The sequence below is a fragment of the Megascapheus bottae genome, chromosome 8, assembly GCF_031878675.1.
Source record: "Megascapheus bottae isolate mThoBot1 chromosome 8, mThoBot2.hap1, whole genome shotgun sequence".
Taxonomy (NCBI): domain Eukaryota; kingdom Metazoa; phylum Chordata; class Mammalia; order Rodentia; family Geomyidae; genus Megascapheus; species Megascapheus bottae.
The window spans coordinates 10,926,055-11,061,376 of record NC_143516.1 but is presented as its reverse complement, the minus strand read 5'-3'; the positions used below and the strand labels follow the sequence as shown (position 1 = coordinate 11,061,376).

Here is a 135,322-nt window from a genome sequence, read left to right as displayed (position 1 = left end):
TATATTCTTTTAAAGTTTTCAGTGTATTTTCTTTTACCTCAAGGTCTTTGATCCATTTGAAATGAATCCTGGTGTGGGGTGACATAGAAGGATCCAACTTTGGTTTTCTGCAGGTTCTTAACTAGTTCTGACAGCACCCCTTGTGGAAGAGGTGTCTTTCTTCCATTCTATTGTTTTTGGCTCCCTTGTCAAAGAATGCTTCTGTCTGTAGCCAGCAGGATGAAGATTTCCATTCGGAGTCACCTAGTCTGTGCTGCAGGCAAGTGAGGTGCTGAGCCCCCAGGCTCCCCTGTCCCATGCCTTTGTCTTGGCACAGCTGCTCTGGGGAGTGGCAGCCACCACTGCCAATGGTGTGAGCTCAATACTGTCTTCTTAAGCAGGCTGCCTGATCTTTTTCTCTCTGACTGAGATCTCTGTGCCACTACAGCTTACTTAGAATCATTCTTTAGCTATAAACTTTCCACTACAGTGCTAAAACTGGTAAGTTGGTGAGAGCTCAGAAAGACTCACCCTGAACTGCCACCATCTTCCCAGAATCAACTTATAACAGAATTTTCTATCCTTTCACTCATAGTCTTTGTCTGAGACCGTTGGCTTAAAAAACAAAAAAACAAAAAAACAAAACCCCAATTCAGCTAGTATTGTTTTTTGTTTTTGTTTTGGTCAGTCATGGGGCTTGAAGTTGGGCTGGGTGCTGTCCCTGAGCTCTTCACTTCAAGGCTACTGCCCTACTCCTTGAGCCACTGCCCCACTTCCAGTTTTCTGGTGGTTAATTGGAGATAAGAGTCTCTTGGTCTTTAATGCCTGGGTTGGCTTTGAACTGTGGTCCTCAGAAATCAGCCCCCTGAGTAGCTAGGATTACAGGTGTGAGCCACCACATTCAGAGTGAAGTGTGCTTTGATCCCTGTCTCCAGGCTCATGTTTAATCACTCTAAAATATTGTCTATGTGAAGAATCCCATTTAATCATTATAGCATTATGGTAAAATGCTATCATGGTACATTTTAGGGTACTTTTACATTTGAGGCTATACACACACTAGGAGAATTTAGAATTTAGTATCTTTTCTTGACCCCCCCCCAAAAAAAAACCACCCAGATGCAAATCCAGGTCTATCTGACTCTAGGGCCTACTAAACATTGTTGACTTAGTTTTTATCTCTCTTTTTTATTTGCCAATAAAAATTCTAAAAGCAGCCCTTTACTAGAGTAGCCAAAAGCTCTTCTTAAGCCTATATATCTCAGAATAGTGTCTGTTTTTGAAAATGAGGAATAAGGTTCAGAGTAATTTCATAACCCATTATGGATTAGAGGCTGCTAAAGGCTCACCACTGAGGAGCTAAAAAGCACCCCCCATTCTGTGGCATTAACCATCTTGTTGTTTATATAAACTATGAGTGACCCCCAAAGTCACATAGATTAAAGAAACAGGATTGTAGTGCCCATAAGTTCCAGGAACTGATCTGTCTGTGTTAAAATTAATTAGAACCCCAGGGACAGCATTTGTTTTCCAAACCATAAAAGTACCTTCAGACAGCTAATTAGGACTCTACTTGCATGGTAACTTCCCATTAGCTCCCATCGCCCTGGAAAGTCCCTAACCCCCACCTTACCTCACTCAAATACCTGGTTGCTGTGTTACTGTAAATCTGTGGTCTTTGCCTTCAAAAAAGCCCTGTAAAATTTCAGCTCGGGGCTTCCTCTTAAGCTCTTCTGGCTGTGTCGGTGTGCAGGACAAAGCCCGAGCTGCAGCCTGCCTGAATAAAGCCTTGCTTTTGCAGTTCGGAATGTCTGACTCTAGGTGGTCTTTTGGTGGTGGTCCTGCGACGTAGGTATTACAGTTGGGGGCTCGTCCGGGATACCCCCAGAGACCCCCGAGACCGCAGACCCTGAAGGTAAGGAAACAGAGCTGTTGATTTGTCTTGTCCTGTCATTTGTTTCACTCTTGCTTTGAGGATGGCCGCTCCACTTGTATTTCTCAAAGGGATTGCCGAAGCGGATGCGCTTGTACGGCAACCCTGGAGGGACTGGGAGACGTCCCAGACCCTCTGCTCGTAGAAAGGGGTTCCTGGATCCCCTTTCTAGTACTCATAGGGCGTAAGTCAGTCTGGTTTTTGACCGGCACTGACCGGGAAGGTCTCCTAACCGAGACTCAACTGTCCCACTTGATCTTGGGTCTGCTCCTTCTGTTTCTCCACAGGAGTCAGCAGACCAACATGGGAGGTCTCCATCTAGTAAGTCTTTTAAGACTCAGGCCTGTGTGTATTGTATTTTCTGTTTTGTTGGAATTGTCTTACCCTTTGTTATTTTGTGGACTGAATGACTGACGAGACTGATAGCCATGAACAATGTCCCTTCCAGCCCCCTAGACTTGGACTCTAGCTCACTGGAAGGAGGTTAAGGAAATGAAAATCTCTTGCCCACCTGATAGCAGTTTTTGCAGGTAGGATGGCCTTGGCCAGCCGGCTGCCAGAGAATGGAAGTCTCCATGGGAGAGGGCCCTGAGGTGTCTTCCTCACTCTGACTGCTGCCAGGCATGCCATCAAAATTTGGGGGTACTTAAAGGTCTCTGCTTCTGTCTTGTTTTGTTAGGTGTTTTTTTTGTCTTGTCTGGTTTTGTTTTCGAAATTGGTACCGGTCCTAAATACGGATCCTTGTGATTTTTGTGTGTGTGTGTCTTTGTTATTTATTTGAACATTTCTGACTCTCAGGCCTGGGATGGCCGCTCCCACATGGCTGCAGTTGTAACAAGCCCTTGAAAAATAAATTCCAGCTATGTTGTCTTGTGAAAAATTTTGTTTTGAACCTGATTCTCACCTGCAAGATTAAGATTGGCAAAACTCTCTTGATACTAAAACTTCCGGAAAATGAACAGCCGATATTAATTTTGTGCGCTTTAAGATCTTTGAGTAGGAAAGTGTGTGTGAATGGGTGTGAGTGAACATGTTCAAGGTTAAATTGTCAGCATGCTATGTAAAACAATTGATGAGCTCATACTTGAAACACAAAGGCAATTGGGTAAATCTGAGTCTAAACTTCAAGAAAATTATTAGGTTTGAATATTTTACAATGCCTCAAAGGATTTTTGCATTATTTTAAAGGGGAACTGGTTAATAGGATTTTTCTAAAGATTCTGAAATCTGCATTAAAAAAATCTGGTATTGTAATGCATACAGCTGTTTACATTGTAAACATTGTATCCTGTTTAGCACAGAGGTATTAGGGAATTTGGAATTTATTACCTTGAGTTAAAGTTCGGAGACAAGTATAAGAAATTTAAATGTGAATTTGTTTATCAATGTCAGAAACTTTGCCTGTCTTTTAAAACTGTTTAGGTAATCAAATGCCAAGAGAAAGGACAGGGAAAACTTAGGATAGTCCTGTGTGCCCATCTTTGGGGGTGAGAGGTGAACTGGCAAAAGTGCAGCTCTGGGTTTCCATGGTGGGACAGGCCCTAGGGAGGGTGCACGCATGCTGAAAAAAATTAAGCTGGCACAAAGGCTGTTCATCTAAACTTGGTCAAATAGGCAAAGTGGACCATCTTTGTCCTCTTTTTCCTTGCAAACTGACACTGAAAATCTGATGGTAAAATGTGGGTGATATGATTAGTATTCCTTAAACTGCCCCCTAAAATGTATTAAATTGGGGAAAAGGGTTTTAAAAGGAATGTTTAAAGGTTTATCTCCTTATGATTTGGTTTTATGCTAGTTCACAATTGGATGCATTTTAGAAAAAGAAGCAAACTAAGTCTGGACTTTTGGTGCACTGATGATGTTTGTAGCTCTTGCATTAAGGAAAAACTCATTTGAGTTTAAACTGTTGTTGGAGTTCTAGGCAGGAAACTAAACTGCAGAGGAAAAAAAAAAGCCTCTTCTAAAAAGGAGGCTTGGAGGCAAAGGGAGTGCCTTGAGCCCTTAAAGGTTTTTCAAATGCAAATAAAGGCTAAAGTGTTAAGTGTTTAAGCAAACATCAGTAAAAGTTTTAAAGAAAATTAGAAATGGGTTTCTGAACAAAATTTGGAAGTGAAGTTGTCCTAAATGTTTGTTTCAAGAAAGAGAAAGAAGGAAAATTAGGACTACCTAAATGATTGCTTAATTGCTATTTTAGCTTGCCCTTGTAAGCCTCTTTATAGCAATTTCCAGCAGGCCCATGGAGAAGGACAGCAGATCCTTATTCAGATGTAATTTTGGCCCTTACCAAATTCCAGGTAAGATCATGCTTAGAGACTATTTTGAGTTGACCACCTTGTTGCTTCTAATTGGAGTAAAGTGGCCTTTTGTAGGACTCATTGATCTGAAAACTACAGTTCTGAGCCAGTCTGGGCAGAGCAAAGTCCCTGTGAGATTGTGGTGTCTAATCTTGCAGCAGAATGCTAGTGAGGCAGAGTTGCTTTGAAACTCAAAGTGGCAGAGGGCTAGCCTTGAACTGGAGCACTGAGGGATAGCGCTCAGGCCCTGAGTTCAAGTCCAGAAACCAACCAAGTGAAATGCCAATGGGACATTTATCCCTGTGTGAAGAGACACTGCAAGCATCCAGATGCAGTAAGCCACTGCTTGCATGGCAGAGATGGTGTCAGATGCTAGAGGATCCTAGAGTCACTTGTGCTTGGCCATTCAAAATTAATCAGAGCCAGGAGGTCATAGAATAGTTTGTAAGCAGGCCTTACTAATGTCCATGTCTACTGGGCAGGAACTTGTCAATCATCTGTAATAGTGGGTAGTTTATAATCCTGAGCCCTTGTATTTGCTCAAAGCTCTAACTAGCGAATTTTGAATGGACACCAGCCACAATTTTAGGAAAGTTTGTGGACCTGAGGCTGTGTCCCTATTGATCTGTCTAGGCCTACACTAGCAACTGAAGCATAGTTAGAGTCACAGAGATTAAGCTCCCCAGACAATCAGGAAAATGCCTTTGCAAATGGGTGCTAAGTAAGCTACACTGTTGTAGCCAAAGAAAAAGTTTGTGCAGTTGTTAAATGTTTTATATGATCTCCAATTTGGAGTAAAATATTACTCCTGATATGTAATCTTGGCAACCTCTTGGTAAAAAAGGCTAAGCTTTTAGGGTTCCTGGCTAGGTGTAGAGACAATGTCCCTGAGTCAGCTTGAAGAAGTTACAGAAGATGGATCTTCACCCATCAACCCCCTTAAGATGAAGGGACCAGAGTCATTTTTGGAAAATAAGTCAGGATAAGTTAGAGGCATGGGAAAGAGTAATAACAGATGTGCAAGAGTGGAGACTGCACTTGTGGGAAATGGCTACAGGTTCAAGTCTTCTGTGCCTGTCTAGGGGATCCTAGCCTCATTTAAAGGAAATCTGGTTACCAAAAGTTGTCACCCTGGTATTACTGTGGAATCTCAACCCTATATTGTCCTAAAAACCAATCGGGTGCCAGCCTGCAAAAATGAGTGTGCCCAGGTAAAGCAAACCAGGAAATCATTGGGAGAATTCATCAAAGTCAGGCCTTAGTTTAAGCTTCTTTAGCCAGTCTGTGCAGAAATTTGCAGGTGACCCAGCAGGAGGTGTGACATTCCACTGGAGCTGCTGAGAAATGAGGCTGCTGCTACACATTCTGTCCTGCCTATAATGAACATGGCTGTGGGTCCCAACGCACCATTAAAGCCAAAACCACCCACTGCCAAGCCTACTGATAAACCAACCCCGGGTCCTATCCCAGCAAGATCTCAGGGACCCTCTCTTAACCCCACCCTATCTCTGGGTACTAAGCCTTCACTCAAGTATATTTCTACTTATTTACCCCATAATAAGAATTCCTTAGTAAATTTAATGCAGAAATCCTGTATGAGTCAAGACAAGGCTGGTTTGAAAGATGGTTCAATTATTCTCCTTGGCTTACTACCCTAATATCTACTCTATTGGGACCTTTGGTGATTATTATTTTGTTACTGACATTTGGGCCCTGCATTCTAAATAGATTGGTACAATTTATGAAAAGCAGATTAAATGCTATACAACTGACAGTACAGCGAAATAGGTCTGTACCTTTCCGGACAGAGAGCTGCTGTTTAGTTTTGGGACTGAATCACAGGGATGTGCTTCAGGTCCCTCAAATCGGAGGAGGGAATGAGAAGCTAAGAAGCACCCCCCATTCTGAAGCAGCAACCATCTTGTTGTTTACATTAAACTATGAGTGACCCAGAGCGCCCATAAATTAAAGAAACAGGATTGTGGTGTCCATAAGTTCTAGGAACTGACCTGTCTGCATTAAAATTAGAATTCACGTAAAATCCAAGGACAGCATTTGTTTTCCAAGCCATAAAACTACCCTCCGACAGCTGAATAGGACTCAACCCACCTGGGAACTTCCCGTTAGCTCCTGGAATGTCCCTGACCCCCACTTTATCTCACTCAAATGCCTGGTTGCAGTGTTGCTGTAAATCTATGGTCTTTGCCTTTAAATACCCTGTAAAATTTCAGCTCAGGGCTTCCTCCTAAGCTCCACTGTGTCAGGGTGTAGGACAGAGGCCCGAGCTGCAGCCCGCCTGAATAAAGCCTTGCTTTTGCATTTCGGAGTGTCTTACTCTCGGTGGTCTCCTTGGTGGTCGGCCTGAGACTTGGGCATTACAGAATGTTCTTTTAAAGTTTTCAGTGTATTTTCTTTTACCTCAAGGTCTTTGATCCATTTGAAATGAATCCTGGTGCGGGGTGACATAGAAGGATCCAACTTTAATTTTCTGCAAGTTCTTAACCAGTTCTGACAGCACCCCTTGTGGAAGAGGTGTCTTTCTTCCATTCTATTGTTTTTGGCTCCCTTGTCAAAGAATGCTTCTGTCTGTAGCCAGCAGGATGAAGATTTCCATTCGGAGTCACCTAGTCTGTGCTGCAGGCAAGTGAGGTGCTGAGCCCCCAGGCTCCCCTGTCCCATGCCTTTGTCTTGGCACAGCTGCTCTGGGGAGTGGCAGCCACCACTGCCAATGGTGTAAGCTCAATACTGTCTTCTTAAGCAGGCTGCCTGACTTTTTTCTCTCTGACTGAGATCTCTGTGCCACTACAGCTTACTTAGAATCATTCTTTAGCTATAAACTTTCCACTACAGTGCTAAAACTGGTAAGTTGGTGAGAGCTCAGAAAGACTCACCCTGAACTGCCACCATCTTCCCAGAATCAACTTATAACAGAATTTTCTGTCCTTTCACTCATAGTCTTTGTCTGAGACCGCTGGCTTAAAAAACAAAAAAACAAAAAAACAAAATCCCAATTCAGCTAGTATTGTTTTGTTTTTGTTTTTGTTTGGGTCAGTCATGGGGCTTGAAGTTGGGCTGAGTGCTGTCCCTGAGCTCTTCACTTCAAGGCTACTGCCCTACTCCTTGAGCCACTGCCCCACTTCCAGTTTTCTGGTGGTTAATTGGAGATAAGAGTCTCTTGGTCTTTAATGCCTGGGTTGGCTTTGAACTGTGGTCCTCAGAAATCAGCCTCCTGAGTATTTAGGATTACAGGTGTGAGCCACCACATTCAGAGTGAAGTGTGCTTTGATCCCTGTCTCCAGGCTCATGTTTAATCACTCTAAAATATTGTCTATGTGAAGAATCCCATTTAATCATTATAGCATTATGGTAAAATGCTATCATGGTACATTTTAGGGTACTTTTACATTTGAGGCTATACACACACTAGGAGAATTTAGAATTTAGTATCTTTTCTTGACCCCCCCCCAAAAAAAAACCCACCCAGATGCAAATCCAGGTCTATCTGACTCTAGGGCCTACTAAACATTATTGACTTAGTTTTTATCTCTATTTTTTTATTTTCCAAGAAAAATTCTAAAAGCAGCCCTTTACTAGAGTAGCCAGAAGCTCTTCTTAAGCCTATATATTTCAGAATAGTGTCTGTTTTTGAAAATGAGGAATAAGGTTCAGAGTAATTTCATAACCCATTATGGATTAGAGGCTGCTAAGGGCTCACCACAACATAGCTTTGAATTTTCTCCTTGGCACACAGCTGAAGTGTGTCCAGGTCCCTCTGTTGATAGGAGTGGCCCAGTAAAAAATAAGCAAAGGGTCATGTGCCACCCTCCTGTCTTTTGCTATCATCCAGACATCCTTCCTGCTGAAGGGTTTACCTCAACATCTAGAGCTACTATGAAAGCACTTCGCTTTTTGTCTTGGAAAATGAGAGTTGGCAAACTCTCATTGATGGAGGAGGGTTGTTCACTCATCTAGAATTAATATCACGAGCACAGAGTGCACATCCACAGTGCTGGAACTTTTACATATTTTGGGTGTCTACCATTATGGTCAGCTTACTCTAACGAACACACACTGCGTTACTGATACAGCAGCAGGTGCAGTAGCTGAGCATGCGGCTTCTGGGCCAGATGGAGACACGATGTCTCATAAAATCCAGGCACGGTCTGCTGATGCTGCGACTCATTTTACAGAAAAAATAAACTAATTGATTCATGTTTTTCTGAAGAGTTTTAAGGCATTAGTTAATGCCAATAGGGTTAGCTAAGTAGGGACAGCCTGGGAGATGTCCTAAAGGCATTTTAAAGAGTTCACATATAAACACTATTTATCTATTTATCTATGTATCTATGTATCTATGTATCTATGTATCTATGTATCTATGTATCTATGTATCTATCTATCTATCTATCTATCTATCTATGTATCTATCTATGTATCTATCTATGTATCTATGTATCTATCTATCTGTCTATCTATCTATGTATCTATCTATCTATCTGTCTATCTATCTATGTATCTATCTATCTATCTATCTATCTATCTATCTATCTATCTATCTATCTATCTATGTATCTATCTATCTATGTATCTATCTATGTATCTATGTATCTATCTATCTGTCTATCTATCTATGTATCTATCTATCTATCTATCTATCTATCTATGTATCTATCTATGTATCTATGTATCTATGTATCTATGTATCTATCTATCTGTCTATCTATCTATGTATCTATCTATCTATCTATCTATCTATCTATCTATGTATCTATCTATGTATCTATGTATCTATGTATCTATCTATCTATCTATCTATCTATCTATCTATCTAATCTATGTATATATGTATGTATGTATGTATGTATGTATGTATGTATGTATGTATCTATCTATCTATCTATCATACCACATAAGGTAGGTGATTCCCCCTGACTCTCATTCTAATTCCTCATATGAACTCAGAATATTTACTCAGTTACAGTTCTGGAAACATAACTGCTGCAGCTGTTTTCTTGTGTGTCTGCCCAACACTTCGATTATGGCCTGGGGGAAATGGGGCATCTGAAAAGATAACTATTGGAGATCCAGGAGCAGAGTCTAATGGTAGAATGCTTGCCTACCATGAATGAAGCCCTAGGTTTGATTACCCACTATCACATACTTAGAAAAAGCCAGAAGTGGTGCTGTAACTCAAGTGGCAGAGCACTAGCCTTGAGCAAAAGTGTCCAAGGATAGTGCCCGGGCCTGAGTTTAAGCCCTAGGACTGGCAAAACAACAACAAAAAGAGATAACTATTGGAATAAACAAACACCTCAGCTTTTAAAACAAGCTCAATTAATTTATTGCAAGCATTTCTCTTTCAACTTGAGGAAAGCACACCTGAACTCTGGGTTCTTCCCAATTATGGCCCAATTCACATCCTGTTCACAGTGTGAATTTGAAGGATTGCCTGTACTGGACTCCTGGGATAGAGACTTGGTGAAGAGAGAACTTGCTCAGTGTGAAAATCAGATTTATGAAGGGGACTGCAGAGGGTCCAAATCTTGCGTTTGGGGGAACGTGAATGGTCTATGGCCTGGAGAAGCCTTCTCTGTAGATTCTGTGGCACCTCTGTGTCTCAATCTGATAGGCATATAGTAGGTGGTACATAGTAGACACAAATAAAAGCCTTATGACTGTGGCTTTAGAGAGATTTATGTTATCAGTAACAATTGTAAATATTCCCCTCGAATATTGTATTTCAGAATATTGAAGTCCCTTCCTTCAATCTTTGGTTGAATAAATGGTGTAGACAAAGAGCATGAAGCAGTTACAGCTTTATCAAAATGAATTTTTTAAATTCAAGTAGCATTTAGCATTTAAATATCTTAAAAATTAGAATATGTGGCCATGAATTTATTCATTAGCTCTGTTGCTTGCCAATATACTACGTTTGGTGCTGGGGAGAGAACGAGCCAAATTCATTCTGTTTTATTTTGAGGTTTTGTAATCTAAACCCTGCTGACTAAAAGCCATTGTTCTTCCAGTCTGCAATTTTTCTGAAAGAATTTTAATTTTGAATTTTAAATCTTTGAACTTTCATAAGCTGGACCTACCTCTCCTTACCTAGGATTTTTCTTTTCTTTTTCTCAAGGCTAACACTCTACCACTTGAGCCACAGCACCACTTCTGGCTTTTTAAAAAATGTATGTGGTACCAAGGAATTGAACCAGGGCTTCATATATACTAGGCAAGCACTCTACCACTAGGCAATACTCTCAGCCCTGCCCTGGATTTTTCTATATCATTCTTTGGCCTGCTCACTAGGTCTTGTGTCCAGTTCCCATTAAGAAATCATAACATTTGGTATATTTGTAAAATTATTTATTTATTTAGCCAATCCCGGGGCTTGAACTCAGGGCCTGAACTCTGTCCTTGGGCTTTCCTCAAGGCCATCGCTCTACCACTTGAGCCACAGCACCACTTTCGGCCTTTTCTATGTATGTGGTACTAAGGAATCGAACCTGGGTCTTCATGCATGCGAGGCAAGCACTCTACCACTAAGCCAAATTCCCGGCCCCCCAAATTATTTTTTTAAAAGATTGACTTTTAGGGGCCGGGAATTTGGCCTAGTGGTTGAGTGCTTGCCTCACATGCACAAAGACCCGGGTTTGATTCCTCGGTACCACATACATGGAAAAAAGCCAGAAGTGGTGCTGAGGCTCAAGTGGTAGAGCTCTAGCCTTGAGAAAGTCCAAGGACAGTGCTCAGGCCCTGAGCTCAAGGCCAGAATTGGCAAAAAAAAAAAGATTGACTTTTAGATAAATAATAACATTTGAAACATATTACCTCTAATTCTAGGTGTACATTTTTTGTTTTTGTTGTTATCTAGTCCCTTTTCTCCCCAATAGGATGAAAAATGTATCCTATTTCATATTTGGACTGGCAGGGCAGTGCATAGCTGTGGGACCTGTCCTCTGAGAATATGGGAAGTGAGACTCAGGGGCAGGGCCAACATCTCCCTTGGAGCTGGCAGGACAGGACAAGGATGATGCTTTTTCTCTGGGGTCCATGACAGAGAACACTAATGCTGAGGGCATGATTCCTTGCTGAACCTGGACATGGCCTCAGAGCCTCACCAACACAGCCCTTTAAGGCAATAAGAGTTATCTTTGAAGATGCAATGTATTTCCCATTCTAAATATTTCCTCCCCTGCCCTTTTTTTGTTAGTATTGAAGTGTGATCTCAGAAGCCAGAACTGCTGAGGCTTGACTACTTGAGCTATTCTACTAGTCCTATTTTTAAAATAGGGTCTTGTTTTATTTCTGGGCTGGCCTGAACCATCCTCCTCCTATTTGTGCATTCACAGTAGCTTGCGATGACAGATGGTGACAGGGATGAATCCCCTGCCATTGGTTCTGATGGAGTCTAACTAGCCTGGCTTGTCCTTGAACCATGCTCCCCAAATATCCACCTTCCAAATAGTTATAATGACAAGTTTGAACCATTGAGTCTGGCCACATTTACCTTGAAAGGCTATGGGTGAGCCTTAGGGTTGGGTTAACAAAGTACCACAGAGTGCCTTAAAAGAAAAAAAAATGTTTCTCTCAGTTCTCGAGAAGGGAGATGACAGTAATGAGGCGCCATGGTCCTATGGAGACCTGGATGAGTGTATTTCCTCATCTTTCTAGCTTTGTCAGTTCCCAGCAGTCCTCAGCATTCCTTGGCTTGCAGACACAGCACTCCAATCTCTCTGTGTCATGGCATTTTCTATGTCACGGCATACTATATTGCTCTGTGTGCATTGGTCTCTGTTGTCTCTCCGCTTATAAGGACACTGGTCATGCTGGGTTAAGGCCTTGACCCACTCAGGTGGGAACTAACCCTAAGTATACCTGCAATGATTCTGTTTCCTAATGAAATCATGCTCTGAGGTCCAGGAGAATGCGATGGGGAGGGTGATGTCACTCTTTCTTTAACCCAGGACAAGTTCAGTTGCCTTTGTGTCGTCAGATAGTAGTTCCTCCCATTTGGTAGCCACCATTTTGGTTCTGGAGGATTAGAAAGAGCTGGTAGTAGGAGATGCACATGATGAGGAGATGCAGGTGCCAAGGCAAGGGAAAGGCTTTCAGAGGGGGCACTGGTCACCACGCTGAGGAGGACTGGGAACTGGGGGGAGGGACACAGTTTCTTCACTCAGAGCTCACACCTGACATGAACCAACTTGGGACTGCACTGAAGGACCCACAACCAAGATTGTCCAGCTTAGGATCCATGTTCAATGTCCCCTTTGTTCCTTGACTTACCTTCTTGAAAATGCCAAACCAAAGATGCAACTCAGTATTCAAATAAGGCTGCTGCCCATGTGTCCCCACAAGATGCCATGTTCCTTGGCTCACTGGACTTGTGAATTGACTAGACATTTTATTTTGGTGATGCTGCTGCTATTAGCATTGTACTTCTATGCTACGGTTGGCTCGTGTTTGGAACCTTGGGGCTTAATTTCATTTATGATGTTTTAGTGTATTTCTGTTGTTGTTTTTTTTTCTTTCTCTAGGACAAAGCTTTTTTCGAAGTTCCTGGGAGCTCAGCAGCCAAAGGGCATCTATGGAATAGTATATGTGTAACTTTTTCTTTCCACAGTTTGGGTAATTGGGGCAGAGAGGGTTTGTGCCATTTATTACTTATTCTCCAGCTTATGGCTTTGCTGTCCACACTGGGTGTATTATGCACATTTACTGTTTGGCTCATCATCTAGGCTGTCATGTAATTGCTCTATCAAGATGTATAACATTATAATTTGGCCTATTTTCCAAATAGTGTGTATATGACATACTCCTATAGATATTTCTGGTATCTTAAACATGAAAACTTGAAAGAAAATATCCTTATTTACTTTTTCAGTATATTTCTAGTTCTAGGACCAAAAATTCTCTTCATAAGGCTTTATCAAACCATACTCTTAAATTTTAAAAAATTTAATATCTAGCTTTCTGTGGGGACATGATAGATTTCCTTATTTATACAATTATGTGAATAGATTGAAATGCTTTGATAATTCTATAATCTAGGTGTTTCTCTTGGTTGGCAAACCGCTTTACCAATTGTATATTACACAGTAAGATTCACATGATGACTGCACAGCTCATTTTGTATGTCCACACATAGACCTATTTAAGAAAAAATTATGGGGGCCAAGTGCTGGTGGCTCATACTTGTAATTCTGGCTACTTAGAACACTGAACCTGAGGATCAAGGTTTGAAATCAGCAAAAACAGGAATGTTCATGAGACTTTGATCTCCAATGAACTAACAAAAAAAAAAAAGCTGAAAGCAGAGCTTTGGCTCAAGTGGAAGAGCCCTCAGTTGGAGTGTACAAGCTCAGGGACGGAGCTCCTGAGTTCCAGTCCAGGACTGGCCATGTATACACAAAATTTTTTTGACAGTGATGATGAAGATGATTTTGAAGTTATAATGGAGTCAAGACATGGCAGAAAGAGTAGTTACGATTGGGAAACCAGACAGAGACAACAGTGTTTGTGGAAAACTTCTGTCACCTAGGAGACTGTCCACTAAATGGTCTGGGACAGTGCTTTTCAACACTAGCTACCTGGCAGAATCCCTGGGGATTTCTTTTCTGATGATACTGGGATTTGAACTCAGAGCCTTGTACTTATTAGATTGGAACTTTTCCACTAGAGTTATGCCTCCAGCTCTGTGGGGTTTTTTTGGTAGTTATTTTTGACATAGGGTCTTCTTTTCCTATTCAGGAGAATGCCTGAGTTACTGGCCATATTGCTATTTCCCAAGGTAGATATGCATAAACACTGAGTTCTAGGAATCTCTCTACAGTCTAATAACAAGGCCAGAGTAAAAATCTCCCCTACTCCCATCACCTTTGCTGCTCTGGTTTCTAGAAGGACTTCTGAGAATTGAAAATCAGACCATTCACACATACCTATCTCCTTTTGAGGGGACTCTGTTGTGGCATTCAATCACATGCAAGTATCCCAACAGTCTTAATTAAGAGACTTATATAGAACAGAGATACTGATTTTTTTTTCCTGCTTCTGGGCTTGAACTCAGGGCCTGGAATGCTGGTCCCTAAAATTCTATGTTCAAGACTAGTGCTTTACCACTTTGAGCCACAGATCCATTTTTGGTGTTTTGGTAGTTAATTGGAGATAAGGATCTTACACACCTTCTTCAGATGTCAGTCTCCTGAGTAGCTAGGATTATAGGTGTGAGCCACTGGTGTCCTGCAGGGATTTCTAAGGCCAGGGTCCTCAGGCCTCCTTCACAGTTCTTGATAGGGAAACATGGTGAAGGCCATACAGCAACTGTAGAAAGATTCTCATCTTATCAGGTCAGGTGACCAAGGTCAGTGCTCTTTCACTAACACCTTCCTAGAAGACAACATTAAAACCAATGCCTCATTCTCTGAAGCTGCAGGGCAAAGCCAAGTTATGGCTGCTATTATTATAGTTATTAAAGGTTATAAGTCATTCATAATTACAAAATGAGACTTTTAGTGCAGTACTTTTCAGGGTGTTTACAGAAATGGTCCATTTGGCGAATGGTGAACTGTTTGCTCTTAGTCTATAGTGGAGTAAGGACAGAAATGAAGAATACATGTTTTGAAAGTTATAAAGGAATTTGAGGAATGTCATGAGATTAGTGATGGACACTGGTGTCATAGGACAGGGTCCTGGCCAGTTGAGGCATAGGCTGAGTCTTAGTGACACGTGTTACACGTGGCAGGACTGCACAGTGCTCTGTAATGAACCCAGGATAAACAAAAGGAGCCACAATAGCCTTAGATAGAGGCCTTCAGAACTGTTCCTACTTTGGCAAATATGGAATTATCCCTGGGCAGCTGAGGGGAAGGATCTGCCTGTGGCAAAGCCATTGGAGATCAGAGTTGGAGTTAAAATTTGCTTTGCCCTCTGCTACCCTGGGCCCCACCACACCTCTAGTCCTGAGGCTTAAACTCAGGGCTGGGCACTGTCTCTGAGCCTCTTATGTGCTCTACCACTTGAGCCACAGTACCACTTCCAACTTTTTCCTTGTAGTTTATTGAAGATAAGAGTCTCATGGACTTTTCTGCCTGGGCTGGCTTCAAACCATGATCCTCAGATCTCAGCTTCCTGCAATTAGGATTATAGGTGAGAGCCACTGGCACCTGGCTAGCCACACTTTCATAACAATGGCTTGAGCCAATAAATTACTGGGAAGCCTGGAGAAAGAGGGTTAGGGATTCCACTCATGGGTAGAATCTTGGGAGAGCAAGGTGGCAGTTGTTCCTTTGTTTGATAAGGAAACATAACAAGACCCATGGGAATATCTCTGTAAAGGATGGAATGTCACTTCCTGGATGTTAAAACCACCATCTGTTGACTGGGCTTAAGGTAGGGAGAGATGAAAAAGGCTTGATTATTGTCTATCTTTATTAGAAAATCAAGAATAATAATGTGCACAGTAGGAAGTGGAAACAGCTCACTTACTAGCTCGGCCAGCCTTCTAGGACCTATGGTGCTGTTCTTGGTCCTGAGATGACACACCACAAAGAGGGCATCCTTGTCATTCTGAGTCTGTAATTTAATGAGAAGGACAGCTCACCATCAAACTCATTTTTAGCACTACAGCTGGTCTCACATGGTTCTACCAACATGAGCACCAAAGTCCCTGTCTACATTTTGGAAATAACAGTGAGGCAATGAAAAAGCACGTAAGTAATTTCCAAGTAGATATAAGAATAAGAAAGGTAAGTTTCAATATATGAAATTTGCAAGGTAACAAAATCCAGACCACAGCAATGGTGACATCCATTGAAGTAGTTTGAATTGTGAGGTGGTGTCAAGACATCCAGGTGGAGGTGACAACTGGGTGAGTTGTACAGATGCTCAAGTGGCACTTGGCAGTGGATGGAAGGGAGAAGTAGCTGGATTAGGGTTCCCTGGTAGAGGTTTGCCAGTGGGCCTCCACCCCTCCAGTCCTAGCTACTGAGGAGGCTGAGATCTGAGGATCATAGTTTGAAACCAGCCTGGGTAGAAACGTCCAAAAGATGCTTATTTCCAACTAGCTAGCAAAAGGCAAGAAGTGGAGCTGTGCTTCAAGTGGTAGAGCTCTAGCTTCGAGTGAAAAAGCTAAAGGACAGTGCTCAGGCCTTAGTTCAAGTTTCAATATGTACACACACACACCCACCCCCCCCACACAGAGATTTAACACATTTTTGTTTTATCACCTTATTCCTGGCATTGATTGTTACTCAAATTGTAGCCTTGGGCCACAATGATAGCATTCTCAAGATAAATTACTAAGTATCTCATAATTACTGTGACATTCAATCTTTAAGAAGATGATTTGCACCTGAGTATAAATGTTTGTATAATATTTATTTCCCCAGGGACTGAAGAAAGCTCTGAAAGCCCAGATTAAAATAATCTTATCTAATAGCCTTTGGATATGAAGATCATATTCAGAGACAGAGGACCTACATAATAAAACAAATACAAAAAAATCTTTCCTTACATCAAGGAAGGTGTGTGTGTGGGGGGGGGGAGAGAAATGCCCCCTCTAGCTAGCTAGAAAGAGGGCAAATGACAGTGCTCGTTCAGGAGTATTGCCTTAAAGGAAAAGCTAATTCCTTTTATTTTAGAAAGTTTCCAGATGGATCCATTCACTTAAAAATGAGTTTTTTTTCATGTGTGTGTGCTAATACTAGGGCTTGAACTCAGGGCCGTGAGCACTCACTCCACTGGCACTCTATTAGTTGAGCCACAATTTTCTAGTTAAGTGGAGACAGAGTTTCTCAGACTTTTCAGCCTTGGCTGGTTTTGAACCGTGGTCCTCCAGGTCTTATTCTCACAAATAGCTAGGATTACAGGCATGATCCACTAGTGCTCAACCAATCCATTTTGATTAATCAGAATTTAAAAAGAACTTGTTTTCAACAAATATGCATAGATGTAGATGAGAAATATTGTTTTTTTTTTCTTTTTGCCAGTCCTGGGCTTGAGCTCAGGGCCTGAGCACTGTCCTTGGACTTTCTCAAGGCTAGAGCTCTACCACTTGAGCCTCAGCACCACTTCCGGCTTTTTTTTCTATGTATGTGGTACCGAGGAATCGAACCCGGGTCTTCGTGCATGCTAGGCAAGCACTTTAACCACTAGGCCAAACTCCCGGCCCGAGAAATATTGTTTTGTGGGGTTTTTCTATTACTTTTATCTTCATGTAGTGTTTGCTCTTTCCATTCCCACTGTGGGAAGTTTCACTTAGTGAAGACGCTCACCCTCTTGGCTACGGGCTCAGAGTTTAAGATGCTCTAGCTTAATTAGACAGGTAGCTGGGATGAAATAGAAGGGACATCACTCTACGGGACACTCATGGTTTCTTTCATCCCTTGTCTCTGATAGATTCAATGAAGAAAACTTGCCTTTGGAATCATGACTAGTATTTTTTGGGGGGCAGAGATCTATCCTTTAGCCTTTAATCCTCTTCTGATTAATACAAATGGAGTCCAGAACTTCTATTTACCAAGCCAGTGCTCTCTCCTGAGGTCTACCTCAGCTCTGCCAAACTTGCTCACTTAGGGTGGGTATCAGTGATTCACACCTATACTCCTACTCAAGAAGCTGAAATCTGTGAATCATGGTTTGAAGGTAGGCCAAGCAGATGTATCCTTTATCTCCAATTAAACCAGCAAAAAGCTGGAAGAAGATAAAGAAAAGCTCCAGTGATAGAGCGATGGGTATCAGAGGAAAAACAAAGCCCTAAATGCAAGCTCCAGTTCCAAGACACACACACACACACACACACACACACACACACATTCACAGAGTCATCTAGGTAATGTGTCTCTAGTACAGGAACAATACCTTTATTCTCAAATATTTTGTCCTTGGTTTAGGCAATTTGTAAGCTGAATTTCTAATGTCTGTCATGATGCTGGCACTAAGGTTTGCTTTTATGAGTGGAGCATGTATATTAGAAGGACAGAGCCTCGGTGACCCTTCCACTATCATTAATGTCCTGGGTAGATCGAGCAGGTTGTATATAGAAAAGGGAACTTACTGTTAGTTCAACTCGCATTTGTGTGTCACAGTAGACTCATTCAGATATGTGGTCAGTGTTCACATTGGAGGAGATATGACTATTCACTGACTGTTCATTTTCTCCAAGTTGAGATGCCTAAATCTATGTCTTTTGAAACCTATGTCATTTTCAAAGCTGTCAGTGCAAGTTGAGCTTTAAGCACAAAGGAAAAGGCATGCTATGCAGTGAGAAAAAAATGGGCCTAGGAATTCCTCAGAAAGAACGTACGCATTTTCATAATTTCTTTGAGCTTTTCTGGAATGACTGACTTCATTGTTTAAAACCACAGAGTAAGGAACTGAAATTTCCCACTGTCCACTATTCAGCAGTATCCTGGGTACAATTTTTTAAATAGTTGGTATGACTGAGTCTTAGCACCAGAATATGACAGAGGTCTGATATCATTTCTTCTTAATAATGAACATTCTAGCTGTTTTGTTTTGATTTGAAGTTTCTTGGTTCCTGCAGTAGGTTGAAGCTGGTGCTAGCCAACTTGGTAAGGTGCCAGCTGTCTAGAGCAAGACAAGCTCATTTTGTGTGGAGACACTGCTTGATTGTTGCTCTCTTTCCACTTCCTCCTGTGGGACAGAGTTTCACTTAGTGAAGACACTCACCCTCTTGGCTATGAGTTCAGAGTTTAAGATGATCTGTCTTACATAAGACAGGGAAGATGAAATAGAGAGGGCATCACTGTACAGGACAGTCGTGTCACTTCCATCCCTTTTCTGATCGATTGTGGAATCACCACTGGTATTTTCTTCCTTTAGTCTTTGACCCTCTTTGATTAGTCCAGGAGTTCAAGGCCAGCTCCAGCCACTTCATTTCATACCCTTCTCTCCTACATCCTTTTCATTTTGTTCTTCAGGGCCTGACCTCATAATGAGCTTGCAGGCACATGGAACACCAGGACAATTCCTACTTAGGTCCTTGCTGGAAAATCTCAAACTAGGGGAATAAAGCCACCAGCTCTACCACCATATGATGGCTGGTCACTTCTTCATCTTCCATGTGTTTACAGCTGCCAGTCCAGCAGAGCCCCTTCCAATGGAGGAAGTGTGAAGAGGAAATGGATTTGGTTGCCTTAGCCTTAGTAGCCACAAGTAACCTTTCTCAGCCCCCCCCCTTCTCCCTCTCCTGTGTGTGCTGGTATGGTTTGAACTCAGGGCCTCACACTCCAGCCTGGCATTGCATTCACGGCTGGCCCTTTACCAGTTGAGCCACACCTCTACTTCCAGCTTTGTGGAATTGGAGATAATTGGAGATAAGAATCAGCTTTATCCACCCTGGGTAGCTTCGAACAATGATCCTTAGATCTCAGCCACCTGAGTATTTAGGATTACAAGCAGGAGCCACCAGCGCCTGGCAGTAATTCCAGATTTTTTTTGTAGGTCCTGGGGCTTGAACTCTGGGCCTGGGCGTTGTTCCTGACCTCTTCAGCTCCAGGCTGGTGCTCTACCACTTGAGCCACAGTGCCGCTTCACAATACCAGATTTCTGAGCCTACCAATTCCTCCCTAATTCTTTTTTTTTTTTTGCCAGTCCTGGGCTTGAGCTCAGGGCCTGAGCACTGTCCTTGGACTTTCTCAAGGCTAGAGCTCTACCACTTGAGCCTCAGCACCACTTTCGGCTTTTTTCTATGTATGTGGTACCAAGGAATTGAACCCGGGTCTTCGCGCATGCTAGGCAAGCACTTTAACCACTAGGCCAAACTCCTGGCCCCTCCTCCCTAATTCTTTCGGAGAGTCGCAGATCGCCTGGACGCCCCTAACCCCTCGGCCTCCTGCCCTTAGATAGAGGGCTATTTTAGCACCGTGCCTATGATTAAACAAATGCTAGTAAGGAAAGAAAAAGTGGTCCAGAAATGATTCCCCAGGTGCAGTGATTGCTTGAATGCGCAAACGTCTCATCAACTTCCCTTACAATCCGAGAGGACAGGCGTCGTGGTGCGAATAGGAATGTGTTTGGGGTGGGGTAGGAGGTGTGGGGGGGAGGACGAGTGTTATGTTCCCAGGGAGCCCAGGAGATTGGGGTACGAGAAAAACCCGCACATGGCACCTTTCACCTGTCCCATCCTCACCAACCTTCCTCGGCGGTCCCCTGTCCCGGGGCAGCGTGGGGCGAAGACCTGGGAATCAGCATTCGTTCCGGGTCTCCTGGACGGGTGACGGAGGCGCTGGCGTAGAGGCCGGTTCCCGGGCGCCCAGACCTACGCCAGTGCCTTCCACTGTCTACGCGCTCGGGTCTCCACCTCCCCGCCCTTTCTCCAGACTCAGCCTCCAGGAAAAAGGGCGCTGGGCGGTGGCTTTAAGGCTGAGGTCCCGCCCTCCCCTCCGCCCTCCCCCTCCGCCCTCCCCTTCGCCCTCGCTCCGCCCACCCAGAGGAGCCCGCGGCGGGGCGCAGGAGGGGGCCGGGGCGCGCGCGGAGCAGGTGCCCGCCAGCCCTTCGCATGCGGCTGCGGGGCCGACGGTGGTAGCGGCGCGGCGCGGGGCGCTCCGCCGGGCGTCATTCGGGCACGGCGGGCGCGCAGACAGGGAGATGTCGGTGGTGACGGGCGGCAACAGCGAGGCCGCCGGCGGGGCCGGGGGCGGCGGCGGGCGCGTGTTCTTCCAGAGCCCCTGCGGCAGCCCGGGCCCCTCTCGGGAGGGCTCGGCCACCATGGCCACGGCGGCCGCCGGGCAGGTTCAGCAGCAGCAACAGCAGCAGCTGCAGCTGCAACAGCGGCGTCACCAGCAGGGAAAAGTGACGGTGAAATACGACCGCAAGGAGCTTCGGAAGCGGCTGGTGTTGGAAGAGTGGATCGTGGAACAGCTGGGACAGCTGTACGGCTGCGAGGTACCTGCGCGCCTGGCCGGGCGGGGCGGGACCCCCGGGGATTCTCTGCGGCTCACGTTACCCCCCCCACCCCGGGGGGCGCATCGCCCCGGCTCCCGGGGACCCGCGCCCGAAACGGGGCGCCACGATCGCCATCGCTGGGGCGCCCGGGCGCAGCGGTTGGGGGCGCCGCCGCTGCCCGGGCTCAGCTGCCGGGTGCGGGCGCGGGGAGAAGCGCAGGCTCCCTGACGGTGGGGAGATTCCATTCTTTGGAGTGCGTGGCTGGCCTCCGGGCTCCTGGAGCTTGCCTTGCTTCCAGACCCAGGGGGACCCCCACCCCACCCCAGCTGTACCCAGGCAGCCGTGGGGGAAAGGGAGCGAGCTAGAACCGCATCCCGCTGCCAGGCGAGATTTTTCTTTTTTAGATGGAGAGGGAGCAGGGCGAGGGCTTTGACCCGCTCGCCAGAGGAGAGAGAGAGGTTCGGGGAATCTCCGACGCCCGGGATTCCTCCCTCAATTTCCACATCCACGCTTCCCTTTTCCAGCCGTCCCCCACGCCAGCCCCCACCATCCATTCATCCCTGCGTCCCCACAGCTGCACACGTCGGGCTTTGTGGCGGGCAGCTTTCTTTTGGGCTTTCTAAGCACACGCGTGTTCTTGCAGGGATGGGCGCCGGTGAGATCCGGGCCGCTTCCCCGGGCGCCCTGGAGGCTGGAGAGCTGGGCTGGGGCGGGAGCTGGGAGCAGCTCTTCTGAACCCCACGTTGGTTTACCACCTTTCAGGGGGGTTAAGGTTTTACTCAGGTCTGGAGGCACAGATCTATTTGATGAAGGGAGATGTATTTCAAATGAGCAGAGAGAAAAATGACGGAAGCTAAATGAGCTCCTGTGACCATGTTGAGTAACAGTGACTGAATGAAGCGCCCTGATTAAAAGGGAGTTTGGAAAGGGTGAAATGCATGGAGGAAATGAATAATTAAGGGAATGGCTTCTAAGTGAAAGCTCGATATCTGTCCACGTAACTGGTAAGCTTCTTCCTGGCTGATCTAGGGGGCATTTTGTATTTCACACATTTTATGATCTATTGTGAACACATTTTTCTCATTGCACAAGGAAACAGCACTCCCATTGCTCATAACTGATGACTGATGGATTATGACATAATGAAGCTTGACTGTGTAATAAGCTTGTAAAAATATAGTTTTTCCTGCCTAGCTTTTAGAAAAAGTCAGTTTAATTGCATAAATAATAATAAAAAATCCTGACAATAATAAGTGTTCCTGGGATTTTTTTTTTAATAGGAAGGTTGTGAAGCTCTTTAGAGAAACAATATGTTTGACTTAGCTGGAATTCTGGTTGGGTGAATGGATGTGTTTAGTCTCATTTCTCTCTGGGGAACCCAATAGATTTTCATTTGTTTCCTACTGGCCTCAATATTCCATTTTTGGGGTTGAAGAAAATTTGAATTGTTAGAAACACTGTTGTTGAAGTTAACAATGTTTCACTGGGTGTAGCTTGGGAAACTAGAATTCTCACTTAGTGGCTTACAAATTATATATTTTAGAAATTCTTCACTGGGTGCTGGTGGCTTATACCTGTAATTCTGGCTACTCAGGGGGCTCAGATCTGTGGATTGAGGTTCAAAGCTAGCCTGGGAAAAAAAAGGTTGTGAGACTCTGATCCCCAATTAATCACAAAAAAAAAAAGAGTCAGAAATGGCACTGTGGCTCAAGTGGTAGAGCACTAGCCTTGAGCACAAAAGCTCAGGGAGAGCACCCAGGTGTTGAGTTCAAGCTCCAGGATAGGCACCCCAAAAAAAGTTATTTGTTTTCTTTTTCAAAATAATTGGGGAAAATGGAGGTTTAAATGTTCACTATGGATTGTATAGGTTAGGTGCATATTTTAAATGGTAAATATGACCCTGAGTCTTTTTCTTATACTTTTTTTTGTGGTTTTAGATTGACTCATAGCAAACAATTTGATGTTTGTGGTGAGATAATCTAAGATTGTCTAGGTACTTTTCATTAGAATGTCTAAGCATTTTTCTTTGATTTGTTCGGTGACTGTAGGCTGAAGAGATAAAGATCATTGAAAAGATTACTGGCAATTTGAAATTACTATCTGACTTACACTTTCACTAAAGAAACATGTAGAACTGGGAGCCTGTGGTTCACACCTATAATCTAGCTAACACAGGAGGCTGAGATCTGTGGTCTGAATTGTGGTTTCAAGAAGCCAGCCTAGTTAGGAAACTCTATAAGACTGATCTCCAATTAACCAGCAAAAAAGTAGAGATGTGGTTCAAGTGGTAGAGCCTACCTAGACTTGTGTAAAAAAAAGCTAAGGGACTGTACGTACATCCAGGCCCTGAGTTCAAGCCTCAGTACTGGCACATACACCAACAGAAATGTAGCCTAATAAGGGGCTCAGTGAAGGGGTGGCTCTTTTTATTTATCCCTTGGTAGGATTCTCTTTTTACCTTTGCCTATCTATACTTGATTACTGTGTTAGCATTTTAGCCTCTGATTTGCAACTTGAAAAGCCCCTACCCTAAGTTATAGTTCTTAAGCTCATAAATGTGAGCAAGTCCTCTTTTTATATTAAAAGTTGGTAATACTCCCCCCCCATCTCAATTGAATGACATTGATACAGAAAGCCAATTTGTCAGACTCAAGTTCACACTAGGCAAAGGCCTGAGTACCCTGCTGAGTGGGATAGAAGGTGAACACCTGTTGTTCAGTTGTTTGGTTTTTGTTGGTCCTTGGGCTTGAACTCAGGGCCTGGGCACTATCCTTGAGCTCTTTTTGCTCAAGGCTAGCCCTCTACCACGTTGAGCCACAGTACCACTTCTGGCTTTCTGGTAGTTAACTGGTGCTAAGAGTCTCCTGGACTTCCCTGCCAGGGCTAGCTTCTAACCCTAATCTTCAGATCTCAGCCTCTGGCTGTGAACACTGATTTATTGCAGAAGAACTTGTATGAGACAGGTGACAGTAGTTAGATGACTTGTCCTTTTCAGAACAGAGGATCATTTTCTTTCGGAGTGGCTTAAAGGTAGAAAAGAAGAAATCCACAGACCTGGCTGTGGTTTTTGCCTAGAAGCTTGCAGTGGCTAATCAGTTTTTTGGAGAGAGTAATTAGACAGACAACATCTGGGCAGGGCGTATGTGCCAGGTGCTGCTCTAGGAGCTTGGTATGTGCTGGTTCATTAGTGTGCGATAGGGGTAGTGTTAAGTATCCTTGTGTTAAAAGTGAGGAAACAGACCTGGAGGGCGATGAGACTCTCCCAAGCTCACCTAGTTGGGGAGTGGTATAGGATAAGATTTGGGTTCTGAACCAGGCAGCGTGACTCTGAGGTCCTCATAGAATTACAGGTCTGTTGTCTTTGCAGATAGCAAGGGAGGGCCTGCAGAGCACATTTTTCTTTTTCTTTTCTTTTATTATAGAGGTGATATACAGAGGAGTTACAGTACACACATAAGGTACTGAGTATATTTCTTTTAGAACAGTGTTATCCTCTCCCTCATTTTCTCTCACTTCCCCTCCCCACAACTCCCCTACCCTTCTCAAATTGTAAAATTCATTTCCAACACAGTGTCCAATGAGTATCGCTGTTATATTGGCTTGCCCTTTGTCCCGCCATTTCTGTGATTCCCTTTCCCATCCCAAATCAGATAAGCTTATATACAAGACAGAAAAGTACTGAAATAAAAATCAGTGACAACGGGGAGTAAACCAAAGGGGAAAAAACAAAACAAAAAAAAACAAAAAAAGAAATAACTGAAAACAGCGCACTAAACAAAACAAAGCAAAACACCTCTGTTTCCATATCCTGGAGTTAATTTTGATTAGTGTCATTTTATGGAAAGACTTGGAGAAATTCATATTAAGTGAAGTAATTCAGACCCAAAAAAACATAGGCTCCATGGTTTCCTTCATTTGTAATAATTAGTTTATGTCTAGGGTAGTCCTAGTAGAGGATCACAGTAACCCAATAACTCATGAACACGTTTCAATACTTAAGACAATGAAACTAGCCAACAGACATGTATATAAATTTGTTCTGTCTACCTACTGTGACAATTTTCATAATAACCCAAAAGACTGGGTTTGAATTTTGAATTGTTTAGGTGTCACTTTTGGTCCCCATTCCTGGTATGAAACCAACTGGGGAAGGGCATTCAGTGCACTTGCATGAATGCTAGGAGCAGTCTAGCTATGAGTATCTTGTGTTCTAAAGGTTAACACTGTGTTTTTGTGATTCCATTTGGGGTCTTCCTTTTGCTTTGGGTGTCTATCTTTTGAAAAGGGTTTTCTGGCTGGGTGTGATGATGTACACCTATAATCTCAGCTACTTGGGAGTCAGAGATGGGCTGATTGTGCTTTGAGACTGGTCTTGGCAAACACAGAAGACTGAAAAAAAAAACTGAAACGCAGGGCCGGGAGTTTGGCCTAGTGGTTAAAGTGCTTGCCTAGCATGCATAAAGACCTGGGTTCGATTCCTCGGTACCTCATATATAGAAAAAAAAAAGCCGGAAGTGGTGCTGAGGCTCAGGTGGTACAGCTCTAGCCTTGAGAAAGTCCAAGGACAGTGCTCAGGCTCTGAGCTCAAGCCCAGGACTGGCAAAAAAAAAACAAAACTGAAAAGCAAGAAGGATTGAGTACACATTTTTGGCTACCCTTGACCGTGGTCTGGCTCACACCAGATCTGAGAGGAGCCTTCTCATGCCCCAGGAGCTATTAGTTATTGATAAGGGGATTGGATTAAAACATTTGGAGGGATACTGGCTCCAGATAGATAGGTCTCCTTGGTCCTAGATATCCTCCCAGAAGGCATTGCATGGCAGGAGTAAAGACCAGGGCTTCAGCCCATGGTGTCAATTTTTTTAAAACATCATATCACTAAGACTTTTGGATACATAGATAAGTGTTTTCACTAAATCCTATAAACTGATTATTTACATGTTTATAGTTCGATTTCATTGTATCTTATAGGAAAGCATGTACAGATAATTAGATTTTTAGCTTGGGATTTGGTTGTACTAGACCTGTTTGGTTGAATCTGCATATATATATATTTTTTTTCCTGTTTTAAGAAGAGGCGTTTTCATCTGTCTTCCAAACCCTGTTTTTAAGAGCATTTGAAATCTGACATAATGTCTACTCTGACAAGTATTGCAAGACGATTTACTGGATCAGACATGTCAATTCTTTTTCCAATCTTTCTCAGCGTCAAGATAACATCTGTACTTCCAGTTTTATAGTTCGGTTTACTTTGGAAATAAAAGGATTTTGCTAAGCTGAAATTAATTGAATGCTAGGAGCAGCCTAGCTATGAGTATCTTGTGTTCTAAAGGTTAACACTGTGTTTTTGTGATTCCATTTGGGGTCTTCCTTTTGCTTTGGGGGTCTACCTTTTGTAAAGGGTTTTCTGGCTGGGTGTGATGATGTACACCTATAATTCTAGCTACTTGGGAGTCAGAGGTGGGCAGATTGTGCTTTGAGGCCAGTCTTGGCAAACACAAAAGATTCTGAAAAACAAACTAAAAAGCAAGAAGGATTGAGGACATGACTTAAATAGTCAAACACTTGACTAGCATGTATGAGGCCCTAAGTTCAGTCCCCCATTTTCTGTCTTTCCTGGTTCCTTATCATCCTCATCCTATTTTTTAAAGTTTTGATGGTGACACTGGAAGAAATAGCCTTTAGATTGCCGCCTGATACATATGCAGACATGTGGGTGGATGTATTTAGAGATTCACAAAGCACCACTGAGTGTTGCTGTGTGTGCCAAAGGAAAACATTATATCTAAAAATATAACCTAATTAATGTTCAAATACAACTTTCTATTTTCTTTTTTTTTTTTTTTTCTGTGGGTCATGGGGCTTGAACTCAGCCTTGGTGCTGTCCCTGAGCTCTTCAACTCAAGGCTACTGCTCTACCCCTAGGCCTGGGGGTTGTCCCTGAGCTCTTCAGCTCAAGGCCACTACCCTACCCTTGAGTCAATCCCCACTTCCTATTTTCTAGAGGTTAATTGGAGATAAGAGTCTCAGATCCTTTTGTGCCTGGGCTGGCTTTGAACCTTGATCCTCAGATCTCAGCCTCCTGAGTAGCTAGGATTACAGGCTTGAGCCACCCATGCGTGCCCTACTTTCTATTTTATTTTCTAAAAATTCTGGCTGTGACCTGTTAAGTGACTTTCCTAACACATTTATGGGCTGGGATCTGAAATTGAAAAAAAAAAATGCCTCAAGCTGTTTGAGGTGGCTCAGGCCTATAACCCTAGCTACTCAGGAGGCTGAGAGCTGAGGATTGAGGTTCAGAAAACAGGAAGTAGGGCTGTGGCTCCAGGGGTAGGATGGTAGCCTTGGGCTAAAGAGCTCAAAGACAGCACCTGGGCCCAGAGTTCAAGCCCCATGATAAACACACACACGCACACACACACACACACACACACACACACACACACTGCCTCAGAAAGGAAAAATCTTAAGCATACTAACTAGAATTAGCTGACACAGATCGATACTTTTTATATGTAGGCAAAGTTTATGTAAGCTTATGTAACTACCAGTATTTTTTTGAAGACATTTTATTTTACATAAGGCCAGTATGAAAGGAAACACATCCAGTAGCAGGTAGAAAAATATAATGTATTTGGTATCTTCACATCAATAACTAAAGTTCACTTCCATATTTGCTTCCTCCTTCTGGTGACACCAACATTTTATGTCGTGGAAACTGAAGCTCTAGGAGGTAAGGAAGTGGCCTCAGGGCCCTCAGATACAATGTGGCAGAAGAGGGCTGTGGCCTGGAAGAGAAGTGTAGGGACAGAGCTGGTATCTCCATTGCACCTGTCTAATTTGCTTCTTCTGGGGTGGCTATTCTTCCCGCTCCTCTTTTCATTCTTCTCCTTTTCCTCCTTTTTTTTTTTTTTTTGCATGAGCATCTAGAGATTGGGCCTTTGTGTTTTGTATTAATTGATTGGTCTATGATTATTCTTCTGTTAGTAACATTGTTTTTTATACTTTAAAAACTATTTATTATTGTAATTATTAACATTAATTGTACAAGTGAATGTTTTTCATTTTTGTTGCTGCTGTTGCTGTTTCTGGGTGTTGTCCCTGAGCTCTTTTTCACAAGGCTACCACTCTACCACTTTGAACCACAACACCACTTCCAGTTTTTGAGCAGTTAACTTCAGATACGAGTCTCATAGGGACTTTCCTGCTGGGTCTGGCTTTAACCACGATTCTCAGTCTCTTGGGTAGCTAGGGTGACAAGCATGAGCCACCATAGCGCCTGGCAGGCAATGAATGCAGTTTAGTGTGAACTTTCCTTACTTGTGTGGGTTGTGTCTTTGTGTCTGGTTGCCCTGCAGGGCCCACCACTGTCAGTGAGTTTTGTTCTTGTTTTCCTTGTTTTGCCATCCTGGGGCTTGAATTCGGGGCCTGGATACTGTCCTCAAGCTTTCTCAAGGCTAGCACTCTACCACTTGAGCAGCACCACTTCAGGCCTTTTCTGTGTATGAGTACTGAGGAATCAAACCCAGGGATCTGTACATGCTAGGCAAGCACTCTACCACTAGGCCACACTCCTGGCCCTCTGTTCTTGATTTGAATGTAGTTTTCTACTTTACATGTAGCATCAGGCTAGCTTTGCTGCTTTGTGAGTGTCTTTGCAGACAGCCAAAGCTTGTGGGTTCCCGGCTTGTGGGAAATTTAGTGAATTCCCATTTGTTTAGGTATTTAGGGACAGCTTCTCCCTCCCTCCCCTAAATCTTTGTAAATTCAGCCTAACCATCCTAAGGATTAAATTAAACATACTAAAAATCCATGGATCAAACTAGATATTCCCAGTCACTCAGGAGGATTGTGGTCTAAGGCTGGCCTGGTGAAAAGCATGAGACTGTATCTGAAAAGTAAACCAAAGCTCTGAAAGTGTGGTTCAAATGGTAGAGCACTTGCTTAGCAACTGTAAAGCCATAAATTCAATCCCTCATACATCAAAAAGAAACCCAAAAAGCCTGTGATACCATAAATTGAAATAGCCCAGGCAAGGTGGGGGTGGGGGAGGAAGCTAAGGAAAGAAAGTTCACTTCATTTTCTTGGAGTAATGGCTAGGAAAGTGTGACATGGTCTGGGACTGCACTGATACTGTATCAACTTCACTGGCTGGTGTGTGGCATCAGGTGATTTCCTTAACCTCACAGAGTCCACCTTCCTTCTCATGCTGAAAGGGTTTATCCAGATAGTATGACCAAGGAGACACCTCATGGATGTGTGGTTGCTGGTACTGCTAGGACCGTAATTATTCTGTGTGAGACGGAGAAGGGGAACATATCTGTGCTCATATCTCATAGGCATTAAATTTTAAAGGAGCGTGTGTGAGTACACTATGTTCTCTAATTATCCCTCTCTTTCCTAGAGAGGGATTTAACAGTTTGAAGGCAGGTGCCATATTAATTTTTTTTGTTTTTATTATAGATGTCCCTAGTACAGTGGTTAGTTCTTCCGCCTTTAAGGATTTGTTTGAATGAATGAAAAATGGATCAACCTTCAAGAAATACTTTACAACTCATTCAGGTTTTAGTAACCTATAAATTAGCTGGTGATGTTTTGGTATCATATATGTGGGTAGGACAAAATGTTCTGTTGTTTTGTTCTTAGAATCTAGATAATGCACTTGTATCATTACTGCTTTATTTCAGTGGTGTTGCAAAATGTATCTAATTTCATTGACTTACTTATTGCAGATAGAAATGCAATGGTGCTTGGTAAGTGGCTGGTTTGTAAGCTTAGCTTGAAAGAATACATGTGGAAATTTAACCTTTGCTTCCTGCCTCTTTCTCTTTTCCTTTGTTCTAAGGTGAATCTACCATACTACGTTCATCTGGCAAGCTCACCTCTGGTGCACAATTGCTTCTGGTCTCTCCCTTTGTAACTGCACACTAGCCTGTGTAGTCCCTCGCTCTCTCCCAGTGTTCTTTTTTTCTAGATGATGAGAGGAACTAAGTCTGAATTGCTTTGCTTTGCACTTTGTTGGCACGATTTAAATTTGTAGGTTATTTCCTGTTATTTCAAACCTTGTTCTGTCTTTTCAAGGTATTTTGCTCTTGCCTTCCTTCTTACTTGGGTCCTGCAGCCCCCTCCCCCCCAGGTAATTTCTTCTGATGCTTCTTCTTGGTGCTATCAGCCTCCTTTCCCATTTGAGCTTTCAGTTCAAAATATCTTTCCTTTCTGCAAAAAGCTACTCCCACCATATTGTTTCACATTGTTGGACATGGGTCTTTCCTTTTCCTTCACTATCTACTTTTCCACCTGTGTTCCACATCTCCTTTATCTACCATAGCTTGAGGACTGCCCTTGGTTATCAATCCAGTGGTTTTGTTTGGTGGATCTTTATTTAAGTTGGCCTTGTAAACATTAGGCAGCTCATTGATACCTCTTGAAGCCTGGTCCCTTGGTGATAGGCCTGTCTCCTGGTTCTCACCCTCTGCTCACATTCTGTTACAATCCCAGCCTCCTTTCTATGGTTTTCTCTGTTGCCTTATCAATGCTGTTCTTTCTGGAGCCTTGGACTCCTGCTGTTCACCTGTCTTCTCCATTTCTTTTACTCCCGCATGCTGTATCTGGGAGATATAAATGTATTTCCATCTGATGTCTATCTGTTGGTAACATCTAATTCTGTAATTTTAGCCTGCTTTGTTCTCTTTATTTTTCTTCTGTTGGTTTTTTGAGACAAGGTCTTGCTGTAGAGCTCAGACTGGCCTTGAGCTCTCAATCCTCCTGCCTCTGTTTTCCAAATGGTAGCAACTGGAATCACAGGTGTCATACCCAGTCCCTGATTTGTTTTCTGTGTGTCACCTTGTTTTTCAAATCTGTTCTGTCTTCCTCACCTCTGCCTGTGTGTGCTGGCAAGTGCTGCTGCTCAGTTGTTCTAGGAAATGAGTGTGTGGCATCCTTCTTGCTTCTTTACTGCTTCTAGCACTCCCCAGAATAGGTAAACACACTGGCGTGCAGGAAGTTTGAGCTGGAGGTGCTGGTCAAATGTCACACACCCTCATTTTAGGTGCAGGGCCTCTGCTGGCTGCACCTCCTTCTTCTTCTTGCCATAGTACTCCAAGAAGGACATCTCAGCATGCCACTTTGCAGCATTTTGTGATCCCAACAAGGTGTCCTCCCTCCTTCCCCATTTCCTGCCCTCCTGTCTTGAAGACAGAGTTGAGCACCTTTGTAAGCTCAGGAATCTAATCTGATCTGACCATTTCTCGAGTCCCTTGTCCCCTTCCCTTTCCCCTCAGCTTGCATCTTCAGTACTGAGCTGCAGCCCCAATGCATGTCAGCAAGAACTCCTCCACAAGCCATTTTCCCCATCTCCAGCCTCTTTACCTGCCTACCTGTACCCAGGCTGGCATTGGGTGGAGACTCCTTCAGGCAGGAAGACCCTGCTTCATCTCCCCAGCAGGCAAGAAGACAAGCACTATTTCCCCCCAGCAGGGTGTTCTGCTCTTGCTACAGCCCATGAGGGTGGAGCTCTGTGTCATTTCACAGCCCCAGCAACTCAGTCTTTCCTATTGATCCGGAATGAGCCTGCCTGCCATCTCTCCATAACTCATATCTCTCAAGTGATGGTGTTCGAGAGTGAGTAGTGTTAAGTGAAGCCATGAGCATGCAGTCTTACAAAGTTCTAAAGGGACCAGAGCCCTCGCTCCCTGACGTGGGAGGACACAGTAAGAAGATGGCCATATACAGCCCCCCCTCCCTGTGGCCCGTGCCAACACCCCGATCTTGGTTTTCTAGTATCATATTTAATCCTGGTCTGGGATATTCTATCATAGCATCTGGAACAGATCAAGACTGCCCTGTGCCCAGTAATGCTGGAAGGAGGCAGAAACTGGTCCTTTTGGTGTCTTTGGACTCAGTGATGCACATTCTATAAATTAACTGCATGAATATGATTTGGGCCAGCCTGTGTTGAAACCTGCTCTTCCACTGTCAACTGGAAGTTATAGTTTTTTTTTTTCATGGCAGTAAATTATGACTGTGCAGTCCTTTGAACCTGGAAGCTGAAGGGGAGTTGTCATGAAATAAAGTGCCTGTGTCTGGGTGAGGGAAAGTCTTTAAAGGGAGCAATCACAGATCACTGCCTTTTTTTTTTTTTTTTTTGTCTGTCATTGGGGCTTGAACTCTGGGCCTGAGCTCTGTCTCTGAGCTCTTTAGCTCAAGGCTATGGCCCTATCCCTTGAGCCACAGAGCCACTTTCAGTTTCCTAATGGTTAATTGGAGATGAGAGTCTCATGTCTTTAGTGCCCAGGCTGGCTTTGAACTGTGGTCCTCAGATCTCAATGGCTCACGCCTGAGTAGCTAGGATTATAGGCGTAAGCCATTGTACCCGGCTTGTCACTGCCATTCTTGTCTGTGATCTGAAGTTGCCAGATTGTATGAGGATTCTGTCATCTGATACCATAATTGTTCATTTCTTTGGGAATGGAAATGCTTGCTTGTGCTAAGAGGTAATGAGGATTTTTTTTTCAGCTGCAGATGAGATCTTCAGTGACAGGTTCACACAAGTCTTGAGAGAACAGGAACTGAAAGCCCTGATTCCCATGTGTGGCTGAAATTCAGGCCAATGAATTCTTCCCAGGATTTTCTTAGTACTGGCATTTTGGAAAGCTATTCCACCAAGAAAAACTTGAGAAAAAGAAGAGACTAGAGGTTAGATGAGTCTTACAAGCATCCTCGAAAGTGGTCAAAGTGTAGGGCATTTCCTTTTCAGGGGGAAATGTGGAATGAGCAGTAATTTATCCATTCATCCGTCCATCCATCCATCCACTTATTCATCCATTTTTATCCATCCATTTACTCATTCATTCATACGTCTATTTACTCATTTATGCATCTGTTTATCCATCCATTTACTCATTTATTCATGCATCCATTAATTCACTTACTTACTCATTCATTCATTCATTCACTCTTTCTTCCTTTCATTCATCCACTACTTCACTCACCCATTTGTTCACTCAGCAGATACATCCATAGGGAAAGAAAGGGGAATCAGAAGGCTTCGTCCTTCTCAACTGTATAAGGAGAAAAATGGAAGAAGGTTGCAGTGTTCATTCCTTATGTGGCCATTTACATGGCGTTGGCTGAACATTCAATTGCTTTAGAAGTTGAAGGTTAAGCAGTCATTTTTCTTTGTGCAGTGCTGGAATCAAAGCTGGGCCCTTGCATATGCTAAGGGCATATGCTAAGCATGTGCTCTACCACTCAGCTACATCCCTAATCCTCTAGAAAATCTACTTTTATTTATATTTGGTATTAGTAGAATTTGAACTCAGAGGCCTCATGCTTGGTAGGAAGGTACTGTACCACGTGAGTCATACTTCTGGCTCTTTTTTTTTTTTCCGGTTGTGGGGCTTGAACTCTAGTCTTGGGCATTGTCCTTGAGCTCTTCAGCTAAAGGCTACCACCCTACACCTGGAGCCACAGCCCCACTTCCAGTTTTCTAGTGGTTAATTGGAGATAAGAGTCTCATATTCTTCAGAGGCTGGGAAGGCTTTGAATCTCAATCCTCCTATCTCAGCCTCTTGAGTAGCTAGATTACAGAACTACTGTGCCTGGCACTTGTGGCTCTTTTTGATTTAGTTATTTTTCAGATAGGGCCTTATGTTTTGGACTGACCTCAGACTTTGATCCTCTTACCTGTATGTACTTCCTGAATAGTTAGCATGAATGATTGGGTCAAGCCCTAGGACTTAACAATACAGTGAGTATTTTGTCCTTTGTGAGTACCTTTCACATGATAGAAATAAAGCTTTTTTCCTAAGTCATATCTGACCCCCCCAACTTGTCTTGCTTATGCTAATAGTTTTTGCTTAGATTTTCAGCCTCTGTGGCCAATGACGTCTTAATATCCATAATGAACTCCATTTATTTCTATTAATATTAATGGAATTAAATGTCTCTGAAGCCAAGGATTCAGCTTGGTAAAGATGACTTTTCCTGCTTTGTCCTTGTGAGCAAATACTCTACAATTCTAACTAATCAACTTATGTTTGCAATGACGTATGGCAGCTCTCTGACAAGTCAAAGGAAAATGAGTCATTGATTTGGTGCTAAAACATGATTATACTTGCTGTAATGAAAACACCCTAAAAATATTACACTAAAAGAAAACAAAAAACAACATGTACTGTCTCTGCTAGACAAGTGCCTTTTGTTAAGCTAAAATATTCCATTTCTTTACCAAACCCCAGGAGGTTCAGCATTTGGTAATCTTATGTCAGAAGCAGGGCAGATATTTAGCTAATGAAATTCTGATCACATTTAGATAACCAAGCTGTCACCCAGGATGGCTTGAGTCTCTGAAAGCATTTAGCTACTGTCTAGATCTAAGGACAGTATATCCAGTGAGTGACCCACCCTAGGTTTAAGTTAACTAATCACTTTGAAGATGAACAAAATGGGGAGCCAGTTTATCACTGACATACCATTGCAAATGGTGGGGGAAGCAAACAATGAGATGCTGATAGTACTTAAAAATGTCTAGAAGAGTGGAATTATGATATATACACATACACTGTTGTGCAGGCCTCCACCTTCCTCTCCAGCACCCCAGTATTGAGAGTAATCTTCTTCCCTTTGACCTCACTTTACAAAAATAGCTACTGGGGTGTTTCTCCATTTGGCTCTACTTCACAAATAAATCTCTACTGGCTATCACAGTTCTTTATGCTTGAGGAGAAGGTGTTGTTTTTGAAGATTAGCCCTCCTTCTCCTTAGGTAGGGGGAGATTCTACCCCCCACCACACCCCACCCCGGCTGAAAGATGAGGCAGCCACTCCTATCCACTTTATTTCCAGCTTCTGCTTTTCATTCACGATCCTTGGTTGATTTTTTTTATTTCTTCCTTGAAATAATCTAGTTCTATCAGGGATGCTTTGAGAATTAATAATATTAAAAATCATACCAAGGAAAGACCAGGATATTTATAAAAGCATTATCAGTAGACCCTACTGTCCTTTTGTCATAATAATTCTGCTTTGTTAGTACATAAATTCAAATTAAAGGTGCAGGTGTGTGTGTGTCTGCATGCGTGTGCATGTTGGTACTAGGGGTTGAACTCAGGATCTGGGCACTATTCCTTAGCTTTTTCACTTAAGGAATTGGCTCTTTGATGGTTAATGTTTGAGCCACTGGCATCTAGCTAAAGGTTTTTTTTTTCTTTTGCAAGTCCTGGGACCTAAAGGCCTGAGCTCTATCCTTGGGCTTTCTCAAGGCTTTTTCTGTGTATGTGGTACCGAGGAATTGAACCCAGGTCTTCGTGCATGCTAGGCAAGCACTCCACCACTAGGCCAAACTCCTGGCTCCCAGCTGAACGGTTTTTTTTCTTTCTTTTCTTTTTGGTGACAAAAAGGGTAGAGGCACAGGCTTTTTTTTAATTCAATTTTTTGGCTTCCCCATCAGGTTTTAGGAGTACAGAGTAATCAGTGTTTCAGAATGAACAGTATTACCACTTTGCTGGAAGAGAATCAATCACCTTCTTGCAACATGAGCACATGTCCTATTTGGGTTGGGGATAACTTATAACAGGGCAAATCTTTTTGGTATATTCAGAGATGTTAGAGCAATACATAGTGAATATTAATGGCACTTTTTTTGGTGTCTTAGATAATTAAAAATCGATTTTGTGAACTACATGGATATCTCTTTTGTAAGAAGAATTCTAAAGCTATTTTAAAAAAAGGTATGGACATGTATATTGCACACTTTTTGTGGTGATGAATAAAAAAAGGCATGTGTTAAGTCTCCTTTTTGCTGTCAGTACCGGCTAATGAAGCCCGGGCAATTTAATTTGCCTTGTGCTTCTAAAGGCTGAGAAGTCATGGGCCTGGTGTTGACACCCGGGAAAAGCCTTCATGCGGCACTATGGCATCGTGGAAGGGCAAGTAAGCATGTACAGAACAGAGAGAGGGCTGAAGGCAGACACGGCCTCGTACTTCCCTGGCTTGCTTGCTCATGACTGGCGCTCTACCACTGGAGCCAGTCTCACACTTGGCTGGTTCACTGGAGATGAGTCCTGAACTTTTCTGGATTGGCTGGCTTCAGACAGTGCTCTTCTGCATCTTAGTTTTCTGAATAGATAGGATTACAGATATGAGCCATTGCCCTCTTTTTTTTTTTTAAATAAAAAATGGACTCTTGGGCTCCTGCCTTAGATAACCAACCCATAGTTTTACAGTACTGGCATAAATCCAGCCATGAGAGTATCTGGCATTAATCCCCATGACCTCATCTCTAAGAGTCTCTCTTCATAATGCTGCTCGGGTGGCAGTTAGACATAGCGTGAGTTGTGGTGGGACATGGACTCACTCATAGATGGACACAGGTTTCTTGCCACAGAGCTTTACAATGCCTACAGCCGCTCAGATGGTGTCTTGCCATCTTTTCTTTTGGAGGGAGACAAATGTTAAGAAATGCTTAATTATAACTTAGCAAGGCAAAAAAAAATAAGCTAGCACATTTGTTCACGTTAGATGCTTGATGTTTTCAGAATAACACTTTGGAAATTAGGATGTCTTCCTTTTGGAAGGTGGTAAGGACAGTATGTGATTCACAGGAGGGAAGGAACATTAGAAAGGAGATCTGCTGGCTCTTGACCTTTGGGAGGCAGCCCTGCCCTGCCCACCTGCTCAGAGCTTTCTCCTCTTGCATCACAGCAGGTTTCACTCCTGTCCTGTGTTTACCAGTCTTTAGCACTCTGTGAAGTGCCCAAGTAAAAAGTGGAAAAATCCACCTCTGAATCTGATGATCTCATAGGTTCTGGACTGATTGAAAAGAAATACATCCTGGCAATGAATTCTTTGTGAGAAATATGTGTTGCATTCTCTCCTTCATTGTGAGTTGCCGTGTGTGTGTGTGTGTGTGTGTGTGTGTGTGTGTGTGTGTGTGTGTGTTCCTAACTCTTAATGGTGCGTTTTGATGAATAGAAATTCATCTTTCTATTTTTCAGTTTGTCCACTCTTTCGTTATAATTGCATCTGTTTTAAACATGCCTCCTTGGTTTGCCTTCTAAATTTCGGTCTGTAATCCATCTGCAGTGGTTTGGTGCATGGTGGGATGGACAGTTAAGATTCAGTTTCTTCCCCACTTGGACGCTGAGCTGACCCAGCATCATTTGTTGAAAAGCTCACCCTCCGCAGTACACTGTGCACCCACACCGGAAGACACTAAGAATGTGTAAGAGTCGGAGGGGAGGAATAAGGGTTGTGCTTTCTTTTTCTATATATTATTGCTGTTATTTATTTTGGCCAGTCCTGGGCTTGAGCTCAGGACCTGAGCCCTGTCCTTGAGCTTTCTCAAGCCTAGAGCTCTACCACTTGAGCATCAGCACCACTTCTGGCTTTTTCTATGTATGTGGTACCAAGGAATTGAACCAGGGTCTTCATGCTTGCCAGGCAAGCACTCCAACCACTAGGCCAAACTCCCAGCCAGAATTGTGCTTTCTGTTAGCAGGCTGGCATACTGGCTCCCAATAGGATGGCTCTGGTAGATGGTAATGTTGGGTAAGCCATGAGGGTGGGGCTCTCAGCAATGGGATTAGGGTCCTTATAAGACAAGAGAGAGCCCTCTCCCTCTTTGTTCTCATTATGGGAGGGTCTAAGAAGGTGACCTCTAAGAACTACAAAGACATAGAATCTGCTAGTACCTCTCTAAAGTGGGGAGGAATAGCTTTTTGTTGTTTATACCACCTGACTGTGATATTCTGTTATAGCATCCCAATCTGACCAAGAGGAGGGCATCATGTATGTGTGAATCTAGATAGATTCCAGTGGACAGGGTTAAATGTTGGGAGAGGCCTTGCTGACTTGCTCATTCTTCTATGGCACCATGCTCGGGCACTTATCAGAGGTCAATAAATATCAACTGACTGATAGATGGGCCTGAAACAACCTGTAGTATACAAATCCTTTTTTTTTTTTTTTTGCCAGTCCTGGGGCTTGAATTCAGGGCCTGAGCACTGTCCTTGGTCTTTCTCAAGGCAAGAGCTCTCCCACTTGAGCCAAAGCACCACGTCCAGCATTTTCTATGTATATGGTACCAAGGAATTGAACCCAGGTCTTCGTGCATACTAGGCAAGCACTCTACCACTAGGCTAAACTCCTAGCCCATAGTATACAAATTCTTTGTCAGAGGACTTGGACTCAAAGATAAGATACTGAGATTTTCTTCTAGAGAAGAATGTACTAAACTACCTTTATTTCTTCAGCAGGGACAAATATGGTTTTGAACCAGTGCTGCTGGTCAAGGTTGTGAGAAAGGCCAGTTGACTTTAGATCATCTGCCTGACAGAACTCACCAACACGTTCAGCCAGTTAGCTGATGAATATAAATTATAGGCAAACTGTACCAGGTATCAAATGGGACTGAAATAATGGGATTCCTTCCAGAATTTCTATTTTTAGTTTAAGACCATTTGTTGTTCCTTTCTTTGTAAGTTAAGCACTCAGTACAGGGAAAGGAGTTTGGGACATTTTCTTTTCTTTTTTATTTTTATTTATTTATTTTTTTGCCAGTCATGGACTTGAGCTCAGGGTCTGAGCACTGTCCTTGGACTTTCTCAAGGTTAGAGCTCTACTACTTGAGCCTCAGCACCATTTCTGGCTTTTTTCCACATATGTGGTACTGAGAAATTGAACCCGGGTCTTCGTGCATGCTAGGCAAGCACTCTACCACTAGGCCAAACTCCCGGCCCCCATTTTCTTTTATTTCTGAGATAAGTTTGTTTTGTTATAGTTAAAGACTGTGTGTGTGTGTGTGTGTGTGTGTGTGAGAGAGAGAGAGAGAGAGAGAGAGAGAGAGAGAGAGAGAGAGGGAGGGAGGGAGGGAGGGAGGGAGGATGAGAATCTGAGTAAACAGACAGCAAACTACAAATTAAGAGCTTTTAGCTACTCTCAGAGTATTCTAAACCAAATAAAGCCTACTAAAGAAATTTTTAGAAAAGATAGGATTTTATATACAGTGGACTCAATGAGCTCTTAAATATTGTCTTCCTAGCCTTCTCATTTTCGAAATTTAGTGCCAGAGACTGAGTCCAGGGATGGGAAGAAATGGGTTTCCAGGGGTCAGGCGGACGTGGGATGTGTCTGTCAGTCAGCTCATAGGTGATATTGCCAAGTGGCTGCGGCTTCAGTCAGACTGCTGTTCCTCCTGGAATTTGTTCATCCACTGTAGATCAAAAGAACCTGGGGGCTGTGCCTGCCACCAATGTCTTTACCAGGGCCCCTCTGCTCTACTTCTCTTCCTTTGGGTGATAGGAAGGAGGCAGAAAATAGCTAGGTACTCTAGCTGGGACAGCCAGCAAGCTTTGGCTGTTGGAAGGTAGTGCGGCCTCTGTCAACTCCTCTTGTCCACCTTTGCCTCTGTCTGCTTGCCAGTTTCAGCTGCTCCAGAGCCTTCTGTGGACATTGGAAAAGGAAGCTAGGGAGCCAGATTTACCTCAGGAAAAGGAAATAGAACTAGACTGCCAATGGACCAAGGCCTTTAGATTTATTGATGATGGCTTATGTGACAGGCATTGATTCTTTTTTTTTATTTAGTTTGGTATCATCACCAGAATCTTTACTTTTTGAATTTATTTATTTTTATAAAGGTGATATACACAGAGGGGTTACAGTTATATGTCAGGTAAAAAGAACATTTCTTTTTGGACAATGCCACCCCTTCCTTCATATTTTCACAGATTTCCCTCCCATCCCCACCCATAAATTGAGTTGTATATTTTATATAGTTAGGGAAGCATAACCATACATTCTGTAATTTCAATCTTATGGAACATGTGGAGATTTGAAGAGAGTAAAGAGTAGGTTTGAGGAAATCCTGGAGCTGTGTCCTTTCCTGGAGGGAGCTGCTCACTCTTACTTTGACGTGATCCTAACAAATTTGGTTTTCTGGCTCCTTTCCCATTGATTTGGAAGCAATCAGCAAGGCTGCTGGATGTGGATAGGGGAGTGGGGGAGTGCATTTACAAGTGACAGCTGACAGCATGACAAGGAGGAGACAGGAGCTATAAAAAGCTCCCAAGAACAGAGCTGTTTCCTATGAGGCAGAGTGGTCAGGCATAGCGAGGCCTGGAGGGTGTGGCTGTGCCTGGCCATGGGATATTTGACCAGACTTAAAGGAAATACTGCTCGGCATTGCTATCTCTGCTGCAGAGACACATGAGGAGGCTACGATGATTTGCACACAGTTTAAGTGTTAATTATCTGAAATTATTTGCTTCTATGCAGCTGTTGCTTTCCTCTGTCACATGCTAGATAATGTTTTAAAGCACCTGTGATACAGAATAAACAAAAGAAACAAAAATCATCTTCTTTCCTTATGGGTTTGACTTATAGTAAGGAACTTGCAGTTCGCTTCTCATTACAAAAAAGCTATTATGCTGGGAAGTGAAATTTTAGCTACTATCTATCTGTATGTCTATTGATCTATCTATCTATCTATCTATCTATCTATCTATCTATCTATCTATCTATCTATCTATTTCTGTATGTAATGGTAAGGGCTTGTGGTCAGGGCCTAGGCTGTCGTCTGTCAGCTTTTTCCTCTCAGGTTTGGCATTTCTACCACTTGAGCCACAGCTCCACTTTTGGCTTTTTGCTGGGTAATTGGATGTAAGAGTCTCAGAGAGAGTCTGGTGCCAGTGGCTCATGCCTGTAATCCTAGCTACTCAGTAAGTTGAGATTTGGGGATCATGGTTCAAAGCCAGCCTGGGCAGGAAAGTCAATGAGACTTTTATCTCCAGTAAAACATACAAAAAAAAAAAAGCTGGAAGTGGCACTGTGGCTCAAGTGGTAGAGTGCTCGACTTGTGCAAAAGAAGCTCAGATACAGTCAGTGCTTAGGCCCAGAATTCAAGCGCTAGAACCAGCAAAAAAAACAAAACCAGAAAGTCTCGGACTTTTCTGGTTAGGCTGGCTTCATGGAGGAGCCTCAGTTCTCAGACTCCTGAGTAATTAGGATTACAGGGGTGAGGCACCAGTGCCCAGCACAGATTTTCCTATATGCTCATTGAGCCTTTGTCTCAGTCACAGAGACAGTAACAGAACTGAGGCACAGAGAGGATTACGTGACTGCCCGCTATCATCCATGGGTAGACAGGAGGCAGAGCAATATGATGCTGCATGGGTCTCAGCTCAAATGCAAGACAGTCTTACGAGGAGTCTTACTGCTACCATTTCCAGAATCTCCCCTTTATCTCCCCAGGATCTCAGAGGTTATTCTTCCTTTCAGGATCATACCCAGGAGCCCCATCTCATAGCTCATCTCCATGTGACTTTCTTTTAGGCTGAAACAAATGTGTTCACTCAGCAATCCTCACACTCACCTAGCTTTATTAAAGTATAATTGACAAGTGAAGATTAAATATACTTGCAGTGTGATGCTTTGAAATATATATGTATGTGTGTATATAGTACACATACACACACACATATATATGAATGCATAAGTCAAAGTAACTAACATTCTTCTAGTATTTGTAAATCAATTAAAAAGAAATGTTTCTACATCATCTAGTACTTTTCCATATGCTGCCTAAGATGTGGTTTCTTGTGTCCATGCATCCCATCTTTGCAATTCATTGGTAAATTCCTAGAGAGAGGATAGCACCTTTGTTTAATTAACGTAATGGTCCTTTTAAAATCCTGACAGTTATTTAGTGGCTAGTCAGTATGTTTTAAAGAAGTATGAGTCCCTGAAGGATCATTTGATGAGAATGTTCCTGTCTCATTCTTATTCTATTTGAAATATATTGTCAGTTGGCTTGAACAGGATTTATGGTGCTGTAAAGACATTAAATCCTCACTGACCAAATAATAAAAGCTGAGACAGCACCCAAACCCATAACTCTCTCATATGGTGTTTATTATATGATGAGCTCTGTTCTATAAAGCCTTGTCCACCTAAACTCACTTTACCTACCTACCATACCCTGGCATGTTTTGAAAAATGAAGTTGGAACTTCAGGTGTATCTTACATGGGCTGTTTCAAAGCACTGTTTCATTGGCTAGCCAGTAGGCTCAGAACTTTCTGAGATTCTTTCTGGTAATAGGATCTCAAAATATGCCCCACCTGTCACAAGTCACTGTACTAAAGAAGAATTCAGAACTCCACTGAGAGTATCTAGCACACTGGCCTGACATGCTCTTGCATTCTTTCCTCCATTTATGATGATTGCTTGAGTTGTAAGGGGCTGGGTTCTCATGGTTGGGGTGAGCCGGAGGGACCCAGCTAGCCTCACAGAGAGAGAGAGAGAGAGTGGGGGGCATGAGGATACAGCTCATTAGATGCTGGCAGCCAACCTTTCTTGTTGGTCTGGGTAGCCCAGGCCTCCCCTACCACCTCCATTTTCTACAAGGGTACTCAGGGCCTCCTGAAGCCCTCAGGCTTGGAATTGCTTCTAAAATTGAAGCTTGAGGCAGGATGCCATGGTACAATTTGTGTCTGACTTTCTTGGCAGCCACAACTTGTCTTGTTTCCTGCTCATGGCAGCAGTGGCTTTCAGATTAAACTGAATTTTCCCCTTGATTGATTGGCACAGTGCCAAAGGGATGGCAGAGAAGCCACTTCTGGTTTCTCTCTATGTGTTCTTCTTTGAAGTACCCAGCAAGTTCAGGCTTCAAGAAATGTGAAGCATTCTTCGCTTTATTGGAGGGAATTGTTCTTAGTTTGATTCGTGACCTGTGTCTTTCTATGGATATTTTGGGGAGAATATTTTAGGGGTGGGATCTCTAGGGCCAGTGGAGTTTCAGCAACATCTCCATATAAGCCACATGTCAGATCATGGCAGTTAGATTTTTCTTAAAGCTAGTCTCAGGAATGAGGTCTATAGAGAAGGGCAGGGTCCTATCTTTGTTTCAGGTGTCTGGCTGGGTGTGGCAGAGGACTAGAAGGATGGCTTGAAACAGGAGTATCCTGTTTGGCGTGTGTGTAGATGCTAGAGTTAGGGAGGTGGAGTTGGTGTGGATGAGGCCACGCAGGAAAGTGCATGAGAGAACACTAGAGCTTATTCTGTAAGATCTTACTTGTCAGTGATTGGCCTTTCCTGGAGTGCTGGCTCATCTCTACTTCTTGGGGAACTGTGTTCTTGACCCCATGTCCTGTTTGCTACTTCCCTTTACTAGAAATCCTAATATCCAGGCTTGCTAGCCTGCAATGCTGACCCTCAGCCCAGAGGATGTCCTGCTGGGAGGGCTGTGGCTGTTCTTGACACCGAGCTTGAGCTGCCCTCCAAGTGTGAGCGAGTCGGGCCTCACACTTCAGCAGAAAGAACTAGCTAGGACCTTCCCACCCTGCACGTCTGTCTGAAAGGAGAGATGCATTTGACAATGGCAGAAGAATGAAGGGTATTCTTGTTTCTCTTCTTGTGGCTGCTGCTTGTGTGACGGGGTCTGGGGAGAAGGGAAGGAGAAATAGAGTGCTAATTTGGGAACCATATATGGTCTCCCTTCATGGAGTGGATATGAGGGCCAGGTTTATATTGGGAAGGAAGCTATCTTGGTAGATAAGATGGAATTCTTGTCAGTGTGCCCAAGGGCTGGGATCATTGGTTAATGGCAAAGGCAGCAAAAGGTCATGTAAGGCCGTGTGTGGAGTCCTAGGACTTGGCATTTGTGACCATAAAGATTCTGGGAAGATCTGGTAAAGTCTCTATTAGCCGTATCTTCCTCAGTCCAGCCCTACCCTCTGTCTTCCCCCCCCCCCCCCCAGTAGGGTTTGCTGAGTTGGACATTGCAATCTATAGGGCCCAAATATCTGAATAGTTCAGAACCACGTTTCCAGCCATCAGTCTCTACCATCCTATGTTCTTTTATGGAATCCAGGGTGACCTGGTACACAGGGAGGGCCTGAACTCAATGGCAGGAGAGACAGCACGTGCAGGGTTATTTTAACTGGGCCGACTGGCCTGTAGCCGAATCCTTGGTACTGGATCTCACCTCAGAAGGCAGGGACAAAGTCATCACTGAGGTCCATGTCCAGGTTAGGGAGATGGATGTTTGTTTTATTCCTTTTTCTTCTTTAACTTGAAGTGAGGCCAAGATGTGACAGGATATTGTCCAGCTCATCATTGGTTAGTGGGCTGTGGACACAATCTCCTAGATGCTCTGTCTTTGTGTTTCCTGGTTTGGTGAGACACCATATGGTATGATATGGTGAGCAAAGGCTGGTTCCCACCATGTCCTTCTAGAAAAATCTGTACCCTGAGAAATGCAGCCAGTAATGTGGACCTAAGGGTCAGGCTGCTCTGGGGTTGGGGGTGAAGGAGACCAGAAGAGACCCTACATGCAGGCAGCAGAGCCTGGCCTGGGACAGTGGGCATGGGAGAAGTTGCCTTCGTGAGCTGACTGGCCAAGACCAGCCTCTGACTCTCCGGAGGCCCCAGGCATGCCTGGGAGGAGGGGCAGCACTGTAGCCAGAGGGAAGAGATTGCTTTATTCCCCTGTTCTACAGGACCAGCCACTGAAGTTCAATCCAGGCCAAGCCAATACAATTGACTTACGTCTACCTATCAGAAGCATTTGGCCCCACCTACAGCCTACCTGCAACCTACACCTAGCTATAGATACTCTGCCTCGGTTGCTTGCTTCAGCGTTTCTTTTTATGGGATCATTAAGGATGTGTCATTACTCTTAGATCTCAGAATTATGGGATGCAGAGCACTGTATCAGAAATATCAAAGTGGGTCTTGAGGCCCTCATCACTATGGATAGCCATGATAATGAGCCATGAAGAGAGAATTGGCTCCTCTGGGGTGACAAGCTGGCAGGGTTGAGAAGAAAAGGCAGAATCTAGGTGTGCTCTCTGCTATTTGTTCTTTGAAGTCTCACAGGTGATGAACTTCTTCCCCCATGGGAAAGCAGAGACAAAGAACTGTGTGTAGTCCTTGGGGGACCCCTGAGGTTGCAGATGCTGGAGGCCAAGCGAGTGAACTCTCTAGGAAGCCAGTCAGCTAAGCTTGTTAGCTGTGGAGGCTCCTTGTCCTGACAGTGGGAAGTGCTGTTCAAAGTTCTCATCTGCTTCCTAAAATACCTTGCCACCAGCTTCCTCCTGGGAGAAAGGGAGCCTGGAAGATAGAGGGGGAGTATCTACCTGTCCTGAGATTAGAGCCCAGGAGAGAGGTGCAGCAAGCTCCAAGGGAAGGTCGTCTGCACACTCCCTCAGTCTTTGAAAGGAAGGCCATGGCGACCCATGCCTGGAGAGGCCAAGTAAGTGTCTAGTTACAGACCTGGCCATGGGGGTGGGGGTGGGGCTCTTTAAAAATGGAAACTAATCGTGCAGTTTTGCCCTTTATCAGAATCTGGATGCCCAGCTATATTGAATCTGTGCCATTGATTTGATTAACTGGGCTTGCAGTGGCTCATGCCTGTAATCCTAGTTACACAGGAGGCTGAGATTCGAGGACTGAGGTTTGGAGCTAGCCTGGAGAAAAATTTGAAAGACTCTCATCTCCACTTAATCAGCACAAAGCTGTAAGTGGAGAGGGATAGCTCAAGTGGTAGAGCACCAGCCTGGAGAGAAAAAGCCTCAGCCACAGACTCAACCCTGAGTTCAAGACCCAGAGCTGGCAAAGCATTTAGCTCTTGTCTATCCGTTAGGTAGAAGGCAGTCTGTGAATGGTAGCTATTATTGCCTCTGAGTCTGAATAGTGTTGATTGGTACAAGTCTTGGCTACACAATGAGCAAGTAACTGAAGCTCCCTCTCTAAGCCTCAGTGTTTTTGTCTGTAAAATGGGGGCAAAAGTTCCACACTCATGAAGGAGTTGTTTGGAGAGCTGTATACTCAGCACTTGAGAATGTGCTCATATAGGACATGAAAGTCTGGACAGTAAGGTGCGATGTAGGTCTTCGTTCTGGGTAATGATGCGCACGTACACAGAGAGCTCTGTGTTTCATTCCGGGGAGACCTGTTGCACGTCTTGAGGACCTGCCCATGGTCACGTTGATGGGTGACACAGGAGAAGCTGTGTCTGTAGCACTTTTAGGACATTTACTAGCAGTGATGTGTTCTCAGGGCTGAGCCATAATCCAAGACTATAGCAGTGCCTCCTGGAGAGGGGCTGTGGAAGAAATGAGAGGCCATCCTGTGCATGCAATCTGCATAAATCTGCATAATCACTGATCCTCATCCTCACTGATGTCACAGTGGAGGCTTGTTTAGATGAGAGGAGCTTCTCCTTTAGGAACTGAAGGTCACTTTGCACACACACACACACACACACACGTGGCTGTTTTTTTAGGAAGAGGTGCCTGAGGTGGGCACTTCCCTTTCCTTCTCCCTTCCCTCCCCACCTCCCTCTCTCTCTTTCTCTTTCTTCTTTTTTTCTTTTGTAGGTCATGGGATTTGAACTCTGGGCCTGGGGCATTGTCCCAGAGCTCTTCAGCTCAAGGCTACTACCCTACCCTTTGAGCCACAGTCCCACTTCCAGTTTTCTAGTGGTTAATTGGAGAGGAGTCTTATGTTCTTTAGTGCCCAGGCTGGCTTTGAACCACTATCCTCAGATCTCAGTCTCCTGGGTAGCTAGAATTAGCAGGCATGAGCTACCCAGCCTGGCTCTCCTTTTCTAATCTTGGATTCTGGTTGTCTTTAAAGGGATGACTTTGTCTTCATCGTCTCCTCCTCCTCCCCTTCCTCCTCCTCCTGCTCCTCCTGCTCCTCTTCTCTTCTTCTTCTCCTCCTCTTCCTCCTCTTCTCCCCCCTCCTCCTCCTTTTTTCTCATTATTATTATTGTTGTTATTATTTCTAGTGTGGGGAATGGAAGCAGGACCTGGAGGATGCTAGGCAAGTGCTTTACTACTGAACTATATCCCAGCCCTCGGCCTTTCATTGCTATGGTAGACCATTTAAAAGTGTTTGCAATGTGGGGCCGGGATTTGGGCTAGTGGGAGAGTGCTTGCCTAGCATGCATGAAGACCTAGGTTCGATTCCTCGGCACCACATATATAGAAAAAAAAAAGCCGGAAGTGGTGCTGAGGCTCAAGTGGTAGAGTTCTAGCCTTGAGAAAGCCCAAGGACAGTGCTCAGGCCCTGAGCTCAAGGCCAGGACTGGCAAAACAAACGAACAAAAAATGTTTGCAATGCTTAACTGTTAGCTCTCAGCGTTTGTTTATGTTTCCCCAATTTCTCTATAGGTCTTGATTCTCAAGTAATCCACTTCTCTGATTTCAAAAAGGTTCCTTCCATATAATAGGGATTTCCCCCTTCTGTGTTAAATGAGCCTAGGCTGGCTATTTCTAAGCCTAGGAAGACACTTTTTCCCAGTCCTTCTTCATGTCTTGAGGAAGAGTTATGCCACTTGTGAGTTTTGAGTCTGGGAGTCGTCTTTGTTAAGAGCTTGCACTGTGACTTGATTTATTTATGAGTTGGGGCTATGGCAGTTTTTCCTTTTCATTGCTTCTCTAATTTGACTTGAAATAGAACTGCCTCTTGCTGTAAATGGGTTTGCTGTGTGTTTATTTTCTTCTTCCTCTTTCACAGCAGTTGTTAGGTAAAGTGGTAAATAGGATTTGGGGGTGGAATAAGAATGAGTGTTTTTGGAAATTTCAAGTGTTACATTGGCTACATGGCTAACTAGCTCAGAGTCACAGATCTGAAAGAAATATAATACTTAATATTATCATTTGATTCGGAAGTTTTTTCCCGCCAAATTCTGTGTGTGTGTGTGTGTGTGTGTGTGTGTGTGTGTGTGTGTGGTCTAGGGGCTGCTCTACATGGAGCAGTGTTAGTTAAAGGGGTGTGTACGTAGACCTGCTTGATTTGAAACTGGTTCCCATTTCCAACCTCGGGGCACGTCCTCTAGCCTCTCCGTCTCCATCTCATGAGCTGCTAGTCACAAAGTTCCAGACTGGGCTGCTCCCCAGAAGAACTCATCTCCTCCTCGCTCTTCGGGGGCCGAAGACCAAGACCCAGGCAGACTGGGTGTTTCGTGAAGGCCTGTTTCCTACTTTGCAAGTGACTGCTTGCTGCTTTTTCCTTGTGTCCTTGGTAGTCCAGGACGATCTCTGTATGCGTCTTTTCTTATGAAGCCCTCACTTGTGAAGGCTCCACCCTCACCATCAAATTACCTTCCAAAGACCCTACCTACTAGTCCTGTCCCACTGGGTCTTCAGCTCAGGGTCTGGGTGCTGTCCCAAAGCTTTTTTTTTTTTGTTTTTGCTCAAGGAGAGTGCTCTATCACTTCCTGCTTCTTTTTCTCACTTTTTTTTTGGTGGTGGTGGTTCTTTGGAGATAAACATCTCACAGACTTTCCTGCCCAGGCTGGATTTAAACCTGGATCCTTAGATATCAGCCTCCTGAGTACCTAGGATGACAAGTATGAGTCACCAGTGCCTGGCAAATATTTATTCTTTAACATTTGCTGTTTGTTGGACTGTCAAATGGAAATAATAGAACTGTGAGCACATTTTAGAGGGTTGTTAGGGAGACTAAAGAAGCTAATGCTTGCAGGTACAAGGACTATGCTTTCTTGTGGTCAGGTGAGCATCCTATGTTATCAAAATTATTGCAGGCACTCATTTAAAGTTCAGATATTCTTCTGATTTGTAGTGTCCCTTTTGTGATTATTGTGGTACATTAGACTTCACGTTGGAGATGGAGAGTTTTTTTTTCTCTAGATGATTTATTTTGGATGATTAGCCAGCAATTCTGGCTGGTGTTAGTCATAAACTACCCTTGGATTTCCTATACTATAGTCTTGAAATTATACAAAAGAGATGAGTTGGTGGAAATGGATTTATAAATTCAACTTTATATTCTTAACCTCTACAGTAAAGAAGTAGAAGAAATAAATACATTTTTCTCCTAGGATTCAGGGCAATTCCATGTTCAGAAAAATACTTCTAAATGTCACAGTTCATAGAGTTATTGGAACGGGTTGTTCTCCTTTGAGTGTGGCTTCATCTGAAGTCACCAAGTGAGCACATTTCTTAAAATAAGCTGCCACTAGTGGTTTACACCTATGAGGTATATGCTTGTCAGGAGGCTGACGTCTGAGGATCCCAGGACGAAGCCAGACCGGGCAGCCAAGTTCTAATTAACTACCAAAAATCTGGAAGTAGATCTATGACTCAAGTGCTAGAGAGCCAGCTTTGAGCTGAAAAGCCAAACAGAGGGCAAGTCCCTGAGTTCAAGCACCAATACCAGAACACACACAAAATAAGTGAAACAAGGGAGTTTCAATGATGGGCATAGAATCTCACATTGGAGCAAACATTTATAAGCATGTTTGTTTAAAATAATCTAAGAGCAGCAGGCAAGAACTTGCTTAAATACAGGGCTTGCTTTTTTTGTTTGTTTTTGATAAGTCACTTATTTCCCAGGTTTGGAGTTGTTCCTCTTGATGGCTGACTCGGTGATTCTTTTAAGTTTTGAAGGATTAGTGAGTTATGAAACCAGGTCAAGTGTCAGTTCTTTCTTTGACAGAGAGACTGCCCCAGATGTTATATGGACTGTCTGGTGGAGTCACACTGCCAAGTGTACCTCCTGAATGTGGTCTAAGTAGTGTGTGTGTGTGTGTGTGTGTGTGTGTGTGTGTGTGTGTGTGTGTGTGGTGGTTTCAAGAGCGTGAGATCTCTGTGGCCAAGAGAGGGAGTCAGAATTTTAAGTTTAGAAGAAGACATTGATATAGGAGTGGTGGGCTCCTTCCTTCCTTCCTTCCTTCCTTCCTTCCTTCCTTCCTTCCTTCCTTCCTTCCTTCCCTCACTTCCCCCTTCTCTCCCCTCTCTTTCCTTTCAACATACATTAGGTATGAGGGGATTTCATTGTGATTTCTATATATGTTTACCGTCTATTTCCATCAAGCTCACACATTCTTTCTTCCTTCCTTTCCTCCCTTTCTAAAACCATTTAAACAGGTTTCATGTTCTGTTTTCATACATGCAAAGAATCTACTTCAACCACTCATCCTTCTCTGCCCTCCCACTTGCACCCACCCCTCAACAGACCTGTTTTTCTTTCCTCTCTCCTGGATCCCTATTGATGAACGGTTTCCAATGAAATTATTTGTGGTTTTCATATGTAGTTGCAATGGATTTCAAAATTACTCACCCTCTATTTCTCTTTTCCCTTTCTATTCTTATCCAAAGTACTTCCTTAGGTTTGTTTTCTTTGTTTATGTCCACATGCTGAATTTCTTTTTCTTTCTTTTTACTTTAGTAGTCCTGGACTTCAAATGCAGGACCTGGAAACTGAATTTTTTTTTCTTTTCTTTCTCTCTCTTTTTTTTAATTGGTCAGGAACTTGAACCTGGGGCCTGGGCATTGTCCCTAAGCTCTTTTGCTCAAGGTTAGAACTCTATAATTGTGGCCACAGAGCTACTTCCAATGTTCTGGTAATTAATTGGCGATAAAGAGTCACATGGATTTTCCTGCCAGGGCTGGCTTTGAACTACCATCCTTAGATCTCAGCTTCCTGAGTAGCTGGGATTAGCAGATGTGAGCTATCGGGGCCTGGTACTGAATTTCATTTATAAGTCATAGTTATTTATTATTCTTGGCTTTTGCATGCTTTACTCTTTGGTATGATTTATATTTCTGCAACTATGCAATATACATGTAAAGCCTAAAAGCATATATATAGCATACACATATATGTAAGCACATATATACATGTATATGCACACATACCTATGTATGTACACATATATGTACATATATATATATTTCTGCCCAGGCTGGCTTTAAACCATGATCCTCATATCCTAGCTTCCTGAGTTGCTAGAATTATAGGTGTGAACTATTGGCACCCAGCTAAAAGTATATTTTGCACAGAATGACATTTCCTTCAAAGCTGCTCCCTTTAAGTGTTATTTACTCACAGAAAGGTCAACAAAAACCCACACCACATCTCAAAGTGGAATATTATGCTCTAGCATGGCTGTAGTCACTCGAGAGAGACCTGCTTTCAAGAGAAAGGGTCTCTTATTTCATTAGGTGAGAACTACAATTTGTTGTTTCATCAAAGTCTAATTTTGTGTTTATGTACTGCGGGGTTTTTAATTTAGAACAGATTAATCTACTTCTGGTTTTGTTGGCTTGTTGGTGAGATAATGTATTTACTTGAATCTTCTTTTGATAATGGCTTAATTAAATGGTTGGACAAATGTTTATAGTACACATTCTAAAACCATAAATTTTGTATCTAAGTGGTTGCAGGTCGATTTGCATTTTAAAAAGATTCTGCTGCTTTGGGGAGAACAGACTTTAAAAAGCAGTTCTGGAAGTCAGGACAGGGTTCGGAGGCCTCACTGGAGACTGGAAGGAGGCCGAAGGGCCAGGCCAGGCTTAGGCTGCAGTGAAGGAGAAGGCAAGGAGACACGCAGACTGGCAAGGTGACAGTGAGGCAGTATTATTTGCTAAAGTTCTACTATGCTGGATTTCATGGTGGAACTTTGGCAAATAATACTGCCTCACTGGAAGTGTAAAATCTGCCCCTACCCATCCTGTGCAATTCTTTATTATTTCCTTCTGTTGACATAATGCCACCTCAGAGGGAAATCATTACAAAATCATACATGTTCCAATTTTCTTTGATAAACCAATTTACATTCTTGTCTTATTTTTTTTAACGTCTTGCATGTTTTTTTTATTTGTTTTGAATGGATTTGGACTTTGATCTCAGGTTCTTGTGCTTGCTAGGTAGGTGCTCCACCATTTGAACCACGCCTTCAGCTCTGGCTCCATTTTTATAGCCTGTTACTAGATCTGAGGCAGCCTCAGGTCTCTTGCTTGGATCAGGAAGTCACCATGGTAGTGTGGATTCAGTTTAGAAAATATTCCCTACTCTTGATGGAGGACTGGGGAAGTGCTCTGATCTTCTGTTGACGATCACAGGGACTCATCCCACCTCAGAGGGACTTCTGGCTACGCTCCTTAGTTCACTCTTGATTTTTCAGACTCATATTCTGTGGCTTCCCCTATTGACACTAGAAGGCTTGTAATCCAGAACGCATCTAGGTGAAGTTTGATAGCCATCATCATCATCATCATGATACCCAGTGGTTACAGTTGCAAATCCTGACACTGGCTTGCTCTAGGCAGCAGTTAGTCGCCAACCACCCCTGCCTTCTGGTGTTTTGAGTGGGTCGGATCTGCTTTAGAGTGTGGCCTCCCCCACCCATGCTCCCACACAGGACACCTCTAGGCATGTGTAAGGAGATCAAAGTAGGATAGGCACTGCTTAACTTCCGGGTTCTTCCTTGGCTTTGATTGCTATTTACAGATTAAAAAAATAGAAATAAAAAGGTCATTTGGGACATAAGCCGTGGAGCTTCTGCAGGTCTCCCAGGACTGCAGGGCCCACCAGGGCACTGGAAGCATCACCACCTAAGCCCCGCCCCTCGTTCTGTGTGTCACCACACAGGGTGATGCCCAAGCTCAGTCCACGCCTTCCAGACTGCTGATTCCTGGGGACATGGCCTCCTCTCTTGCAGGCTCCGCCTCTAAGTCCACAATCAGGCCAGGTTTGGATTCACTCTGGCTTCGGCCCAACTCTGGCTCTTAAGCAGCACTGCTCCACCCTGGTGCAGGGCTCTGCTTTATCCACCCATCCACCCCACCCCTGCCTCCAATCTTAGACTTAGTTAAAAAATGGATCCTAGCTAATGCCAGAGATACCAGAGATGGCTACTTTCAGCATGCAAAGAAACAGATCTTTTAAGTAAAAAAAAAGAAAAAAAAGTGGGCCGGGAGTTTGGCCTGGTGGTAGAGTACTTGCCTAGCATGCTCAAAGACCTGGGTTCAATTCCTTGGTACCACATACATAGGAAAAAAGCTGGAAGTGGTGCAGTGGTTCAAGTGGTAGAGCTCTAGCCTGAGAAAAGTTCAAGGACAGCGCTCAGGCCTTGAGTTCAAGCCCCATGACTGGCAAAAAAAAAAAAAAAAAATTAAAAAAAGTGATTTGTGATTTGTGTTGCCCTCCCTTCAACTAGCTGCCTGACCCAGGGTAAATCTTGTTATCTAGCTAGGTCTGTAATTGTAGTACCTCTGACTAGAGTGAGTGTAAGAAGTAGTGAGCCTCCTGGTTGTTTTAGAGGTGTTAGTAATTATGAGCTGTTAGCATTTTGAAAATAATGGACTGTCTGACTCAGTTTTGTGCTTGGTGACCAATTCTGCAATAGTGCAGTGTGACAGTTTGTGCTTCACCTGTATCTTAGAGGAAGCAAACATATAGACTCTATGCCACTAAGTTATGGTCAGGAATTCACCTTTTAATGTTAATCAATGAACGTGCTAGTCTCTAAAGCTTTATGGATCTTCACAGGTGCAAATCAGTCCTCATTGGACAGTTTTCTGGACAGAGGCCAGAAACCCTCTGAAGTGAGCTCTAAAGAAAATGTCAGCCAGATACACTACAGAATTTGAATCAAGACTTATTCTTTTTTTCCTCCAGCTTATCTATTTCTCTTCCTTGGCCTTAGAATAATTCTCTTTGTGAATTGCTTCTTCTAAAACAAGAACTGTGTTAGGCCTGAGCTGTTTTCCTCCCATTTATGCCTCTTATGTAGCTGAGATGACAGCACTTTGCCACTGCTTCCAGCTTTCTCTGTTGAGGTGTAGTCTCTTGATATTGTTTGGCCTATGTTGGCCTGGAACTATGATTTTTACCTCACATGTTGCAAGGATGACAGACCTGAGCCATTAATTCCTGATTAATGATTTTCTCCAAAACAAAACTTCTTGGAAAGCATTCGATACTCTTGAAATACGAACAAAGCTTCAGTTTCCCATGGTTTGATTTATTCTAGGTTTTGCCCAACACTACATCAAAGCAGTTTTCAGGGGACCAGTATCTTTCTTGTTGCTTGATGGAACAACCCTTCCTCCATGCTCATCTCACGTGCCTGACGTATTATAGGTATTCTTTTGGATGTATCTATCCAATGTTTATCATTTGCCATGTGCAAAGAATAATGTGCATAATCAGGAGAGACACAGAAACCTGCGGTGCGATGCCCCTGGGAACTCAAAACAGTATGAGAGGGAAGACAAGTGCTTCAGCATCATTAAGTGTCACAGACCCTGTTCTGTTTCTCAGAACTGTTGAGTGGTAGATGTTTGCTCCTTTTAGCATCTCAGCAGTCAAGAGGTCTGCTTGGTCAAGTACATGTTACCTATAGCTAAAGACACAGAATGTAAAGACCAGACTTGAAAAATGGTACTAGAATTGGGAGTCTGCATTTTCAAAAAAAAATTCTATAAGCAAGGAAGAGATTAAGAAGAGAAAGGAGAACATGAAGAAGAGACAAAAGGACAAGAGGTGGGAAGGGAAGTAAGGGAACCTACTTGCATGTGACAGATGTGCCAAGGAAATGGGAAGAGAGACTGGTGAGGAGGAGGGAGGGGAGTAGAGAAAGGACAGGGCAGATGTGCACATCTGGGTGAGCGTGGGCTTTTTTCTTAGGCCTCTGCTTGGCTCACTCACTGGTGCAGTCCATTCTGATTTTGGATAACTATTTCTGATGCCTCCTTTCCTTCTCCCGCTGTTCTCATGTGTCTCACTGGTCTGAGCCTCCTCCTTCCGGCTCTTGGCTAGTCTTCCTAAGCCACTGATTCCTCAGGAATTTCCTCATCTCCCTTTTCTTGAGATCTGTTTGCCCTGCCTAGTTCTTTCATGTTATCTCAAGAAATGGCTAATCCGCTAATTCCAAATTCTTTTAAGAATCTGGGGCTTACTATAAGGATTGGAGCCAAAAATTATATAGGAAGACCTTATTTGTTTTATATCTGGAAAATATGGACAGAATGATATTGTAAGGAGAATTTTAAGTGATGTGTGTGTGATATGATGAAGAGAACTAAAGTTTGTTCTATCACAATTGATAGTCAATTATAAAATGTTCTTTCCCATTAAATAACTCTGATTATTGCCAATCAACAATTGACTACCATAGGATTTAAAAAATATTTAAATAATGAGATAGCTTTTGTTGACAATATTTCACATGCTATTTCATCATCTCAGCCTTGCCTCATGTCGCCTTTAGCATGAGTGATTTTGCCTTTTGTTAACCTGATAAAATGTCTGCTTGACCTGCTGTAAATTATAAGAGGTGCCCATGATTCACCACATTGGTTAAGAGCCTGTCTTGTTTATTTGAACTGCTTGTTGATAGATGTTTGTTATTATTTTTTAAATCACATCAGTGAATATACAGGGAGTCTACTTGCTTAATACACATGTGTTACAGGTTGAAATTACTATTGATCCCTCTCTCTCTCTCTCTATCTCTCTCTCTCTCTCTGCCAGTACTGGGGCTTGAACTCAGGGCCTGAAGACTGGCTCCTACCACTTAATCTTCAGCTATACTTCTGGCTTTTTACTGGTTAGTCTCTTGGGTTTGTCTTCCTGAGTTGATGCCTTTGAACCTCAATTCTCAGATTTCAGCTTCCTGAGTTGTTAGGATTATAGGCATGAGCCATGATCCCCCAGCACACACACATACAAAGGTGAAACTGAGCCCACTCACAAATAGAACAATTGATCCTAAAAGCTCTCAATCTGGGATGCATCTATAAATGCGGGCAGGAGTTATAAAGAATACATTTATTGATGTATATCTGACACCCAAAATGAAAAACCCAAGGTCACTGTCTAGGATGAAGAACATGTGTCTGAAACCAAATGTCCTCTGTAGACTGAGAACTGTGGTCCTCATGGACCCATACCATTTCTCAGTTGGAACCCTAACCTTCAGAAGGGAATTATCATAACACATTTTATTGTAACCACTCAACTACTAGCCAGACTGCCTGGAACAGCCTAGAAGCTGGCCAGTATTTATGATCAGGTTGGGGCAACCAGGCAACCATAAATCTTGAGCCCCTGATTTACCTTTATAACAACTGAGCAAGCTTGCTACTACAATGAGCCACCGGGTCTCACAGTGAATCATTTAGCCACTTGCTCTGCAGATAATCATGGAGTGACTACTAGGTGTGAATATATTATCCCTTCCCCTCCCCTCTCCCCTCTCCTCTCTTCTCTTCTCTTTTCCTCTCCTCTCTCCTTCTCTTCCTTCATTTTTTCCTTTCTCCTCTTCCCTCCCTTTCTTTCCTTCCTCCATTTTTCTCTTCCCCTTTTTCCTTCCCTTCTTCCTTTCTTGTGCAGGTACTGGAGCTTGAACTCAGGACCTCAACGCCTTCACTTGGCATTTTTGCTCTAGGTGGAATCTCTATCACTTAAGCCACAGCTCTACTTCCAGCTTTTTTTTTTTTTTTTGCTAGTCCTGGGCTTAGGCTCAGGGCCTGAGCACTGTCCTTGGACTTTCTCAAGGCTAGAGCTCTACCACTTGAGCCTCAGCGCCACTTCCGGCTTTTTTCTATGTATGTGGTACCAAGGAATCGAACCCGGGTCTTCATGCATGCTAGGCAAGCACTTTAACCACTAGGCCAAACTCCCGGCCCCTACTTCCAGCTTTTTGATAGTTAATTGGAGATAAGGGTCTTACAGACTTTCCTGCCTGGGTTGGCTTTAAATGGCGATCCTCTGATCTTGGCCTCCTGAGTTGCTGTGATTACAGGTGTGAGCCACTAGGGCCCACCTGTTCTTTCTCTTAGGTCAATATCTAGCAGGAGTAGGAAGCAAGACCTAGATTCTTCAATCTGAATTTTGTTTCAAGGGCTCTTATTGGTCTTTGTTAATTTCTAAGGTTGTTTTGAGTTTGTCATCCTTAATCCAAAGTGTTCCCTGGACAGGAGAAAATCAGTAAGGTTTTGGAGAAAGATTCTTATTAGTTAACACCTCTTTTTTTTGGAGGGGGGATGAAAACATAGATCAGTATAAAGAATTTCCTCCATTTTGCCTCCATTTTTATCTTTGGTAGAAAAAGAAATCTGACATCTCTTTTCACCTGTCATTCATCCTAGTAATTGGAATTTCTGTTCTTGTAGGGAAAGGATCAGATGTAAGGGAGATAACCGCTTGCTCTCTTGATAGCTGGAATCTGCTTTGAAATGGAGTCAGAATAACAACATCAACAAATGGAATTTTTGAATTATTGGAGCCTGATTCTATACTGCTTGCCTAGAATTTAAGTCACTAAGCTGTGTATTATAAAGGTGAAACTATCTACATCAGTGCTCACAGCATTTGTGGGAGAAAGAATTCCACGGAGATCCTGAGGGTTCTGAATGGCCTCACTTTCCCCCATTAACTGGCCTTCTGCCTTGCATGGCCACAGGCCCGACTCTGTGCAGCTTGCTTTGCTTCTTCAGCTTTCTGACATGTCACTTGTAATCTCGGAGGATATGCCAGTCTCAGTGGAGGGATGGAAAGAGGTTACAAAGATTGTCTGCTGCCCTAGTGTTATTCAGGCCATGGAGATTTCGGTAGAGGTTTGGGGCCATTTTGTGAGAGAGCACAAAGTTAGGAGAGGAGCCTAGTGTAAGAAGCTTAGCTCTTAGCTGATGAATATAGACCCTACCTCCTGGAGGTCCCAGGCCTGGGGCTAGGCTGACTTTCTAAGGAGCACTTGTCTTGCATCAAGAAACAGTAAATACTTGAATGTTTACTGCCTGCCTGGGGTCTATGAGATTAGTGGGGTCTAAAACTAACAGATACTTCAGAGATTGGCAAATTGCTGACTTCCAGATTGTCCTGGGAGGCCTGAGGTAGACCTCTGGGTCACTGAAGCATGGTAGAGAAAAAAGACAGCCCTGATTCCAATGGAGTAGCAATCTGCTATGACATCTGTCCTGTGCCTGTCACAGTGGTGGAAGGGGAGGAGGGCCTGGATACTTGGCTTTCTATGCCCCTGGCTGGGCTGTGTGGTTGTCTGGGGTGCTTGTTGAACACAGTGAGATAGAGTCAGTGACATTAAGGAACAGTAGTTCCCCTTCTCAAGTCCCCTTCTATGGGAGCCTTTTTTTCTACCTGTTTTTGAGTTTGTATCATCCTGGAGTAAAAAGACCCATGTGATTGTAAAACTAAGCTATGGCTTTCCTGATTCATTTTCCAATAAAACATAGCCAAGGCTGAGAAACAGCAAGGGGTTCCTAGCAGTGCCATCTGTTCTCGCCTCATCAAGGATGAGAGCATTTTACCCTGATGGTGCCTGGCTAGTCCCAGTGGTCCTGACACTTCTGAGCTTTGCTTCCACACCACCAGGCAGGGTGTCCTCCTGTAAGGCTATCAGCCACTGACATCATCACTTGCTTCAGCTTTGTCTGGTTCTCTGCTCCAAATTGCACATGATGGTTGTATGCTAATTTTCTCCCCCTCACTTTTTTTTTTTTTCCTGGTCCTGGGCCTTGAACACAGGGCCAGGGCATTGTCCGTGAGCCTTTTTGTGCTCAAGGCTAATGCTCTACCACTTGAACCACAGCTCCACTTCCAGCTCTTAATAGTTGATCAGAGCTGAGTCTCATGGGTTTTCCTGTCTGAGCTGGCTTTGAACTGCAGTCTTCAGATCTCAGCCTCCTAAGTAGCTGGGATTACCAGCTCCTGGCTTCTCCTCCTCCTCCTTTTTTTTTTTTTTTTTTTTTGGTCTTTACTGGGAATCAGACTTAAGAGTAAATGCTCTACCATTTGAGTCAGCCCATCTCCCAGCCTATTTTGTTTGTATTTTGTTTCTGAAATAAGTTCTCTTGCTTCTAGATAGGGATTTGCTGGTTTTGCCTGGTAAGACCTGGAACTTCCACATACCTCTGTCACCAGAATATCTGGGATTATAAATGTATACCACCTTACCCAGCTTGCACTGATCTTTGAACCTCAGCATCTAGTCCAGTGCCCACCTCACAGTGAGTAGCCAGGAAGCATAGCAGGAGCAAATATCACCAAACGGGCATGGAAAGCAGTGGCTTTCCTTCTTTCCTTATCACCATTTGCAGCGGAACTCAGAACCTCTGGAGCGGTGCTTTGTGAAGCTAATTGCCTGTGACTCTTTGCTGTGGTTCCTGAGCTACTGAACTTAGATATTATGGTACACTGATTTTGAGAGAGGTTTCCAGGAAACTGAAGGTTTACATGTTCACAAAGGGATTCAGAGGCAGGAATCTCATGAAAAAGAGCCCATTTCCACTGGGGACTCATGCCTGTAATCCTAGCTACTTGGGAGGCTGAGGTCTGAGGATCACAGTTTTTAAGCTAGACTAGGGAGGAAACTCCATGACTCTTATCTCCAATAAGATTCAAGAAAAAGTTGGAAGTGGTGCAGTAGCTCAAGGGGTAGAGTGCTAGCTTTAAGCACAAAGAGGTTCTGGAACAGAGACCCGGCCCTGAGTTCAAGCCCCACAATGGAATCCCTATTCACACACACACACACACACACACACACACACACACACACACACACACACACACACACACACATATATATATGTATATATACATATAAGTATCTCTCTCTCTCTATATATATATATATATATATACACTTATTTTTAGTGTGTTCAATTAACAGAAATATTGGGCAAAAGCCAGAGGATTCTCATCTATTTCTGTTATCCTATCTTCATTCCAGTTTCCTGTTTTATGAATATCTTGCATTGGCATGAGACACTGATTACATTCACTTGACCATCTGGACACATAGTTTTAAAAAGCAGAGTTTTATGTGAGCTCACTCACTCTATGATGTATATGTGTATGAACATTCTCAAACTGGGATTTAGCAAATGAGTGGTGACAAGTAGATACTTTTAGGATGATTCAGGCTAAATTAAAGCCCCATACTCTTTCTGGTCATCCCATAGACCCCTGACAGACATCACACTGATCGTTCTCCACAGCTCCACCCTTCCTTAATGTGCTGTGATTGGGCCTGTCCAGTATGGAGCTCTTCCTTCCACATTGATCCCCTCATGGAGTAAGGAGCATTGAAGCTTCCTCCATGGCCTTTTGTGGCTTGATGATACACTTCAGCAGGAGTCTTCTAAACCAGAAGTTGCTGGGCACAGGCTGAAGGTGGCAGATATAGAATTTAAACCTGGGCCTGTCTCTCCATGCTCTGGATTTGCCTCCCCTTGGCCCTAGGCAGAGGCTTTGCCTCTGGGCTGAGCAGTTCTAGGAGCCTGTGGCACAGGCAGGAAGTCTTCATGTTTGTATCTTTTGAGTCCATCCTGTGCTTTGTTCATCCAAACTCCATGGCATCTTCTTTTTATTATCCTTAATTATTTGTACAAAGGGCCTTCGAGTCAACATGTCAGTTTATGAAGCTTAAAAAATACAGAATTGTTATTATAAAGATAATATACAGAGGGACTACAGTTATATAAGTCTAAGGTCACATGGGAATTGCAAATGGAAGCTGAAGTGTAACCCAAGCAGATCAGTGTGCGCCATTAGCAGACTCTGCTTATGTGGCAGACTCTGCTTTGTGCCTGTGGCTCTGTGTCCTTTGAGTGATCTTTTCCAGCCTTACTTGGTGCAAGGGAGGCACTTAGATATTAAATTTGTCTATGAAATCTGCCCCCTGGCCTTTCTCTCCCCAGCCTGTGAGTTAGCCTCTGCTAATTCTGCTCGCTGCTGCTGCTGCTGCCTGTGTGCAGAGGGGGTCAGAGCCTGGGCTGCAGGATAGTCAGCAGAGCACATTCTTACGCTAGGTGTGTTTCCAGGGATTTGGGGCATTGTCATTAGGAGTGGAAGTATTTCACAGAGCGCTCACACAATCCCAAGGATTCAGTCTTAGTTTAAGCTTCCTATTCCCATCTCCCTGTCTCCTCCCCCTCTCACAGGCATGTAGAAAGGTGAACCATCACACATTTGGCTATTTTCCTGTGAATATTTATAGCTGGGGTTTGCCACTCCCCTCCTCCGACTGCCCACAGTCTCTTTCTCAAACTGACACAGTTTGTAGAGTAGTATAGTCCCATTCTCATCTACGATGGATAGAGAAACCACAAACTCCTGTTATGCTGTGTCCCATGTGGTCTGAAAACCAGTGTGTGTGTGTGTAAGAGAGAGACAGAGACAGAGGGAAACAGAGAGTACTGGGGCTTGATCTCAGGGCTTGGCACTGTCCCTTAGCTTTTTAGCTCAAAACCAGCACTCAACTACTTGAGTCACAGCTCTATTTCTGGAGAGGGGGGGTGGGGAGGAAGGAGAGAGTTTTATTAGGATAAGAGTCGAATGGACTTTCCTGCCCGGGCTGGCTTTGAACCATCATCCTTAGATCTCAGCCTGTTGGGTAGCTAGGATTAAAGGCCTCAGTCACTAGTGCCCAGCCTGAAACCCACTTCCATTCATTTCAAGCTAAGGTTTAGCTTGATTCTTCCTATCTGTTCTTCAGGGACAGGGTGAACAACAGCATTTTGTACAACATATCCCAGAGTTCGGTATAACCTTTCTGAGGCGTGTATGTTATGTGAGTGTGCGTGCTATGGCGTGCACGATTGTACATGCAGTTATGCGTGTAAGCGTGTGTGAGTCATACTCATGTGCATGTGTGTGTATGAGTGGCATGCAGGGGCTATGAATTTGAGTGCATGCACAGGTGTGGAATGTATATGAACATGTTGTATGAGCGCATAATATTGACATGTGGATGAGTATGAGTGTACATATGGCTGTGCATGTCAGAGTGTGTGTGCACATGTACGTAGTATTGTGCATGCAGGTATGTGTGTGTGTCTTCATGACATGGTGTGTGTGAGAGTGCTTATGTACATGATGGTACGCATGCAGGTGTGTGTTTGTGTGGTGTGTGTGTGTGTGTGCAGCCACTGTGGCCAGATGTGTCCCAAGATTTGCCACATTTGCTGGTGCCAGAACCTCTGCTGAGCTCCTGGCCACTGCAGCTTTGTGTGGGTTCTGCCTGTCCAGCTCTGAACCCTGTCATTCAGTCCCACAATCCCACAATCCCACGGGGCACTCTTCCGTGGCACAGCCTGGGAATCCTTCTGCTTCAGAGTTGAAATGAGACTGGAATTGTCTGAATTTCGAGCCAGTATGTACATTCATGGTTCTGGATCTGCTCTTTGCTTTCTGCTCTCTTATGCAGCTCAGCCCTCCCTGTTTATCACTGTTCTAAGCCCTCTATGTTGTTCATGCTGTGACTTCTATTCCTTCCCCATTGCTTCACACCTGGATGAATGGAACTGTGCCCTAGAGCCTCCTTCCCCTTCCCGTCACCCTGAGCCTGGAGCTGGCCAGCTCTTCCCTCTGTCCTGTGGTCACCTTGCTCAGGAGCCTTCAGTGGCTTTGGTCATTACTTACCGGGCAGGGTAATATTGCCTGTGGGCTGATGGATTCCGTTAGTAAATTTTTTAAACAATTGAGATTTAAAAGAATATTAAAAAGTAGTTTTTTTACATAATGGTTTTTGAGCTTCTCCTGAAAACTCAGGAACTCTGGCTGCACTGAGTACTTCTTCCTCAAAGGGGCCAGCGGGTGGGGAGTGTGGCAAGCTGGAGGAGCATGGCCAAAGCGGAGGCAACTTAGGCTGGCAGGGGTCTTCCAGTGCTCCCAGGACCCTGCTCATGATGGAGTCTCAGACTAGATGTATGACTAGAGCCATGCCTGGAGATGCTCCTGCTGGTACCCACCACCAGGAGGCCCTGACTAATGAGGAATCATGTTAACTTCTCCCTGTGGCTCTGAAGCCCCTTGTTTCACCTCTGTCACTAGAGCTGCATTCAGGGGGGTATGCAAACCCTAAAGCAGTGGAACTAATACAGCATAGTGGGCAGTGGGTACCTTTACTCCCCTGTATGTGACGGGATCTGTCATGAAGTCCATTTGGCCACATGGCTTTGAGATGAGCAGAACACAAGAATGAAGAGACTGTCCATGCCTTTGAAATGACAGCGTTGGACCCAAGGCTCTGCCTTCGTGCTGTGGAATGTGAGCTCGACAGAGTCTGCTGGAGTCATGGGCCAGCCAGATTGTCAGGAAGATTGTTGGGGCTACTTGGTTTACATCAGATTAACCCCTTAGAAAGCCAAGCCTGGAATTTCACAGCCACATGCCTTTGGGTATCAGAATTACCTTGAGATACCTGGCATTTCCAGTGTTATGTGATTCCTCTTTGAGAAGGGAAAGGGACTGGAGGATGAGTGGACTTTAGGAGCAGGGCTGTCTAACACAGGCTACTATAATGATAAGTTGGAGTGAATCTATGTTTTCTAATACAGTCAATGTACACTGTAGTCAGTGAGCACTTGAAGCATGACCAGTGAGTTCACTATTGTGACATTAAGTTTAAGCACTACTCAAGATAACCATATTGTACAGCCTAGCTCTCTGGGGGGAAGGGATCAGAAGAAGTATCGTGTAGCAAGCTATGTACATGCCTAGTGAGAGGACAGCCAGCTTGGGGCGTCCTCTACCCAGGGTAAAACACTCGCTGTATATAAATCAAAGTTCATTTTACCAAGCTTGGCCTGATATCCTAAAGGTTTGTTTCAGTGTTGTTTGTCAGGCAACCCACTGCCTTGCTGTTCTGAAGAGGGCTTATTGCTCTTTCATTCCCTTATGTTATTTCCAATAGCCAACCCCATGATTGCCTTTTTTGTGTATCCTTATAAAGTTTCTATGCACAGGTTCATTTGCTGGATCTCATTAAATCCTAAATATATGTTCTGAGTGCCTGGAGTATAAATACTATTTCGGGAGAGTGGAACAAAATAAAGGGGAGGCTGTGTGTAGACTGCTATACAGATAGAAATGTGTGGGTTTATCTGTTTTGCTTGGCTCTTTTTCAATAGAATCAGCTGAGACCTGCCTTATGTGGTAGTTAGTAAAACTGCATTGTGCTGAATTAATCTGCACTTTTCAGAACACACATGCAATATCCAACCAGGGCCTGGGTCACCTTGTCCTCATTAGCCATTGGGCTGGTGATAACTATGGGTGGCCGGTGCTTCCTGCAAGAGTACTCTGCCTCTGTGTAGGACCCACCCATTGTTCTGTAGCCTACTGAGCGTCTTTGTGGTGTTTGTGATAAACTGGTCCTTTCATTGTGGAAACTCAAGACAGAAAGCGAAGCTGTTTTCTTTCAAGCTATACTCAAGAGCAATGCCTCTTACTATTTGGGGCCCATTGTGGTTGGAATATGCAAAGTCTCCCACATGTTCATGTGTTGTATACTTGGTCCCCTAGCTAGCGGCACTATTTCAGGAGATTCTCGAAACCATCGGAGGAAATCTAGTTGAAGGAATCAGCATGGCCTTGAAATTAGACCCGCTCCCAGTGTCTTCCTAGCTATGTTCACTTCCTGTCCTCCATGAGGTGAACAGCTTCCTCCTCCATGCAGTCCCACCATGGTGAGGCTTGACCTCGCCACAGACCTAGATTTAACAGCAACCAAGGATTAGGGATTGAAATCTCTGAGCCTAGGCGCGAAAATAAATCCTTCCTCCTTTAAAGTTGTTTATATCAGGCATTCTGTCACAGTGACAGAAAATCTGACCAGTGCAGCATTCTCTAACATCTCCTGTTTGCCCCTGCCAGTATCTTTTTAGTCATGATTTCAGATACACACAGAATTCGGTGGTTGAGGAGAAGAGGATCTGGGTGAGGGAATATAAGGGTGGGTGGAAGTTGGATGGTGGAGGCCACACTGCCATTCTCCGTGGATCTCCCAGTGCTTTGACAGCCAACAGAATAAGAAATTTACGCACCTCCTCAGAGGAAGTTTGTCCATATGATTTTATGCAGAACCACCTTTTCTGATTCCTCTCTGCTCTTCCCACTCAGGAGTGGGTTTCCTTCGGACTTCAGCTTCTAGTCATAGCTGCAGAAGTCTGTCCACGCCTGCCTACTATTCACAGAGCACTTCCTCAGCCCTCACCAGTTCAGAGGAAGTGAGGGGTACTCTGGCTGACAAAGCGCCTCTCCCAGAACTCACTTGTGGTTCAGCTGGGTTGTATAACCTCTTGGAATCAGTAGCAAATGCTAATGCCTCCCAAACCTGGGGTACATTAAAGTTTCCCCGAGACTTCTAAATAAAGACTAGAGTGGTTACCAAGAAACGAGTGAAAGTTAGCTAGGAGAGTTCACTTCTCACTCCCCTCTCTGTAATCCATCAGTTCTCATTGTTCACTACAGGCATGCTTTTCTCAGGGATGGGAAACATCCAGCCCTTGGGATGGAAAATCATTTCATGCATGATGAGATTGACACATATACTTCTTTATGCTTCTCCTTAGCTGCTTTGACACTCTACTTACATTGATTAATAATGTGGATCTACAGATGATATTATAATTATTCAAATGGCCCTTGGCAGCAAAAGTTTCCCTGCCACTGTCAGGCTGAGAGTAGAAAAAGTGTCATTTCTGCACTAATATTTTTTACTGCTTTGTGACTCTTGCTTCCTTAACTTCTCTTCATTTCCTCCCTTCTTCCTTGTTTCCATCCTTTTTACTTTCTGCTCCTTCATACGCTTTTCCTTTTTCCTCCATTCCATTCCTTTTCCTTCCTCTTTTCTCCCTCTCCCCACTCCATTCCCTTCTTACCCATAATTCCCTCTTGATGAATACTCTGGCACTTTAATTCAACTTAATTGGTTCAGCACAATTTAGTTCCTCCCTAAATTAAATACGCTTGTATTTCTCTCCTAGGAAGAAGAAATGCCTGATGTAGAAATTGATATTGATGATCTTCTTGATGCAGACAATGAGGAAGAGAGAGCTGTAAAACTACAGGTAAACAGTGTTCAAAATCTAGAAGTTGCCAGTGTAGATGTTTGAATCCATTTGTGTCTCCAGAAGTTGGCACAAACTGATTCTGTCCCATGGTGGCATTGGCATAGTGTCTTAACCTTCATGTACCTCATCTGTGATGATAAAGCAGCTCATGACTATGGTTCTCCAAGCACCTGAGGGGGTGGCTCTTTCCAGCCTTGCTTTCTTGGGAGAGAGCTGGTTCTGCCCTGATTGTCTTCTTGGGAAAACAGTAAGCTGTAGATGTATGAGGAGAAGGGACTGAGCTAAGCTCAGACCGGGTTATGTTCTCACAGCTGTGGGTAGTTTTATCCATAAAATTAATTTTTAGATTAGATTTCTTATAACTCTGTTTAGTGAAATATCTTTTTATGGGTGCTTACCTGATGGCATTGTAGTACACCTGATGGGGTTTGAGGTTTCTAGGAAAAGCACTCAAATACTCGTAGTTCCCTCTACCCCTACAGGAGGTCAAATCTGTCACTTTCACGTCTGCTTTTGGCAGTTCCTAGTGCTAATCAACCTTTGACCCTGCCATTGCTCTTAACATTGACTGTCACCAATGAGAAATGGTCAGAGGACACATCAAAGGGCACATTTTAATTCACTGATGTGTTTAACGTGTTAATAATTACCATTGTCCCTTTTTTGTCAGTAAGAATTTATTTTTTTTCTTTTAACTGTATTTTACTGTTAGAGTGTTGCACAGAGGTGTTATAGTTACATTCGTCAGGTAGTGGGCACGTTACTTCTTGAACAGTGATAGCCCTTTCCATGTTTTCCTCCCAGTTTCCCTCCCCTGTTACTATTGTCCCTTGAGTGGCAAGTAATCTCAGTTATAATGATTATTTCTCATGGAACTAGTCAACAATGTCCTCTTCACAAAAGCACAAACAAGATAAAACAGATATCAGTTCTACAGAAAATGTGACAATAAGAAACTTTTTTTTTTCTTCTTCAGTCATGGGGCTTGAACTCTGGGCCTGAGCATTGTGCCTGGGCTCTTCAGTTCAAGGCTACCACTCTACCCCTGGAGCCACAGCTCCACTTTCTCTTTACAAGTGATTAATTGGAAATAAGAGTCTCATGGACTTTTAGTGCCTGGGCTGGCTTTGAACTGTGATTCTCAGATTTCAGCCTCCTGAGTAGCGAGGATTGCAGGCATGAGCCACCCCACCCAGCTAATAAGAAATGTTTCTAAGTTCAGAACTTGCGAGTATCTTTTGAGCTGTCAGCAGGTTATCTCACTCCTTGATTCCCAAGTAACTGAGGGCCTTGAAGCTCAAGAAGGGCAAGTCTCAAGCTTGTCTGTGGTGAGTCTTGCCTATAGTTCTTACCATGTCATTATGAATGTCACTACTTTAAGCACTAGCAGTGCTTAAAATGATCATTAACCTAAGTAAACCAAAGAAGAGGTGTATGTGTGTATATGCAAGTGCGTGTGTGTGTGTGTGTGTGTGTGTATGTGTGTGTGTGCCCATGGATGTGTGCGCAAGCATGCAGAAAGGAGGTAAAATAAAAAGAAACCATTGGGATCCTTTTGGACAAGAAAACTAAAGTGTAAGAGGATATTGATTCTTGATGTGAGCCATCTTAAACTTAGAGTTAGTCCCATTTTCTCTACAGACCATAACCTGATACCCATTGTCCCTGTCACAAGCTCTTCTCAGTGAGGCATCTATAATTTGGCCACAGTCTCTCATCTCTCTTCCTCTCTTTCTCTCTCTCTCTCTATTTATATATATATATATATAATATATATTTTGCTATTCAAAAACTTTACACAATGTGTACATATATGTGTGTGTTGAAGAACAAAATTCTTACGTTCGAATGATACTTTTATGACTTTAGTTGGCCAACTACTGCTGAAATATAAGCATTGTTGATAGTCAATTGGAAATCTTGATTTAACATTGCAAAAAATAGTATAATGAAATGACTTTTACTTTCATTTTTAAAAGTGATGATATGTAATTATGAAATAATAAAATTGACTTCTGTGTATTTAATTCTAGGAAGCTCTTGTAGACTGCTACAAACCGACAGAGGTAAGCAAATTACTTTTTCTTTCTTTCTTTCTTTTTTTTTTTTTTTTTTTTTTTGTCGGTCATGGGGCTTGAACTCTGGGCCTGGGTACTGTCCCTAAGCTCTTCAGCTCAAGGCTACCACTCTAACTCCTGGGCTTGGATATTGTCTCTGAGCTCTTTAGCTCAAGGCTACCGCCCTACCCCTTGAGCCACGGTGCCACTTCCAATTTTCTAGTAGTTAATTGGAGGTAAGAATCTCATGGACTTCAGTGCCCAGGCTGGCTTTAAACCATGATCCTCATATCTCAGCCTCCTGAGTACCTAGGATTACAGGCGTTAACCACTGTGCCCGGCTACTTTTTCTTAATATTGTATTTGGGTGGGGTTTTTTACTAGGTCAATTTGTCTATTTTTTTTTTCTTGCGTGTGTGTGTGTAGGGTGGGGCCTATGGGGCTTGGACTCTTGGCCTGGGTGTTGTCCCTGAGCTCTTTAGCTCAAGGCTACCACTCTACTACTTGAGCCACAGTGCCACTTTTAGTTTTCTGGTGATTAATTAGAAATAAAAGTCTCATGGATGTTTATGCCTGGGCTGGTTTTGAACCATAGTCCTCAGATCTCAGCCTCCTGAGTAGCTAGCATTACAAGAGAGAGCCATTGGTGCCTGGCTTCACTTCCGGCTTTTGGGTGGTTAACAGGGGATAAGAGTTTCAGAGACTTGTCTTCCTGCCAGGGCTGGCCTTTAACTTTGCTTCTCAGATCTCATCCTCCTGAGCAGCTAGGATTATACACATAAACCACTGGCACTTGGCTAAACTTGGAACTCTTGACATGAATCTTTCCTCAGTTGGCCTCTTCACACTTAGCAATATAATGTCATCATGCTAACGTATAGTGATCGACGGAGTACAAAATGGTGTTTTATTTCTTCTGCTTGAGTAAATACCATTTTGATTGTAGTTGATATGCAACTAGCGTGGCTTAGACGAGGATAGACAAAGAATATCTAACATACAGAAAAAGAATGATCTTTTTTGGGTATTTGCATATAATTAATGAATGTGAAGGGGAGGTGGTAGAATCGGTGGTGGACATTTACAGGTAGAGCTTTAGTTCTTGTTTCTTACTCTTCCCTTACAAGCTTTTCAGATCTTTGGGTCACAGAGAAGTTCCACCATGGTACTAGGGTAAGATACAGGCATGCATTGGCAGGATGCCATCAGACCAATCAATGCGTTCTTCATAAAGGACTCTGTTTCTAATTGGAGGCCCCTAGGTCATTGTTCTCTGATGCACATTGGCTTTTCCTTTAAGTACATTCTTTCACCAGAGCTTGGGCTGTCACCTTTCTTTTCGACAATCAAAGCCTGGGAGTTGCTGTGCATCATGAGTTCACTAGGTAGGTGGTGAGAGGAATTTTCAGGTCATAATCAGGCCATGGTGCCTGTGGTGGTGATTTACAAACAGAAATCAACCACTGTTTCTGGAGACATGCCACAAGGAAAGGAACTTGCTGAGAAATAACATCCTGAAGATTATATCAATTAGATTCTTTTTTAGAACCATGGTCTGATCTTAGCTCATCTATGTGGCACCCATGAACTATAGAAGTAAAATATATGGTTTGTGTGAAGATTTAATTCATGGTTCTTGATAAAGGACTGCTGAAACCCACCTAAACTTCTTGTTTACCCCTTCCACAGAACCTCTAAACCCTCCTCATGAGATACATTCTGATTTCCACTGGAATCTATGCTGCCAGGCTGACTCTTAGTTCCAGGACCCCAAATAAGTGCTCTTTCATTTTGTAAACTATCTGAACCTTTCCAGATAGCATACCAAATAATATTCTCCCTATTGGATAATGAGAATCTTGGTGGAGTGACTTTAGTTTCATTAATGTTTACCAAGTGGGAGATGATAGGATTTTTTTCCCCCCACTGATCATGCATTGATTTGAATATTCATGAGGATTTTATCTGAACTGCAAGTATGAAGATTTTTAGGATTATGTTAGTAAGGGCAGAAAGCGTTAATTGCCCTTGGGTTGAAAATAGTAACCACAAGTGGTGTCCTCCACTGCCTACAATTGAGGTTGGGATTTTGTTAGTCTAAAAGCAGCAGACTGAATCTCTTAAGACAGATGAACAGGACTGCTCTCACTCAGGACAAATTAATCTCTAGAGGCAGATATGGTCAGGAAAATAAATGGACAGTATAGTGTCCGTGGTTTTAAGTGAAAGGAGGGAAATGAAAGCCAGGATGCAGAAAAGGCCTTCAGGAATTTATCTTGGCAGAAGTCATTATACAGTGGTTCTACAAAACCCTTCCCTATAACAGCTTCCAAAGCTTCTTTCAAGATAATGCCAAATAGGACCAATTCTAGTGAGCCCCGCCAGCAAAAGAACCCCTCTAAAGACAAGCAATATTTACCCCCCCTACACCCCCCCCAGGGAAACACAGCCGGATATGGACTATTTCAGGAGTGAAATGGATACGGTTTGCTGTGGGGCTGAGGAGTATTGGTGACTGGGACCTGGGTGGGGCACATCTAAAAGTGGCTTCATCTGGGGTGACTCATTTCTTTTGGCTTCCTAAGTAATGATCAAGCTGATTTTACAGTGTACTTCATTTTATCAATGCCTTGGTTATCTAGGTGACAACTTTTGGTATGTAGAAGTTTTCAGGTCTTCCCATTTGCCTTTTCAAAGGGCACATTCCATCTTTCCATTTCCCTCATTTATCTAGTGGGATCTGGAATCTTTGCCTAATCCCCACCATGACAGTTGATTGTTGAGCTTTTTGGAAAAAGTATCAAAGCTCTTCAAAATGTTGAAGCTTCTTCAAAATTGCACTTGAAACTGAATGTGGTAGTGCATGTTTGTCATCCCAGGACTTGGGAAACTGAAGCCAAAGAATTCAAGGCCAACCTGGGTTATAGAGTGAGACCCAGCACAAAACAGAACAAAAAGGAAAACCACAACCTTGCAGCCTGGAGGTTGTGAGCAGATGGCTCCTGTGACTAGGCAGTTTTCAGACATGGCTGGCCAGGGAAAGAAGACCCATGTGAGTCCCAGCCCCAAGAGTCCTCACCTATTGTTCTGTGCCTCAGGAGTGGGTGGTGATTTCTGGAAGAACAGGTCAAGTTCTTGTGGCACTCTTTGTCCGAGCTTGTCTCACTGCCAGCTGCAGAGGTGGGCGGTTTTAAGCATTTATTTTGAAAAGTCCTCTTATTAGGGGGTCCTTCCAATATTGCCTGCTATTTGTTCATTATCTTTTTAAATGGTTCAGAATGCTTGAAAGAATCACAAGGCAAGCTTTACAATGATACTGCTTCCTTCATTTCCTACTGTCCAAATAGACCCAACTCTTTTGAAAGCAGTGTGTCACCACCAAGTGTAACTGATTAATTACTTTGAATGCCAAGGGAAGTCTCCCAGGCGCCTGGCTATGGTGCTAATTACAAAATGTGTGTCCATCTGCTGCCTCTGCCACAGGGCCCAGGATAGAATCTGGGGATGAAGGCTCAAAGTAGAGTGTGCCACTTAGATTCCATGCCCCCACCACACAGCCATGTGGCAGTAACTCTGGAGTGAGAAAAGACCTTTCATTCTCATGGCTGTTTCCTGATTTTGCCCCCCCCACACACACACACATACGAGTCTTGACTTCTTAGAAGTCTATAAATCAGGAGGCAGCATTTTATAGTCAGTTTAACAAGCTCCTGAAAGTGTTACCATTTTATAGAATTGCTTATTTAATCTCTTCTCCATCCCTCTCTCCTTCTTTTCCTCCCTCCTTTTCCCTCTCTGGAACATACTAGGCTCTACTCTTTCCAACTCCCTGGTCTTTGCAGTTTCATATTGCTTAAAGAAGTACCTTTGCTGGACCAACTGATGCTTTGTGTGAGTTTTTCCCTTTCTTAAAGAACATGGAAGATTCTAGGCCCATCCTGCCCCTTCCTGCACTTTCTATGAATTAGTTCTTTCATTCATGTAGTTCTTCACTTTGCAAACCTCTTTGCTTAGCTCCTCTTAATAGGTTCAGCTTTGTACTAGGAAAACAAAGGTGAATAAGAAGAATCTTGCAACTAAGTGATAATGCCATTATTTTGTGTGCTTTTTTCCAGTCTCTTCCAGCTCTTTTATTTTTACACAATATTAGATGTGAATACAGGAAGCTGTATTGCAGGAGGAAGTCTAGTTCATTCTTTTTTTAAAAAAAATGAGTAGCATTATTTTGTATTAACACTATAGTTAGTCATTTTTTCTTTTGATATTGACTTGAGTTGTCTTCAGTTTATCATTATTATGAACTGAGGTACAATAAAATTACTATTACTGATCTATTGATCTATGTGCAAACATTTTCCCAAGGAAATGCCAAGAATTGGAATTGTGCTTAATACTTATACCAGCTTGCGTGTTCACTATGGAAGCATTAGAACAAGAAAATGTCCTTTGAATGCCATTATTACCTCACCTAGAATTAGTAAATGCTTAAGATTTTGCCCATTTGATGGCAGCTCATTGTTTTGACATTGTTTTTCCTGACTAGTAAGAATAAGGATTTTGGGAGGGAGGTCAGGAGGGAAAAAACCTAGGAATAAATAAGGAAGGGGATAACACTGCTCAAAAGCAAATGTACTCATTAACTGATTTATGTAACTACAATTCTTCTGAAAATCACCTTTACAACAACAACAACAAAATGAGGATTTTTTTTTTGGTATGTGCTTATTAGTTGTTCCTATATCATTCTTTGGGAATTTCCATCTCAAATTCAATGTATACTTTTCTTTGAATTGGTATTTCCTGTACTGATTTGTGGAATTCTTTATGTATTTTGAATGAAAATTCTTTGACCTTTATGTAGATTATAATGGTAAAATTAAGTTTCCTAACTGTAGGCTTATTTTCACTTCTAAGGTTTTTTTTATGTACAAGAGTTTATTTTTTTTCTCTTCTGATATTGAGATTTGAACTCAAGCCCTTGCATTTACTTGGCTTGCCTGCTTGACCAACACTCTTCTACCAATGAGTCCATGCCTCCAGCCCTGCCTTTTGCTGGTTATATTAGAGATGATGTCTGTGGGCTGTTCTGTCCAGGCTGTCTTTGAACCATGATCCTCTGTTAGCTTCCTATGTAGCTAATGTAACAGAAGTGATCCATTGGTGCTCAGCTAGAAGTTTTAAATTTTGAGGTCAGATTTGTCAATGACGTCTTTCATGGCTCGTGCTTAAAAAAATTCAGAAATCTTTTACTGTTATAGTGAGTTTTTAAAAAGTTTCTTATGCTTCTTTTTAAGCATTTTTAGTTTTACTTTTTGCATGTAGGCAGTCAAATGCTTCTTCACTCTATTTGTCTATCGAGTGTGACGTAGGGATCTACGTTTACATTTTGCTGCATTATCCTAATGCTGGTGTTTGAATAGTCAGCCCTTCTTTTTTTTAAAGAATTTATTAACATTGATTTTTATATCATATTTCAAATGACATGTTTAACAAACAAGTGTTCAAGAAGGGAATCTCTATATACAATCACTGGCACTTAGTTTTTAGAATATAATCAAAATTAGGCTGAGGGTTTGTATATCATAGATACATATTAATTTATGAAATAAAACATTATGTCTAGGTAGTTATGTTTATATTTCCAGTACCATGTCCATAGCAGTGGATAGTCCGCCCTTCTTTATTTCACTGACCTATAATGTACTTCTGATATGTATCCAGTTGCCCTAGATGTAGGGCCTGGAAGAAATGGAAGCAAAGGTTTATACTCGAGACAGTTTCTAGAATGTACTTGTAAAGGCACAGTCCTTTCCACCATACTTAAAAGTTGTAGAATTGCTATGTGTATCTTGCGTATTTCAGGTCAGTTTAAGTTTGTAATTAGTTTAAAATGGCCTAGCTTAGCTACTTAATACAAAGTATCTCTTATCCTAGGAACCCTGGGGCAGAGAGAAGGATCAGACCCTCCAGCTGGAGGAGTCATTCTAGGCTCTTTATGCCTTTATATTAACACAGTATTTCAATCCAGATCTGACTCCTTAGTAGCTGTGTGGCCTGGGGAAAGCTCTAAATCCTCTAAGCTCGTTTTACATGATATTTGTAATGATTAAATCAGGGAGTAAGTGAAGTCCCTAGTGTGCCTGTCCCCTTGAAGTTGCCCAATCAATATGAGCTGAATGTGAACCCCAGCCAGGTACTCTGTAGCTCTGACAGCCTGGTACTATGCTTGGCAAGATGAGAACTATGAGAAAGAAGTGCCTGTATATGAATTAATATGTAAAAAGAAAAGGAGGAATGAAGAGAATACTCACATATAACAATAGTGCCCAGTGCTGAGGGCTAGGTTTGGGCATAGCAACCCAGAGGCTGAGCACAGGGTCATTTAGAAAGGCAACTATTGAGGGTAAGAGTTTTTTTCCTTGTTAAGGGAGGACAGCATGATGAAAGGAAAGGTGGAGACTTTATTGGCAGTATGACACATTCCGTGACTCAGAGGAGTCAGGAGAGGGGGAGGAAGAGCTGGAGGTGCAATGTGGTGGTAGTGTGAGTGTGTGTGTGTGTGTGTGTGTGTGTGTTGTGCAGTGAGGTGGTAGGTGGTTGGGAAACACTGCTGAAGGAATGTCTTCTAGTCCATTTTAAGCACTTCATGAAATGAAGGGCAAATATACTTGTATGTAGCCCTTTAAGAGGGGAAGTGACGCAGGCCAAGGGCTCTCCACGGCTGATCTGATAGCCTGGCACCCCATTGCTCAGCTGCAGGAGAGGTTACAGGCAGCAATCTGATAAGAAAGGCACGGATGAACTGAAACCTCCACCAGGCACTGAGAGTGGCCACTCTGGCCTTTCTCAGCCTGGGTGGCCTCCATGCTTGCAGGGGTGAACCAAGGCGTGGAGGGCAGAACGCTTGCTGGGCCAGGTTCACTGAAGGCTCCCTTGAAGAAATCTGTGCTGATATTCACACCCTGACTGAAGCCCCCAGGGTCTCACTGGAGGTCACATAATGTTCTTATCTGCCTTCACTGTCACACCTTCCAGTGAGATACCAAAAAGAGGAGCTGCTGTGTGTGTGTGTGTGTGTGTGTGTGTGTGTGTGTGTGCATAGCATGAGTTTGTGTATTTCTTAGTGCAACCCTGTGATATCATGCCAGAGTACCCAGAACTGGGTAATACACATTCTCTCTCTCTCTCTCTCTCTCTCTCTCTCTCTCTCTCTCTCTCTCTCTCTCTCTCTCTCTCTCTCTCTCTCTCTCACACACACACACACACACACACACACACACACACACACACACACACACACACACACACACACAAAACAAAAACGGGCTCAGAGTTTTGCCTAGTGGTAGAGTTCTTGCATAGCATGCACGAAGACTCAAGTTAGATTCCTCAGTACCACATACACAGAAAAGGCCAGGGGTGGTGCTGTGGCTCTAGCAGCAGAGCTCTGGCCTTGAGAAAGTCCAATGACCATGCTCAGGCTGTGAGCCCAAGCCCAGGATTGGCAAAAAAATTTTTTTTCATGTATGTGCCAGTCCTGGAGTTTGAACTCACAGCCTGGGCACTGTTCCTGAGCTTTTGTGCTCAAGGCTATTGCTCTACCACTTAAGCCCCAGATCCACTTCAGCATTTCTGATGGGTAATTGGAGACAAGAGTCTTAGGGACTATTCCTGCTTGAGGTGGCTTCAGGTCTCAGCTTCCTGGGTAGCTAGGGTTATGGGGATGAGTCACCAAGGCCAGTGTAATGAATATTTATAACAATCTAGAGGCAGAGAGAGAGGGCTAACAACATGACACTGGCCTCTGACAGGGATCTCTTGGGTGCAGAATCATAGTTCAGGATGAGAAGAGAATACCATGAGAGAGACAGAACCAACCCCCTCTCAGGATAAGTAATCCCCTTTTGGGATAATGACAGTGATGTATTCAAAGCAGAGGCCCTCTTCTTAATACTATCACAGTGGCAGTTAGATTACAACATAAGTTTTAAAGGGGGAGAGGAATGAAAGAGAATGGGGAAGGGGCAGGATGAAGATAGGAAAGAGAGATGGGGGATGGGGTGAGGACAAGGGGAAGTACAGAAAGACAGAGAAGAGAAGGGGGGAGGAATCACCATCATCACCATCATCACCATCATCATCATCATCATCACCATCATCATCATCATCATCTATCCAAGGACCCGCTCCAGTGGCCTTCTTCCTTCAATAGGTAGGTCCCACCTCCACAAACAAGCATCATCAAGATCAGGCCTTCAACATCTGAGCCTTTTGAGGGATACTCTATTGGAACCATAGCCATGGTCACGAGGATGACAGTGGCAAGTGTTTGTACTGCACTTATCTGTGGTCTAAGCACTTTCCCCGGGCATTTCATGTATTAGTGTACTTAAACATTTCATGTTGCTCCCACTTAACAGCTGAGGAGAACTGGGGCAAGGAAAATACCATCTGTGAGTTGCACCCGAGGACTTGAGCCCAGGCTGTCGAGATCCAAAGTCGTCTTCTTTGCTGTGATGACACTGCCTCTACTGAGTGTGTGTGCTGAGTCCTTTGTGCGAACAAGTCCAGTTAATGGAAAATCTTTTTTTTTTTCCGTCTGTGGAATTTGTTTCAAAAGATTCTGTAGTATTTGGGATCTAAGTCTTTGTCTTCTGTCTCTCTGCTTTTTGTTGTTGTTGTTGTTGGTCCTGGGATTTGAACTCTGGGCCTGGGTGTTGTCCCTGAGCTCTTCAACTCCAGGCTACCGCCCTACCCTTGAACCACAGTGCCATTTCTGGTTTTCTGGTGGTTAATTGGTGGTAAGAGTCTCACAGACTTTGGTGCCAGGCTGGCTTTGAACTGAGATCCTCAGCTCCCAGCCTCCTGGGTAGCTAGGATTCCAGGTATGAGCCACCACGCCTGGCACAGTCTTTCTGCTTCTTGTGCCTTTATTCATTTCTCAGTCCTGGGGACACTGTTCAGGCCTAGTTTTATCTTCTATTCAGGTCCAAGAGCTCATGGTAAACATGGCACTGCAGGCTGATTCTAACCCCAGATCTCGTAGATAACATTTTGAGGAACATTTGGATAAAAGCTGTGGATGAAATCTCTACTGTATTGTCTATTTTGAAATGTGACTCAGAGAAAATGTGTATTTGCCTTTGCATTTAAGAAGGTGTGGCAGTTAGCTGAAGTATTATAATTGTTAAAAGCTAAAATGGCCAGATCTTTAGTTGGTTAGCTCATAACTTTCCACGGAAGGAGTGGAAACTGACAATCTACTCTCCGTAGCCTTTATATTTATACAGAGTTTCTGCCCTTTCAAGACCTCCTAGAACTATGGTCTTTTGCTCTTCCATCCAGTCGGAGAATCGAATGCCAGGAGCATTGACAGTGCCTCTACCTACAGGGTGTGGTGAACACAGTTGGCATTGTGGCTTGTGCCTACCAACAGGCCTCTTTCTGTGTCTTCTGCCCCGGCTGGCCTAGAAGTTCCTGGGAAGTAGGACGTCTGCCCTCTTTTCTTCTGCAACTTGGCACTTGGGGCAGGATCTACCAGAGACTCCACTTAGGGTTGTAGTTACCCAACCCTCTTCGCACCAAGGCCTATTTGCTTTGTGACCTGAGACAGGTGACTGGTAATAAAACAGAACATCAGTTTTCTTTTTTTCTGAGCTGTACAACTTATTGTTTTGGATTAAATAATGGTCATATGACACAGAGGAGACCTTCAGTCATCTTGGTTCCCTCATGTAGCCTAAATGTCAGGGTCAAGTTCTGATATGGAACCTATGTCTGCCACCCACCAACATGCATCTGTTTACCCAAAGTCAAAAAAAAAAAAGTTAGTGGCTTCTTTGTTGAGTAATGAGAAAATTTGTGCCCTTTGTAGCTAGGAAATTGCTTTAAATGACTACATTTTCATTGGGAATTCTTCAGCTGAGGAATAGCATATTATATTAATCCTTCTCAGCATGCTTAGAATGTACAGCAGTTAACAGGAAGCTGTATAAAGGCAATGGTGAAATGCTACCTTGGAAACCACTTGTGTATTAAAATAAAATTACACAGACTACTTACTAAGATAGTTATGTTCTGGATCATAAAGCAATTCTCAGATTTAAAGGGATTCAAATTATTCAAGGTATGTTCTTTGACAACAATGATACTGTCTTAGAAATTAAAAACAGAATAATACCTGGAAAATCTCCAAATACTTGGAAATTAAATAATGCATACCTAAGTAATTCAAAGCCCAAAGAAAAGGGAAGTTGAGAAGTATCTTGAACTAAATGAAAATGAAAACCCATCTTATCTTCTAAAGCGGTGATTAGAGGAGAATGTGTAGTATTAAAATTTCAAGTTAGAAAATGTAAGTCACCTTAAAAAGAACAATGACCACTAAGAAGATAAAAGTTTGAACCCAAATCAGGCACAGGTGGTTCATGCCAACGGTCACACCTACTTAGGAGGTGGAGATCTCAAGATTATGATCTGAAGTTAGCCCAGGCAGAGAACTGTGCAAGCCTCTTATCTCCAGCTAATCAACAAAAAGCCAGAAGCTGAGCTGTGCGTGGCTCATGTGGTAGAGCATCACCCTTGAGTAGACAAGCCAAGCAAGGTGTGCATCCCACAGTAAACCCCAAGTCAAAGAATGAAAATAATAAAGAGGTAAGTGGAAATCAGTGACATGGAAAACATAAAAATTACAAAGAAAACCAGTAAGACAGAAACTGATTCTTTAAAAAGGTCAACAAGATTGGCAAAATTCTGTTTCCTCAGGCAAATAGGAATAGAGAAGATGAATGATCAATGTCAGAAATGGGAGTAGGGAATGTGACTACAGATTCAACAAATACTGTGAGCAACCTTATAAAATAAGCTTAGACATAACTAGCATAGGACATGGTAATGAATATTTGAATTCATTTTCCCACCACTTCCTGCAATGAAGTTTCTAAAACACTTGTAATTTCCTGATTAGTAGGGGAGCTACATTCATCTTTTGTTCAAATGCTTGATCATCTACCCCAGTTCTGATGCAAAGCTCCTAATCTTTTCCTAGGCAATAATAGGCAATAGGGGTATCTAACTTCTTATAACCAGGCATGTGTTTTGGGGTCCTGATAGGATCTGGTCACCAGGAAGATTAAGTCACTATTAGAAGCTTGGAGCTGTTAGTCCTACCTGCCACCCCCTCCAGAAAAAAGAGAGGGGCTGGAGATTGAGGTAATAGTCCATCCTGTTTATGTGATGAAGCTTCCATGGCAGTACCTAAATGTGGGTTCACGTGGCAGTGCTGAAAGTATAGCATGCTCAGAGACACCTACGGGGATCTAGACCTTTCCCTCATACTTGCCCTCTGTATTTCATCTTGTTATTTATCTGTAGCCTTTATTATTAGTAGTATAATAAATCAGCAAATTTAAGTATTTACCTGAATTGTGTGACCTGCTGTAGCAAATTATTAAATAAAGGAAGGGGGCAGTGGAAGATGACTTAAGTCAGTTGTCAGAGTATGTCTCACAAGCCTGAGGTTTTGTTTGTTTTTGCCAGTCCTGGGCTTGAGCTCAGGTCCTGAGCACTGTCCTTGGACTTTCTCAAGGCTAGAGCTCTACCACTTGAGCCTCAGCACCACTTCCAGCTTTTCTCTATGAATATGGTACTGAGGACTTGAACCCAGGTCTTCGTGCTAGGCAAGCACTCTACCACTAGGCCAAACTCCCAGCCCCAAGCCTGAGTTCTGCATCTGAGTAGAGGAAAGTCTAATAGGGCTTACACTTTCACCTTGGGAAGTAAATAACTTCTGTTTATGTATTTATTTCGTGCCAGTTACTAGGGCATGAACTTATGGACTAGGCCTTGTCCCTTAGATTTTTGCTAAGCCTAGCATTCTATCACTTGAGCTATGGCTCCACTTCTGGCCTTCTGGAGGTTAATTGGAAATAAGAGAAGTGTAGACTGTCCAGCCCGGCCCAAAACTTGCATCCTCAGATCTTAATCTTTTCTGAGAAGCTATAGTACAGGTGTGAGCCACCTGTGCCCAGTGGTAACTAACTCTTTAGCACAAAATAACTGGTGTCAGAACTGGATCAAAACGTGGTACACCCTGTTAGTGCATGCTGGTGAACTGATGGCTGCTTGTGTGAGGAATAGAAACCTAGCAACCCCTGACATTTCACTGTCTAGAAATGAGTGAGAGAACAAGAAACATGATTTTGTTTTACCCATCGGACATAGGCAAGTTCCTTAAAAGACACACCCTATGAAAATATCTCAAAAGAACAACAATAAAATAAACAACACACCAACAACTCCAGGTTCTAATGGCTTCAGTGGGGTTTTTACTAGTCATCTGAGAAAGAAATCATACGAACTCTGTAGAGAACAATTCAAGAACCTTGAAAAGGAAGGGACTCTCACCGGTACTTCCTGTAGCTCTCCATCCATTCATGGTGGCTAGCTAGTTCCTCCACAGGGTTCTGCACTGGGGCTATCAGCTAGACCACTATATCCCCTCCAACTGGCTCAACTCAGAGTAATTTCCTTAAAGGAACAACCATTCTGAGGCTAAATCAGCATTCCCAGTCCAAGGCAGAATGACTCTTGGCACTGAATGAGATATGCTGAAAGTCACTGATCTAAGTGTTTTTGAGTAATACAAACCCAAAGCCCAAGTATTTAATTAGAGGTCCTCAGATATTCCTCGAGAATCATCTGTAATCATCAGAATCCTTCTGTGCAAGTGGTATTGGCAAGCTTCTATTTTGAGAATAAATATTGAGCTTGCTTTTTTTATCTCACTCAGCTGAACACCCAAATATGCAAATTTCATGAACAGTTTAAATATGCACATTATGAAGTATATTAAGATATAGACATACAAGTTATGTTCATATAAAATGAAAAATGAGAGTTTTCCATTCATATTAATGTATCATATGCTCAGGAAAAACTGTGGCGTTATGTGTGTAGAGAGGAGGCGGCTACTGGGGCTTGAACTCAGGGCCTACTTTTTCTACTCAACACTGATGTTCTATCACTTAATCAAAATGGAGCTGTAACTCAAGGGTAGAGTGCTAGCCTTGAGCAATAAAACTCAGGAACAGTACTCAGGCCCTGAGTTAAAGCCTCAGGACTCTCTCTCTCTCTCTCTCTCTCTCTCTCTCACACACACACACACACACACACGCACGCACGCACGCACGCACGCACGCGCATACGCACACGCACAATTACATCATTAAACTTTTTAATCTCTGAGACTCATAAGCATCATCATTAATTTTTGGACAAGTTTTTTTTTTCCCAGTCCTGGGGCTTGAACTCAGGGCCTGACCACTGTCCTTTGGCTTTTCCTCAAGGCTAGTGCTCTACCACGTGAGCCACAGAACCACTTCCAGCTTTTTTTCTATGTATGTGGTACCATGGAATCAAACCTGGGTCTTTGTACATGCTAGGCAAGCACTCTGCCACTTGGCCAAACTCCCGGCCCAAGAAGTTTTGAATTAGATTTAAATTACCAATCATTTTTGTTTTGAAGAGGTAAGTCTGTAGTTCAAGGTACATTCTTCTTTGTGTGATTTTAGTCTTAACTATGCAAAAGAAAGTTTCTAAATTATTGCTAAAGGATAAATAGAGTTGTGAGCAAGACAAGTGATAGGGCTTGTGATTCTGGGGCTGGATTTAAGAAGAAAGGAAATTTAGAATCAGATACTGAAATTCTTTATGGTAGTCATTTTTGGAACAGGTTTGTTAACACTGTGTGCCAAATACTATGCATTGATTAAATTACATAAAGCAAACAATAATAAATACATTCAACTTTTCAAGGTGAAAATTGTGTATAAATAGGAAAATGTGGCTTTATTTCATCTAAGAAAATTATTTAAATTAGATAGGTATTCAATAAATTGAAATTGGGCCTTAATTGTACTTGCTGTTATGTTCTATTCTGTATAAGCTCAGAGATCGTGGTGGTAAAAATTCAGAGATAGCTCTCCAGAGGAGATAATCAAAACTACATGCACAGACTTACTACAGAGATTTTATGCCACCATTTATAATTTTGAAAAGCCAGGAACTACCCAAGAATCCATTAATGTAGGAAGTAAGCAAATTGTATATTGTCCACAAAAGGGAGAGTAAAACTATGAACATTAATTTTGGGGAAGACTGCTTAATGTTCTAGGAAAAAGCTTCTGAGATAATAATGCTAAGAGGAACAAAATGTTATTGTTATATACAGTATGATCTTAATTAGGGGGTAATTTTCCATTGAAGAAATGTGTTCATAATTATTCATTCTAAGGAGTATATTGTTGCTTTTTTGTATTTTCCAAGTTTTCTTAGACAAATCGTGTATCATTAAAATGACAGAAAAGCCAACTATAGTAGTAAGCAAAAATTAAGTATTTAAGCCTATTGTGTTTAGCTCTGGAGAGCAGGAAGGGCTCATTGAGTCTGGGAGATTCTGGCTATGGTAAGAGCCAGGGGTGGCCTCCTGGGAGAATATGATTTCTCACTGATTAGGCTCTCAGCTGGTCCCTAAAGTTCTTAGTTGATCATTTGCTGACTGTGAACTTGCTGGTCAGAAAGTCTGACTTTTGGCTTTTGGCTTTAACAAATAAAATTACATTTATACAAAATGTAAGTAGCAGATGAATGTGCCTTGTTTGGAGTTCAGACATTTTGAAATGTGAGGCAACAAACCATTTCCCAATGGATTTTGTTTTATTTGCAGGTCCTGAAATCATTTTAGTAGGTCTCAGCCCTGCAGTAGCCCTTTGAAAATGAAAGAAACAAAAAGAAAATACAAGAATGCACTGTACAAGGCTGGGCACTGGTGGCTCATGCCTGTAATCCTGGCTACTCAAGAGGCTGAGATCTGAGGCTTGCAGTTCAAAACCAGCCTGGGCTCTAAAATCCATGAGATTCTTATCCCCAAATAACCATCAGAAAACTGGAAATGGGGGGCAGGGGAGGGAAATGGGGACCATGACATGAGAAAGTATCAATGTATGTGAAGTAATGCACCTTCTATCTGCTGAATATAATGTAATCCTTCTATTAATTACAAAAAAATATGAAAAAAAGAAAACTGGAAATGGCACTGTGGCTCAAGTGGTAGAAAGTGGTAGAGTGATGGCCTTGTACCCAGGCTCAGAGTTCAGGCCCGTGACTGACAAAAAAAAAAAAAAAAAGGCAAAAAATGCTCTGCACAGAACAAATATTGTGTAAATTTTAACCTCAGATGTGTATAGGTACTGGATTATAGTAAAAAGTGTGCTTTGGTATGGTTTAGCTTGATTTGGGTTTTGGGCCATGGATTACAATCCAAAAAGTCCCCTCATGCGATCTAAAATGTGGCTTGTCTGTGCATTTGGGAGCAGAGGCATCGATGCCACTGGTGGGCTTGTTAGAAAGGCACTTTGCCAGTCTCACCCACACCTACCTACTGCATCATCCATCTACTGAATCCATTGTGCTGGTGGATTCAGCACTCCGATGGCTTAATCCACACTGTCACTAGTAGATCTGATGCAAATCAACTTCCAGGATTGCTAGTCCTTGCCTTCAGCCTTCAGGTGCCCTTTAGGACAAGATTAATATCAACTGCAACCTAGTCAGAAATGCAGAACCTTAGTAGCCTTGAGCTGAAGAGCTCAAGGACAGCACCCAGGACGAGTTCAAGTCCCATGACCTACCAAAAAAAAAAAGAAATGCAGGACCTTAGACTCTAGGTGGATCTACCAGATCCCCAGGTGATCTACACACACACAATAAGGCTGAGGAGCACAGAAGCCTCACCTGCCTCCAGCAACCATGAAGGTAATAATCAGTGAGAGAAGTGCCCTGGCTTCCTTCCTACAACAAGGAGAGTATGGTGAAGACAGTGAGGTTGTGTTGTGAGGTTGAGGCTTTGTTCATTTGTTTCTCAATTTCCCTGTTATATGGGTTGCAACCAACTTTCTCAACTTAGATTCATTGTGCTTGTAATCACTTACTTTACAGATTTTTTTTTGCCAGTCCTGGGGTTTGAACTCAGGGCCCTGGGCACTGTCCTTGGATACTTTTTGCTAGGCTAGCACTCTGCCCCTTGAGCCACAGCACCACTTCCAGCTTTGTCTGTGTATGTGGTTCTTGGGGAATTGAACCCAGCTCTTCATGCATACTAGGCAAGCACTCTACCACTAGGCCACACTTATGGCCCATACTTTACAGATTTTTAAATAAAGATTTTAGTGTAATGACTTCATATTCACTTCTTTGGTTTCTTTTAGGAATTTATTAAAGAGCTTCTCTCCAAGATACGAGGCATGAGGAAGCTAAGCCCTCCACAGAGGAAGAGCATATGATTCTGGAACAGGGTAGAACTGTCTTGGAGACGAAGAAAGGGTCCTGGCATTTGAACTTCAAGAAGACTTATTAAACAACAGCTGTCCTTCTGAACAACTTCCTTTTGGTGTGTGTGGGGGGAATTTATTAGACATTTATTCAAGAGCGTTCTTTTTGTTGTTGTTTCTAAAGTTTTTCACTAGTGTAATATTTTAATAGCAAAGGTTATCACAACTCTGACTGCAGTCCAGCCAAGGATTATCAAGGCAGGTAGATGCCCAGTGTTGGGCTGGGCTGACCCGTGTTTTCGTCAAGGACTTGGATGTTTAGAACCTTAACAATACAGGGAAGATGGTTTTCTTACAACCAGTTTGGTAATATTTTTTTCTTAGGTTGTACATTTGGCTCAGCTGTCAAGTTTCTTGTACTTGTATATATCTCCACAGCAAGTTAAACTGTAGATGTGAGTTTCATTTCACATGGATGGGGGTAAACTTGTGCTCGTCTTAAGAAGGGGGGTCAAAGCACTAAGCCTTCTTTATGGGAGTGCTATTGGCCTTCAACGTTCACTTTCTGCACCAAAGTGGAAGAACTCAGTGTATCCGTTATTTTAATGCGCTACACTATATATAAAAAAATGTTGAGTTGGTCAAGGGCTTAATTTATGGACTCTCTTATTTCATTGGTTAGGATGCTTCGCCAGGTCATGTACTTATATGCCTCATTTGTAGTCTTTTAAGGTTTTATGAACACTTACTTTGAAGAACTAACATAATTTTGAGAGAAGTGCCCATACTATCTGAATAGTGATTTGTAATGGAAAAAGGAAGTTGTGTAGTAATAGGTCCTCTGCTTTCGACACACACACACACACAAAATACAACCGTGTATTCTGTCTGTGTGAAGCAGGTAACAAGGAAAAGTAATGAGCTGGGCATCTTCCTCTTTAGAAGTAGGTTCCTAGTCCCTTTTGTGCCTGGTTGGCATCAGACCAGAGTTAAAAGAGCTGAGTGTTGAGCAAGTGCAAAGGTGGGCGAGGTCTCACCTTGGCTCAAAGCAGTCTATGCAGCAGCATTTGCTGGCTTGGAAGTATGGACTCACTTTATTGGCTTCTCTTAGTGGTTCAGAATGGGAACTCTGCATCCCTGGTGTGACCTTGACCTCCATGCATAGAGTTAAGCCTGAGCACCTGTTCTGCCACCTCCATTACATACCAACTCTTTGAAAAATTAAAATTCAAATGAAATGTGAGTAAGGTAATGGGTAAAAGTGTGAGCTCTTCCATCCACCACATCCCTGAGGCCTCTCCCTGGAAACCCCACCTACTGTCACATGTCTCCAGGTGGCCCTGTCTGAGAACAGGCCCAGGCATTTTATATCAAGGGTGCTTTGAACATATTTTATTTTTTAAAAGAACTATGTTTGTGAATTTTACGTATACTGGCAAGCTTTTGAAAATGTATTTAATTTTGTAATGTTTACCAATGATTTATTTACAAGCTTATTTACTCAAATAAATGGAGCTGCTTACAAATCTGTTTACTTCCATCCTTCATAGACTCTTACTAAGGTGGTGATTTTACTTTGTTGGGTTTTTAACAGATGAGGGCACCAAGTACCTCCTTATAAAGCAGATTTTTCATCTTCAAACTATTTGCAGGAATTGAATCCTGGCTCTCTCCTGAGATGACTTCAAGTTGGGTGCTGGAAGTAACGGTGTTGGGACACATTTTGGCATTAGAATAGAAACAAGAACAATGTGTACTCTGGCCTGCCAGGCTTCTATTCCAGCCATCCACCCAGGCCACACCGCATTATTAATCATTAATCATTTGATTAAAACTCCCTTCTTCCCAACTGAGAGAAATGTACAGTATTTCAAATTAATAAAATATGTCAGTTATTGTTAGAGTGTCACACATTGTATAAGCAGGATAGTGAAAGGTTTTTAAGATTTCTACTAGAGTTGACCAGCCAAAGATGTGGACTTCAAATGAAGCAAGAACTATCAAGCAGGTAACAAGTGCCTGACAGTTTAAGTACTTGGGAGGCTAAAATAGGAGGATTATGGCTCAAGGCTGGTAAAAAACCTTGGAAAGATTTTCCCTTACAGAACAAGGCCTGCATGGTGGTACATACCTATAATCCTATCTAAGCAGTTAGAAGGATCATGGTCTGAGTATGGTCTTAGGTGAAAGCATAAGAGCCTATCCGAAAAATTAAGCAAACAAAAAGGAATGGGGGTGGAGCCTGAGTTCAAGCCCCAGCATCGAAAACAAATCCCTACAAAGGTCTCAACTCTAACCAGTCCACTTTCCTTCCTTCATTTCTTCCTTTCCCTCCCCTCCCTTCTCTCCCCTCCTTTCCCTCCCCTCCCCTCCCCTTCCCCCTTCTCTTCCCTCCTCTCTCCTTCCCTTCCCTTCCCTTCCCTCCCCTTCCCTCCCCTCCCATTCTCTTCCCTCCCCTCTCCTTCCCTTCCCTCCCTTCCCCTTCCCATCCCTGCTAAGACAGCATCTGAAATCATCTGAGTATTCCCCCAAGAAGTTTGGGTCTTCCCTCACTTCTGTCCTTCCCCAGCACTCCCCAGACACCAAGCTTGTCTTTGGCCAACATGTCTGATCCACCCATGTCAGTTATCTGACTGCTGCAGCATCTTAGAGTACACGTCCAGTCTTGTCTCTCTCCTGTTTTCTGCTTTGTAGCTGAAGTGTCCAGTGCACTGCACTCTACCCTTTGCTTAAAAGTCCACTTCTCTGACAGAGCACCTGTGAGGAGAGAGCGAGACAGAGAGAGAGACAGAGAGAGGAAGGAGAACTATTTCCACTTTCTTAACACACACACACACAGTAGAAGAGAGACAGAGGAGACAGAGGCTCAACATCACAGCAAGAGAGAGATTGTGAGCCAAAGATAGCTAGAAATAAGAGCAACGAAGATGTGTGTGTGTGTGTGTGTGTGTGTGTGTGTGTGTGTGTAGCATGTGCTGCCACTACATCTTCAGAATCTCTTTGACTAGAACATGTGGAAATCCAGTCTGGGAACTTTGAGGCCTAGGTCCATGGGGAAACAGATTTCCTGGCCTCCTTTCTGCCTCCCCTCCAGACCCAGAGATTCCTTTTCTTGACCACAGCTTTTTATCCTAGATGCAATTGTCACCGACCTGCAGAGGAGTGCCACCTCCCAGGAACCTGAAGACTGGCTGGGCAGAGTCTCAGGGCTCTTTCTTCCCCTTCCTTTCTTCCCTTGGGTTCTCCTGCTCACAAGCTCTGGGATGGAGTTTTCTCACCTCAGTTTCATGTATCTACATCAGTGGCATACCCTGGCCCGCTCACTGCACGTCCTTCCACCACCCGTCCTCCTGCCTAGGATGTCACACAGACCAGTGAAGACAAGATGTCAATCATGGTGTACCACACAGAGCAGTGGGTCCAAGGAAAGTCTATGTTCAGCCACCCATTCACAGGGAGAAACAAAGATGAGAAGAAAGCCCTGTCCTATGAAAAAACTTAAAAATTTTTTTCTGCATTCTTTTGGTGTTTAACATCTGGGCAAAGCAAAAGTTTCAATTCCTTAGACTATTTTATTCCTTCTAGGAGGAATTGCTCTTTTTCTAAATTTTTTTTTAAGTTAAACAGTGTTTTATACCGCACCTAGCATGGAGAATCATACTGACCGGTCAGGGCCACCTCTAGGATGTGAGTGAGAGAGCGCCCCGCCTCATCTCACAGGCTACTTTTATAGACCCCAGCCATGTGGTTGGGCTGGCCATACACAGGTGGCCAATGGAATTCAGCATGGTTGATTGATGGCTGGGGCAACCACTGACACTTTTGCTGTTTGAACGGACCTATCATCTCGGTGGGCTTCTGGCTGCACTGCTCTGCCGACAAAGGAAGGGGAGGGAATTCCCTGGCAGGCCATCTGAGCTGTTACCAGGGATTTTACAGTCCCCGCGTTAGGTCAAGTCCTCCTTTGTCATGAAAGTGGGAAATGCCTATAGGGGATGGATTTTGGGGAAGTCAAGAAAGGGGTCCCTTCATTCCCCCCTCGTTTTGGAAAATGAGTCAAATCTTTGACTCTTCCTCCCACCCTATGTCCTCCTGTCATAAGGGCCATATTGAGTCCTCAGCACTGGCCTTTTGACCACTCCAATTCTCCTTTGTACAAATGGTCATTATGCTGTTTACAATGCAAGGGCCAAGAGCAATGTTAGTAAAGCTAAGGATCCTGCAATTGCAGATATTCGGGATGTCATCATGGAGACCAGCTGGATAAGCTTTTATGCACCATCCTTGGGACCCCTGCTTCTCTCTTGTTCAAGTCTCCTTTTTATATCTGCCATTTTTTAAATGTTTTATCATGGCTCTTGTTAAATCCAAAATACTGCTCCTTAATTTATGATTTTTATGTGAAGAAACAAAAACACCAAAGATGCTTACATTTTTATTACATTTAAGTTGTTATACAAAGGAGGTGCCATTTAACAAAGCAGTTTATGAATACAGTGCATCTGAATCAGTCCATTCCTTCCCTTACTTTTGTAGTATGTACAATTCTTACTGCATTCTTACCCCTCATCCCTCCTTCATTTATCTATCCTTCTCCCCTTGGCCTCATTGTCACCTTGCAAGTATGCATTTCCTGTTGCTTATTTTGTTGGCTTTTGACCTAGTTTTTTTAAAGAATTGGATTTTTTTTAAAGGATTGGAATAATCCATAAAGTCTATTATACTTCTGTTAATTCATTTGTAACCACTTGCGTACTACTTATTTATAGATTTATTGGCACATTGTAGCTAATAAAAATGAGAGAAACCATTTCAGCCTGTTTCTTTGGGTCTGGCTTAATTAGCTTACTATAATTTTTTCCAAGTCTCTCCATTTTCTTATAAATTGTACACTATCATTCTTTATAAGGTGCAAATAAAATTTCATTGTGTATATACACCACATTTTCCATTGTATGTATACCCCATTTTCTTTTTTTTTTTGCCAGTCCTGGGCTTGAGCTCAGGGCCTGAGCACTGTCCTTGGACTTTCTCAAGGCTAGAGCTCTACCACTTGAGCCTCAGCACCACTTCCGGCTTTTTTCTATGTATGTGGTACCGAGGAATCGAACCCGGGTCTTCATGCATGCTAGGCAAGCACTTTAACCACTAGGCCAAACTCCCGGCCCCACCCCATTTTCTTGATCTATTTATTTATCCATTGAGGGGCATCTTGGCTGATTCCATATCTTGGCTGTGGTGAATAGTGCTGCAGTGAACATGGTTGTGCTATTGGCTTTATTGTAACCTTGTTTGTTTGTGTCTTATTGGATAAATGTCCAGTTGCCACTGAACACAGAAAGTAAGCCACACATTTAATGTTAGGACAAAAAGTTGCCCTGGCTCAAGAACTTGCCCAGCCTTTCTTGACTGACCTCAAACCATGATTTTCCCAATGTCTGCCTTCCTGGTAACTGGGATTATTGATAGGAGCCACCATTCTGGTCTTAACCTGCACAACCTTTTGGTGTACTCGGAAGCTTTCATCCTTTTTGACTTCATACAGGTCTTTATTGAGGGATGTGAGAAACTAAAGATGGGGATGGAGGCCCATTTTGACCCGTGTCTGGATGTCATTTGGCCTCTTACAAAATGCTTTCCCAGCAGGCTTTTGGCAAGAGCAGCAGAATCCTCCCACATCTGCAGTCTGTTGCCCAGTGACACAGTGAGGTGAGTGGACAAATGAGCTGTATTTTGGAGGGCAACTTGGAAATAGCTGTTAACATATAACACGAATTGCCTTCTGCTGGAGCACTTCTACTCTCAAAACATGTGCGTACCACTTGTGTAGCTATAAATATGGAAGGTTATTTACACTAGAGAAAATGGGAAGAAGTCTGAATTCATCATTAGAACGTGATGTAGTATCAACATGGTAGTTGTCTAAGAGAGAAGAGGAACTAACAGAAGAGGAGTAGATGAAATGAAATTGGGACACTATAACACACAGCTAAGGATAGGTGCATCTGGCCAACCCATGAGTAAGTTGGCCATGTATGCAGGATGGTCAGCAAGTGCTGGTTGGTATCTGAGTTCACAAGGATGTGCAGTGCTATGGAAACCTTTCCACAAAGCCCTGCAAAGATGATCCAACCAGAGGACTTGTTTACCCAGAGCTCATCTCCTGTGGCTATGCAAAAAGTAGGATGAAACTATTGCACTCAGGGTTGAAAAGACTTGGAAAGCAAGTTAGTCAGTCATCCTGGGATTGGCAAACATGGGTTAGCAAGTGTTTTGGCTCCCATCTTGTAATCTCTCTTTATCTTGACACTGGCCCAAAATTAGATGCCAAATTAGATAGTGATTCTGGTATACTAATCTCCATGTTTCCTCTAGCCACAGAATGTTTTATGCAATGCAAATATTTACAGGTCTAAGTCTTTTTCTCAGTAATGTATTACAGGGGCAGACACATAGAGTCTTTATTATGAATTTTTAGGGGTCTTGGGTGAGCTATAGGAGGTTGATAGAGTAGAAAGTCTGTCCCAACTTCGCCTGATGTCTGGAGTCTAGTCCGGAATGTTGCCTATATGAGCATCTAGAGGAGGGAAGGCATATATTGAGCAGTTGCAAAGATGTGGTGACACCTCATCTATCAATCAACTAATCAATTCATCATTAGCAGGAGGCTTGGTATCAGGATTATTGTGTGTCTCTGTTATTGAGGTGGGTCGACATTGCTCCTTACCTCTTGGCCCTTAGGATGGAAGTGAAACACTAGCAGGGCTAACATTCACACATCTATAGATGCTTCTGCACTTATAGTGGAGTTATACCCCCATACATCTTCCATCAACTGAAAATCTTGTAAAAGGGTGTTTGCTACAATCTATTTAACACCATTGCTTAGCCAGTCTACCTTAAGTGTGCTTAGCACATGTCAGTTAGTTTAGGTTTAGCATAAAGTGTTTAAGAACTTATGTAATTTATTAAAGGCATGATAAAATGTGAAAACATTGCTGACCCGAAACCCATTAACACTCAGAAAGTACAGTTTACACATTTTAGACTATTTTCACCTCTGAATACAGTGGTGATTGTGAGTGGCAGGTTCTGTCTAGAGAGAGGACTAGACAATACACAGCCCAGAAAAAGATCTGAATTCATATCACCCCAAACTCAAAAAACATTGCACCATCTTATGTTAGAAAGCAGCTGCGAAAACAGATCCTCAGCTAAAGCACTTGATGCAGGAAGAACCTGCAGACGGTTACAGAGAATATTGTTCAGTGTGTCAGTTTAAATAGTAATGGCTACTGCTCCAAGGGCTTTGCTTTTGTCTCTTCTTCTTTCTCCTAAGGTTGTGCTTACAGGTTCTACTTAACCACGAGTGTGACACTAGGAAGGGATGGTCTCCACCAAGGCTGGAAACTCATCTTTCCATCAGCCAGTGGACACCTCAGGAATAGGACCAGAACATCTGACCCTAGGACCAGTGTTGTATGGGAACTGGACTGGTGAGGAACAGAGGAGTCACATTTTTCTTTTTTCTTTTGCCAGTCCTGGGCTTGAGCTCAGGGTCTGAGCACTGTCCTTGGACTTTCTCAAGGCTAGAACTCTACCATTTGAGCCTCAGCACCACTTCTGGCTTTTTCTATATATGTGGTATCAAGGAATCGAACCCGGGTCTTCGTGCATGCTAAGCAAGCACTTTAACCACTAGGCCAAACTCCAGGCCCAGGAGTCACATTTTTTTGGCCAGTCCTGGGCTTAAGCTCAGGGCCTGAGCACTGTCCTTGGGTTTTCTCAAGGCTAGAGGTCTACCACTTGAGCCACAGCACCACTTCTGGCTTTTTTTCTATGTATGTGGTACTGAGGAATCGAATCCAGGTCTTCTTGCATGCTAGGCAAGCACTTTACCACTAGGCCAAACTCCTGGCCCAGGAGCCACATTTTGAGAGGTCGAATTGGGAGTCTTTATTGGAGAGCTGGTGATTGCAGATGGACTGCGGTCTCAAAGACCTGCAGCCCAGCATAGAGCTTGCACACAGCTTTTAAAAACAAAAACCACATGTTCAGGGTGGAGATTCAAATCCAACAGAAACAGACCATATAGGGAAATGCTCAGGTACCAGCAGAACTTTCCATAGTGGGTGGGGAGGATATGCCTCAATTTTTCCACATAGATTCTCAGAGGTGAGTTAATCTTACTATTTAGGGAGATAATCAAGGATTTTCAAGTATTCCATAGTAAAACATCTCCAAAGGCTAAATACCATGACATCTGCAATTCAATGAATGTTTTCTCTTACCTCTAGGCTTTTCAGAGCTGGGTGGAAATCTCTTTCCACCCAGCAAGGCACCAGGATGGCTGTGGAAACAAGGTGGTGTTACTTAGACCCAGTCTCCTTATTTCATCACAATCAATATTCCAACATGCTTCAGCTCTCAAATTCTATACTTAGACTTTTGCAGGACCTGGAAGAAAAAAAAAGAATAAAATAAAATAAAAATCATTGTTGCCATAAACAGACGTGTTATGTTGAAAGTCCTTTGTACAACGACTTAAAGGTAATAATAAGAAAGCCTTGTTTTCCCTTTTTCATATTAAAATGTGAGTGTTTCATTTCCCCTTCTTTGATCTTTGGCTGGGGTGGGGGCAGCTGTTAAACAAGAGTCCATCTCACTGGGCCAAACTAGAAGTGGAAAAATGGCCCCCTCTGTCTGATATCCAAAGAAGGAGACCTACATCTAATAAGGCTCACATGTGTCCTGAGCTTTTCTCAGACCCAGTGTTTTGAAATCAAGGACAAGGTTATAGATGATAATCTTTAATTAAACCTGCAGTGGGTCCCTCCAGGGGTTTGTGCTTTTAAATTATGTCATCCAATTAGCAGAATCTTTCCTCCTGGCCTCCAGGCTTTATTTGCTGTTCTGATGATTCCTTGCCAGCTGTAATCTGATTCTCTCTGGATGCATCCACAACCCAGTCAAGCCCTTCCTTCACTCTCTCAGTGTGTCTTCCTACTGAGAGCAGTGAAGACAGTCTGCTCTCTCTTAAACCACCACATTGGGCCTGCACCATCCCAAACTATTCTTTCTGTCCACAGTCTTTTTTTTTTTTTAATAGACACATTAACCAGAAACTCCTGTCTTTACGTTAGAATTCCATTGCTCAAAGGAGGAGGGGTTATTTTGGCTCAAGGTTCCAAACACTTCTCTCCCTGGTCACTTGGGCTCAGTTGCTTTGGCCTTGTGGAGTACAACACAGTATGTCAAGGGTACAGAATTACCAAGAGGAGGTCAATTAATCTCCTGGTGACCTGGAACAAAGGCACAGGAGAGAGTAGCAGATCAATCCTCTTCAAGGGCAGGTGCCCCATGACCTAGCTTTCTTCCACCAGGCCCCCTTCCTAGAGCTCCACCACTTCCCAATAGTGGCCCAGGCTGGTTACCCAGTCTTCAACATGCAGGCTGAGGGAGACATTTAAGAAGGAGGAAGGAAGTGAGTTCTTCTGCCAGAACCCAAACATCAAAGGCATTCCAGGAAAAGTAGAAGTGGCTCCTTGATCTAGTATCTGTCTCCCTTCCTCTTAAAGTGAAAAGACACTTGGCTTTTTAATTTTATGTTTGTTAAGTCTCCATTGCTCAACAACTGAATAACTTAAAAAGACACTAGAAAAATGGGGATCTCCTGGCCTAGGATCCACATAGTACCCTTGCACTACTTTGATTTCCTGGAGCTCAATAAGTGTACTCAGTAGTGATGTCTAACAAACATTATCGTAGGCTGGGAGTTTGGCCTAGTGGTAGAGTGTTTGCCTAACATGCATGAATAGACCTGGGTTTGACTCCTCCGTACCATCTACATAGAAAAAAGCTGGAAGTGGTGCTGAGGCTCAAGAGGTAGAGTTCTAGCCTTGGGAAAACCCAAGGACAATGCTCAGGCTCTGAGCTCAAACCAAACCAGAAAAACGCAAACAAAACCCATTATCCTAATAAAATATGCCTATATGTATAGAAATTCCAGAGAATGTTGAAGAAAAAGATGAGCCTCCTGTACCTATCTACCTATCTACTTACCAACTACCTGCCTGACCTTACATTGAAGAATAATTGTTATGAATAAAACAGAAGCTGACTTTGCATCTCTCCCCTCCCCTCCCCTTCCTTCCCTTCCCCTCTACCTTCATAGAAGTAACTGCAAGGCCAGCCCTGGGAAGTGCAAGTGTGTTGATTGCATCCTTCACTGACCATGATGATCTCAAACCTGCATGGTGAATCGTCTTTGCCCACTTGTCACAGCCTCCTTTTCCTGGTCCAAGTGGAAGCCAAATTTGCAAACTCTGAATTTAAAAAGAAATGATCGTTGTTATGTCCCAGATGTATGTCTCTGGCATTTAATGACTGACATTAGTGTGACATTTTATTTTGAAAAATGTCTTCACCTCTGTCCTCTGATATTTGCATTGGTTCCATGAAGTAGGCTAGGCAGCTAGTGTTATTCAAAAGTATTTTGTTATTGTCATCTTGTAGATGAGGAATTTAAAGCTTGAAGAGAATTTCTGAAGAGAATTTTAGACTTTCCAGGAATTTCTGAAGGTTCCATACCCCCAGTCTTCTACACTAAATCCTATGATTTTTTTCAACCAGAATGTTGATTGGTCAATCAAGGATGTCTGAAGAAACAGAGCCAAAAGACACACTCATGTGCACATGTTTGTAAGTGTGTAGCTACATATGTCTCTATATGCACCAATGTGCCTGTATTTGAGCATTTTATTCTGTTAAGGATTTGGCTCACGTGATTCTAGGAATCCATAAGTAAAACTATGGGAACTCTAGCAGTTTTGAAGAAAGGAGAAATTGCCTTTTCCTTTTGGATTTTTGTGCTTACAATCTTAATTGACTGGCTAGCACCAGCCCACAAACTGAAATTAATCTCTTGTACTTATCTATTTCTGTGCCTCGCCCTTTGCCTGGCCACAGTCACTTGTCAGTCACTGTTAAAATAGTAGATGCAAATCTTCTTAATTATCTCACAAATATCGGTCATAGAATTAACCATAATTTATGAAACTAGTTAATTACCTACCGGCCATTAGAAGTAGGTTCTACAGCCAGACTACCCATAGTCAAACTACATCACCTTTCTGTTTTCACTGTGCCACCTTAGATAAATAACCACCTTTCTCTGTGCCCCAGTGATCTCATCTGAGAAGCGAAGGTGATTTTTATATCATGTACCACATAGAATTGGTTGTTGTGAAAATTAAATGAACTGATGCACATAAAGTACTTAACTCAGCACCTGGCACATAGAAAGACCTAACAAAGCTGGGCACTGGTGGTTCACATCTGTAATCTTAGCTACTCAGGGATCTGAGGATCGTGGTTCAAAGCCAGCCCAGGCAGGAAAGGCCATGAAACTTTCATCTCCAATTCACCATCAGAAAACTGGAAGTAGCACTGTTACTTGAAGTGGTAGAGTATTAGACTTGAGTAAAAGGAGTTCAGGAACACGGCCCAGGCTCTGACTTCAAGCCCTATGACTGAAAAAAATTCCTTATAAATATTAGCTATTATTTCGGGTGCTCACAGGTATCCTTCAAGCCTTTTACCTAGAACTTCAAAATCTTCACGTGTGGCAAATTCAGGCTGTTCCAGATTTTTCTCTCCTTCACCAAGCTAACTGGTGTCTATTTTAGAGGATATAGAACCAGGCCTATGGCCTGAAGACATGAGGACAGCATGGTAGCCGAGGCTCCCTCCATAGTAGCCCAGTAACTTAGGGTTAGTCATGGTCCGTCAGAGGAACCCACCCTGCCAGCACTTTAACCCTTCAGCCCTCTCCAGTGACCAGGAAGCTGCCATTGCTAATACTGGTTCCGGGAACATATTGTCCCAACTACAAGCCAGGGATCAAAAGCTACCACCAAACCTGTTGGCTACCAATCGAGCTGCAAGCCCTATCTCATTCTCCACTTCATTCAGCAATTATTTCAATGCTTTGTGAGCACATCTAGGTGATAATTTTCAATTGGAAAGAAGACCCTCCTTAAAGAGTCTGAGCTATTCAATTTACAATATAAGAAAGCCCCTAGAAGAAGAATGAAATAGATACCGAGATAAATAGTTATAGTAATAGCTGTTGCACCAAATAAGTATCTGACTGTTCTTCCACTCCGTATATGTTTTGAAAGATCAACACTGGAAATTGGCATGAAAGAAAATTCTCATTAACTTCCTGTATGGAGCATACATGATTTAGCAGATTGACCTAGAAAGGTCTGAATACATTCTTTCCTCAGCCCCAATCTGCCACTAGCGTTTGGAAGAATGATTTGCTAACCCAGACTAGGAGAGCCCAAGAGCTTTCCTGCCAATAGCTACTGTTCCTGGCCACAGACAGAATCAGATAGGCCAGGGTAGCCTGTTCACCACCCTTTCTCATCTAGTCTTCTAGCCTTGTTTCCTGGCTTCCTTTCTCCCTCCCCCCCTCCTCCCCCTACTTTCTCTCTCTCTCTCTCTCTCTCACCCAAGTCTGGATGGTCAATAGTAGCTCTCTCAATAAAATTGAACTTCCCAATCTCCTAAAGGAGATTTCTAGAAGTCTGCATTAAATTGTTTTTGTTGTTGTTGTTGTTGTTGTTTTGTTTTGTTTTAACTAGTGTGTGAGTAGTTCCTATCTATCTTTGCTTCTAAAAATCTCACTTCAGGACCAGATGGCTTGTTCCTGAGTCAGGACAGCTTTTCCCATGTTAGACTTCCATCTGCAGTGATTTCCAGTGCAGGGAAATATTGCCACCCTGTCTTCTCCTCCCTCTGCAAATGAGGCATCTGCCATGTTGTTCATTGATTTGAGCTGCGATACATCCAGGGTTAAGACAGGCTGTCTTTCTCATTATGATTGTACTCAAGTTGGTTATACAACATGGAAACATGCATCCAATAAGAGGAAAGAGAAGAAGACTTTATGTTACAAATATGGATAGGTCACTTGTTTAGTTGGTTGCTTACTTAGCTTTCTGTATCTGCCATGTTTGTGCGAGGGCCCACAAACTCCTTCAGAGAACCAAGACACTGCTTGGTAAAACCATCAAGCGATTGGTGGAGTGAGGAATTGCATTGAATGAATCAGAGCTTTTTGTTCTCAAAAGAGTGTATGGACAAAGGCTGAGCTGACCAGACAGCATCCCCCACAGCTCTCCTGACATACGCCCTAACTCTTCCAGCAGCATTAGTGGCCATATGGCTGCTCTCTCATTCCCAGGGGAATGGACTGGCCTGAGCTTGCCTGTCTAACCTGCAGTTGCTTTTGCTCTGGAAAGAAAAAAAAAAAACTAATGTTCAAGTCATCACTGCCAGTGAAGACGCTTGATGAGATGCCCAGCTGGTCTGGCCTGGCTTGAATGGCAAATGAGAGCAGAGGCTGCCTAGCCAGTTCCTTAGCCTTGGTCCATACATGGAGTGGTCTAGATTGATGTTAAATATAGTCTGACATCTCCCACAGGCACACTGGAAAGTTTCACAGGTAGGCAGGTCTCTTATTTATTTTCATTTTTATTATGTGTGTGTGTGTTTGCCAGCACTGGGGCTTGAACTCTGGACCTGGATGCCATGCCTTAGGCTTTTCTTCTCTAGACGGGCACTTGATCACTTAAGCTACAGCTCAACATTTTTTTTTCATTTAACAGCTCAACTTTTTTGGTGGTTCATTGGAGGTAAGAGTCTCATGGATTTTCCTGCTGGAGCTGGCTTCAAAACTTAATCCTCAGATCTCAGACTTCTGAGAAGTGAGTTAATTCAGGTGGAACCATCAGTGCGCAGTGGCCAGGTGAGTCTTAAAATGAGTCTCTCAGAGGATGGATCACTTCTGTTCTCTGTCCTCAAGCTTCTCTAGGGACAAGTGAATTCTGCCATGAATGGACTTTGTAGTCCTTCTCTTCAGACCCATCAGCACAGCCCGATGTGAATGCTCACCGCTGATGAAAATGGCCACCTCAGCACGTTCATTCTCCTCTCTCCTCCTGCTTTCTGCCCATGCTGAGTCTGCCCTACCTTTTCTTTTTATTGCTGACAAGGCATCCAGGAGACTCACCAGGGCCAGAGAAACTACCCCTGAAAGGAAGCAAGCTGGGGAGAGGTGGGAAATCCTCTAAGACTGGAGGTTGGGGGAGGCAGCGGTGTCAGAAGACCATGGGGAGAGTGGCTGCCCAGGACACAAAGAAAAGCAATAAAGCAGAGCTCAGTCTCGCACCTGCTCTTGAGGCCCTGTCACTCAGTCAATACTGATTGCTTGATTGTGATAAAAAACATATGTATATGGCAGCATCTCTTCCTCGTCTTAATAGCAAGCAGATTGCAGGCTGTTTTTTCTCCCCAAATCAGACAGTTAAAGAGAAGGCAAGCAAATGTGTTTGTGGTGGAATAATTTCAGTATTTCTTGATTTGTATTTTTTATGCATGCATAGAAAAGATGCCTGGGAATTAACAGATCTTGTGGTAACTGGAAGCCTGTGATGGAGACAGCAGACTGGAACTCACCACAGATGCTTTGTTCTGAATTATATGAACCTCATTGCTTTACCTTCCTAAGAAAAGATTGGGGAGATATGCAACCTGATGCAGTTTGAAATCCTTCCAGAGACTGATGAGCAGGATAGGTGATTCCTACCTTCCATCTCCCCCTTTATCCCTTCTTTGATTAATTGATGGATTGGTTATTTCATTAATCAAAATCTGTGCTTAGAGATTTCACCAACTCTACTATCATCCTCTGGAAAAGGCACGAAGAGGAATGGTCAGCGAATCCTTAGTGAGCCCTGTTTCTATCAGTCTTTCAGAGGCATGGTGTGTAATGGGATCCTCTGGTCCCTCATCACCGCAGCTGCACAGATCTCACGTGAGCCCCAGGAAGCTGCATTTTACCCATCTATTTGTGTGTGTGTGTGTGTGTGTGTGTGTGGTGGGGGGTCTACAGGCCATGCAGCAGAAGACCTGCTCCCATGATTCCCTATTTCTCCTTTCTTTTATTAGCTCATGTGGAATAAGCTTTCTGCCCAGCTTTCTTCACCTTAGGCACACATCCCCACAGCAGCTGATTCAGAGTTGTTTATCCCTTTCCCAGGGAAGGATATACTCAGACACTGATGCTGCTGTTCTACTGCTGCTGCTGCTCTAGCCTTCTGCTGCTACTGTGAGAGGCAAATACAGAAGTGCCCGGCTGCTGCCCCAGAGATGGTGGTGGAGCTGGAAGGCAGCCTGCAGCTCTAGAGATAACTGTGTGTGGGCTGGGCATGTGGCTTAGTGGTAGCGTGCTTGCCTGGCATGCATGAAGCCCTTGGTCAATTCCTCAGTACCTCATAAACAGAAAAAGCTGGATATGGTGCTGTGGCTCACGTAGTAGAGTGCTAGCCTTAAGCAAAAAAAGAAAGAAAGAAAGAGTTCAGGGACGGTGCCAAGGCCCTGAGTTCAAGCCCCAGGACTGGCAAAAAATAAAATTGATTAATAAAAAAAGCTGTGTGTGTGTGTGTGCATATAAGGTTGTTCTGGTGTTGAGAGTCCTTTAAACCTGACTGATACCTACACTACCGGCCTGGAGAAGGAAACAAGTATGTTATTAGCAAGTTTGAAAACATCTTAGCGGGGGCCTACAGCCTAAAACAGGTCCCAGAACACCTTACCCCTTTCTAGTCCCTGAGGCCTGGTAGTAGGTGTTTGACATGCCTGGCACCTTACTTCTCCACCCCCTCCCACATGCCAAATACTGTGGTCATCGGAGCTTGTTCACATCAGACACCGCTGTGAGGGAAAGGATGTTGGGCATAGAGCAAACGCACAATCCTAGTGTCCTGGGTGTTTATCCTTAGGAGGAGGAGCAAAGCGCTGTCAGTATAAGTAGAGACACATCCCGGAGTGGGAGGGCTCTGTCCTCACAAGTCGACTAAGGAATATCGCCATTAAAGCAATGGATTTCTGTTTATAAATAAAAGTCTGGGTTTGGCTAGATTACTTGCCTGCCCTCGGCCCACGTTATCATAAAGACTCTCACCAGAACCAATGCTTGGCCAGCTCAGTCTCCAAATCCAAGAAGTAGATTGACCTTTGTTGTTCTTACATTGCCTGGCCTGTGCCATTGCTAGAACAGTACATCATTTCTGAGGCTCAGGACTAGTTCAGATGTGTGTGCTTTGTCTTCTTTATTCCTTCCCTCCTCCCTCCCTCCTTCCCTCCCTTCTTTTTCTCCCTCCCTCCCTCCCTTTTTCTCTCTCTTCCTCTTTCTTTTTCCCTTCCTTCCTCCCTCCCTCCGTCTCCCTCCCTCCCTCCCTTCCTTCCTTCCTTCCTTTCTTCCTCTTTCTTTGCTGATCCTGAGGCTTGAATTGTGGGCCTGGGTGCTGCCCCTGAGCTCCTTTTGCTCAAGCTAGCACTCTACCACTTGAACAACAGGGCCACTTCCAGCTTTTTCTGTGATTTCATTGGAGCTAAGGGTCTCCCAGACTTCCCTGCCAGGGCTGGCTTTGAGCCATAATCCTCAGATCTCAGCCTCCTGAGGACTTAGGCTCACAGTTATGAGCCACCAGTGGCAGGATTTTTCCTCTTTTTCTTTACATTCCCTCTTCCTCTGGCACCCAGTCATTACTCTGCCCCCAGTTTCTTTAAGAGCAGTATAAGTCTTGTCTTAAGGCCGGGCACCGATAGATTGCTTCTGGGGCATGCGCACATGGTCTAGAGATGCTGTAGATGTGAATTATAGCAGCAGCAGTGGAATTGAGCTCATAGTTCTGGCAACTGTCAGGAAGCTAAAATAAGCTTCTCTTAATGGTGGCAGGAGCCAGCATTGGCTCTGTTTGGAGTGATTCCGATTTTTCATGCCATTGCTGTCTGAGAAAAGGAGGAGGCGCTGCAAACGATATGGGCAGCCGGAGAGGAAGTGAAAGCAGAGCCGGAGTCCTCCCTGCTTCCCCATTTCTCTGTGCAGAGACCTCCTTTATCCCCCCTCTGCCTCCACGAAGAGGAGATTCTCAAAGTGCGTGATTTCCTAAGGCCCTGACACAGTTATCCTTTTATACAAGAGCAGGCCAATGAGTACGTCCTCAGGCCACTGTCTGTTTTTATAAAACTAGGAATCATTTTTTTCCCTTTCTTAAGTGGCTTGGGAAAACAAACCAAGAGAAGAATGATGTTTCATGACCCATAAGAACTGGGAAAGATCTGGGAAAGCTTACAGTCATTCCCTCACCTGCTGGTCACAGGCTATGAAGGGGAAGCAGTTGCAAGTGTCTGTACAATGTGGGCATCCTTGTTTTGCTGCTTGCTGTTATTATGAACTACAGTGGGCCAACTCTAGTACTATCCTATTAAAGCTCACAGGTGTCCATGCTCCTGGGGTACATCTTTATTGTTTCATTGCCAGGCTACTCCCAAGATGTCAAACCACAAAGACTGAGAGCACAGGAGTGAGTCTGAGGCTTGGCAATGCCTGAAGGTTTCGCTAACAATAGTGAAATGTGGAATTCTTTGGTTTGCCTGGCTTCTCCTGTCCTGCATTTTGAACCCATGCCTTAATGACAGAGGAAGGGGTGGGCTGAAGCTCTACAACTGCAGGAAAGCATGACTTTCAAATACCTCTCTGATTTGAGCCAAGCTGGACACCAGTGGCTCCTGCCTGTGTTCCTAGCTACTCAGGAGGATGAGATCTCAGGGTTTTGGTTTGAAGTGAGTCTAGGAAAAAAGTCTTCGAGACTCTTATCTCCAATTTATCATCAGAAAAGCCAGAAGTGGAGCTCTGGGTCAAGTGGAAGAGTGCCAGCCTTAAGCAAAAAACACAAGGGACAATGCCTAGGCCTTATGCTCAAGCTCGTTTCCCACCCCCCCACACACACAAGAATTACATCCTTAATTTGAATGTCTGTGCTAACAAGGCAAAACTACTGTGGCAAAAGGATAGTAGATGCTGCTAGTGATGCTTTCATAAATATCCTGGTATTGTCATAGTCTGACCTCCCAGGCGAAGTCACTGCACCACCACCTCTAACCCTGTGCACTGCCTGCCTCCTGGAGTTTTATGTCTGGCTGCCATGAGGCATTTTCCTTGTCCTCTACTGGATGTCCAGCCCTTTAAGGACACTGCCCGGTTTATGTCCCTGCAACACAGGTCCAGAGTCTGCAATGGTTACTTAGTAATTGCAGAAGATTCCAAACTATTCCAGCTATTCCAAACTGCCCCTCAGCAAAGGCTGGATGATTCCAGGACTCTTTTCAGTGATTGCTGGAGAAAGGCAATTTCACCCAAGGACCAGTTCTCCTCGCTTTACAGAGTCACCAAGCTGCTGTAGCTGCAATAACACTCAAGTCCAGGATTCCAGTTCAGCTTGGATGAAAGATGGCATCAGAATTCATGTGCATGAGCAGCGGGGGAGGGGAGAGCAGTCTTTTGGGGGTATTGTGCTTCCCATGGACTGTCCTAAAAAGGAAACAAATTTATAGGGGAAAAAAGTGGAGTCTTAGAAACTGATAGATATCATCATAATGACAGCCAAAATTATTGAGCAAATACCCTATGGCGCATGCTAGGCAGGTATTTCATAGACATTAATCCTTACAACTCCACACAGTAGCTTATTGTTTCGACCTTCTCATATGGCTAGACTCCGAAATGAAGCCATTTACTCAAGATAACAAAGCTGTGAATGACCTGGACCTAAGTGAGTCTATCTAATTCAAACTGCACTCTATTTCTGGTGATCCTATACTGATTCCCTTCATAAACTTTCTACTTTTACTGCTTCTTCAATTAGCTGAGCCTAAGAAACTGATGTGAGAAAGGACACCTTATCGTCCAGTAGAACACAATAGATGGACCAAGGTTCTGTTCTCCTGTCATAAATAAGATTCCATTCTCATAATTTTACCCACAGGAATGCTGACTTAAAATCATTCCAGTACATTTTTCTCTAAGTCTCCACTGAGATGACTGACGGTTTTCTTGGTTTGAAAAGAAGTATCTCCCCATCCCCCACTCCCCTACTCCCACCCCAGCAACATTTTAATACGCTCTAAAATTGGGATCTATCTTACAATTGTGTTCATTTGGATTGAAATCAAATTTCATAAGAGCATCTGCAGATAGTTCTATATAAACTTGTTTTGAATTGATGGCCCTACCTGTTTGAATTCAAATTTTCCAGAGAAACATTTTTTCTGGCATTTACCCAGTGCCAATAAGACTTGCACGTCTTCTGCTATGTATGTCTGTGGATTGGATTTGTCCCAGTGTTCTCCTGTAATGAAGATGCAGCCTTTCATAGTCTAGCTTATTTGCAGAACCTCCCAGTATTGGCTTTCTTTTCCTCTTTGTTTCCTGTCAGTTGTGGGGTTTGAACTCAGGACCTGGATGCTGTTCCTGGGCTCTTTTTGCTCAAGGCTACAGCCTATCACTTGAGCCATAGCTCTACTTCCAGGTTTTCGGTGGTTAATTGGAGATAAGAGTCTCATGGACTTTCCTGCCTATGCTAGCTTTGAACCATGATCTTCAGATCTCAGTCTCCTAAGTAGCTAGGATTATAGGCATGAGTCACCAGGGCCTGGCTATTTTTTCCTTTTGCATTGTTATGTGAAATAAGGATCTCTCACAGTAAGATCCAGCAATAAAGATATAAAGGTATTTTACACACAGTTCAAAGTCCAATATTTATTGAAATCAGATGATAACTTCCAGTTTTATTCATTTAAAACTAATAATTTTTGTATGTGTTTATGGATAGCAATAATTATGATAAATTATCAATATAATCAAATGGAGGTAAATAGTATCTCTACCTCATCAGACATTTACTATTTCTATGTGGGGCCTTCAGACCCTACTTTTTCAGTTATTTGAAGCTATAGTATACTAGTTTCTCCAAGGAGATTTTTCTATGATGAATCAAGTAGGAAGGAAAATACATCTCATTTGTAGACTATTAGCTAGATTATTATCAGGCTAGGGAAACACAAAACCTGTTTGGATACAAGAGGCTTTAGAGAGGAGAGGAGAAGGAGTTGTGGTTTGGTTTTGAGACAAGGTCTCTCTCTGTAGCTCAGGCCGGCGCAGAACTTGTGTTACTAATAGCAAGTATGAATGTCAGGGAGGAGGACCTCTGAAATGAAAGGAGGACCCCTGAAATGAAAGGAGGCCCATGGGAAAATCTCTATGGTGAAGTGGCTGGGGAAATGGAAATTGTGGTAGTTCACACTAAGTTATCATACTAAAAAATACACACTGGACACCAGCCTCCAGCATGCAGCTTGTAAAAGACTTGGAGAAGGCAAATGTATTTTTCCATGCTAAAAGGATAACTGGAACTCTGTGCATCACCTTTACAATAATAATAAAAATATGATATGGTGAGAAAAATAGAGCTGTCGCTGGTAGGGGACTCCTGTATGGTCTGGGCTTAGGGCTGGTTGCCAGGGTAGCCAACTTTGTGGGTAGAGGATTAGAACTTTTAGTTCTAGGATCTCCTAGATCAGGGAGGGTGAAATGTGAGTTAATAGCCCACCATTCAATAGTGTCTATGTAAGAAATTTCCAGAAAAACATCACTGTCTGGAGTTCAGAGAGTTTCCAGAATACCAAATACATGCAGAGTGTCATTACCACAAAGGGTGTACAAAGTCCACCCACTTCCCTCACAATTTGCCCTGTGCGTCTCTTCTGTTTTTTGTTTTTTTCTTTTTGAACTTTATCAGTTCCAATAAATGACTGAACTCAGGGAGGGGATTGTGGGAAGGCCCCAAGTTATACTTAGTTTGTCAGAGGTAGAGAGGTCCCAGCTTTTCCACTGGGGTGTGTGTGTGTGTGTGTGTGTGTGTGTGTGTGTGTGTGTGTGTTGCTCATGTATTCATTTATGGTGGGATGGAGTTTCTTATGAAATTATATCCTTACCCTGTGGTGATGTCAGAATTGAGTCACAGGACAATCAGTTAGTGTTGGAGAATTGGTTGGTATAGGAAAAACAAAAACAAATAAAACCCACGGATTTGGTCACATAGATATTAATATTGAGTACTGGAAGTACAGTAAGGAGAAAACAAAAATGTTGAATTGTCCTAGACTCATAGGCTCAGGTAGAGTTGTGCTAATTGTGTTGTTGTTGTTGTTGTTCATTCTTGGAATTTTCAGTAAGACACTTGTAACACAGCTAATCCTGTGCTGGTGATTAAGGAATGAAGGAAGAAGAGTGGTGGCAAAATAGAGTAAAGTGAAGCAGGAGGTTGGAGGAAGATTGGGAGAATTATTTCCCTGAGGGGGGAGGGGCAAGAGGGAGTGAGAGAGACAGAACCAGAGGAATCAATTTCTCTGAGACTCCCAGCAGATACAGGACATGGGGCCCAGAAGGAATATTGAATGGGCCCAACTCACTTTTCTTGGCTATTAAAGGAAAGGACGATGTTCTATTGAAAGCCTTGAGAATTGACAACCTGGTAACAGATGCTTGGAGTACATCAGAAGGGCTCTGTGGAAAAAGCCAAACCAAAACAAAACTCCTGTGAGGCCACACGCATTCCTGCCACGAAAGCAGGACTCAATCTTAGGACTGAGACTCGCCTGCCTCACGCACACCCAGCTGTTCCTCACACTCTCTCAGTGCTCCCCAAAGAATCAACCTGTAAGTACTCCATCATGAGGCAGACAGGTTTACAATAGCTGGAGCCAAATACTTAATTTGAATCCCAGGAAGGGGTTTGGTTGTCAAGGAAAAAGTAAGGGATCTCTTTAGCTCTCCCCAGCCTTTGTATTCTGTAATTTTAGCAGGAGAAGGGCCAAACTCTGGTTTTGTACATTGATGAATAAAAATGGCCTGGTTGGGTGTCAGCTGGCCTGCCAGATCTGGCAGCTTGAAGGGGAATGAATAGAGAATGTCCAAGAAACTGGCTCAATCTGTAAATGAGATTTGTCCATACATGCTCGTTTGCATATAGATTCTATAATAATATCCATGACATGCAGAGAGGGCTAGGATTCTTGGGAATAAAGGCAGCTCCGAAGTGGACCATTTCTAGGGCAACACAAATCAGAATAGAGAGCCTGGTGTCACGCCCGGGGTGAGCTCAGCTGCCAGGGGATGCTTAGCAGCTAGGGAGGCACATGTGAGGACAAAGGAAGTTATTTCCATAGTGAGGGCCCCAACCGGAAGCCGGAGGAGTGTTGCTGGGCAACAGCACTCTTCCTTTCTTTCTTCTTGCCCTAGTCAGAGCATACAGAATAAGACGTCTCTTTCATTTTTCTTCTTTCTGAGACTTTCATTCATTACCTAATTTTACCTGAAATTTGTTGGGAACCCCGTGCGATTTGGCTGAAGCCTCACTGGGATACCAATGAAGAGACCAGTTGTTCCTTGCAGGAAAATAAAGCCCCGGGGAGCAAACTCTGACTTGTATAAGCAAGCAAAAGCATTAGACAAGTTTGCCAACTATTACTGTGGACAAAATGTGGTGACACAAGCTCACAGCTAGAAGAGGGAAAATGGCATGTTTCTGAATGCCTGTGGGAACAGTAGGTGTTTTATTGATGAATTTGTATGGCTACTCTTACTGTAGGTGGTCCTGATGTGTTAGAGAACCAGGCATTGTCTTCTAATCCAAGATTCCTTGTTTGTGGCCACTTTGCCTTTTGGGGCCTCATGGTTTCAGTTGCTTTTGGTGTGGTATTCTAATGTATCTGGCAAGAGGGTGAAAGAAAATCTACTGGACTATGAGGATTTTTGAGAATGATATCAATACTTTTCATTTCTATCTACTTTATAGGCACTAATCAATTAATTTATAAACTATATCGGATCATCAAAATTCTCTGCCACTCCTGAGGCTTGAACTCAGGGCCTGGGTGCTGTCCTTGAACTTTCTCAAGGTTAATACTCTACCACTTGAGTCCTAGCACCACTTCTGGCTTTTTCTGTGTATGTGTTATCAGGAATGGAACCCAGGATTTGTGCATGTTAGGCAAGCACTCTACAACTAGGCCAGTCTCCACCCTCTTTTTTTTTTTTTGTTAAGGTTACACCGTTCTTCTGTTTGACTGCACTGGACTTGGTCTTTCCCATTCCATTTCTCCATTTTTCCCAAATATTAGAGAAAAGGGTAGCTCTTAGGATAAAGATTTTGAAAGGGATACCTTCACAGAAAACACATGGATTGCACTATAACTAATCTTCATGACATCGGAAAATCAGACACATGGTAGTATATGCCTATGAGGAGTCTGGCTGTATTTCCCAAGTTCCTTGTTGCCAACAATGCTAAGCATCGTGGGAGCTCTTTTATATGAGGTCAGATTATAGGATTCTTTTATGGCAAGATGTCATTTTCTGACTTGAAGCTTTGCCTGTGGCACATTTCCTGCCAAGATGGAAGAGAATGGAAGGATGGAAGTCCTGACTTAAAGCTCAGTGAGTCTGGAGTATTCACCCACTGGTTGTGGTGGACTCACCCATGAAGCCTTTTAGTTTGTGTTTCTGATATGGTGACCCAGTAACTCTTGGTAGCTTTTCCTTGGTTTTAGGCTATCATTACTTTCTTTTTGGTGGATCTGAAGGATTTTATTTTTTCAAAGTGAGCATTTATCCTTTAATTTGGTCTCATTTCAATCTTGTGAAAAGTTGGTCCCAAACACACCTGCAACGGTAACAGAGGCCACGTTTGCTTCCTGCAGATCAGGCTGGCTTCAGACTACCGGCCCAGGAGAGGCACAGGGACACCCTTGGCAAGCAAACTCAAGCCTTGTCTTTGTTATTCTACTGAGTCAGGAGGTTCTCTGACTTCTCCTTTTCCTTTCCTTGAGTATGTTGGTGAAGTGATCTTAATGTCGCTAGATTGGAAGTGGTTCTCTTCAACTTCTCTGGACACTTGTCTAGAAATTCAAGAAAGCTACATACCGATATATATATATATATATATATAGCACATTTCTTTGATATTTCCTCATTTCTTACTCTACATTTATGAAAGCCAATTCTTGTGAAGAATAATGCCCATGTCCATAAAAAAAAAAGCATCATAACCTATCACAATTAGGGCCAAAGCCAGGCACCAGTGGCTCACAGCTGTAATCCTAGCTAGTCAGAAGAATCCAGGTTTGAAGCCAGCTGGGGCACGAAAGTCCATGAGATTCTCCAATTAACCACAGAAAATAAGAAGTGGTGCAGTGGCTCAAAATGGTGGAATGTTAGCCTTGAGTGGAAAACCTCAGAGACAGCACCCAAGCCCGGAGTTCAAGCCCCCAATTGACAAAAACAAACAAAAAAAACAAACCAAAACAAAAACCAACAAAACCCCATAGGGTCAGAAAGAGACCAAAATGTTGGTTCCCACTGTCCTCTGTTCTTGGAAGGAAAGCTTGGATAGTTTTTCAAAGTGAACAAATGGAGACTCATGAGCAAGGATACATGAAGAACTTAAACACCAGGTGGCAGACACTTCCATTTCCAGGGAAAAAATCGACTCAGGCTATTTAGGGCTCCAAAGAAAGGCACGTGTGATGGAGAAGCACCAGACTCCATTTCGCATTCTTTGTGCCACATGACTTGTGACTGTGGGAGTGGAGCTCTGGATGCCCACCCAGCGCACATCCTGTAACCTCAGAATTGGTCCTGGACCCTCCACATGGCCATTCTCCCAGGCCTGTGCGCTATGCCTTTCTCTTTCTTCTTACTGAGCTGACTTGAAAGAGGTAAGCTGAGAAAAGATTGCTCCCTCCTACCAATGAAGGAGAATCTTCACACAGAGTTGAACAGGCCAGGCTCTATACTGAGCCACACATGAGCGGGCCCCTGACTACTCCTTCATGAATTGTAACTTGGACCTAGTGATTTCAAGAAGAGACATGCCAGATACAGACAGGGATCTAAGTCTCAGGAATGGGCAAATCCAGGCTGGGGAGCAGTGGAAGAAGTGCCGGGGCCCTGGGTGGAAGAAAGATGGCAGGATTCAGGATGTACACTGGAAAGGAGAGTGGAGGGCATGGTACCAGCCCCTGACAAGTGCTGTCTCCTAGCATGAGGGCAGCGTGGTCACTGGCTCTGCTCATCGCCTAGATCACAGTTCCCACACAAATCGCCAGGTGTAAGACTATTTTTTGTGTTTTTTTAATGATCTGTTGAGTCTCACTGAATTGGAAATGCAGTCTCTGGGAAACTTACTTTATGTCATAAAGTTAACAAATTGGTTTATAGGTCAGATAGTTATGATGCTGGTTGATATGAATCTGTTTACTCAGAACTGGATTCTCCATGGAATACCTGAAGTGTCATTTCCAAAAATGCCAACTTGAGGACTAAGGCTCTATAGCAAAAAAATTTTTCTTCAGGCCTTTAAGGACATTATTGTGTGGTATAGGCCCCTCCCCCTCCCAAGAGTGACTCCAGATCCTTCTGTGGCTTGTGCTGATATCTCTCCCGTTCCCTTGGCCCTGCTGGGGAATTTACACTGATCTGAGAGGGGAGTTAGCTTTATGTCGCCAGTTGTTAAGCTGGTATCCATATCTATCTTCCCAAGAACATGTTGGAAAACAGAGCTAGGGGAATGTCTTTTTCATGATATCTTGGATGCCAGAAACAACAAAGAAACCACTTAGTGCTCTCTGTTTCTTGGAGCAGGGCCTGGGGGCCACTGCCCTGTGGGGACAGGAAAACTGAGATGCAGTGAGACCTACAGTCATACCCAGCGTGTGACTCATCATGCCTAAGAGAAGTCCTCGTTCCTGCTAAGCACTGCTGTTGCTCACAGCTCTCCTGCCCCTCACATCACAGTCCAACACAATTCACACTTTATGCTTGTGGGTGAGAGAAATTGTTCTCTCACAAAGTTCTTGAAAAGAGTCGTTCTATTTTAGCCTGGTCCCTGCCCTGAGATGTGTGTTTATAAGACTGGGTTTTTCTGCTCTCTGATTTTGCTCTGATTAGTGAAGCAGCAGATAGAAAGGCAGGAATGAAACCATGGTGGTCTATGAAGGAATTGGAAACGGTTAAGATTTCTGTCTGAGATCCAGTGTTCATATCAATTGTATCAACTGGGCTAGAAGTTTTCATAGGTGATGATGGAGATCCAGCTCTCGGGGTTTGGATTTTGCTGGGTAAAATAGAACACAAATAATGCAACATAAGCTAGACAATCCCGTCACAGTCTGGAAAAAAGATTGTATTAGTTCATGTTCTGTTGCTAATTATAAAACAGTCTAGATTGGGTAAGTTTTAACCAAATGAGATTTAGTTTCTAAATCTCATGGTTCGGGAGGTCTAAGGCCAAGAAGCCAGATCTATTGACCAATTAAGTTTTCACTCTCTTTGCACCTCAGAATGGCATTGGCAGACCTGATTATTTCAGCTCACTACATAAACACCAGTGTTGAAAGATAAGATTAAGATACTAAAAGCTTTAGGGCCAGGAGTTTGGCTTAGTGGTAGAGTTCTTGCCTAGCATGCATGAAGACCTGGATTTGATTCCTCAGTACTACATACATAGAAAAAGCCGGAAGTGGTACCATGGTTCAAGTGATAGAGCACTAGCCTTGAGGAAAGCCCAAGGACAGTGCTCAGGCCCTAAGTTCAAGCCCAGGATTGGCAAAAAAAAAGATACTAAGAGCTTTAAAAACATGATAATAGGAAATATTTAACTATCAAGTCAAAGGGGAGATATTGTCCAAAAAGAAATATACCCATTACCTGAATTATATAATTATAATCTCTCTGTACATCACCTGTGTAACAATTTTAAAAACTGTGTCAAAGTTGCAGTTTTAAAGGTGACCTACCTGTAGATCAGACCCTGTGTTTCCTGGTGGGAGGTCATTTAGCCCTCCTGGGGATGGGACAGCTGTTGCTGGCACACAGGTCTTAAGTAGATGTGTAGCACCCTCTGCTACAACCTCCTCATCTAGAGATTCTCTAATAAACAGCCTCTAATCCTGGTTCCTAGTGGACTCACCTCCTCATCCTGGGATCTGAGCACCATACCCCAGTTTCTTTCTATTTTTTTTGCCTTTCCTGGGGCTTGAACTTAGGGCCTGAGCAATGTTCTTAGGCTTTTCCTCAAGGCTAGCATTCTACCACTTGAGCCACAGCACCATTTCCAACTTTTCTGTGTATGTGGTACCAGGGAATTGAACCCAGGTCTACGTGCATGCTAGGCTAGCACTCTACCACTAGACCAAACTCCCAGCCCCACATACCCCATTTTTCCACCACAGAACTGGACATGTTCTTGGCTGTGATACTTCTGAACCCTAATCCTGCCCTCCCCACCCCATGATCTCAAGAGGACATTAGAGAGGACTCCCTGAACCACTGGCCTGGGGAATCAGATAAGAATTCCTAGCTCTTTATTCAGATTAGATTGCAGAGGAGGACAGAGAAGGCCAGAATATTTCAAATCAGAAGCTGTAATACAGACTAAAGACCTAAACAGTTCTCTAGAAGATTCAGACTAGTGATGGTCCCAAAGTCACAAGATGGAAGAAAAACTTCTAAGCCAAAATTTCCTATGGTTTAGTCAAGGCTGCAGTCTCTCAGCATGGGAGAGCTGAAGTTGTAAGGGAAGCAGGCTTGCATACTAGCTTATGGAGTATAGATCAGCTGGAAACCTCGACAATAATATGAATTTGTTAGAAAATCCCAAATTGCAGAGCCACTGTCTCAGACAAGCAATTTCATCCAAAAGGCATCCACAGCTGGCTGAGAGGTCTTGCAGTTAGCTGAAGACACTATGGAGTGTGTCAGTACCAGACATGAGAAGCTGAGCAGGACCTACTTGCCCCACAACTCGTGTCTAATTTGGGGAGAGTATGCCACCAGGCACGTGTGTATCACTGCCAGGGACTCAGTGCAGTGAAAACCATGCACTCACAGCTATGTCCTGCCATGCCTTCCGTCAATCCCAGCATGTATCAGCTTTATTTTGGGGCCCCAGTTAATGGAGGTGAACAGAGGTTTGCTTAGTTGAGAATCTAGAGACCATTTTCCTGCAACAACACCTTTTATGGGAGCCAAGCATCATAGTTTGAATATCAAAGGGCCCCAGAGGCTCATATGTTCAAGGCTTGTTTGAATATCAAACGGCCCCAGAGGCTCATATGTTCAAGGCTTGTGGTACTTGTTGAGAGGTAATGGGTTCATGAAGACACTAACTTTAACAATGTCAACAGACTGGTCCACAGCTTAGTCTATATGGAATGAACTATTGGGAGGTTGCAGGAAGTAGGTCAGTGAGGGGTGGCAGTGTGCCTGTGGCAGGCACATCTCCAACTCCCTTCCTTCCTTCCTCCCTTCCTCCCTTCCTTCCTTCCCTCCTTACCTTTCCCTCTCCTTCCCTCCCTCTCTCCTCCCACTCTGAGATGAGCACATTCCGTGATGCATGCCCTCGCCTGTGCCCAGAAACCACAGAGTCACCATGGGTTGACTCATCTAAAACTGTGAGCCAAAATTAACTTCTTCCTATAAGTTATTTTTCTCAGGCATTTTGTTACAGCCACAAAACTGAACACACTAAGATTGTAACAAAAGCCACCAAGTCACAGTTTTGGAGAACAAATCTGCCCCCAAGAGCCTAACTTCTAATCTCTAGACCCATACTTTTATTCATTTTCCTGCTGAAATACCCAAACAAGTTCTTACCAATGAGGTGGCCCGGCTCAAGTTCACACTCAGACTCATGGAGTTGCAATATAGCTTGAAGCAGCTTTTAGTCAGCAGATTACATGGAAAGAAAATGTCTATGAAGCTGCTAATGGATTTTCTTTATGTGTGCCTTGTGGACACAAGGCCTTTCTCTCACTGTGACACAGGACATAGTCAAAGTCTGCAAAGACTGCCAAACTCTTCAGAGAGAATCAGTGATTTATGAAAGAAGCATTTAGCTCAGGGCATCTAGTGGCTTTGTGCAGCTGTCCTAATTCCTGGAAGCTTGCCTTCCCATGACCTGTAGGAAGTAAGAGCCCATGTGTCCTCTTCCACGTTTGTAGCCCAAAGCAACTCAGATGCCCTGCCTGACTCTGGCTGAGTGGATAATGCATGGTTTATTGCCCCAGATCTTGAGGCTTCTTATAGGCCGTTCACAGACTCCAGGCTATCCCCTGATGAGAGAGAGATGATGGATTTCGCTTACACATCAGTGTCAGCTTTTCAGAAGCACATGAGGATGTGTTCATGTCAAATCTGTCTTGACGTGGAGTAATAAGAATTTCTGACTTGCTCTGTGAAAGCTGAGCTTGGGAGACCAGAGGTGATAAGGCAAATCTGTACTCACAGAGATGAATCTTTCAAGATGCATCATACTCATAAACTGACATGTTGATCTTTTTTGTGCAATTAATTAAAAAAAAAGTAAATAGGTGCCAGGAGTTAAACAAAGTTAAACTAAAAAACAAAATAAAATGAATCATCATTCACAGGCAATACGTGCTTTTTACTCATATGCCAGGGTCCTGCCTGAGCTTACAAGGAAGAAAGGAAAAGGAAGGCAGTCAGAATATGCATTTCTTTTTTTATTTTTCCAAAATTAACATTTTTATTAAATCAAGTAAAAAAAGTTCACTGTAGAAAATTCAACAAGGGTTTTTTTTATATTTTTTATTGTAATTAATAAAAGGGTTACATGATATTTGCCAGATAGAGGGTGCATTAATTCACATACATTGATACCCTTTCACATGTCTTGGTTCTCATTACCCTCTCCCCAACCCCCCATTTTCTTTTCTCCCCTTCCCTATCCAATTTCAAATAACCAAATACAAATATATCCAATATGTCAGATAACAAAGTGAGATACTGTAACAATATGAGGTAACCAAGGGACAGCAAAAGAGCTGAGAGATAACATAGTACCTTAAGGACAACAATCATTCATTATATGGCTTTTGTTTCTATATCGTAGAGGTCCTTTCAATTAGCGTCATACTATGTGGCCTTATGTATCAAGGTTTTTCTCTATTGCAAATCTCTGTTATGAGAGCCCAAGGTTTCTACTGATTATGACAAATGAGGGAAACCATTGAGCCTAAGTTCCTTTGAGTCTGGCTTACTTCACTAGAATATGCATTTCTAGGCAGATGGATTCCAGATATTTCTGAAGGTGAAGATGGTCTTAAAAATTAGCAAATGTCCTTAGATCCTAGCCATGAGCCATTCTTACTCCAAAGCCATTCCTTATGAGATCTAACCACTGAGCTAACCTTTGCCAGAGCCATCCATCCAGGTCTCTTCAGGAAAAGCCGTGTGAGCATTTATTACCCTTTTGGCCCCACAATTCATTTCACTCTTGCTGAGTGAAGCAGTGGCCATCGAAGCACCCAGCTGTTAAGAGTGACTTCAGAGATTTGGTAAAAAAGATAAAAAAACGCAGACGACATGATCCTCTGCTTGAGTGACCCAACAAACTCCACTCCCAAACTTCTAGAATTAATAAACCACTTTAGCAAAGTGGCAGGATACAAAATCTTCAGAAGTCAGTAGCCTTCTTGTACACCAACAATACACAAACAGAAGGCCAAATCAAGAAAATGATCCCATTCGCATTAGCCCCCAAAAGAATAAAATACTTAGGAATATACTTAACCAAAGATGTAAAGGAATTATTCAATGAAAACTATAAAAGCCTAACGAAAGAAATTAAAGAGGACACTAGGAAATGAAAAGACATCCCATGCTCATGGCTAGGGAGAACCAACATAGTGAAAATGGCTATACTGCCAAAATTGATATACAAATTCAGTGCAATCCCCATCAAAATCCCAAAGACATTCTTTACGGAAATAGAAGATATAATCCAAAGATTCATATGGAACAAGAAAAGACCTAGAATAGCCAAAACAATTCTAGGCAAAAAGAGCAATGCTGGTGGTATTACAATACCAGGCTTCAAACTCTACTATAGAGCCATAATAACAAAAACTGCTTGGTATTGGCACAAAAACAGACCAGAAGATCAGTGGAACAGAAGACCCAGAAATAGAACCACATACCTATAGGCAACTTGTATTTGACAAAGGAGCCAAAGATATACAATGGAACAAACACAGTCTATTCAATTATTGGTGCTGGCAAAACTGAGCAGCCACATGCAGAAAACTAAAAATTGACCCTAGCCTTTCGCCATGCACAAGCATTAACTCAAAGTGGATCAAAGACCTCAACATCAGACCGGAAACCATGAAACTGCTACATGATAAAGTAGGAGAGACACTGGAGCTCGTAGGCACAGGCAAAAGATTCCTGAACAGAATCCCAGGGTCACAACAGATTGGAGAGAGACTCAATAAATGGGACTATCTAAAAATAAAAAGTTTCTGTACAGATAAAAACATAGTTGCAAAAGTAGAGAGACAGCCAACCAACTGGGAAAAGATATTCACCAACAATACCTCTGACAAATGCTTAATATCCAGTATCTACAGGGAAGTATTCCCCCGAAAACCCAATAAACCATTCATTAAATGGGCAAGGGAACTAAAGAGAGACCTATCAGAAGAAGAGATTAAAATGGCAGAAAAACATATGAGAAAATGTTCATCATCTATGGTCATAAAGGAAATGCAAATAAAAACAAACCTAAGATACCACCTTACCCCAACAAGAATGGCCAAGATTTTGAACTCAGACAATGACAGTTGCTGGCGGGGTTGTGGAGAAAAAGGAACCCTATTACACTGCTGGTGGGAATGTAGACTAGTTCAGCCACTCTGGAAAGCAGTGTGGAGGTTCCTTAAAGAACTGAAAATAGACCTTCCCTATGATCCCGCCATACCACTTCTGGGCATCTATCCTGAACAGCATGACCCAGGATATTATAAAGACACCTGCTCAGCTATGTTCATCTCTGCACTATTCTCAATAGCCAGGCGATGGAAACAACCCAGATGCCCTACTGCAGATGAATGGATACAGAAAATGTGGTATATATACACAATGGAATTCTACATAGCCAACAGACAAGATAAAATAATGGCATTCGCAGGGAAGTGGATGAATCTAGAGAGAATCATGTTGAGTGAGACAAGTCAAGACCTAAGGAACAAAAGGCGCATGGTATCCTTAATATGCAGCTATTAAATCCAAAGAGTACAAGAGCGAGGACTCAATAACTGCATACCCAAAGCTATGGACATGGTAATGGAAATACAAACATAACTATATAGACATAAAAACCTATGACTCTATAGACATGTTTTATCTCATAAATTAATATGTTTCTATGACATACAAACCCTTAGCCTAATTTTGACTAAGTTCTAAATACTAAGTCCCAGTGATTGTAATTAGAGATTCCCTCCTTGAACACTTGTTTGTTAAACTTGTCATTTAAAATACGATGTAAACATAAGCCATATAATGAATGATTGTTGTTCTTAAGGTACTATGTTATCTCTCATCACTTTTGCTGTCCCTTGGTTATCTCATATTGTTACACTATCTCACTTTGTTACCTGATATATCTGATATATTTGTATTTGGTTATTTGAAATTGTATAGGTAAGGGGGGAAAACAAGATAAGGGGTGGGGTGGGGGGGAGGGAAATGGGGACCAAGACATGTGAAAGGGTATCAATGTATGGGAATTAATGCACCATCTATCTGGCAAATATCATGTAACCCTTCTATTAATGACAATAAAAATATATGAAAAAAAAAGATCAAAAGCTAGCCACTGCAGGTTAATTACTGCCAATGAGGGAGGTTCACCCTGACTGTGGCAAGCATGGGGGAAAAGTCTCATAAATCAACCAAGTTTGGAGGTGTTGCAGACAGCAATTACTGGGTGGCAGTTCCGTAGGATTCCACTGCAGGGGTGTGCTAAATTTAGCATTCTGTTTTATTGGTGTTGCCCAGTTAGGTCCCAAGGATGAAGGATGCAAAGCCGTCTGGTCTTGGTGTTGAAGCAGGAAATCAACAGGAGTTGTGAAGCCCGTTTGGCCCAGGGATCAAGCAGAGCTCAGGGCTGTTAATCAGCAGGTTTCTGAGCTGTGGATGCAAAGATGAGGTGGTGGCAGATCCGCAGAAGCTGGTGGGAACCAGCCTTTCCCTTAGTGGTTACCACCTGGGTCATTTATTTCAGCCACATTGGCACTTAGGGAACTGTTTCTGAAAGGTCCTTATCACAATGAACTTCAGAGTAATTGAAGGCTGACTTCTCTTCCTAAAATCAAATTATAAACTATACTGGTTAAACCAAAGGTTACCACAACTCTTCAGAGCTTGCAGGCAGGCCTGTCTAGGGGGGTCTCCCCCTTAGATGGGGAAACCCTGGGCTCTCTGTGGTTTATTTCTGTGAGTGTGTGTGTTTCTTCCTCTTTCAGAGTTTGCTTTCTGATGGTGCTCTTAGTTGTTTACAGGGGACTTTGGATTGTACTTCCAGATGTGTGTGTGTGTGTGTGTGTGTGTGTGTGTTTAGTTTTCAGATAAGAGCAGGTGTGGTGAGCTTCTTGTGTCTCTAGGGGCTGTCCTTGTACTTTTCTGGGTCAAATTCAGAGCACAGGAGTACCATTTTTTATTTTTTTCTGTGTAGCAACACTAATGAAATCCAGCATCAGAAGAACAAATGAAGAAAATGACCCAAGTTTGGTTTGGGTATGACAATTAACACTACAGGACACAGAGGGATATGAAAATAAAATGAATAAAAAAGCAGGTTTCCTTCTCCCAGTAATAAAATTGCCTGGGCTGAGCTTTTAACTAAAAGAGACAGGTGAAAAGTGGGAATGGAAATTAGCTTTCCTCACCATTCTTGAGGAGCAATCTGGCATTTAACTGGAGGCAGCTACTGTGAAAGGATTTGTGGCAGTGCCTGAGAAAAAAAAGAAAAAGGAATGAAATATCAGTTCCCTCCAGGATGGAAGGGGGGACAGCCAGAGCAACAGAATGGTGCAGACGGCATCCCTTACCAAGGCCGCCTGCTGAAAATAGATATTAAAGGATATTTTTGTCACCTTAGCAAATGATCCTACTCAGACATAATGGATCAGCGCTAATAAAATGCCCTGTGAAAATGTTGATGAATGTTGATGGCTAAGGATGCTGCTGTAGGAGAAATAATGGAAGTTAACGAGAAAACCAGAACTAAGCTCCTTAAAGCATGCTCAAAGTACTTGCAGTCATCTGCTGGGTTGGGTTCATTTGTAAAGGGCAGCGTTGTAGGCCTATGCCATGGTGACTGTGATGGTTTGCTTTGATTGTCAACTTGACTGGCTATCAGGCTAATGAAACCCTTCTGGGTATGTCTGAGACTATTTCTAGAGGATTATTAAGTGGGGGAGACCTGCACCAAATGTGGGTGGCGTTCTCCTGCAACCATTCTCTCTCTCTGTATCTCTTTCTGTCCTGTCTCTCCGTGTTCCTGTTTCTCTTTGTCTCTCCAAGTCTGTCACTGTTCATGTCTGTCTCTTCCTCTCCTTTCTTTTCCCTCTACTTACTGGCTGCCCTGATGCCAGATGCTCTGCTTAATGAGTTGAAAATTCTGAAATCATGAACCACAAATCTTTTCTCCTTTGCATTATTTTCCTCAGATGTTTGTCACAGCAATAGTTGGTGGATTGTTTTTTACGTCTTTACCAATGATAGTCAGTACAAATAACACAGGACAGTCCCTACCAAAACCAGAAAGAGAATGATGACAGGAAACCAGTGGAAGAACTAAGAAAGGAAAGAGAGGATAGGGAAAGCGGACACCAGGGATCTCACCTAGCTTCTAAATCCATCAACAATGCTTTTTATTTAGCTGAGTGCAGAGGAGATGACTACAGGCACATGCAGAGACTAGGAGAGCAATCCATCCTTGAAGTTTTTGCATACAAGTGATAATTGACTCCCTTATTGTAGGTAGCAGAGGGAAGCAATAAACACTCCAACATTAACTTTTATCTTGTCTCCAAGGTCTTAAACTTTTAGTGGTCAAGCAGCTCACACTTAGGGGAGAACCCAAAACTTTTGTTGAATCTTTGATCTTTCCAGTGCTCAGAGCTTTATATGCCAAATGCTGTTGAGATGGCTTTCCAATCTCTCAACCCTTTCCAGACCTCACAGCTTGGCTCTAGAGTTGCTTACACAGTACAATTGGTTTCTTTGGATGTTAACCTTCAGGACAGAGGTTGCTTTTAATTTTGTATCTATGCCAGCTTTGCATTCCAGGAAGCACCGCCCCACCCCTATCCCAGGACTCCTAGTTTTAGAAAATCTGCACCTTTGCAAGGCATTTGGATCAAACTACTATGTGGGCTGAAATAAGATATACCAGGAATCCTGGAACATTCTTCTTTTGCATAAGCCACCCAAGCTCCAATGCTCGGCATGGAGGATTATCTGAGAGGACACAGGGAAGTCACTGCTGACTGAGCTGAAACTGTATCTGGGCTTGGACTCAGGGTATGGCGAGGGGCCATTTAGGGCCTGGCCTGGCTTGTTGCTTGGACACAGGCTATAGACAGCCTCCTCTGCTTTAACTCTAAACTATGAGTCAGACCATGTGCCCAGAGTCTAATTTAATTGATACATGGCATTTATCAAGTGGTGGTAGGTGTTGTCCATCCTTTCCTGCCAAGTTCTAAGGAAGCTGTCTGTTGTGAAACATGGCCTCCAGAAGGTCATGAGCAGGAACGCCGATTTATAGCAAGGCCTTAAGGAACTAGAAACAGGCCCACTCTTCTTCTTGCTTGTCTGGATGGATATTTGGTGAGGACCAGCTGTGTGACAAGTCTGTGCCAAGTGGACAGGGTACACCCACCACTTCACAGGATCTTGCTGAGCTCAGGATGTAATTCCGTGAGTGGTGCAAGGCCCTAGGTTCCATCTATAGCACAGTAACAGCAGAAAATAGCAATTACAGCAGCAAAGTTCTCCAGGGCTTCTTACTAAGGTGATTTGTCCTGGAGAGAGATCCTGGGAAGCACAGTCCTGGAGCTCCTAGCCCTGTGTGAAAATTGCTTTTCAGATCCAGGTCATCAGAGTTCCCAGGCAGTGGTCTCTGGATGACAATTACACAGGAAGAACAACCAGTGGAGGTGGGGCCATTGCTCTCACGTCTGGGAACAGAGAGAGTATTTAAGAGAATGAATCCAGAATCTTTATCGTCCAAATAGCTCTACATAAAATTCCTTACTCATTTGCCACCAGTGCCTTTTCAAGCTGTGTTTCCGTATTAAACAGTTGTTTGGGGGCTAAAAATGGATCCAAAATCCCTATGAGGACTCCGAGTCCTCATGGCAGTCCTACGAGATAGGCAGTTATCTATAGGAGGAAACAGAGGTCCAGAGAGATGAAGTGATTTGCCCACAGCTAGGAGGAAGCTGAGCAGTATCTCTAGGCAGACCTGTGGTGGAACCCCAAGAGCTGTGGAGGAAGCTCAAGTGTCAGCTGCCCACATCTCACTCTAGTGCTTATGATTTCACAAGCACTGCAATCTAGACTTGTTTGTTAGTCTGTTTTTGTCACTGGGCTTACTCAGGGCCTAGGCATTGTCTCTGAGATGTTTTGACCAAGGCTAGTATGCTACCATTTGGAGCAGGGCAAAACAAGTTTGTCCTGGCTCTGAATCCGTTTTGCTCTGTATGACCCACACTTGTAAGACACTGGCTGTTTATGACAAGGTATTTTTCAGAAGATAACCAGCCATATTTTTTTATCAGAAATAATCTATATTGTTCTACTGTTCTATGATTTCATGCAACTGGCTTGTAGTTAGTGTAGTTGCCAAACTTGTTCTGTCCCATGCCCTGATCATACCTGAAGCATCTTGTCCCCTCCTCTGGGGTTGCTCCCTCCCTCAGGCAACTCCTACTGAGTTACCTGACACATCCTACTCACCCCAAATTTGTTTTACCCCACTCCCACCTGAACCACCCCCCCACCAGGAGGCAACTCCTACTGTGCTACCAAATGGTTTCTGACCTGTTTCCTGCCTTGTCTTCCATGTTTCCAAGAAATAAACATACGCTACCATGGAGCACGGTTCTCAGTTTTTGTAGTTTGACTCTTAAAAGACTCACATGTTGAAAGCCTGGTTGCCAGTCTGTGGTGTTGCTGAGAGGTGGTGGAATTTTGGGAAGTTGGGCCTAGTGAAAGTTAGGTCATTTGGGGGTGTGCCCTTTAAGCAGTATGGAGTTTCTGGTCTCATCTTCTCTTTTCCTGTCTGCCATGAGATAGAGATCTCCTCTGCCAGGCACTTCCACCATGACAGACTGTTACTACAGGACTTGAACAACAGAACCAGGCAATCATGCACAGAAATGCCCCCAAACAGAGTCAGAATAAATCTTTCTACTTTTTTTTTTTATCGGTTGTTGGACTTGAACTTGGGGCCTGGGCGCTGTACTTGAGCTTTTCAGCTCAAGGCTACTGCACTGCCCCTTAAGTCACAACCCCACTTCCCATTTTCTAGTGGTTAATTGGAGATGAGTCTCAGATTCTTTAGTGTTCAGCTGTCTTTGAACTTTGATCCTCAGTTCTCAGCTTCCTGAGTAGCTAGGATTACAGGCATAAGCCACATTGTCCGGCAATCTTACCACTTTTTAAGGTGGCAATCTTGGCTACCCTGTCAGAGCCATGGACAGCTAAGTAATGGGAAAACCCGAGGCAGATGGAGAGGAAGGCAGAAGGTCTTCAAGTTTAAGCGTTCCTGGCCATGTGAAGGCCCACCCTGCTGTGGGCGTTCTGCTGAGCTAAGCTGCAGAAGCAGTTCCTCTGGGGAGGTGGCGAGTTGCATGGCAGCCCTCAAAGATCACATGCTTGATGTGGCCGGGTGCTGCAGCTACCAGAATGCCACAAGTGCCAGGTTTGCCTCTATTTCCTCCTTTCCAGAACCTAATGCAAGGCAGGGCCTAATGAATATCACTTCTAGGATTTAGGCAGAATTAAGTGTAGCCCCACTAGGGGCTCAAACAGTGGGTGCTGGGGGCCACTGCCAGACCAGCTGCTTGTAGCTCATTGCATTGCCTTTCACCAGAAATGCCGTGGAAACCATATAGATGGAAAGTTGGTAAACATGATCATTTTTTAAAAATCATTTCACATGGTATTTTATTTTTTCATTTAATTTTTATTGTAATTAATAGGAGGGTTATATTATATTCACCAGATAGAAGGTGCATTACTTCACAAACATTGATACCCTTTCTCATGGTGCTGTCCCTATTTCTCTCCCTCCACCCTTTTGTGGCAGTTCACTATCCAGACGCTCCCGGACGATCTCAAAATCAAGATTGACAAGCCCAGTAGGACGCCACTGTCCTGCGGCCAGTCTAACAGACGTTTAAGGTGGTGCCTGTTGGCACTGAGTTTTTGGCTGAAGAGTCTTAGGAACAAGAAGCCACTGTTCTGTGCCATAATCTGACTGTAATCGATACCTGTGTCAGGAGACAATCCCAGTTGGGGAAGATTAATTGCTGGTAAAGTCTGAATATTTCTTTTAAAATATTTTTAACTAAGTGGAGTTGTTTATTTCTCAGTGATTCTATTCTTCAAGTGAGCAAATCTGTGGTCTGTCCCTCATAAACTAGTATAAACCTGTGTCCTGAGCCCCAGGACACAACCTGCACAACCAGGTTTCTCTTCACATGCAGGGACCCTGCAAGGTCTTCATGACTGCCTAGGGTTCTGGAGTGGACCCAGGAAAACTGACAGGACAGCTGGAGAATTGAAGGCCTTAGCACATGGTGGTGAATCTGACCAGATCAACTGTCAGGCCCTGAGGTAGACAGGGGAAACACTGTGAAGTCCCCTTCTGACTCTAGACCCGAAGGCCTTGGGAAAAGCTGAGGCCCCAGGCAACACAGAGAGCATCTTTGGAGGTCCGTGTAAGTTATCTGAGAATGGTAAGAGCTCAGAGCAATCCCTTCATTTGCCTCTCATTCCAGTCAGCACTCCAATAGTTAAAGCAAAGAGAGAGAGAATGTCTGTGTGTGCATATCCAGTACCCTGACATGCATAACGTGTGTGGAAGAGAGAAAAACAGAGAAGGGAAGGGAGAAAGGGAGAGAGAGAGGTTGGTATTTATATCTATATCTATATTTATAGATACACATATAGGAGAGAGAGAGGGAGGGAGAGAGAGAGAGAGAAGCAGAGACAGTGGCTCTGGAGCAACTTCCTGCAATTGTGAGGAATTAATCTGAGTTATCTGAGTTGCTATTTATAAACAGACCATTGCTCAAAGTTCTTCCAGTCAGAAATCTGACACACCCCATTGTCCTAGCCTCTAGCCAGTCTGTTTCTTCTAGGTATTAACATAACCCCACATATTTTGTGGCTTGTATGATAAGTCAATTATCAGTACTCCTTGGCACTTTAGAGCTGCTAAAGAATATGTAAATACATGGGCAAACCAGGAATCACCACAAATCCATTAGAACCTGGACACAAGGGAGGTATCAGAAAGTAGCTTCTCTCTGTGGTGTCTCAGCCCATTTTTTTTTCCTGCCCAGGCCCCTGGGCCTTTCTGGTTTTAGTTCTCATTCCTTCCCCAGGGTCCCAGCTCTGGTCACTTGGTGGAGGTGCTAAGGTGGTTCTGTCTGGCTCTATCTCAGCAGGAGGCCCTGGTCTTTAAAGTGAAATCTCTGCCACCTCTTAGCATAACTTTAATGCAGTATTTGTTTTAAAGAGTCTCCCTTATCTGCTTTTCCTGAAGCCAGAAAGAAAAAAAATTCACAGCGAACTCAGTGGTGAGGTGGTAAGATGACAGGCTGCTACCACAGGTCTCACACCCACTATGAACTCAAGGAATGAGGGCTTCATGTTAAGGCTACGGAGGGGCCTCTCAGAGCACAGAGCAAAGCTGAACGTCTGGCCCCTGACCACAGAGACACACTCAGGATAAATGATGTGCTCACAGGAAGCAGAAGTAAACAGTAGAGGATCTAGAAGGAGCTTGAACAAAAAACTCTCGGTTAAGTGGCCAAAACATCTCTACCCTAAGGTGAACCAGCTCCCAACACTCCATACAGCCAATAGCCATCTTCCCTCACCCAGTGTCTGTCCTGGTCCTCTTGCCTCTGTCCTTGACTCTCTTCATTTCACTCCCCATGCCTTCTGGTGTGTGTGTGTACAGGGTTTTTTTTGTTTTTGTTTTTTTTAGACAGTCTGCCACTGGCCACACAACTTCCATTCATTTCTTCCATGCAAATTCAAAAGTGAGAATGGCTTCTTCTGCTTTGTGTTGCTATAACAAAATACCTGAGGCTGAGTGGGTACTGAAGTAAAGAGGCTAGTTTGGCTTGTGATTCTGGTGGCTGGAGGGGCCAAATAGCATGGTTCTAGTATCTTTATGGGAACCTCTGGGCTGTATTGAAATAGGGAAGAGAAATGGAGAGGAGAACAGTGGTGTGAAGAAAGGGCTCTTCCTGTTTCACTTTCTTTTCTTCTTCCTTTCCCTTTCCTCCTCTTCTTTCTTATGTTTCTCTTCCTCCCCTCTCATCCTGTAGGTCCCCTGAAATGTGAGACAAAATTTTAACTAGAGCCAAAGAAACGAATGACACACACAGTGTATTTATGAATAAAGTACTCAGAGATGGACTGGGAAGAACTCAGTGTGCACTCTTCCCAAGCCTAGAAGTCCTCATTTGTGCAGAGTATGCTGAAGTCAAGTCTGTCATGAGGATGAATGTCCCTTTGAAAGATGTTGAGAAGTTGTATTTAATAAAAGTGTCTTCTCTCCACCAAGGAAAGAGCAGAGAATCTTTACCCTAGTTGTTTTTGAAAAAAAAAAAAGAAAATAAGTGCATATATACTACCCTAAAGCCCCTCAGAAATGAGAGTCATTGCTGTCAAGATCGTTGTTATCTAAGGCACAGAGAGAGAGAGAGGTGTGGGGGAGGAGGAGAGAAGAAGGGAAGGAGGAAAGGAGGAAGGGAGGGAGGTGGGTCCCTGAACACGTTTCCACCCGCTAGGCTATGGAGGGTAGCAGAAAGACAGAGCATCGTAACCCAATGGGTGATAATAGCCAGTTTGGACTAAACACCTTCTTTGGGCTGGTGTCTTGTACATGTTACCCCTGGTTTCCCAAGGGATTTTTTTTTTCTTAAATATATTTTTATTGAAACTCGGTTGCTTTTTTTTTTTTTGCCAGTCCTGGGCTTGAGCTCAGGGCCTGAGCACTGTCCTTGGGCTTTCTAAAGGCTAGAGCTCTACCACTTGAGCCTTAGCACCATTTCCGGCTTTTTTTTCTATGTATGTGGTACCGAGGAATCGAACCCGGGTCTTCGTGCATGCTAGGCAAGCACTCTACCACTAGGCCAAACTCCCGGCCTTGTTTTTCTTTTTGATGATTTGGAGCTTGAACTCAGTGCCTGGGCACTGTCCCTGAGCTCTTTTAGCCAAGGTTAGTGCTCTACCATTTTGAGGCACAGCTCCACTTCCTGTTTTCTGGTGATTAATCAGAAATAAGAGTCTCATGGACTTCCCTGCCGTCGCTGGTGTGATCCATCTCCTGCTGACCTCTGCCCATGCTGACCGTAGAGTCTGCCTGACCGGGCAGTGCCGTTCCTCGGCTCTCTGGTGTGCCTGGCCAGTGCCTCCTGTGACATGAAGCTCTTGGAGGTCAGAGGTGGCATTCTGTGCTTCCCACCTCTGGGTTTTTCAGGCCGTCTACCCATTGGCCTTCCTCGACCACAGATGACATGTGACTCTAAACCTTCGTCTCTGATCTCCAGTCTTTGTCTCACACGAGTTCTACTGTGGAGTCTGCAGTTGTGTGTGAGACGGAGGCATCGCGTGCCTTGTCATCACGCAGATATGATTCATCCGAAATAGAATCATCCATATGCGGTGTGAACCAGTGCTACGACCAACTTTGTCACCTTCGTCAAGTCTATTATAGCTCACGCCATCACGCAGTCTTCTCACACATGTACAAAATGGAGATCAAATATGTGTTTACCTGACCTCCAGTACACTGGGGATTGTCGAGTGGGCTCCAGCAGGGAAGGCAATGGAGCCAGTGGCTGGATTGGAAGCTCGTTAGCCGCTCACCCAACAGCTTACCAATTCATTAATTTATGAGAGTGGGGTTTGAACTGCTTGCTAATGCAGGCCTCAACCACTTGAACCAATCCACCAGCCCCTTTTTACATGGGTGATTTGTGAAGTAGGGTCTCATTTTATACTCAGGACAACCTAGACTGTGATCCTCCTACTTACACTAGGATGACAGGAAGGTGCCATGGCACCCAGGCATTGTGCTTCCCTCACAGATTATAATCACACCCATCCACTGGTTGATACGGAGTCTTGTGTATTTTTATGATGGGGCTCGTCTTGAACTATAGTCCCTAATATCCACCTCTCCAAGTAGCTAGGATTATAGGCTTGTGCCATCATGCTTGGCTCATCCATTTGTCCATTCAGAGTCAATTTATTCTTGCTCTATGCTTATTTCTCACCTGGTTATTTGCTTTATAGCTAGAGGGCAAAAGCAGGGATGTGTAGAGAGAGGGAGGTTCACAGATAACCCTTTGCAAGGAAGGAAACAACCTTAAAGCTCAAGAAAGGCTTGGTAAGTGGCAACCTGAGACCATGTAAGGAAAAGCAGCAAGCCTCTTCTCCCACACCCTGTGGATAGTAAAACTCGTATTAACTGCATACCACCCGATGGTATTTGCCAGTGTTCCCAAATTATTCTCTTAGCGTCCTTTCGCAGGAAATAGGACAAGCATTACTCCTTTTTTTTCTCAGAAGGGAACAGAATTGGAGTGCTTTTTCCAAAGCCTGGGACACAGAAAGGGGTTGAACCCCTATTTCCTCTCACTTCCTATGGGAGCCCCCCCCCACTAGGTACCAAAGTGTGATCTTCCCCAAATGACACCTTTTCTCTCACTCCTAATGTCTCAAATGCCTGCAGTAGCCCCTTCTCCCTAGAGAATCAACCAGATCTCCACAGCTCTCCCCATCCCAGGACCTCTCTCAGCCCTCTCAGTCAGCTTACTGTCCTTCACCTGGCCAGGTGAGAGTCATTGTATGTTAGCTGTGCCCTGTTACTGTTGCTTCTCTAATATAACTAAAAGGGGACTAATGACAGGGACCATGTCACAATCGCTCTGGTGGCTGCGTTCCTGGCAGGGCTAAGCCAGAAAACCCTGTGCAGAGAGGATTGACAGTAGAGTGTCTCAACAGTTTGTATTTGTTGTTGAAGCTTGGGGACTCAGTGATTGAGGACAGAAATCTGCCTGAAGTCATTTGGAGTTGTTTGCACAAGTTCAGAAGAAGTTTCTGGGTTAGTACAACTCCAGGGCAGTTGAGCTTTGACATCTTTACCTCAAAAACAATAGCCCAAAGTTCCTTTCATCTGTCCTTTCTGCTCTGCCTTCCTATCTGGTGTAGATGAGCAGAATTCACTTCCTGAGACCTCATACTCCTTCTTCCACACAAAGAGCCTGTAGAATTAAGAGCAAAGGCACTGCTGTAGTTCAGATCTCCAATGACTTGGTTGCTGACTCTTGGGGATACTGAAAGATGGTGGAGCCATTGTGTGGAGGGTGCTAATGGAAGGAAGTTGGACCATTGGGGTGGAGGGGGTACTGGACTATTGGAGTTCTGACATCTTCCCCAGCCCCTCTTTGCTTCTGGCTGCCATGTGGTCAACAACTCTCTTCATCTTGAGCTGCCACAGGCCTGACGCACCATGGTCAAAGTACGATAGCCAGGAACTTCTGAAACCCGAGCCCAGACAAACCTTTCCTTAAAAGTTGCTTATCTCAGGTATTTTGTCATTGCAATGGAAAAATGTTGTAGCAAAACCTTGAAAAACCTAGAAAGTTAGATTTTCTAACTCCAATTCCTGTATATAAAGCATGCACTAGTTTTGTTTTGTTTTGGGTTTGTTTGTCCCAAACATTACTAGTGATCCATACTTTACAAGATGTTTATTTAGGCTTGTTATTTTGAAGTGATAAGGAATTGGGACATTTTTTCCCCTAAGGATGCTTTTTTCCTAGAACATAAACAACTATAGGGTATCACTACCAGCCATCCAGCTGTGGAAGCCATAACTTCCATTATTTTTGTCTCCACATCCCCTTTTAGCAACATCTGCTCTGTTTTTTTGTTTTTATTTTCATGTGTCTTTGATGGATTCACACAGCAGTACCTCTGTTCTAATCATCTGGGGCAAAATCCTCTGATCCAGTTTCTAGAGTGAGCCACGATGGTCTTTTCTATTTTGAACTTTAACGCCTTGAAATCATGATGGATGTAACGAGGCTGCCAACCAACAAAAACGCCAGGCACGGTGGCTCATGCCTGTAATCCTAGCTACTCCGGAGGCTGAGATCTGAGGATTGTGGTTCGAAGCCAGCCCAGGCACTAAAGAATGTGAGACTCTTATCTCTAAGTAATCACTAAAAAACAGGAAGTGGGGCTGTGGCTCAGGGGTCGGGTGGTAGCCTTGATCTGAGAGCTCAGGAACAGCACCCGGGCCCAGAGTTCAAGCTTCCTGACCCACAAACAAACAAAAACAATATTCAGGGAGATTCCAGGTAACTGAGGACAGTTTCTTCTCTTCTATGGTAACATTTGGCACAACTAGAATAACATCCAAACTAGGCACTGGTCGTGAGTATGACCCAGAGCTTCCTTAGATTTCCTCCAGTGTTTGTGTCTGTGAGTCCTCTCTCGCCATCTGTATGTGTGAACAAATGCATTCATGGATATAGACCCTCGATGTGGCTGGAGAAATCCTTACATTTCTTGTGTTTAGAGACTTGGTCTCTAGTGTGGTGATAGGGACGTGGTTTAACCTTTAAGTGGAATACAGTGGAATGTCTGAAGGGACTAAGGTAGTTGTGTGTGTGTGTGTGTGTGTGTGTGTGTGTGTGTGTGTGCATGAGTGCCAGTCCAGGGGTTTAAACTAAGGACTTGAACTTTTTTGCTCAAGGCTAGTGCTCTTCCACTTGAGACACGGTTCCACTGTCAGTGTATAGATAGTTAATTGGAAATAAGACTTGTATGTACTTTCCTGCCCAGGCTGGCTTCAAACTCAAACTTCAGCCTCTTGAGTAGCTAGGATTACAGGCATGAGCCATTGGTGTCTGGCTTCTGCTGCTACTTCCTCCTCCTCCTCTTCCTCCTGCTCCTTGTCCTCCTCCTCCTCCTTCTCCTCCTTTTTCTTCTTCTTCTTCATCCTCCTCCTCCCTTCTTCCCCTCCCTCTCCCCCCTCTTCCTCCTCCTCTTCTTCCTCTTCTTCTGCCAGTCCTGAAGCTTGAAGCTTCAGGGCCTGAGCATGGTCTTGAACTTTCTCAAGGCTAGAGCTCTACCACTTGAGCCATAGCAGACTTTTCATTTGTTTCTGTGTATGTGGTACCGAGGAATGGAACCCAGGGCTTCATGTATGCTAGGCAAGCACTCTACCACTTGACCATGCTCCCGGCCCTATTTTGTATCTTCTGCAAGGTTTCAAACCATCTCTATATACTAGATGTCCAAAGTGTAGAATAGATCATCGATGACTAAGTGTGTTTATAGCATAGATTGCGCAGCTGGATTGGCCTTCAATTCCTTCAGCCTGCATGCAAATGCTGGAGGACTTCTTGACCAGCAACACCATTTAGATTTGTCCTGATTGTGTGCATGCAGAACCTAATCGACTTAGTCCAAACTCCTGCACTGGCAACATGCGAGCCACAGTGGCTGACATGCTTCGGAGCCTTGGCACTCATTTTCTTTTCTCGGATCCCCCGGGATGCACATGCATCATTTTAAAATATGGAGGGTTACAAAGCAATTTGAGACAATTTTCAGCATTTCTCAAGTCAGAATTCACAAGGCACTTAGACAGAAAGTACACTCAGGTCAAAATGGCTGAATTATCACAAATGTGGCTCTGATTACACATCACGTGGAAAGCTATGTAGATGCCTATTGGAAAGAAATCATGCTTTCTTGTAAAATTCAATATAGGAATCATGTCTACAATGAAACACTTGCCAGGGCACTGGTGGCTCTTGCCTGTAATCCTAGCTACTCAAGAATATAAGAGCTAGAGGACTGAGATTCAAAGCCAGCCAGGGCAGAAGAGTTTGCAAGACTCTACCTCCAAGATAACCAAAAAAAAGTTGGGCTGGAGGCATGGCTGACGTGACAGAGTACCAGCTAAGTAAGCATAAAGCCCCAAGTTCAAACTCCATATTGGCAAACAAAACAGAACAATTAACCAACAAAGGAAACAACAACAACAAAAAAACACTGGGCATGTTTGTTAATTTTTCCTGTTTGGATAGCATATTAAGTTGACCTTTTTTAAATTAGTGGAGAAATTTTGAAGGACTTGTAAATACATTCTTTGTAGGATTCTGGTTTTGATTTGTTCACATGGTCTTTTTATTTGACCTTCTGGGGCCCTCAGAATATAAATAAACAAAGCTACTCTTCTGCTCTTAGCAGACTGAGTCTTATACCTATTGTGGAACAATCTATATCACCCAGGTGAAAAAAAAACCAACAAAACTAAGCCAGAGATTGAGCCAGGTCTGGCAGGGACCCTGTGAAAGGAGAAGGGAGTTGGGGAGAAAGGCTTGTAGTCAGGCCACCCCAAACTGCCCGGAGCCCAATCTTCAGCCCAGCTGTGGCATACTCCTTGGCTAGCTGACCTGTTCCCTGGGCTGGGAGATCAGGGTGGGATGAAAGGACATCTTGGGTTTGCTGTGAGGCTCCACTGCTGGCCTTCCTGCTCACCTGCCTTGCGCTGAATTGTCAGTGTTTGGAAATAGGCTGGTGCATGGTGTCTGCTTTTAGAGCACCCCCATTGCTAAATTATTTCTCTGCACATTTAAGACTTTGGAAGAATGGAAGATCTTCATCTACACATACATGGTGTGGGAAGGGGGGAGGGAGAAAGCAGAGGTGTGGGGGCAAAGGCAGAGAATGACTTCTGGGATAGTGAGAACAATGGAAAGAGGCTGTTTGGGGAACTGCCAGGGGTCTAGAGGGGCCATAGTTGGAGGAATCCCTGGAGCAGCCCCAGCGAGCACGTCCTGCCTAGACACACCTGGAATTTGGGGCAGATTCTGAGAATGGCCATTGGATAGCAGACGTGTGAACACCTGATACCTGATCCTGATGTGGAATGTTCTGGGGCTTTTTGTTTTGTAATGTAGTGAAAATGCATAGCATGAGATCTGTTGCTAAATCCACTTCCCCACTCTGTTTTCCTCACTGGGATGGGGTGGGGTTGTGGAAGTGTCGTATTCTCATCCCACGAGGAGCTGGATTGAGGGATGAGGACCAGAAGACATCCAGTGAAGCTGGGATCTGCATTTTCCTGTGAGAGTTGAGAGGAACAGATATTGTCATGGAGATTTCCTAAGCCTCATCTCCACCAACCATGAAAGAACTCAGATTCCCTCCTAGGAGATCAGATGAGGTGCTTGAACTGATTTAATTCATGATGGACTCTGGGTTAAACAGCTGGCCTGTGGGTGGGTGCAGAGGTCGCCGGAGAAAGCCTTAACCTGGAAGCAAAAGGCCTGGGCTTGTGACTCACTTCCACCATGACCTCAGACACTGCATTCCCACTTTCCATTCTGATGGCTGTGGAGTGGGTCCTGCAACTTTATAAGCGTTCTGTCACTTGAGCCACACCTTCTCCCTTCCCATTGTTTTTCTTTTAGCTTTTCAGATAGGGTCTTGTGCTATCTTTGCCAAGATTGATTCAACCCATGGTTCTCCGCCTCCACCTCCCCGAGGCTGGAACCTCAGCTGTCTACCACCACATCCAGCTTCCTGTGTTCCAGACTCTTCCATTCCCACATTCTCTCCTCAGGGACAATGGACTTGTGGAGCTGCTCACAGGCCTCCGTGCCACATTAGTAGTTTATGATGCAGGATTTTACTAAGGGCCTGGGAACAAGAATTGGGGGTGAGGTGTGGGAGAAAGGACTTCCATGCTCTCTCCAGGAGTACCAGAAATTTCCATATAGTTAGCCTCGAGGAAGCTCTTTGAACACTCCTATGGGAATTCCTATAGAGACGTCATTGCGTATGTGTGATGGATATGGCCATGGGATCATCTTAACCTTTGGTTCCTCTCCTCCCTGGACTTTTAGCCCCAATCTCTTAGTCCTGCCTTCGTCTTGGTCTTTCTGGCAAGCAGTCCCCATTCTGAGCAACGTCAGGGCTGCCAGCCACCACCAGCTTCCTTTAGCACGGAAAGACACTCGGGGAGATTCCAAGGATTTAGGGAGTTTTTGCCAGGAAGTAGGAGGAAGACCAAATATACATCTGATAGCTCATTTTCCAATTCTCCAAGCATTCATATTCCCACAGTAAATGGAGGGAGACCATGATTTCAACTGACTCGACAGGGGCCCTTAAAAACAATCTTATTTTAGCCAGCCACACATGCATTCTGTTGGATCTCTGCTTACTTCCCAAGTTGAAGCTTTGTGTAGTGATGCTGGAAGCTCATCCAGATCTTACTTATATTCCTGTCTCCAGCACACCCGGGCTTACCCACATGTCTCTATACATGGGAGGAATAAAGTAGCACAAGGGAGCCCTGGTCCTCGTGGGTCACAGCAAGCCCCCCACCTATGAGGACTCAAGTCCAGTTTAGTTCCAAGTGTGGAGCAGTGAAGTGGTGTGGAGGAGATGAGCAGTCTACCATGCCTCCAGGGGTCTTAACCACCTGCTCAGATGATCTCAGAAGGGCTGGATGTGTAGACATCATCCGGGTCTCCTGCTTCCTAGGCAAGCTTGGAGGAGGTCACTTGCCAACCTTGGGTTAAACAGAAGCTGGGGAGCAGGAGGGGGAATTTGCTCTGCCCTCAGTTTCTTCCTACTTTAGTTTTGCTCTACCCTAGTTTTGGCCTAGATTGTACCACACTAGCCCCGCCCTGTGGCCATTTGTGTGCATTGCAGGGCCCCATTCTTCAATGAGGCCTTGGGACAAATGAATCTGCAGATCTGAAAGTACTTCTTAAGGCTAACCTCACAATTATTTTTGAGTGTTATTATTAAAGGAGGAGATGAGGAGTTATTTCTGGACTAGTTCAGTATGGTATTATCCAATCTTGGTATAAAATCTGGGGAACCATATGAAATCCTTTTGCTTTTCTGACTTTTCTGGTAATTACTTGTACCAACAAGCTCAAGTAGGCAGAACTGCCTCAAGGAACGTAATCCAGAACATTAATTTATGTGTAATTACATGGTACTCATTGGATTAAACTCAAATTTCATGGGAAAGTGTGAGGTTTACACAAAATGATATTCTTTGAAGAAATCCAAATGACAAGTTTTTCTTTTTTGTTTTTCCTCAAATAGACATCTTGGTATAGAGTGGGATACAGAGCACAAACATCAAAATGTGTTTCCGTAAGGTTCCTTAGCTATGGTATTTTGTTTTTAAGTTGACCATTAAGGTATAAGCTGATTCCTCAAGAGTCTTGGTGGAGAAGTAGGAGCTTGTGTTGGGTGTAAAATGTAAATAAGTAGCAAGTAAATAACAAACTAGACTCTGGTGACTTACACTCATAATCCTAGCTAAACGGGAGGCTGAGATCTGATTATCATAGTTTGAAACCAGAAGGGAAGGAAAGTCCATGAGATTCTTTTCTTCAATTAACTACTAAACAGCCAGAAATGGAGCTGTGGCTTAAGTGATAAAGCATTAGCCTTGATCAAAAACAAGCTCACGGAGAGTGCTTATACCCTGAGTTCAAGCCCCAAGATCAGCATGAAGGGGGGAAAGGTAAATAGAAAAAAACAAAAAATATTAAAAACAAAAAAAGTGAATAGTAAAATGTGAATAGCTAAATATTTTCTCTCTTGAATATTCTATGTCCATTTATTTATTCCTTCATATATATTCAGCCAGTGCCTGTTGTGGTAGGCATCTTGCTAATGTCATCCATTTTCTCTTTCTTAATCATATACAACTTCAGACTTGGTAGTGGAATAAAATATGGCACAAATAATGATGCTTATTATTTCTCATGTTTGTAAAATGGAAACTGTCATCGGCACTGTTTCATAGAGGGGAAACTTGAAGTCAGACAAAAATAGTTCAATAGCTTCCAATAACTGTTCTTTCTCTCCTATTTCAGGTAGGGGGCAAGTCTTACAAGGGCAGTGGAAAGCCCCCGTGGGCTCCCTCCCCTCCATGTTCTCCTTCACACGTAGGCACGTGCTAGAGAGAGTGGGGGGAAAAAGGGACATGGCAGCATGCTTCAAGAAATTTGACAGTAAGTCAGACACCAAGATTTCAGACATTCCTAAATTAAATCACATTCCGTACACTAAAGTGTTAAAAAAAATCAAAGTTTGGATACTTTTGTTACTCTGTCAGGAAATTGCGGACTCAGAATCCTGCTATCTTGTCATTTATCATCTACAGAAGCCATTTCACCCAGAGAGGAAATCTCACCCGCAGTATGGAAGTCCCACCCACAGAGAGGAAGTCTAGCCATCCAGAGGACATATTGTCAGTTAAGAGGCTGGCTAACAGGGTTTCTCTGTAGCATGTCTGATGGTTTCTAAGAGCTTTCATTGTCTCTGCTAAGTTTACACTCATTTGAAAGAAGCAAGAGGAAAAAGATCCTTTTTTTTTTTGGCCATCTTCTTATGGTTAAGAAAAGTGTAGCTGGGCATGGTGGCTCATGCCTGTAATCCTAGCTACTCAGGAGGCTGAGATCTGAGGATCAAGGTTCAAAGCCAGCCCAGGTACAAAAGGACCTGAGACTCCTATCTCCAATTAACCTCTAGAAAAACTGAAAGTAAGGCTTTGGCTCAAGAGTAGGGTGGTAGCCTTGAGCTGAAGAGCTCAGAGACAGCTTAGGCTGAGTTCAAGCCCCATGATCCACAAAAAAGAGAAAGAAAAAGAGAAAGAAAGAAAGAAAAGACTGTAACGATGGTGTGATTTCCCCAAGGTCAAACAGTGAGGGACTGAGCAGGAATTTAGTCTAAGGTAGTTTGGTCTTCAGGTCAGTGGGGTCACTAGCCTGGGCATCAAGAGATCTGGCTTATAATTTAGACCTGCCTACAGCTATTGGGCAACATGTGAGAGCCACTTCTCATCTGGCAAGTTAGAAGTTGGGGTTACCTGAGGGAGCCCCCCCAGTTCTGTGATTCTCTCTGCTGGTGGGATGTATGGGCATCCATTTTTCTTTTCCATTTATTCTTAGTAAGAATTTCTCAAGATATGGACATTAGGAATATGGGTTAATAATTTACAGTGGAATTAATTTCATTCACTTACATGTAAAAAGCTGAAAATTGCT

The 135,322-nt window shown here is 43.4% G+C and overlaps 1 protein-coding gene across 1 annotated transcript; it reads left to right on the top strand.

Annotated features, from left to right (window-relative positions):
* The first annotated feature begins 20,622 nt into the window (after window positions 1-20,622).
* Ppp1r14c (protein phosphatase 1 regulatory inhibitor subunit 14C) lies at window positions 20,623-84,286 on the top strand. The gene is made up of 4 exons (XM_090337968.1): window positions 20,623-21,111; window positions 65,653-65,736; window positions 67,773-67,805; window positions 84,062-84,286. Exons 1-4 carry the CDS (start codon window positions 20,815-20,817, stop codon window positions 84,134-84,136), a joined length of 489 nt encoding a protein of 162 aa, XP_090194094.1. The 5' UTR covers window positions 20,623-20,814; the 3' UTR covers window positions 84,137-84,286.
* The last annotated feature ends 51,036 nt before the right edge of the window (window positions 84,287-135,322 follow it).

Excerpts from the sequence above, each read along its gene's own strand:
- Ppp1r14c (XM_090337968.1), top strand. The coding sequence starts at position 20,815 with ATGTCGGTGGTGACGGGCGGCAACAGCGAGGCCGCCGGCGGGGCCGGG. Across the intron at positions 21,112-65,652 it reads GACAGCTGTACGGCTGCGAG|GAAGAAGAAATGCCTGATGT; the intron begins GTACCTGCGCGC and ends TTTCTCTCCTAG. Across the intron at positions 65,737-67,772 it reads AGAGAGCTGTAAAACTACAG|GAAGCTCTTGTAGACTGCTA; the intron begins GTAAACAGTGTT and ends ATTTAATTCTAG.